Below are 144,179 nucleotides of genomic sequence, written 5' to 3' on the forward strand. Positions count from 1 at the left end.
TCTGCAGCAGGCCTTGGGCACACAACTCCGATTTAGTACAGCTTTCCATCCATAGACAGATGGACAGTCAGAGCGGATCATTCAGACTCTAGAGGACCTGCTGAGGTCATGTGTTATGGATTTCAGAGGCAGTTGGGAGGACCATCTGCCGTTAGTAGAGTTTGCTTACAACAACAGCTTTCATTCGGCTATCCAGATGACACCGTCTGAGGTGTTGTATGGTAGACCTTGTCGGACACCCGTCCTCTGGGATGAGGTTGGAGAGACCCAGTTGTTGGGACCTCATAGAGTTCAGCAGGATGCAGAGTTGGTCCGTACTATCAGACGGAGGATGTCAGAGGCGCAGGACCGTCAGAAGAGTTATGCTGATCGGAGACGCAGACCACTAGAGTTCTCTGTTGGCGACCATGTATTTCTGCGAGTTTCACCCACGAAAGGGGTGAAGAGATTTGGCCTCAGAGGTAAGCTAGCTCCGCGGTATATTGGCCCTTTCGAGATCTTGGAGAGGATCGGAGCGGTAGCTTACCGGCTAGCACTACCACCGTCCCTAGCAGGCGTCCACGATGTATTCCACGTATCTATGCTGCGGAGATACGTGCCCGACCCGACGCATGTGTTGGCAGATATTCCAGTTCCAGTTCAGCCTGACATTACTTATGAGGAGGTTCCGGTACGGATTCTCGACCGGAAAGAGCGACTGTTGTAGAACAAGACTATCCGGCTGGTTAAAGTCGGGTGGCAACATCATTCGGATGAGGAGGCTACTTGGGAGCTCGAGTATACTATCCGAGCTCAATACCCCCATCTTTTCACTTGAGGTATGTGATTTATTTACCGTTCAGCATTTATACTCTATATCTGTTGTTAGTACTTGCTGATGGTAGATAACGAAATTTGGGAACAAAATTTTTATTAGTGGGGGAGAATGTAAAATACCGAAAATAGACGAATATAAATAAGGGAATTTTCAGGAATTTTTGGAAATTTTTCGGGAATTTTCCGGAACTCGTATGGACGAGTGAACGGGGATAAAAATGGGATCCCGGAAAAGCCTGTTTAGGCTACCCATTTATGTGAGGAAAAGTTTATTTTCTTTTCCTTTTCTAATTCTTTTTCTTTTTATTCTTTTTCTGATTTCTCTTTCGTTTTCATCTCATCGCGCGCGCTGAGCCTTCTTCCTCACGCGCGATCTCTGTGCCCTAACCGCCGGCCCGGCGGTTTCTTCTTCGCCGAAGCCTTAAGCCCTCGACCACTTCCTCTTCTTGTTTTCTCCTACCCGAGCCGAAGCCATCCTCTGCCGTAGCCTTGCCGCGGAGATTCCCAGCGCCACCGCCGCAACTCACAGAGCCGCCCGACTCCTGATTTCTTCTCCAGTGTGCCCTAACATCTGTAATGCCCGCCCTCCCTGCTAACCCTAAGGGACGGGGCTATGACACTACATGTACAAATTTTTCTTTTTAAAACAGCGGAAGACTTAAAATGATTTTCTTAGTTTAATAAAAACTTTTCTTTTGTTTTTCTTTTCATCAAATCTGAACTACACTATCATGGCATCAATAACATGATATCAAAATTAGTAGAAACATAACATCAAGTCACACATACGGTACTACAATTCATGATACCAAAGCATAGTTCTTTAAAAGTTTTTAAAGCAGGTTCTTATTTAGTTGCCTAGCCACTGCCACACACATCTCCTTGCCTCTCCTGCTGCTCCTTTAGCTCATCCAGCTTTTTCCTTTATCTGTGGTTCAAGGAAAGTAAGCTATGAGCACTCATGGCTCAGTAAGTTCCTTTCCTACTCACTAAAATCAAAAATCATCACATGATCAAAGAATGTCTCAACATAACATGATCTCAACTAGTCATGGCATAATATATCATACTCTTTAAACATATCATGCAACATAACAAAATCATAACTAGTCATGGTATCTCATCTCTTAAAGCATAGCATGAAACATAACATAATCATATTTAATCATGGCATATCATAGTATCATCATAAGGTGGCATGGCATATCAAGCTCTTAAAGCATAGCATGAAATATAACATAATCATATCTAATCATGGCATATCATAGTATCATCATAAGGTGGCATGGCATATCAAGCTTTTAAAGCATAGCATGAAACATAACATAATCATATGTAATCATGGCATATCATAAGTCATAGCATCATCGCAATATGATCATAAGGTATATGGAATATGATTTTTAAAACATGTATCCGAAAAACATGTGTATGTCTCATGATCTTTAAAACCATTTCTTCTTACATATATACTTGAACATAATATCAACATAATCAGGGCCCCGGCTTGTACCACACATAGATAAATCACGTAGATAAGCGCGCTTCCTAAGTATATCCAAGGTAGCAAGTCTTGAATCATACTAGGAACTAGGTCAGGATCACACAGCCATAGACCTAGGGGCGTACTAAGGAGCTCATCCCTTTGTTTTTACTAGCCTGGATCACACAGCCAAAGGCCTAGGGACTGATTAGGAGCCCACCCTTGGTACAAGCCTTACAAAGTAAAGTAGCATGTATAAAAATGCATCATTTAGTCACATAGCATATCATAGAAGTATGCATCACTTAGGCATACGTTATGTCATAAAAGTATGCATCACTTAGGCATACATCATATCATAAATAGTATGCATCACTTAGGCATACATCATGTCATAAAAAGTATGCATCACTTAGGCATACATCATGTTATAAAAAGTATGCATCACTTAGGCATACATCATGTCATAAAAAAGTATGCATCACTTAGGCATACATCATGTCATAAAAAGTATGCATCACTTAGGCATACATCATGTCATAAAAGCATGCATATTTTCACCACATAGCATATCATGAGAGCATGCATATTTTAGGCACCTAGCATATCATCAAGCATGCATATTTCTATCCACATATCATATCATGGAAGCATGCATATTTTAAGCATATAGCATATCATCCAAGCATACATATTTCTATCCACATAGCATATCATGAAAGCATGCATATTTTAAGCACATAGCATATCATCAAAGCGTGCATATTTCTATCCACATAGCATATCATGAAAGCATGCATATTTTAAGCACATAGCATATCATCAAAGCATGCATATTTCTATCCACATAGCATATCATGAAAGCATGCATATTTCTATCCACATAGCATATCATGAAAGCATGCATATTTCTATCCACATAGCATATCATCAAAGCATGCATATTTCTATCCATATAGCATATCATGAAAGCATGCATATTTTAAGCACATAGCATATCATCAAAGCATGCATATTTCTAAGCACATATCATATCATGGAAAGTATAAATCACAAGCATACATGTTTAAGCATAAGGGTGTATCATGTGATTATACTATCATAAGAAACATGGTAACATAGTTAGCTTGGGTTCTAAGCTTCCTAATCCCTTGGGTTCTTATCATGGCCGAACCCCCCTTAGATCTCAATTTAGGTAAAAACAACCTCCAAGCATGTGGAACCTAAATTATCATCACATCAATTTCATAGGAAGCATTATAAGCATGATTAACTTGGTTTCTAAGTTCTCCAAGTCCCTAAACTTCATGTGGCCGAACCCTATCAGGTGTGAAACAAGGTCCCAAATGTCATGAAAGCATGGAAACCTTAAACCATATTTATAGCATTTTTTTCCAAGTAACATCGTAAGCATATTTGAGCTAGTTCCTAAGTTTTTCAAGCCCTTAACATATGTCATGGCCGAAATTTAACAAGTATTCATTAGGGCTAAAAGCAAGCATACAATCATGTGAACTTGAACCAACATCATGTATAAATTCATAATAAGGCATCATACAATGGGTATGGCCGAAACTTACCCTAGCCTCATTTTAGGTCATTAAACCACATATAGCATGAGAACTTTGGCTTTCTACTTATCATATTTCATGTAGAGTGACATGAGCATATTTAATTTTTGTTCTAGGGTTTCTAGGGCATCTATCCCTTCATGGACGAAACTTACAATGGTCCATTTAGGTCATGGAAAAATTATACAAGCATGTGACAATCAACATATTATCACATTTCCATAAGAAGCATTTTTAACACAATTGGTTTAAATTCTAAGGCCTCTAGGTCATTTAAACCCTACTTGGCTGAGACTCATCAGTGTTTATATTTGCTTCAAATAGCCTAAAAGCATAGGAAGTCATACAAGTTTCATAGCATGTATAAAGACAAGCATAATAAACATACATGTGAATTGTGTCTTAGGCTTCCTAGGTTTCTTTCCTTTTTTCTTTTATTTTTTCTCATGGCCGAAACCTACCAATCTCTAAACTAGGTTTTAAGTGGCCTAAAGCATGGAAAACCTAAGTAAGTTTCATGGCAAAAATTACTAAGAACATCATATACAAATTTGGTTCATAAACAAGCTAGGACCCTTGTGATCTTACATGTCATATATTATGTAACTAAATTCTCTATACCCTAATTAAGCATGAGAGCATGAAACAACCTTCATATCTTAATATCACAGAGGTCTTGAACATGTTAAAATTTTATTTAAGCTTTTCTAAGCTATCCATCTTATCATGGCCGAAAATCTTAAATGAAGAGTTCATGAATTTCTAGCAATATTCAACATGCAATTCTTTAAGAGAACTCTATATTCTATCATATAAACATGGTTACTTAAATTTAAAGGTCTTCCTAACCCTAAGCTCTTTTCTTGGCCGAAACATATGAGTGGATTTCTTTTGGTTCCAAGTAACTTTTAAGCAAGAAAAACGAATAAAAGATCCTTAGTGATTCATGGAGGGAATCTTGTACTAGTTTGGTTAAACAATGATTTCCCTAACCTCTTTAAAATATTTTTGGCCGAAATTCTAGGGTTAGGTACTCCTCTAACCAAGCATCATATAGGTATAAAAACATGAAGGAAAACCTTCCTACATATCATAGAAAAAATATCATGAAATGAGGACTTGTTTAAACCTTCCTAGATTTGAAAACTCTTCTTTGGCCGAATTTTTCTTAAATTCTATTCTAGGTTTTCTAATCCTCATAAAATCCAAAAAGCACATAAAATGCCTTGTACCACAGGTGAGGGGAAGCTTACATCCTTTTCGCTTGTGGTTCTAAAGTGTGATGATGGAAGAAGAGGTCTCTTCTTCTAGTTCCCTTCCCTTGATTCCCTTGCTAAGTCCTCCTTGTATCTTAGGCTTTCTTAGGAGAAAACCTTGGCTTGGGGCCGAAGATGGAGGAGAGGGGACTGAGGGTTCGGTGAGGGAGAGGAGAGAATGAGAAAAATGAGAGAAAAATAAAATCTCCTCTTTACATACTCTCTTTTATGTTAAGGGGAAAGAGGTAGCAAAATCGGTTTTTGCTTTCCTTCTCCCTTAGCCTTTTTTTTTATTTTCTTTTATTTATTTTATTTTCTAATTTATTCTCATCATTCATGATGAAACAAGGGGGAATGAATCCCCTTAATTCTCCATTTAAGGTCACGGCAAGAGAGGGAAAAGAGAGAGGAAGGGAGGAAGGCAAGTTGCCTTTCTCTTGCTCTTTTCTTGCTTTCTCTTCTTAGATCTTTACTCCTATCTTTATCATGCATTCCCTTTCTTTGCTATCAATATATTCTCTCTATCCCAATTGGTTCCTACTAATTAATTCTATAAATTATAATATAAGAGGTTCAAGGTTCAATCCTTGACCTCCTCTTCTTTTTATTTCATTTTATTTCTTTTTGCTTCAACTCACTTCTTATTATTTTTCTAAGGCAAAATTCATCATTCTCTTATTTATCTTAAAAGCTTAGTGGGTGTTACAGTACCCCGTACCTCATAAAAAGTTCGTCCTCGAACTTTAAAATAGTTACATCAGGTGGCACTGAACTTTCGGCTGAGTGCATCGACCACTTTGTTCGCCTTTCCTGGGTAATAAAGAATCTCGCAGTCGTAATCTTTAACTAGCTCGAGCCATCGGCGTTGCCTCATATTCAGGTCTTTTTGCGTGAAGAAATATTTCAGACTCTGATGGTCGGTATAAATCTTACACTGAGCTCCATATAAATAATGTCTCCATATTTTGAGAGCGAAGACCACGGCTGCTAGTTCTAAGTCGTGAATGGGATAATTCTTCTCATGCTCTTTAAGTTGTCTAGAAGCGTAGGCAATGACTTTGCCATCTTGCATGAGTACAGCTCCAAGTCCTGTGATGGAAGCATCGCTGTACATATCGAAGCCTCTGTTGGTTTCCGGGAGAGTAAGAATCGGAGCACTGGTCAGTCTCCTTTTTAATTCCTCGAAACTCTTCTCGCAAGCTTCTGTCCATTCATACTTGGTATTTTTCTTGGTGAGGGCTGTCATAGGGGCTGCGATTTTGGAGAAATTCTCTACGAATTTCCTGTAATAGCCTGCTAGCCCGAGAAAACTCCTGACTTCGCTGGCATTCCTTGGTCTGTTCCAGTTATTTACAGCTTCGATTTTGCTTGGATCCACCATAACTCCATCTTTGGAGATGACATGACCTAGGAGCATTACCCGGTCAAGCCAAAACTCGCATTTGGAGAATTTTGCATATAGTTGTTTCTCTTGAAGGATCTGTAGTACAGTATTCAGGTGTTCAGCATGTTCTTCTGGGGTTATCGAGTAGATAAGTATATCGTCAATAAAGACGATTACAAATTTATCAAGATATGCCATAAATACCCGATTCATCAGGTCCATAAATACTGCAGGAGCGTTGGTTACTCCGAAAGGCATAACTATGAACTCATAGTGTCCATATCGGGTTCGAAATGCTGTTTTTGGTATATCATCTGGTTTCACCTTCACTTGATGATAACCGGATCGTAGGTCTATCTTTGAGAAAACGGTCGCACCCTTCAATTGATCGAACAGGTCATCGATCCATGGGAGTGGGTACCGGTTCTTGATCGTCACATTATTCAGCGCTCGGTAGTCTATACACATTCGCATAGACCCATCCTTCTTCTTTACGAACAGCACTGGAGCCCCCATGGAGAGTGACTAGGACGAATAAGTCCCTTGTCGAGTAATTCGGATAACTGTTCCTAAAGCTCCTTTAATTCAGCCGGAGCCATACGATAAGGTGCCTTTGAGATCGGCTGAGTACCAGGAATCAATTTGATCTTGAATTCTATCTCTCTGTCAGGGGCCAACCCTGGTAGTTCATCAGGAAATACTTTTGGATAGTTGCATACTATCCTGACATCCTCTAGCTTCGGGTCTTTGACTTGATTGGTATCAACCACGTGCGCTGGAAACCCCATACATCCTTTATCTAACATCCTTTGTGCTTTAATAGATGACAATAACTTCTCCGTTCCTTTCGGTTCCCCGTAAAACTCAAACTCTGGTTCATTTTCGGGTCGGAAAATCACTTTCCTTTTGTGGCACTCGATTGAAGCACCGTATTTGCTAAGGAAATCCATGCCCAATATTATGTCATAATCCTGCATATCAAGTACTATCAGATTGCAGTAGAGTTCTTTGTTTGCGATCCGAATGAGTACTGCTTGCAGCATATGGTCCGATGGTATAATCTCCCCGGATGGTAAGGTTGTTAAGAATGTGTCCTCTAGAGTTCGGGCATTGCGTGTGTTGGTTGCTACTCGGAAAACCTAGAGGTTCCACTGTACAAAAATTTTGTACAAAGGTCTGAACCTTTTCCTAGCTACCATGTGTTCTTTTAAATTAAATTTTGGATCTCCTGCGGAACTTAACACGTTTGATCCAAAACTTAATCTATTTGTTCTTTAAGGTTTAGACTTGGATCTCCTGCGGAACTTAACACGTTTGATCCAAATCACTTAAGTTATTAATTCCATTAAATATTAATTTCCATAATTGGTTCCCAGTACTGACGTGGCGAGGCACATGGCCTTCTTAGATATGGGAACAACCACCACCGACTAGACAAAACCTTTTATGGAAAGCTAATATTTAATTTCCTAAAATAACTTTAGGTCAACCAAAAAGAACAATCAAATCACAAGGAAAAGAAAAATAAAAGAACACAACTTCGAAAAACATATTCGAAATACTAGAATCGTAAGCCTCTTGTATTTGGTATTATTTCCATAAATAACTAGCATGATGCGGAATGGAAAAATTACTAGTTATACCTTCTAAAAGACCTCTTGATCTTCTACCGTATTCCTCTTCTAACCTCGGACGTTGTGTGGGCAACGATCTTCCGAGATGAGAACCACCAAGCACCTTCTTCTTCCTTACAAGTTTCGGCCACCACAATTCTCCAAGAGAAGTAGAGGTCCGACCACCACCACCAAGCTCCAAGGGATGCAAGAAACAAAACCACCTTTCTCTCCTTCTTCTCCTAGCTAGAACCGACCACCATCAAGAGCTCCAAGAGAGGTTGCCGCCGGCCATAAGAAGAAGAGAAGAGGAAGAAGCTAGGGCCGGCCACCAAGGAGGAAAAGAGAGGAGAAGAATAATAGAGTTGATCACCCATGAAGGCACCTCTACCCCCTCTTTTATAATCCTTGGTCTTGGCAAATAAGGAAATTTAATTAAAAACTTCCTTAATTCTTTTGCCATGAAAAAGAAAAATTTATTTAATTAAAAACAATTTTCCTATTCTCAATTTACATGGCCGGCCACCATCAAGCTATAAACAAGGAGAGTTTTAATTAATTAAAACTTCCTAATTTGTCTCCAGAAATTTATAAAAAATTTCTCCAATAATTTTCCCTTCATGGTGGTTAATAAAAAGGAAATTTTATAAATTAAAATTCTTCTTTTAAACATGTGGATAATTTCCAAAAGGAAAGTTATCTCTTAAAATTAAAATCTCTTTTCAATCTACAAATAAGGAAAGATATCAAATCTTTTCTTAATCTTTTGTAGAAACTAATAAAAGAGAATATTTAATTTTTAAACTTCTCTTTTAAATTATTATCATGGTTAAAAAGGAAAGTTTTTCTTAAAAATAAAATCTCCTTTCAATCTACAAATAAGGAAAGATTTCAAATCTTTTCTTAATCTTTTGTAGAAAGCTTTTAAAAGGAAAGATTTAATTTTTAAACTCTCTTTTAAAACTATGATATCCACATAAGAAATAATTTTAATAAAAAATCCTTTTTAATATGATGTGGCCAGCCACCTAAGCTTGGGCTCCAAGCTATGGCCAACCTTTAGGCTTGGCCGGCCCTAAGCTTGAACTTCAAGCTTAGCTTGGCCGGCCCCTATTGGTTGGGTAAGAAGGTGGGTATAAATCTCTATATACAAGAGGCTACGATAGGGACCGAGAGGAGGAATTGGTTTTGGTCTCCCGATAAAATTAAGCATCCCGTGCTCGCCCCGAACACACAACTTAATTTTATCAATAATAATTCATTCCACTAGAGAACTATTATTGAACTACCGCACCAATCCCAAATTACATTTTGGGCTCCTTCTTATCATGAGTGTGTTAGTCTCCCTGTGTTTAAGATATCGAATGTCCACTAATTAAGTGAGTTACTGATAACTCATTTAATTAATATCTTAGTCCAAGAGTAGTACCACTCAACCTTATCATAATGTCGGACTAGGTCCACCTGCAGGGTTTAACATGACAATCCTTATGAGCTCCTCTTGAGGACATTATCAACCTAGTATCTCTAGGACACAGTTTCCTTCTATAATCAACAACACACACTATAAGTGATACCATTTCCCAACTTATCGGGCTTATTGATTCATCGAACTAAATCTCACCCATTGATAAATTAAAGAAATAAATATCAAATATATGTGCTTGTTATTATATTAGGATTAAGAGCACACACTTCCATAATAACCGAGGTCTTTGTTTCTTTATAAAATCAGTATAAAAGAAACGACCTCAAATGGTCCTACTCAATACACTCTAAGTGTACTAGTGTAATTATACAGTCAAGATAAACTGATACCTAATTACACTACGACCTTCTAATGGTTTGTTCCTTTCCATTTTGGTCGTGAGCTCCTGTTTATAATTTAACGATAACATGATCCTCTGTGTGACACCACACACCATGTTATCTACAATATAAATTAATTGAACAACTACATTTATCATAAATGTAGACATTTGACCAATGTGATTCTTATTACTAGATAAATGTTTATACCAAAAGCTAGGCTTTTAGTATACACCCTAACAATCTCCCACTTATACTAAAAGACTAAGCTGCCATATCTGCTGCCATACATCTGATTCCTAACCCTTCAACATGTCCATCAAAAGCTCTTGCCTTAAGGACCTCGGTGGAAGGAACTATAGGTCATCACCTGATGCAATCTAGGCAGCAACAACTTCTTCTCGTTTATACGATTTCTCGTATTGGGTGGTACTTGCGCTCTATTGTGTTTACTTGCCTTTATAGACTTATGGTTTCTTCGAGTTTGCTACTGCACCAATATTATTACAATAAATTGTAATAATCTTTGGATAAATCATATCTAAGTCTATCTTGAGATTATTGAGTCATTCAGCTTTTATAGCTACCTCAGAGGCTTGCCATATACTAAGCTTCTATGGTGGAGTCCAGAAAAACACTTATGCTTATCACTCTTCCATAGTTATGACTTTACCTCCTAAAGTAAACACAAAACCCCGAGGTTGACTTATTATTGTCCCTATCCGATTGGAAGTCAAAATCCATGCAACCCACAAGGATCAAATTAACTGTCTTGTAAGCTAGCATATAATCTCTAGTGCCTCTAAGGTACTACAATATATGATTTACTGCAGTCCACTGTCCTTGTCCAGGGTTACTTTGATATATGCTAACTATGCCTTTGGCAAAACAGATTTCTGATCTCGTACATAGCATACATTAGGCTTCTAACAGCCGTAGCATAAAGAACTGCCTTTATTTCCTTTATCTCCTTTGATGTCTACAGAGACATATCTTTAGATAAAGTTACTCCATCCTTAAAAAGTAAGAAACCTTTCGAGGAGTTTTGCATGCTTAAAACGAGCAAGGATTTTCCGATGTATCAAGCTTGGGATAAGTAAAATATATTTTTCTTTCGATCCCTTATTATTTTGATCTCAAAAATATATACATTCTCCCAAGTCCTTTATATCGAATTATTTGGACAACCATACCCTTACTTCTGACAACATTTTGATATTGTTTCCAACTACCAAAAATGTTATCTACGTATAGTACAAGAAATACCACCACGCTTCCATCACACCTTTTGTATACACAAGACTTATCCAGTTACTAAATAAATCCATAGATCTGGATTACTTTGATAAACCGGATGTTCCAAGACCTTGAAGCTTTGCCTCAGTCCATAGACTGATTGAGCTTACACAAGATGCTCTTAGCCCTTTGCAATGAACCCTTCTGGTTGCTTTATATGGATGCTTTCTTCAAAACTTCCATTAAGGAATGCTGTCTTGACATCCTCTTGCCAAATAGATAAAAGAATCCGGATAGACTTAAGCATGACTACCAGTGAAAAAGTTTCCTTTTTCATCAAGCCTTGCTTTGAAAGTTACTACCTTCCTGTCTATCCCTCTTTTCCTATTATAGACCTTTTTATACCCAACGGCTTTTACACCATTTGGTGATTCTACAAGCTTCCAGATTTTATTAGAATACATATATTCTAATTCTTTTATTCATTACTCTTTGCCAAGATGCTGCATCTTTATCTTGGAGTGCTTCATCATATGACCGGAGATCAGGTTCATGCCCTCCAGGGATCGAGTCCAAAAACTCTCCCAAAACATGAACCTATTTAGGTTGCATAACAACCCTCCCACTACAATAAGACACTTTCTGTAATTGTGTATCAATTTGTGATACGTGTTGTAGTTTTCTTGTGGTATCTCATCTTGTACAGTTGGTACTAGGTTAGACATGTCCTTTATTATTTCCTTAAGAACAAATTTACTTATGAGCACGTGGTTCATTATATAGTCCTTTTCTAAAAAATCAGTCATTGATGCTAACAATGACCTTCTGATTTTTAAGACTATAAACCTACTTTTGTTTATCTAGGATAACATACAAACAAGTGAACTCCTATCCAACTTATCATTGTCTCTCTTTAACATATGTGCTGGATTACCTGAATCCGAATATGCTTCAAAATAGGTTTTCACCTATTCAGCAATTCTATATGAGTAGAGAGTTCTAACTTGAAAGGTACTATGTTCACTTTCGTTATCAGAGTTTATCCTTAAAACAAATTTGGTAATTTTCTAAATAACTCATCATCTATCTAATTATTTCATAAGAGTCCTTTACCTTCTTTCTACTACACCATTCTGTTGGGGTGTACCAGGTGCAGTTAGTTGGGATTGAATCCCTACTTTTGATAAGTGACTCCTAAATTCTCCCAAGAGGTACTTGCCACTACGATCTTACCATAGTGACATTTACTTTAACATTTCTCCGCATCAGCCTTGTACTCTTTGAACTAATCAAAGTAATTAGTCTTGTACATTAAGTAAATTTATTTGTATCTTGAATAGTTGTCTATAAAATAGATGAAATATTCAATACTACCTCTTGTCCGGATAGTCATAGGATCACATAAATCAGAATGAACCGATTTCAACATATCTTTGACTCCATACCCCTTGGACTTAAAAGCTTCTTGGTTATTTTCCTTCCAAGTAAGACTCGCAGGTTGGAAAGATTTCCACTACTAATGAACCCAAAAGTTCATCAGCTACCAATGAATCCTACTTAAGTTAATATAACCTAGCCTTAGATGTCAAAGATATAATTGGTTCATTTTCGAAGGTTGCTTTCTCTTAAGTTAGAAGATGTGTTATTAATTTCCATTTGTTGCATCATGGGAGTTATTGGATTATAAATTGTCAACCAACATACCAGAATAGATAACTTGCCTATTTTTCTTGATAACAACTTTGTTATCAAAATAGACACGATATCTATTCTATAATAGTTTAGAAACTGAAATCAGGTTCTTTCTAAACTTAGTATGTAAAGACAATTCCTAATAATCCAAATTTTATTCCTATTAGAGAATAAACCTCTCCCACTGCAACAGCTGCTACTTTTGCAGTAGTGCCCATGTGGACGATGTTTTTTATTTTCATTTAGTTGTCGGATTTCCTGGAACCCTGCAATGAATTGCAGACATTATCAGTGGCTCCCATATCTACACACCAGGTACCGGTAGATAACTCCACTAAACATGTATCAACTAATGAATAAAATACACCTATATTGTTCTTAGTTCTAAGAGGACAGTCTACCTTAATGTCCAAATTCTATTTCCAATCAATTATAATTGGGACCACTAAGTCTATCCTAAAGTATATCAGCTAGGGATTGACCATCTTCCTAAAAATCACAAAAATATTTGGTTAAGACCAACTCTTTAAAAATCCCCATGAATTTTGTATGCCACGTTAGTGTGGACGTATACAAATTCAAAGAGGAAATTTTATAATTTAATTTTATTATCTCGTCAACCTTACTTTATGACGAATAAAATTAATAGTTGGTCTATCTTTAATCAAATATTTGGTCAAGACTCTAAATTTAAAATAATATTGATTCCTCTAACAATACTATTTAAATTTACCAACACCTCAAAACACCGTGAATTTTGCATGCCACGTTAGTGTGGACGTATACAAAATCAACATTTGTAAGAGGAGGGTTTTACCCATTAACTATCTTGTCAACGTAACTTTATGACAAATAAAATTATCTCAAACACCGTTAATTTTGTATGCCACCTTAGTGTGGACGTATACAAAATCAATCATTTGTAAGAGGGGTTTTAACCCTTTAATTTTATTATCTTGTCAACCTAGTTTTATAACAAATTAATAGTTGGTTTCATTTGGTCACATAAATAATAGCAGTGACTCCGATGGGGAGGATACTATTAGATGTGTCTAAGTGTATACCATTACTTGACACTAAGTCCATTAATAAGATTATGCCCCTTCCGTTGGGGAAGATCACACGCTCTTAATTAACTTCCTATAGTCATCCAAAAATGGAAGTCTGTTCTAGTGATCCGCAAACAAGCTCATCCGTTATGGAGGAAGGCACTCAGAGCCAACGCGCAAGCTTGTTTGCATCACTTACAAACCAGTAATGGAGACCATGGGATTTACTTAAAAATCCCTCTCCCACTTAGTTATTTATTAATGAGGAATTTTAACTATGCTAGCCTACTAAACTTGTAAACTAACATGCACACACAGCACAATATAAAAGCAATAAATAGAAAATCTAATTTTCAACTATTATGGCTTTTATCTCTAGTTGTCCTCCGTGTGTTGTCATCCCAAGCTGCTGCCATATTTGGCCACCGCCACCGGGTCTAGCTGTCGCATCCATCTTGCTCCTTGTTCCGCTGCGCCTCTAGTCCTTAGAAGGTTCCACGCTTTGCAAGATTCGATCCGCGACATAAATAGAATTTTACAATTTTGATCCTATATTCCATAAAAGGAATGTACATGTATCTAGATCAAAAATAAAATCCTAATAAAACTAAATACAGCTCCTGCTGTATTTTATAATACAATCATGCACACATATAAATGCCCTTGACATGTCCAAGGGTCCAATCACACACATAAAACTATAAGCCATAATAGTTGGATCCTGCATCCACAAAGTTAGCACATCCTACTATTATCCTGCCTAAATTATGTATGACATGTGCATAATTAAACTAATACCAAATACACAGAGGCAAAACCCTAGCTCTGATACCAATTGTTGGTTGCTACTCGGAAAACCTAGAGGTTCCACTGTACAAAAATTTTGTACAAAGGTCTGAACCTTTTCCTAGCTACCATGTGTTCTTTTAAATTAAATTTTGGATCTCCTGCGGAACTTAACACGTTTGATCCAAAACTTAATCTATTTGTTCTTTAAGGTTTAGACTTGGATCTCCTGCGGAACTTAACACGTTTGATCCAAATCACCTAAGTTATTAATTCCATTAAATATTAATTTCCATAATTGGTTCCCAGTACTGACTTGGCGAGGCACATGGCCTTCTTGGATATGGGAACAACCACCACCGACTAGACAAAACCTTTTATGGAAAGCTAATATTTAATTTCCTAAAATAACTTTAGGTCAACTAAAAAGAACAATCAAATCACAAGGAAAAGAAAAATAAAAGAATACAACTTCGAAAAACATATTCGAAATACTAGAATCGTAAGCCTCTTGTATTTGGTATTATTTCCATAAATAACTAGCATGATGCGGAAAGGAAAAATTACTAGTTATACCTTCTAAAAGACCTCTTGATCTTCTACCGTATTCCTTTTCTAACCTCGGACGTTGTGTGGGCAACGATCTTCCGAGATGAGAACCACCAAGCACCTTCTTCTTCCTTACAAGTTTCGGCCACCATAATTCTCCAAGAGAAGTAGAGGTCCGGCCACCACCACCAAGCTCCAAGGGATGCAAGAAACAAAACCACCTTTCTCTCCTTCTTCTCCTAGCTAGAACCGGCCACCATCAAGAGCTCCAAGAGAGGTTGCCGCCGGCCATAAGAAGAAGAGAAGAGGAAGAAGCTAGGGCCGGCCACCAAGGAGGAAAAGAGAGGAGAAGAATAATAGAGTTGATCACCCATGAAGGCACCTCTACTCCCTCTTTTATAATCCTTGGTCTTGGCAAATAAGAAAATTTAATTAAAAACTTCCTTAATTATTTTGCCATGAAAAAGAAAAATTTATTTAATTAAAAACAATTTTCCTATTCTCAATTTACATGGCCGGCCACCATCAAGCTATAAACAAGGAGAGTTTTAATTAATTAAAACTTCCTAATTTGTCTCCAGAAATTTATAAAAAATTTCTCCAATAATTTTCCCTTCATGGTGGTTAATAAAAAGAAAATTTTATAAATTAAAATTATTCTTTTAAACATGTGGATAATTTCCAAAAGGAAAGTTATCTCTTAAAAATTAAAATCTCTTTTCAATCTACAAATAAGGAAAGATATCAAATCTTTTCTTAATCTTTTGTAGAAACTAATAAAAGAGAATATTTAATTTTTAAACTTCCCTTTTAAATTATTATCATGGTTAAAAAGGAAAGTTTTTCTTAAAAATAAAATCTCCTTTCAATCTACAAATAAGGAAAGATTTCAAATCTTTTCTTAATCTTTTGTAGAAAGCTTTAAAAGGAAAGATTTAATTTTTAAACTCTCTTTTAAAACTATGATATCCACATAAGAAATAATTTTAATAAAAAATCCTTTTTAATATGATGTGGCCGGCCACCTAAGCTTGGGCTCCAAGCTATTGGCCGGCCAACTTTTAGGCTTGGCCGGCCCTAAGCTTGAGCTTCAAGCTTAGCTTGGCCGGCCCCTATTGGTTAGGTAAGAAGGTGGGTATGTGGTGGGTATAAATCTCTATATACAAGAGGCTACGATAGGGACCGAGAGGAGGAATTGGTTTTGGTCTCCCGATAAAATTAAGCATCCCGTGCTCGCCCCGAACACACAACTTAATTTTATCAATAATAATTCATTCCACTAGAGAACTATTATTGAACTACCGCACCAATCCCAAATTACATTTTGGGCTCCTTCTTATCATGAGTGTGTTAGTCTCCTTGTGTTTAAGATATCGAATGTCCACTAATTAAGTGAGTTACTGACAACTCATTTAATTAATATCTTAGTCCAAGAGTAGTACCACTTAACCTTATCATCATGTCGGACTAGGTCCACCTGCAGGGTTTAACATGACAATCCTTATGAGCTCCTCTTGAGGACATTATCAACCTAGTATCTCTAGGACACAGTTTCCTTCTATAATCAACAACACACACTATAAGTGATACCATTTCTCAACTTATCGGGCTTATTGATTCATCGAACTAAATCTCACCCATTGATAAATTAAAGAAATAAATATCAAATATATGTGCTTGTTATTATATTAGGATTAAGAGCACACACTTCCATAATAACCGAGGTCTTTGTTTCTTTATAAAATCAGTATAAAAGAAACGACCTCAAATGGTCCTACTCAATACACTCTAAGTGTACTAGTGTAATTATACAGTCAAGATAAACTGATACCTAATTACACTACGACCTTCTAATGGTTTGTTCCTTTCCAATTTGGTCGTGAGCTACTGTTTATAATTTATAAGGTACTGATAACATGATCCTCTGTGTGTGACACCACACACCATGTTATCTACAATATAAATTAATTGAACAACTACATTTATCATAAATGTAGACATTTGACCAATGTGATTCTTATTACTAGATAAATGTTTATACCAAAAGCTAGGCTTTTAGTATACACCCTAACAGCGTGTCCTAACCATGTTTATCTAAATAATGACAAATAGACTAGTGTAAGTGGTTATCGTTTTTAGCCAATCTAACGTACTGTTTGTTTCTATCTATTTGTTCTGGTATTATTCCTAACCTACCGATATGTAATCCTAATCTAAATTATAACTAAAAGCATAGAATAAAGCATCAAACATAAACATGCAAAACATGAAACTAAAGCATAAACAACATAAGGAAAAATAAGGAATAGAGTGACAAACAATATAACATAAGGAAATAAAGCATAAGCAATATAGCAAAGAAAATAAAGCATAGGCAATATAACAAGGAAGAAAAATAAAGCATAAGTCATATAACAAGAAAATTAAGCATAAACATTCTTACTTGGAGCGGCAGGTCGGAGGCTTGATGTGTGTGTAGTGAGCTGGCAAAAACTTTGGCTCTGATACCAACCTGTAACGCCCGCCCTCCCTGCTAACCCTAAGGGACGGGGCTACGACACTACATGTACAAATTTTTCTTTTTAAAATAGCGGAAGACTTAAAATGATTTTCTTAGTTTAATAAAAACTTTTCTTTTGTTTTTCTTTTCATCAAATCTGAACTACACTATCATGGCATCAATAACATGATATCAAAATTAGTAGAAACATAACATCAAGTCACACATAAGGTACTACAATTCATGAAACCAAAGCATAGTTCTTTAAAAGTTTTTAAAGCAAGTTCTTATTTGGTTGCCTAGCCACTGCCACACACATATCCTTGCCTCTCCTGCTGCTCCTTTAGCTCAACCAACTTTTTCCTTTATCTGTGGTACAAGGAAAGTAAGCTATGAGCACTCATGGCTCAGTAAGTTCCTTTCCTACTCACTAAAACCAAAAATCATCACATGATCAAAGAATGTCTCAACATAACATGATCTCAACTAGTCATGGCATAATATATCATACTCTTTAAGCATATCATGCAACATAACAAAATCATAACTAGTCATGGTATCTCATCTCTTAAAGCATAGCATGAAACATAACATAATCATATTTAATCATGGCATATCATAGTATCATCATAAGGTGGCATGGCATATCAAGCTCTTAAAGCATAACATGAAATATAACATAATCATATCTAATCATGACATATCATAGTATCATCATAAGGTGGCATGGCATATCAAGCTTTTAAAGCATAGCATGAAACATAACATAATCATATCTAATCATGGCATATCATAAGTCATAGCATCATCGCAATATGATCATAAGGTATATGCAATATGATTTTTAAAACATGTATCCGAAAAACATGTGTATGTCTCATGATCTTTAAAACCATTTCTTCTTACATATATACTTGAACATAATATCAACATAATTAGGGCCCCGGCTTGTACCACACATAGATAAATCACGTAGATAAGCGCGCTTCCTAAGTATATCCAAGGTAGCAAGTCTTGAATCATACTAGGAACTAGGTCAGGATCACACAACCATAGACCTAGGGGCGTACTAAGGAGCCCATCCCTTTGTTTTTACTAGCCTGGATCACACAGCCAAAGGCCTAGGGACTGATTAGGAGCCCACCCTTGGTACAAGCCTTACAAAGTAAAGTAGCATGTATAAAAATGCATCATTTAGTCACATAGCATATCATAGAAGTATGCATCACTTAGGCATACGTTATGTCATAAAAGTATGCATCACTTAGGCATACATCATATCATAAATAGTATGCATCACTTAGGTATACATCATGTCATAAAAAGTATGCATCACTTAGGCATACATCATGTCATAAAAAAGTATGCATCACTTAGGCATACATCATGTCATAAAAAGTATGCATCACTTAGGCATACATCATGTCATAAAAGCATGCATATTTTCACCACATAGCATATCATGAGAGCATGCATATTTTAGGCACCTAGCATATCATCAAGCATGCATATTTCTATCCACATATCATATCATGGAAGCATGCATATTTTAAGCATATAGCATATCATCCAAGCATGCATATTTCTATCCACATAGCATATCATGAAAGCATGCATATTTTAAGCACATAGCATTTCATCAAAGCGTGCATATTTCTATCCACATAGCATATCATGAAAGCATGCATATTTTAAGCACATAGCATATCATCAAAGCATGCATATTTCTATCCACATAGCATATCATGAAAGCATGCATATTTCTATCCACATAGCATATCATGAAAGCATGCATACTTTAAGCACATAGCATATCATCAAAGCATGCATATTTCTATCCACATAGCATATCATGAAAGCATGCATATTTTAAGCACATAGCATATCATCAAAGCATGCATATTTCTAAGCACATATCATATCATGGAAAGTATAAATCACAAGCATACATGTTTAAGCATAAGGGTGTATCATGTGATTATACTATCATAAGAAACATGGTAACATAGTTAGCTTGAGTTCTAAGCTTCCTAATCCCTTGGGTTCTTATCATGGCCGAACCCCCCTTAGATCTCAATTTAGGTAAAAACAACCTCCAAGCATGTGGAACCTAAATTATCATCACATCAATTTCATAGGAAGCATTATAAGCATGATTAACTTGGTTTCTAAGTTCTCCAAGTCCCTAAACTTCATGTGGCCTAACCCTATCAGGTGTGAAACAAGGTCCCAAATGTCATGAAAGCATGGAAACCTTAAACCATATTTATAGCATTTTTTTCCAAGTAACATCGTAAGCATATTTGAGCTAGTTCCTAAGTTCTTCAAGCCCTTAACATATGTCATGGCCGAAATTTAACAAGTATTCATTAGGGCTAAAAGCAAGCATACAAGCATGTGAACTTGAACCAACATCATGTATAAATTCATAATAAGGCATCATACAATGGGTATGGCCGAAACTTACCCTAGCCTCATTTTAGGTCATTAAACCACATATAGCATGAGAACTTTGGCTTTCTACTTATCATATTTCATGTAGAGTGACATGAGAATATTTAATTTTTGTTATAGGGTTTCTAGGGCATCTATCCCTTCATGGCTGAAACTTACAATGGTCCATTTAGGTCATGGAAAAATTATACAAGCATGTGACACAATCAACATATTATCATATTTCCATAAGAAGCATTTTTAACACAATTGGTTTAAATTCTAAGGCATCTAGGTCATTTAAATGCTACTTGGCCGAGACTCATCAGTGTTTATATTTGCTTCAAATAGCCTAAAAGCATAGGAAGTCATACAAGTTTCATAGCATGTATAAAGACAAGCATAATAAACATACATGTGAATTGTGTCTTAGGCTTCCTAGGTTTCTTTCCTTTTTCTTTTATTTTTCCTCATGGCCGAAACCTACCAACCTCTAAACTAGGTTTTAAGTGGCCTAAAGCATGGAAAACCTAAGTAAGTTTCATGGCAAAAATTACTAAGAACATCATATACAAATTTGGTTCATAAACAAGCTAGGACCCTTGTGATCTTACATGTCATATATTATGTAACTAAATTCTCTATACCCTAATTAAGCATGAGAGCATGAAACAACCTTCATATCTTAATATCACAGAGGTCTTGAACATGTTAAAATTTTATTTAAGCTTTTCTAAGCTATCCATCTTATCATGGCCGAAAATCTTAAATGAAGAGTTCATGAATTTCTAGCAATATTCAACATGCAATTCTTTAAGAGAACTCTATATTCTATCATATAAACATGGTTACTTAAATTTAAAGGTCTTCCTAACCCTAAGCTCTTTTCTTGGCCGAAACATATGAGTGGATTTCTTTTGGTTCCAAGTAACTTTTAAGTAAGAAAAACCAATAAAAGACCCTTAGTGATTCATGGAGGGAATCTTGTACTAGTTTGGTTAAACAATGATTTCCCTAACCTCTTTAAAATATTTTTGGCCGAAATTCTAGGGTTGGGTACTCCTCTGAGCAAGCATCATATAGGTATAAAAACATGAAGGAAAACCTTCATACATAGCATAGAAAAATATCATGAAATGAGGACTTGTTTAAACCTTCCTAGATTTGAAAACTCTTCTTTGGCCGAATTTTTCTTAAATTCTATTCTAGGTTTTCTAATCCTCATAAAATCCGAAAAGCACATAAAACTCCTTGTACCACAGGTGAGGGGAAGCTTACATCCTTTTCGCTTGTGGTTCTAAAGTGTGATGATGGAAGAAGAGGTCTCTTCTTCTAGTTCCCTTCCCTTGATTCCCTTGCTAAGTCCTCCTTGTATCTTAGGCTTTCTTAGGAGAAAACCTTGGCTTGGGGCCGAAGATGGAGGAGAGGGGACTGAGGGTTCGGTGAGGGAGAGGAGAGAATGAGAAAAATGAGAGAAAAATAAAATCTCCTCTTTACATACTCTCTTTTATGTTAAGGGGAAAGAGGTAGCAAAATCGATTTTTGCTTTCCTTCCCTTAGCCCTTTTTTTTAATTTTATTTTATTTATTTTATTTTCTAATTTATTCTCATCATTCATGATGAAACAAGGGGGAATGAATTCCCTTAATTCTCCATTTAAGGTCACGGCAAGAGAGGGAAAAGAGAGAGGAAGGGAGGAAGGCAAGTTGCCTTTCTCTTGCTCTTTTCTTGCTTTCTCTTCTTAGATCTTTACTCCTATCTTTATCATGCATTCCCTTTCTTTGCTATCAATATCTTCTCTCTATCCCAATTGGTTCCTACTAATTAATTCTATAAATTATAATATAAGAGGTTCAAGGTTCAATCCTTGAACTCCTCTTCTTTTTATTTCATTTTATTTCTTTTTGCTTCAACTCACTTCTTATTATTTTTCTAAGGCAAAATTCATCATTCTCTTATTTATCTTAAAAGCTTAGTGGGTGTTACAGCATCTTCGCCGACGTCGCCTTTCTTCTTCTTCCCTACCCAAACGTCGGCGACGGGCGAGCCCGCCGGCTGAGTCTTTTCCTTTCCTCCGGTAGAGCAAGAGCCGACCGACTGCTCTACCTCCCGATCGTCGGCCATCATCATTCGATCGCCATTGTGCTTTGCCGCCGCCGACTCTTGACCCGAGCACCATTGCCGGCAGTCCGAGCTCCCTTCTGGTGTTCGGGCCCTAGCCACAGCCTACACAGCCGCGACTTCCTCTGCCTTAGGTCGGGCCGACTCCTGATTTCCTCTCCTCTGTGTTGCCGCTGACCCCAACAATCGACTTCGACTATAGGGTGCTGGCGTCGCCCGATTTCTGACTGTTGTTTCTGCCTTCGATTGCCGCCCAGTGGTACATTCTGTGCCCTAGTTTTAGCCTTACTTCAGTTGAGTTTTTGGCGTTAGGGTTCCCAGCATCAGCCTTGTCCGGTCCTTGGTCGTTGCAGGCAGTAAAGGAAGAGGTAAAGTGTTCAGGTTATGTTTTTGGAACATGGTTTGGAAGGAAAATGGTTGATGTGGTTTGTTTGTTTTGTTTCCAGCAGCTAACATTCCTTAACGGCAGAAATTCCAGCCCACAACTCTTTGATATCAGTACAAATTAGTGGCTGTGAGATTCGACTGAGGCATTCAACTCAGGTGAGTGATATTTCGTTTGTTAGGTTAATCCTTAAGCTAGGATGATTAGGGTTAAGGAACTAACTCTAGTGGATCCACTGGTTTTATTTAATTAGAGTTCGTTAAGTGTATTGGGTTGATTAGTTGGATCCAATTTAAAATTTCTTAATTGGATTAGAATTTAGTTTGGCTAATTGTTGTATGATAGAATTAGCTAAACTAGACCTTTGTTTAATAACACAGGACTTTGGCGCGAGACGAGTATCTCGATTATCGGATTGGACCATTTCTTATTGGAGGCGGGTACTTTGACTTATGTCTTTGATATGCATAATAATATGTTTAACATATAGCAGTGATTGTGTAATCATTTTGTTCGGTTGGTCACTACATGATAGTTACATGGTTGCTTGTCTATTTATTCTGCACTGCATATTATTTACCTGATCATATATGCTTTAGGTAGTGACCCAACCACATGCTATGTTATCTTCTGGATCTAGGGTTTATTTGATGCCCTATCTGATTTGTGTACCTTCTATCTGATACATCTTCCAGTGGTACACACTTTGTATTATTTATATGGTCATTACTATGTTATTCATGAGATTGTTATGCTTAGTGTCATGCATCATGATTGCATGCTGTGCGATTGTCGGCTCCACTATGGTTGAGCCCATCGTCAGTTACATGTACTGCACACACCACCACCCATGGATTAGTGGTATATCAGGCAGGTGTGTGGCGGTTCTGCTGTTTGACTTCGTTGGTCAGGTGACTCAGCGTGGTCGCCGACAGTCAGTTCCGCTCTGTTTGGCTCCGTTGGCATTTAGTGTAGCAGCGTGGTAGCCGGCAGACGGTGGACTCTGTTTGGCTCCGTTGGTCAGATGACTCAGCGTGATAGCCGGCAGAGATATCCTCCCCGTTATCGTGTACCGGGAGTTGAGAGCATTGAGCTCCCCCATTTATGATTTGGGGTCAGAGGACAGGAGTACTCCGACAGCATCCCGTCCACTCGGTCGCTCATCAGGAGCAGTGATATCAGAGTGCACGGTCACCATATGCATTTATTGCATTTATTGTTTGTGATTGCTGCATTTACTTGCTGCATTTATATGGATGCATATGATTGACATGCATACAAGATTATGACTTCCCCGGTCTGACGACCCTGTTACCTTTGTACTTTGATTCCGGTTAGTACAGTTATCTCCTGATTTCGTTTCAGTTGCATTTATTCTTCTCGTATTCAAGAGACTGTACGCATGATTAGTGTTGTCTGTTGTCTGTTTTATTATGCATATCAGTTGTACCTGCTGAGTGTTGGACTCACCCCATTTCCATTGTTGATATATTTTCAGGTTGAGGCTGTCAGGAGCAGTTCCAGTCGCTGGTTCCCACAGCACGTAATGCTAGACCTCTGCTAGTTTGGAGTTGTTATTTTATTTTAGCTTTTCTCTATCAGACTTTGTTTTAGTCTTGTTTTGGATTTTACATATGGATATTGTATGGAATCCTTCCGTTTGATGGACTTTTGGTATGATTTGGATTTTATTCTACTACATGCCTGCCTGGACGGCAGAAGAGGTGAGTTCGTCGGATTTGAGCTTTACGAGTGTAGTTGAGTAGGGTGGATTTCGAGTCAGAGTACTATTGTTTGTGATTACTATTATTAATTGCGTGGTTGTGACAGCCAGAGGCTGAATATCTATATAAACTGCGTGGTGATTGTTTTTATTTATTATTATAATTCCAGCCGCCTGTGGCTGAGGTATATGTGTTATGTAGAAGTTTCAGATTGTCCGCCGTACAGGGGAGGTGCTGCCGAAATTTCTTCGGACAGGGACTTCTCTGGGGCGTGACTATAGAGATAAGAGCTGAGCAAAGTGGTTGTAGTGATAAGAGTCGAACAGAGTGGTTGTAGAGATGAGAGACAAGTGGAGAGGTTGTTTAGATGAGAGCTAGGTGGGGCGTAAGCTCAACTGGGAAGCTATTGAGGCACAAGAGTCTTGCTCACTTATAACTCACACGAGGTTAGAGTCTGGAATCCGACCAGACTGTCATTGGATACGAGAGCCCTGCTTTCTTATAACGCATGGTGAGAGTCTGGAATACGACTGGACGATTGTTGGGACGCGAAAGCCCTGCTCGCTTATAACTCGTACAAGGTGAGAGTTTGGAATCTGACCCGACAGTCGTTCGGACATGAGAGCCCTACTCGCTTATAACTCTCACAAGACAAAAGTGAATCTGAATGGGTCATCGTTGGGATGCGAGAGCCCTGCTCTCTTATAATTCTCACAGGACGAGACTCTAGAATCTGAATGGATGGTCGTTGGGATGTGAGAGCCCTACTTGCTTATAACTCACACGGGGTGAGAGTCTGGAATCCGACCGGACAATTGTTGGGACGTGAGAGCCCTGCTTGCTTATAACTCACACGGACGAGAGTCTAGAATCCGACCGGATGATCGTTGGGGCGCGAGTGCCCCTCTCGCTTATAACTTGTATGGGAAGAGAGTCTGGAATCCAACCAGAGGGTCGTTGGGATGCGAGATCCCTACTCGCTTATAACTCGCACTGGGCAACAGTCTGGAATTCGATCGGATGGTCATTATGACTTGAGAGCTCTACTTGCTTATAACTTGCATGGGGTGAGAGTGTGGAATCTGACCAAATTGTCGTTGGGACACAAGAGCCCTGCTCATTTATAACTCGCATGAGGTGAGAGTCTGGAATCTGACCAGACGATCGTTCGGATGTGAGAGACCTTCGCGCTTATAACTCACATATTGCAAGAGTCTAGAATCTAGCAGGATGGTCGTTGGGATGCGAGAGCCCTGCTCACTTATAACTCACATGGAGCGAGAGTTTAGAATCCGACCGACTAGACGGTCATTGGGACATGAAAGCCTTGCTCGCTTATAACTTCCATGGGGCGAGAGTCTAAAATCCAACCTAACGGCCATTGGGACGTTAGTGCCTTGCTTGCTTATAATTCGCATGGGATGAGAGTCTGAAATCTGACTGAACGATCGTTGGGACGTGAGAGCTTTGCTCGCTTATAACTCGCACAGGGCAAGAGTCTAGAATCTGACCGCACGATCATTGGGACGCGAGAGCCCTGACTTAGTTAAATCTTTGACCTACATTACACGGTTTTCCTGTCGAGCAGAGGATCCACCTATATAATGTCCCGGACGACGGTATTTCCCCGGTTCTCCTCCTCCCGAGTCTCCCTCATTTCCTTTTCTACTGCTTGACGAGATACCCAAACCTTCTTTCCCTTGAGGAGGATTAGCCAGTCAGGCTGAGATGTTGGGATTACTGACCTATTGTCTCAGGAGCTGAGACACGATTTCGGGCAGAGGCAAGCCTAGTTTAGCTGCTTGCCAAGAATCCCGAGCAAACTGGAGACAATTTCCTATGTCATGAGTGTGAAACCGGTGATAAGTGCAATACCAAGCCTCCCATGGGGCAGACTGGTGTTAGTTAGAGCCCTAGAGCTAATCATGTGATGATTGTTGTATGGACTTGATGTATCATATTCCTATATACTTATAAAGTCATTTCTTTATGGTTATTATACTTACTTGTATTGGTACCAAATAACTAAGTATAATAGTGTCCTTGAGTAGAAGGCTCTTATCTATATCATTCGATTGGTTGAATCGATAGTGAGATGATATAGAGAACACTACTCTTAATCATTCCTAGTCAAGTATTAACATTCAGGGATAATGTTAATGTGCTGAGACTAGCATGTAGGTCAACTCGATGACTTAATCTCACAAGTCATGGATATAGAGATATCAAGTTGACACATGGGTATGCATTGAAGAATGTATATTGAATGACCCGCCATGAGAAAGTATCATGGATCGTTATATGAGTGTCATATACTTTCTCATGTGACTATTAGTATGACTATTAGTCCTTGGACCTGAAGTCACCATGGTTTCCTACATAAGGAGTTGTATACTTTGGCTTCGTCAAACGTCACCCGTAACTGGGTGGACTATAAAGGCGATTACTGGGTATGTAACAAATTATGCGGAGGGATGTGAGTGATGTAGATGGGATTTATCCCTCCTATATGATGGGAGTGACATCATGATTCTTGATAGAGTGGGACCACTAAGTGCATGGCCATGCCCAAATGAGTCAATATGAGATGTTGAGCTCATTTGATTAGAGTGAGTCTACTTGGAGTTCAAGATATAAATTGATTAGAGGATGACACGGTCTATGCCTCATTTGATTAATTTATATGTCAAGGATAGAAGGACATTGTCATATATTGTGAGTGTCACAATTAGTAGTCACAAAGGTGATGTTGGATCTCAACATTCTTGTAACTTGGGTAGCAATGATGTATTGCTAGATGCCGCTCATTGCTTATGTTTCTAAATAGGTTTAGAAACATTGCCAACATTGCAAGAACCTATTGGGTCACACACAAAGAACAAGTGGATGGAGATTAGGTTCATATGATGAACCAATTGGATTAGGTTCATATGATGAACCAAAATTGGATTAAGAGTAATCCAAATTAGACTTATTGAGCTAGACTCAATTGGATTCAATTGTTGAATGAGTCTAATTTAGAGTTGATTCATTGAGTCAATTTATATTAATGAATTAAGATTCATTAAATTAAAATTGACTTGAATCAAAGATTGGATTTAACTCAACAAGGAAGATGTGTGGTCAAGTTTGACTTGACCAAATGGGAAGTTGAAACATCAAGTTTGACTTGACTAAATGCCACTTCATGAAGGATGACTCATCCTACATGGCATGGACAACAAATACATTCTTGCCACATCATCAAGGGAGAGCAAGAGGCATGGAATGTCAAGAGTCATAGACCCTTGGCATTCCATGAGTGGCCGACCATATGAATGCAAGATTCATTGACATTGAATGGAATTTTTGGAGTTGTATCTTCTTCCTTGGTTTTTCTTATTCCTCCTTCTCTTGAGTTGGCCATGAGTTCCAAAGCAAGGTGAAGGTGAGTTTAGTTCTAAGAAAATAGGGTGGAGTGAAAGTCACAAGAAGAGTATTTAGAGGAGTGTATGAGATTCATTGTTTCTTCTTACGTTCTCTCTTTTATCACCCCTTTTCAATCCTACCCGAGAGCCCTAGAGAGTGCTAGCACACTTGTGGTGCTCTCTTCTCCATCTAGAGTGGTTTGAGAATCATCTCTTGTTCGTGTGGATACTTCTAGAGGTGTGTACACTTGAACACACTTGAGATCCGAAGAACCTTGGACGAGCGGGATTTGCAAAGGGCTTCGCTTCAAAGGTATACTCAATTTCTTGTAGATCTAGTGTAGATCTAGGATAGGAAACATGTACATGTAAATTTTTATATGTCTTCGCACGGATCCGTGGCAAGACTTCGGGGTTTCCGCAACACAAAAAATGGTTTTTGGTGCCCGAAAGTCCCAACAACTGGTTGGTAGGAGCTCGAACGACCTCGATCCGCTATGCCACTCTAGCATCCCTAACTGGTGGAAGATTCAGCCGGGGATCTTTAGGATGGATAGGAGGCAGTGGTGGCCTCCTCTCTACCCGGCCTGTGGGAGTTGGGGTCTTTACTTCCTTCTTCGAAGCGGCCTGAGCTTCTTCCACATTGATGTATTCTGCCGCTTTCCCTAGCAAATCATGGAAATCCTTCACAGGCTTCTGGATGAGGACCCGGAAGAGATCCCTCTCCAGTAGGCCTTGGGAGAATGCACTTATTAATATCTCAGAGGTGACAGACAGGATGTCTAGCACCACTTGGTTGAAACGCTTGATGTATGCTCTCAAGGACTTCGTAGCCCCTTGCTTAAGGGTGAATAGACTATGATTAGTCTTTTTGTACCTCCTGCTACGTAATGTATTGTCCGAAACTAATTTTTTAATTACGAGGATTTATTTGATTAATTTAGATATAATTAGAATTGATTAATTTAAATAGATAGATTTAGTTAGATTTAATTAATCAAGTTATCTTACATTTATGGAATTTGGAGTGATTAATTATATTAAGTAAATGGTTGGATATAAAATTTACTAAAGATACAGGAAATCCAAATTTATAAAAATTTATATGATTTAGTATGTATAAAAATTTATATGACCCATGAATATAAATATGTATAAAATTTATTACATTTCCAAATATGTATATAAAAATTTATATGATATATATATATATATATATATATATATATATAATTTATTACATATCCAAATACGTAAGAAATTTAGTAAGATACATAAAATCTGAATTTTTCATAAACTTTTTATGATTTAGTAATTATGGTGGAAACATTCAAAGTTAAGGTTAGACGTGGCAAAACCTATATAAGTGATTCCTCACCTTGGATTTTCGCCACCTCCCAAACCCTAATCCCCAATTTGAAACCACCGGCCCTAATCTTCTTCCTCACCTTGGATTTTTCTGCCACCCCAGCTCAAGTTTTCACCGGTTCAATCTCTAAGGGGAGGAGAAGAAGGAGAGGTTTAGAAGCAAGGAATCAAAGGCATGTTCTATATCTCATATCATATATTAATTAGTTCATATAAACTATGGATGTTTGAATACCATGGTAGATTAGATAAGTTTCAGATTAGGACTAGTTATGCTTATGTTTCTTCTTCCCTTCTTATCATAATAACTTTATATGTTATAGGTTAAATTCAAATTCTAGTTTTAGGAGATTATGGAACCTTAACCATGTTTTGATAACCTTGTGATATATATAGGTTTCGGATTTGGTTTAGTTATGCTTATGTTTCTTCTTATTCTTATTATGATAACTTTGTATGTTATATGTAAATTTTGGATTCTAGGTTTAGGGTATTATGGCCTTAACCATGTTTTTAACAACCTTGTAGTACATGTTAGTTTCAGAATTTAGGATTTAACATGCTATGAAAGTAATCATGCTTAATAACCTTGTAGTATAGGTTAGTTTTGGATTTTAGGGTTTAATATGCTATGACATTAATCATGCTTTTAAGAACTTTATAATACATGATAGTTTTGGATTTAAGGTTAGGATGCTAAGGATTCAATCATGTGTTTTGATAACCATGTAAGATATAGTAGTTTCGGGTTTTAGGGTTTAGGTCTTATGGAATGAACCATGCTTAAGATAATTTAGTATTTTATGTTAGTTTCGGTTCTATATTTTGTATGCTACGAATTCAACCATGTTTAAGATAATTTAGTATGTTATGTTAGTTTCGGTTATATGTTTTTGTATGCTACTAATTCAACCATGTTTAAGATAATTTAATATGTTATGTTAGTTTTGTTAGTGCGGGTAGCACTAACGGTCTAACCTAGGTTTTGATGAATGACAAATGGGTTAAGTTAGTTTTGTTGTTGTCTGACACTTTGATCGAGTGTGCAGGAGAAGTCCAGACAGGTCGACAGGCTGACCGGATGTCTGGCACGAAGCCCAGCTAGGTCAACGGGCTGACCGGATAGCTGGCGAGAAGTCCAAGCGGGTCGACGGGCTGACCGGATGCTTAGCGAGAAGTCCAGCTAGGTCGATGGGCTGATCGGATAGCTGGCGAGAAGTCCAGATGGGTCGAAGGGCTGACCGGACGTCTGGCAGGTAAGTAAGGTAAAGTCACTGGAGGGGAGTGACTGCGAGGACGCGTTCCCGGGAAGGGAACATTAGGCGTCGATCCGGCTTAGATCCATTTCGGAAATCTAAGTCGAGATCGTGACTAGATTCCGGTCTCGGAAAGACGGAATCTAAGTCATACTTTTTCTGTTAATTCATACTTTATAAATTGTGCTAACAATCTGTGTTGCAGGATATATTTTGCCTCGGACTAACCTTGTTTTGCAGGAGAAGGAATCTCTGGAAAAAGGTGGTCCGGGCGCCCGGAGGCAACTTTTATCCTCTGCGTCGCCTCACTACGTGGAGCATCCTGACTGGACTTGCCACGTCGCACCAGGGCGCCCGGAAGGGATCCAGGCACCCGGAGCAGCATATAAAAAAAGCCCCAGGGGTGGAGCTTCAAACACAACTGAGAACTCTTCGACTGCTAGTCCTGCTGCTCTACGCTCCTACGACGCTAACAAAGCTCCGACAAAGTGCTCATTCTTCTTTGGTTAATTTCCTTGTCGGTATCACTTTGTTTTATTAGCATTTCTTGTACGCTTTTTGTAATCATATTCGAATTGCTAGTGATTGCCCAACGAAAGTAGTCAAGGACCACGGGCCTTCGAGTAGGAGTCGTCACAGGCTCCGAACGAAGTAAAATCAACTGTGTTCATTTACTTTTCCGCTGCGTACTTTTACACTCGAATTTTCGAATCGATATTCACCCCCCCCCTCTATTGAACGATCACGGTCCTACAAGTGGTATCAGAGCAGGTACCGCACTGATTTGGTGCAACCACCAATAAGACAGGGGGTGAAAAATTAGTTTTTTTTCGGTTTTCAGTTTTACGAATTTTTTTTCCGTTGCAATTAAATCTAAATTGGTGCAACACCAATTTAGATACTTCTATATTTTTCTTCTTCCGCACTACTAATCCAAGACCAAGTCTTGGGATTTTTTTCTCTTTTCTTTCTTCTGTGTGCAGGACTAAAATGTCTCAGACAGAAGGATTCAGCACAGTACGACCTCCACTCTTCAACGGGGACGATTTTCCGTACTGGAAGAAGCGCATGGAGGTCTACCTCAAAACAGACTTCGACCAGTGGATGAGCGTTACGAGACCCTATAAAATTCCAACGGACAACTCCGGGAATATACTGGATCCTGAAGACTGGACAGCAGATTTGAATAAAAAGGCGTCAACAGAAAATAAAGTGATCAACACTCTACAGTGCGGATTAACAAGAGAAGAACTGAACAGAGTCGGTCCACACAAAAACGCTAAAGAGCTGTGGGACAAATTGATCGAGCTGCACGAGGGAACGAGCGACGCCAAGGTAACAAAACGAGACCTGCTTTTGAATACAATTCTTAATATAAAAATGTAGGAAGGTGAAACGGCGAGTCAGCTCCACGCGAGGATCAAGGACATCCTCAACGGGCTTCATGCGATAGGCCACCAAATGGAAAATAGAGACTTAATAAGGTACGCATTAAATGCTTTTCCACGTAATAGTTTGTGGGCATCAATCGTAGATGCCTACAAAATTTTTAAAAATCTTTCTAAGTTAAAATTAGACAAGCTTTTCTGTGAATTAGAATTACATGAACAAACTAATGCTGGAGCCGAGAAAGGTATAGCTTTATTTGCAGGTTCCTCAAAAGAAAAGAAAAGCAAGCCTGAATTTGAAGAAGATTCCGACCAAGACTCCGAAGACGAAGAACACCTGGTGAACTTGGTAAGAAAAATGTTCACCAGGAGAAAAAGGAGCTTCAGCAAAAAGGACCTTCAAAAGATCAGTTCTCCCTTAGAACAAAGGAACCTGACTTGCTTCGGCTGCAATAAAAAGGGACACTAAAAGAACGAATGCCCAAAACTGAAGTTCGACAAACCAAAGCCAACCAAAAAGAAGGCACTCAAAGCAACGTGGGACGACTCTTCGGATGAATCGGAGGAAGAAGAGCAGAAACATCAGAGCCACCTCGCACTGATGGCCCACGAAGCTGAAACAGAAGACGAGTCGGAAGATGAAGACGGGTCTGAACCCGAAACAAGCCACGAGTCCGTACTCATTTCCGAAGGCCCGAATGAGGTATATTTTAATTTAAACAAAAATTTTTTAGAATTATTTCCTGTTTAAATAGTAAATTAATTAAAATAGAAAATGAAAACAAATCACTTCTTGAGGAAAATCAAAACCTCAAGGAACAAATCAAAAATTCAAATCCAACTCAAGATCTAACACTTGAGGAGGAGAATTTATCATTAAAAAGTGAGATTAACAATTTAAAAGAAATGTTAGAAAAATTCACAACAAGATCAAAAAATCTAGACTTAATCCTAAATAATCAAAAAGCATGCTATAATAAAACCGGACTAGGATATAAGTCGAATTCAAATAAAACCTTCAAATCATTAATAACCCAATACAAATCAACCAATCTAGCTTGGGTTCCGAAAGCATGCTTAACCATGCGAATAGGACTTAATCAATATTATATACCTAAAGAAAAAATACATTATATAAAATCGAATAAACCAAACCAAAATCCAAAATACAAACCTAAATCAAATTCAAAATCTAAACACTTTAAAAATCAACAAAATTATCACCAAATTAACCATAACTATAAAAGGAATCGACACAAACCTAAAACCAAAATTTAAATCAATGGCCAATAATTCAGGGGAAGGCTCCAGAATAGCTGGCACATCCAAAACTAACTTACCCGACAGGGTAACCTAAAACAAACTAACCCGGCAGGGTAATTAGGATTAGAGACCAAGTTTAACTTGAATCATGGTACTGGTGAAGTTTTTGGATGATAGTACGTTAGGGAAACTTGGGCATCGCATGTCTAGAAAGATATGGTTTCGATCTGGTGCATTTGGCCAAGTGGAACTGACCGAAGCTACCTTTAAATGAATCCTAACCAGTTAGACCAAGATTTAGTACTAAGCTCCGTGGATAGGACTATTCGGAAAACCTCGAAAGGTTGGTTACTTCTAATGACGTCCATGTGACTCACCAAGCTTAGAAGTTTATCCGAAGATTGCCTATTTGTGGAAACCAAAGCTAAAGCTAAATCTAACACAAGTTAAACCAAAACTCCATAATTAACAATCCAATTTCATCTCACAAAATCATAGGATTCCCTGATTGATAATATAGATCGGGTGAGATGGATAAGGCTTAAATTTTAATTTTAAACTTAAAAATTAATTTCAAAATTTTAATTTTAAACTTAAAAATTAATTTCATAATTTTAATTTTAAAACTGAAAAATTAATTTCAAAATTTTAATTTTAAACTTAAAAATTAATTTCAAAATTTTAATTTTAAACTTAAAAATTAATTTCATAATTTTAATTTTAAAACTTAAAAATTAATTTCAAAATTTTAATTTTAAACTTAAAAATTAATTTCAAAATTTTAATTTTAAAACTTAAAAATTAATTTCATAATTTTAATTTTAAAACTTAAAAATTAATTTCAAAATTATAATTTTAAACTTAAAAAATTAATTTCAAAATTTTAATTTTAAACTTAAAAATTAATTTCAAAATTTTAATTTCAAAATTTTAATTTCAAACTTAAAAATTTTAATTTCAAACTTAAAAATTAATTTCATTTCAAAATTTTAATTTCAAACTTAAAAATTTTAATTTTAAACTTAAAAATTAATTTCAAATTTTAATTTTAAACTCAAAAATTAATTTCTAAAATTTTAATTTTAAACTTAAAAATTAATTTCAAATTTTAATTTTAAACTCAAAAATTAATTTCAAAATTTTAATTTTAAACTTAAAACTTAATTTCAAAATTTTAATTTCAAACTTAAAAATTTTAATTTTAAACTTAAAAATTAATTTCAAAATTTTAATTTCAAACTTAAAAATTTTAATTTTAAACTTAAAAATTAATTTCAAAATTTTAATTTTAAACTCAAAAATTAATTTCAAAATTTTAATTTTAAACCTAAAAATTAATTTCAAAATTTTAATTTTAAACTTAAAAATTAATTTCAAACTTAAAAATTAATTTCAAAATTTTAATTTCAAACTTAAAAATTAATTTCAAATTTTTAATTTCAAACGTAAAAATTTTAATTTTAAACTTAAAAATTAATTTCAAAATTTTAATTTCAAACCTAAAAATTAATTTCAAACTTAAAAATTAATTTCAAAATTTTAAAACTTAAAAATTAATGTTAAACCTAATCTCAAAATCTAAAAAAAAAAAAAGGCGCCCCTAGTATTCACTTCCGGGGCGCCCGGAAGGGAATCCGGGCGCCCCGCCTAAAATCAACTCCGGGCGCCCGGAGCTCCCTATAAATAGGGGGCAGCAGGCGCCCCCAACCCTTGCCCCACAAAAATTTCACTTTTGCCAAGGTTCACTCTGAACCTCAGTGCGAGAGTATTTTAAATCAAATTTTTATTGCGGTGAAGACGTTGCTGCGATTCAACCGAAGTCGTCAAATCTATATTTGTCGATGGCTCCTCAGTAAAACTTCTTCCTCTCTCTAAAAATTTATTAGAATTTGTCTTCTCATTTTCTCTTAGAATATTTTTTTTATATACAGTAGGAAACGAACAAATACTGGTGCTGGACCCTCTAATGCTAGCACTGACCCTAGGTTTCCCATAGATGAACTAAGGATTAAGTTTGAGTCAACCGTTTATAAGGCCATTAGGACTACCTGCATAGATAGATCGTTCTTTCTAGGTTCCTGTCCCTCCGTTATAGAGGTTATAAACCACTATAACTTAAAGAACCTTGTCGAATGTACCAGTCCAGTAAACATAAGTCTGTGTGCTGAATTTTGCAATAACCTAGTGAAAGTAGACGATCTCACCTATACCACTAGGGAAGTGGGTACTGATATCACATTTTCCCCTACGACTATCCGAGAGTTTTTAGAGTTACGTCCATCTACTTGTTCTTTTTTGTGTTATCCTCCCAGGGATCTACCATTCGGAGATCCCTACTCACATATTACTCTCGATACGATTTATTCGTATTTTTTTGGGGGAGAGCGAGATCCCACTGTGACCCAGTTTAGGTCGGTAGAACTTCGAGTCCAGGACTACGCTCTTTATAGGGTATTAGTCCTTTGCATTTTACCACTGACTACTCGGGACATCGCTGTGATACGCCCATTCCATTCATTTTTACTCTATGCCCTGAGTCATAGGTTAGATATAGACATCAGCCTACATATCTTCTCCACCATTATCTACTCGGTTGGATACGTGACTGATAGAAGAGTCCACATGCCATTCTGTCACATTCTGACAGCCTATATGCCCTCGTTGCACATTGATGTCACTAGAGGAGACATTGCCTATATGACCGAGTTCGATGTTATAGCAGCTCGGAACTTCTCCCTAGCTGGTATCCACGTAGATAGGGATGACGGGACTATGTCTTGGCGGAGGGGGGCACAGCACCAGCCCGATCCAGACGCACAGGTGGACGAGTTTATGCTTGCACTGTTTCCAGAGGAAGCCGCACCGGCTCCACCACCGCCCCCAGCTCGAGCACCACGTCACGCTCCCCGCACTCTAGCCGACCGTATGACCGGACTAGAGAGAGCTATGGCGAGTCTCCAGCAGGAGAACTCTGATTTTCATCGGGACATACGACAAGAGGTTGCCGAGTTACGAGCTGCCGGGGAGACCCGACACACTGAGCTGATGGCGCTTCTCCGATCCTTGGGATCTGGACCACCCCCTTCATCATCTCAGTAGCTCTAGTTATGACTCACTTCTGTAGCTACACTACCTGTAAAATACCTTGGATCTATCTAGTGATATTTCAAACTTGCATTGATCATGTTCTATCTTGGTAGCCTAGGAATTTTGAATTTCAAAAATATTTTCAAAAATAATTGTTTTCAAATTATAAGTTAAACTTGCTTGTTTTCAAAACTTTCCATTTTTAGATTTTCAAAAATAGTTTTGGCCTTAGACCAGTTTTGAATCCTTAGAAAGCATGTACCCATAGGACTAGTTTTTGAGCATCTCACCAACACCTTAGGTTTACCTTGCTTGTGTTTGACAAACATAGAAAGGGGTGAGATGCATAGGCCAACTGTCTGGACTTAAGATGCTTATTTTAGTGCATCAGCATAAGTCTGGACGTTAAATACAAATAAGATATTAATCAGATTAAGTTCATCAGTCAAGTCAAACACTGACTGCTTATAATCAACTTAATCTGACTAACCAAGCGAAAGCTACTATCTTCTGATAGTTAGTTAGTACCTAATTGGTTAGACATCTGTTTAATTTTAAGTGTCAAGTTCAGGGGGAGAAATTAATTAAAATTTTATATATTTTTGTACATCTATTTTAAAACTAACTTATTTTTGAACACTAGTTTTCAAAAAGTTAAAATTAACTGAGTGTTTGAAAAATTAGAAATTAAAAATCCCACCAAAATTTTAAACTTGATTTTAAAGTTGAAAATCATTACAAACTTAAACTTATTCAGTTTTGTAACATATGCTTGAAAATTAAACTTTCCAAAACTTAGCTTTTATCAAATTAGCCTTAACAAATTTATTTTGGCTAAAACGTTACTCGTTTTTGAAAAATTAAAAAAAAAATTTGCTTTGTTTTGAAAAATCAAATTTGAAAACTAGATTAACATTAAACTTGATTAAGTTTAAACGTATACTTTTTTAAATTTAAATCCCCCAAGTCAACTTGACTATCTTTTTAACGTGATTTTAAAATTGTACTTTTATCAGTATCTTTTTTTGCTGTCTCTTAAATTTACAAATTTTTACAGTAACTCTACACTATGCTTGTTTACCATTGCCTATTTTTTGCTGAATGCCAAAGGGAGAGGGTTAGGTGGTTAAGTTAGCTAAACCAAATTGAAAACACTAAAACTAACTTTAAAAATCATGTACCTTGTTTATTTATTTTTGCATCTTTTTCACTAACTTAACCAGGTTGTCATTCCATCAAAAAGGGGGAGATTGTTGGTGCGGGTAGCACTAACGGTCTAACCTAGGTTTTGATGAATGACAAATGGGTTAAGTTAGTTTTGTTGTTGTCTGACACTTTGATCGAGTGTGCAGGAGAAGTCCAGACAGGTCGACGGGCTGACCGGATGTCTGGCACGAAGCCCAGCTAGGTCGACGGGCTGACCGGATAGCTGGCGAGAAGTCCAAGCGGGTCGACGGGCTGACCGGACGCTTGGCGAGAAGTCCAGCTAGGTCGATGGGCTGACCGGATAGCTGGCGAGAAGTCCAGACGGGTCTGGCAGGTAAGTAAGGTAAAGTCACTGGAGGGGAGTGACTGCGAGGACACGTTCCCGGGAAGGGAACATTAGGCGTCGATCCGGCTTAGATCCATTTCGGAAATCTAAGTCGAGATCGTGACTAGATTCCGGTCTCGGAAAAACGGAATCTAAGTCATACTTTTTTTGTTAATTCATACTTTATAAATTGTGCTAACAATCTGTGTTGCAGGATATATTTTGCCTCGGACTAACCTTGTTTTGCAGGAGAAGGAATCTCTGGAAAAAGGTGGTCCGGGCGCCGGGAGGCAACTTTTATCCTCTGCGTCGCCTCACTACGTGGAGCATCCTGACTGAACTTGCCACGTCGCACCAGGGCGCCCGGAAGGGATCCAGGCACCCGGAGCAGCATATAAAAGAAGCCCCAGGGGTGGAGCTTCAAACACAACTGAGAACTCTTCGACTGCTAGTCCTGCTGCTCTACGCTCCTACGACGCTAACAAAGCTCCGACAAAGTGTTCATTCTTCTTTGGTTAATTTCCTTGTCGGTATCACTTTGTTTTATTAGCATTTCTTGTACGCTTTTTGTAATCATATTCGAATTGCTAGTGATTGCCCAACGAAAGTGGTCAAGGACCACAGGCCTTCGAGTAGGAGTCGTCACAGGCTCCGAACGAAGTAAAATCAACTGTGTTCATTTACTTTTCCGCTGCGTACTTTTACACTCGAATTTTCGAATCGATATTCACCCCCCCTCTATTGAACGATCACGGTCCTACAAGTTTCAATTCTATGTTTTTAAGATAATTTAATATGTTATATTAGTTTCAGTTATATGTTTTTGTATGCTATGAATTCAACCATGTTTAAGATAATTTAGTATGTTATGTTAGTTTCAGTTCTATATTTTTGTATGCTACAAATTTAACCATGTTTAAGATAATTTAGTATGTTATGTTAGTTTCGGTTCTACGTTTTTGCATTCTATGAATTCAACTATGTTTAAGATAATTATTATGTTATGTTATATCAGTTCTATGTTTTTAAGATAATTTAGTATGTTATGTTTGTTTCGGTTCTATGTTTTTGCATGCTACGAATTCAACTATGTTTAAGATAATTTAGTATGTTATGTTAGTTTCAGTTCTATATTTTTGTATGCTATGAATTCAACCATGTTTAAGATAATTTAGTATGTTGTTCTATACAATCAATTACAATGGAATAGATTAAGTGCTATAACAGTAAACTATACCAATAAGCGGCATTACGACTTTGTGGACTTGTCTTTGGAGCAGCGCACAATCGAGAGATCGTCAAAGTTTGTTGTTCTGAAGTGCTGGGTCGAGACCTCCTTTTATAGCCAAGTTAAGCCTAATCCAGATCCACTGATCTTAGGATCAGGTTTGACTCGACTTTGATCGATCGACTGATCCCCCAGATCGGTCGACCGATCCTGCTTGAATCGGTCCATCTTCCCTTCCAGATTTTGCCACTTCGGATGAGTTTTCATTCGGTCGACCGATCCCGCTATTTAGTCGACTGATCTAGATATCTTTCCTAGCTTATCTGATCTGATCAACTCACTATTTATCCACCATTCGATCGACTGAACCTCCCTATTCGATCGACCGATCACCCGGTCAAAACTTCATCTCAAGCTAAAATCTGATATTCTTAGTTGGGGGTTCGGTCGACCGATCTAGACATTCGGTCGACCGAACAAGGCAAACTCTGAACCTATAAAATTGTTAGTTCCCTATAAAATAGAGTTAGAATAATAGGCAAGCAATATGTAACAAGTAACTTTGACAGTCTTTGGACTATCCGGTCCTAACTTTAAGTTTTGTTGAAACTCTAGGTCGGACCAACGTCTACTGTTCCCTCTTTCGGGAATGCGTCCTCACCTACTCCTCTCAAGAAATTTTATCTTTTGCCAAACCGGTCCTCCAGATCATTTGGACTTTTTTCTTAGCATCCAAGACTCCATTGTTAGGATCGATGGTCACGGCTAGAGAGGGGGGTGTGAATAGCCGACCCCAAATTCTTCGCGTTTCTTCCTACAATTAGGGTTAGCGCAGCGGAAATAACTAAATAGAAATGCAAAAAGGAAAGATCAAACCTCAAATTCGAACTCGACGATGTAACGAGGTTCGGAGATGAAACTCCTACTCCTCGGCGTGTCCGTAAGGTGGACGAAGTCTATCAATCCGTCGGTGGATGAGTCCCCGGAAAACCGGCTAATAAGAACTCCTTCTGGGTGGAGAAACCTCACCACAAACTCTTGCAACAGCAAGATCAGAGTACAAGTACAAGAAGCACAGCAAGATACAAATATAAAGATGAATGTAACAACTCTTGCTTGCCTTCTCGTCGTCGACTGAAATCTGTAGATGAAGCACTAACTTCACAGAATCACAGCAACAGCTGAAACCAGTCGAAGAAGTCGAGGAAGCTCACGCGAAGCTTAGGAAGCGAGCTTAACAAAGCTCTAGAACAGCAGAAGCAATAACTTGCAGAAGCAAGAAGAAGATCAAGAAGAAGCAGAAGCTTCAGAGAAGAAGCAGAAGATAACTGTAGCAGCCCTCGATCTCCTTTTATAACCTGCATCCACCTGCGAAGAAGAAGCCAGACGGGATCGAGGCGGCGGGCGAGGGTTGCATCGCGACGATCACCATGCCGAAGGTACATCCCCTGATCGCCCCGATCGTCTATGCGGTGCCGGTCCAGCTATTGGCCTATCGGTCCAGGAAGACCTGATCGATCCTGGGGACCGATCAGAGCTTCCTCTGATCGGTCCAGGGACCGATCAGCATGCATGTCCCTTCCTTTTTCTCCTGAACTTCTTGCCTTCTATTCGTTGTTTCCTGATCGGTCTGCAGACCGATCAGATAACACTCAGTAGGTTATTGTGTGGTTACTGATCGGTCACCAGACCGATCCAGATACCCAATGTATCACTGGATCGATCCACTGATCAATCCAGAGCTTGATTTTTGCCCAAACCAAGTCCCAAGCCTTCCAAACCAACATCCGGTCAACCTTGACCTGTTGGTACATCATGCTTAGCATCCGGTCACTCCCTTGACCTGCTAAGACTCCCCACCAAGTGTCCGGTCAATCCCTTTGACCCACTTGGACTTTTCTCTTCGTGTCAAGTATCCGGTCACTCCCTTGACCTACTTGACCTTCTCAACACCAGATGTCCGATCACCCTTGATCCATCTGGATTTTCCCTTGCCCGGCTTCACTCACCAGGACTTTCACCTAGCTTCACTCACTAGGATTTTCACCTGGCTTCACTCACCAGGATTTCCAATCTGCCCGGCTTCACTCACCAGGACTTTCCAACTGCCTGGCTTCACTCACCAGGACTTTCCCACTGCCTGGCTTCACTCACCAGGACTTTCCCACTGCCTGGCTTCACTCACCAGGACTTTCCCACTGCCTGGCTTCACTCACCAGGACTTTCACCCGGCGAGCTACCGAGCCCTCTCTGACCACAGTTCGGGGAACGAGCTACCGAGCCCTCTCCGACTTCCATCCGGTCCAGAGAACGAGCTCCCGAGCCCTCTCTGACCACAGTCCGGAGAACAAGCTACCGAGCCCTCTCCATGTGCCAAGCTTCCATACTTGGACTTCTCCGTGCCAAGTCTCCATACTTGGACTTTTCCCGTGCCAAGCTCCCTGCTTGGACTTTTCACCATGCCAAACTCCCTGCTTGGACTTTTCACCATGCTAAACTCCCTGCTTGGACTTTTCCCATGCCAAGCTCCCTGCTTGGACTTTTCCGAGTCAGGTCAACTCACCTCGGGTCAACCAGGTCAACCTTGACCACGGGTTGCACCCACAATCTCCCAAGCTTGTATCCTTGTAAAACATCAAGATACAACTTTTCTGTTCACGTCAAACATTGTCAAACATAACTCGTCAAACATCAAAACACAACTCGAGTCAAGTCAACTCGAGTCTGGTCAACCAGGTCAACCTTGACCTAAGGTTGCACCAACATCCATGACTTCATGTTGAACGTTCGCTCTACAACCCATCCAGATTTCCACCTGGTGTTTGCTACCATTAGGATTTTCACCTAGATTCCTCGACTTTAGGATTTCTCCCAAAGTGCTCGACCCACCAAGATTTCGCCCAGTCCCCCGGACCAGGACTTTATTACCTAACAACAACTAGGACTTTCCATAACCTAGGGTTACCTCCCCCTAGGACATAGAGTTACCTCCCCCTAAGACCTAGGGTTACCTCCCCCTAGGGTTTTCCACCTGTCTAGAATCCACTAAGACTTTTACCTAAGAACACTTAGGACTTTCCTGCAAGTTTATTCACACTTGTTAGATAACAAGACATCTTAACTTTTTAACCCTTTGGCATAATCAAAATATAGGTTTGATCATCTAGTGCTCCCTACACCAACAATTTATCCTTTTTTGACTATGACAACTTGATTCAAAAGTTAAGTAAAACATATATCAACATATAGAAAAAAATGAAACATATAGCAAAAGTTAAGAGATTCATTTATAAAGAGAAAGAATTAACTTGTTAGCTCCCCCTTAATCCCTTAACTTTCTCTCTTCCTTAACTTTTGAATATTCTCTCCCCCTTTGATATATATTAAAAACAATTTAGGGAGGAAAGAACACTTAATTTCAAAATCTAATATTTTAGCTTTTCAAGTACTTTGAAAAAAATACTTAGTCTTTAAAAAAATACTTTGGAACAAAACTGTTCTTTTTAAGATAGTAGAATTTTTGTTTTGAAAAACTTTGAAAAGGAGAGTGAAAGAAAAAAATAATTCAAATAGGGAGTTTAACATAGATAAAAACGTGTGGAAAAAGCTTTTGAACAATACTTATGTTTTTAGAAGGAACTTGGCTAAAATTATAGTTTTTAAAACTTAGTTTTTCAAAAATTTACAGCTTTTAATTTAGCAAGAAACTTAGCCTCTTTGTAAAGCCTTGAAAATTTTTTTAAAGGATGCCTAAAGGTTTTGAGAAAAGAACTTATCTTTTTTCCTTAATAAAAAACTTAGCTAAATTCTTAGATTTAAAAAACTTTGTCAAGTACCTAGCTTTTGAAAAATTTCATAAAAATTTAGTTAAAAACACTTTTTTAAAAACTTGTTTTTCTAGATATAAAAATATTTAAACTTGCTTTTTCAAAAATATTTAAGATTATTTTTCAAAAAATAGTTAAACTTCCAAAAATAGGTAAACTGGAAAAACTTAACTTCCTTTTGAAAAATACTCTAACTTAACTCCCTTTTTCTCCCCCTTGATTAATTCCTAAAGAAAAATTAGGTAACTTATTTAAGTTTAGGAATCTATAGTTCGAGTATAAAAAATTAAGAACATATTTAAAATAATAATTTATTTTCCTAATTTTCCATCTCACCCTTTCTAAGTTGTCAAACATGTTAAGCTTATAAATTTGTGTGAGATGGAGTTAGGTTAATTTTAAAGTTGATTTTAAATTTTGAAAATTATTAAGTCTGAATTTGAAACTTTCAATATAAAAAGTATTTTAAGTTTGAGTTTCAAAATACTTATGTTTAAATTTTTTAGAATATTTAAGTTTGAATAATTAAATTTTAAAACTTTAAATTAAGATTTTGAAAATTAAATAACATTTTAAAGTCAGTAAGATTTTAAAATTAATTATGATTTGAAATTAATTTTTGATTTAAAAATTAATTAACATATGACAATAATTAAGTTTGAATAATTAAATTTGAAGAATAATTGAGTTTGAAGATTAATGAAAATTTGAAATTAATTAAAGTTTTTAAATTAATTATGGTTTCAAAATTAATTTTGAATTTGATTGGTTTGAATTAGGTTAGACTAATTCTCAATTTAAACCTAAATCCGTCTCACCCTTTCTAGATTGTCAATCAGGGAACCTTATGGGTTTTATGAGATCGTTAATTTAACATTTAATTTAAATTCATATCTAAGGATTGATTTACATTTGAGTTAGACTAAGGTTTAACAGTTAGTCAATTAAATATTCATTTCAATAATTGGCTTCCAGGTTGTGGCGACTATGCCTTCTTGGATATTGGAACAACAATTACTTTTAGACAAAGCCTTTTAAAGATATTAAATATTTAATTTTTCTTTCTGAGAATCCTTGGTCTAACTAAAAAAAGTGTTGATCAAGTTTAAGTTCTTATCTATCCTAATCTAAGCATGCATAAAAAAAAATAGTAAATCAAGCATCAATCAAGTTTATCTAATGAAAATGATATTTCTATTGACTCCCCCTGGATCATAGCCTCGATAAGGTCTATCAAGGTAGTAGATTTGATCCTTGGGGATCCAATATTGATCAAGTCCAACTTGATTAGTTAGGTTAGACTTGGGGACCCATGCTTGGACTAGGCGCTTAGTTGATCGATTCACTAACGATCGATATGATTTGAATTTTTGTTTAGCCTTATATTTGAGTCTGGATCGATTGTATACAACCCTTTTTTCCAAGAATCAGATCAAGGTTCTTAGAGCCCAAAGTGAACCATTCCAATGAGTCCTTGAGTTCTTTGACCTGAGTTTTAAAATTGGAATTCTCTTCCTCAAGTTGTTGGACTTGAGTTGAGGTTCCATCTTGAACTTGTTTAGTCAAAGTGCTTGGGTTAGTCTCCTCCTTAAGGGATTCAAACTCCTTTTGGAGTGACTTAACCCAGATATTAGACGTAGCTACTTTTCTCAATAAGTATTCAATTAAGTTTTGTAATTTATCTACTTGACTACTAGTGACTAGAGAACTCACAATGTTGTTTGGCCCTTCAAAAATGGATACGGATCCATGACTTCTTTCAGACTGAGTTTTTGATTAAGCTCCGGTTTCAGACTCAGACTTGGTTTTAACAATGTATGCTTGTGCTGGTAGAGCAACGAAGCTTGCTTGCTCGTGTTCTTCGTCTGAGTCTTCCGAGGATTCTGACCATGTTTCTTTCAAAGCCTTCTTTCTTCTTTGCTTATGGTTTGGACATTCCAACTTGTAGTGTCCCTTCTTGTTGCAGCCATAGCAGATAACTTCAGACTTAGCCTTTATGTCCGATTGAGTCACCTTCTTCTTCTTAAGTACTTTTCAAACTAGTTTGACTAGTTTAGTGGTGACTTCGTCTTCATCTTTGGAATCTAATTCGTCTTCAGATTTGGGTTTGGTTCGGTACTTAGCCTTTGACTTCTTATTTACGAGTTTCCCTGCAAGTACGGTCTGAGTAGTATTAATTTGTTCATGAAGTTTAAATTTGGAAAATAATTCATCTAATCTAATTATGGAAAGATCCTTAGATACCTTGTAAGTATCTACCATTGATGCCCACAGTGTATTCCTAAGAAAGGCGTTTAACGCGTACCTGATGACGTCGTGATTTCCCACTTTCTATTCGATTGCATGGAGACCGTTGAAAAGGTCTTGGATACATGCGTGTAGTTGACTCACCGATTCACCATCATATATTTTTATATTATATAATTTAATTAAAATTATATCTCTTTTGCTTACTTTAGTGTCGAAGGTGCCCTCGTGCAGTTCGATTAGTTTTCCCCATAACTCCTCAGCACTGTTGAAGGGGCCTACCCGATTTAGCTCCTCTTTGGTTAAGCCACATTGGAGTGTACAGGTCGCTTTTGCATCCTCCTCGATCATCCTCTTTGATGGTGCATCCCACTTATCGCAAGGGATGAGTACTCTATCTTTTGTGGGAAATGTGAATCCAGTTTGGATTATGATCCACATTTCCACTTGGGTCTTGAGATGGTACTCTATCCGACCTTTTCAGTATTCAAAGTCTTCATTGGAGAATAGTGGTGGGCGAGTGTTGTAGCTCTCTTGGTGGGCCATTTAGAAATAGACTCTTGCAAAGACAAAAATAATGAAACTTGTTCCAAGACGTAGTCTTGGATTAGTAGTGTGGTAGGAAAATAAGGCAATAAATCAGCTCGAATGGTATTGCACCAATTTCAAGAAAAAAATTGATGAATTAATAAATTTGTCAGGAGAGATTATTAGACCAATCTTGACTTATAGTAAAAATTTAAAAGTGGAAAAAAGGCATAAGAATTTATTTTTTGAAAAAAGGGATGAAAAAGCAATGAAAAAAATCCTCAAACTGTAGTTGTACCGATTCAGAGCAGTCCCACTCTAATAACAATTGTAGGATCGATACGTGTTAGAAGAAGGGGGTGAATAGCACTCGTGACTTTCACGTTCGTTTTTAGCAAATCACAGAGTAAAATGTAGCGAAAATAAATAAATAAAACAATGACACGCATTGGTTTTACTTGGTTCGGAGCCTGTGATGACTCCTACTCCAAGGCCTACACTCGTTGAGTGTTTACTTTAGGCAATTTACTATCAATTGGTTAAGTTACAAAGACAAGTACAATCAATTACAATGGAATAAATTAAGTGCTATAACAGTAAACTATACTGACGACTTTAGAGAGTTGAAGATGGAAGCTTTCAGTCGTCGGAGTAGCGTTAAGGCTTCGTGGACTTATCTTTGGAGCAGCGCATAATCAAGAGATCATCAAAGTTCGTTGTTCTAAAGTACTGGGTCGAGACCTCCTTTTATAGCCAAGTTGAGCCTGATCCAGATCCACTGATCTCGGGATCAAGTTTGACTCGACTTTGATCGGTCGACTAATCTCCCAGATCAGTTGACCGATCCTGCTTGAATCGCTCCATCTTCCTATCCAAATTCTGCCACTTCAAATGAGTCTTTGTTCGACCAACCAATCCTGTCGTTCGATCGACCAATCTTGCTATTCTTGCTGGCTTATCTGATCCGATCAACTCATTGTTTATCCACTGTTTGGTCGAGTTTTCCACCTGCCTAGAATCCATTAGGACTTTTACCTAAGAACACTTAGGACTTTTCCGTAAGCTCATTCACACTTGTTAGATAATAAGACATCTTAAGTTTTGAACCCTTTGCCATAATCAAAATATAGGTTCGATCGTCTGATGCTCCTTGCACCAACACTAACAAGTTGTAGGAAGTGAATGTCGTGGGTGATCGACTATTCACCCCCCTCTAGCTGGGCATAAAGGTCCCAACAATTGGTATTAGAGTGAGGAGTACTCTTGAAGGACCAATCGCTGGAAGGAGCAAATGCTAGAGGAAGAAGATAGAGTCGAAAGGTCCGCTAGGATGGGATAGCTGAATCTCACCTCCATATGATCGAGATGATTTTGAGTATTGGAGGAAGTAGTTGGAGACGCGATTCCAAATGGATTGGGACCATTGGACCACGTTGGAAGTTCCTTTTGAAGTTCCAACTGACAAGAAGGGGAAGCGTCTCTGACATCGGTATTGGACTAAGGAGCAAATGGAGCAATCAGAGATGGATAAGGAGGTAACTAAAATTGTAATAAATTTATTACCTTCTAATATTGTGTCTCGTATAGATGAGTACAAGTATGCTCATGAGCTATGGAGCAAAGTGATTGCTCTTCATGAAGGTCCTACACAAGTTCAAGAAGTGGAGGAGCCTAAGGAGAATGGCTCATTGGTCCAAGAGGAGGAGAAGGACCAATCGGATGTGAAGACGAGCTCAATATCCAATGAGGAGGAAGAAGTGGAATCGGCCACATCTTCGGAGGAGGAAGAAGTGAAAATGTCCACATCTTCAAAGGAGGGAGAAGAATCCAAGACGGGTGAGGAAGAACTCTTGGGAGCTCAACCCTCACCTCAACTACCGAGAAGTGCAGGAATGCCCACATCAAGTGCTTTGAATGTGGTGAGATGGGACACTGCAAGAGTAGGTGTCCATGGATCAAGAAGGAAAAGAAGGAAAAGAAGGAAAACTAACGTGGGTTGTAGGGATGGTGCCAAGGAGAAGAGGCACATTCTATAAGTTCTCATGAGCGATAAATAATGAATTTATTTACAAAATAAATAGAGGTCACATGAGCGTTAACTAAGGAATGTGTTTATAAAATTTTCTATGAATTATAGGAATTTTTTTAGGATTTAAAATGAATTTATATAACACATTTTAAGGAGATAGAACTGTTAAGTTTCATGGACGCATATGATACTCAATTAAATTGGGAGTTAATTGACCTTAATTACCCTAAGTTACGTGAGAAAACCTAGGTATAAAATCTCGATCTATCCTCACTATTCCCGAAGACGGTGATTTCTTTCCCCTGTTTAGCTCCGTCGACTTTGACAGAGCGCCGCACTGAGCCCCGAGCTCCAGCCAAGCAGCTCCCCATGTCGGCGAGGCCGTGGAGAACACTACGACTGGACGTTGTGACCTTCGAACCTCTTCCTATCAGCCCGATACCACTGGATGAGGGATTTCAACGGTGATACAAGGAAGAGAAAGGCAAGTTCATTTCTATATGTTGGTACGAGATCCGTGAGGTAAGAGATGGATAGCTAGGGGGAGTCAATATGCTTGTTAAAATTCCGAAAGTTTGAAGGAGATGGAAATCAATCTTTCCGTGTGTTCTTGGTTCATTTCGTGAATCGTTCCTATTTTTCCCACAATGGATTTGGGCGTTTCTGTTTGCATTTGGTTTTCTTTCGGTTTCTTCTTGACGGCTTGGGCTCTGGAACAAGTTCTTGGTGGTTTTAGCTAGGCTTGATGATGCTTTGCTCCTTCCGATTGCTTCCTAACGTTTTGGACAGATTGTTGATGTTTAAGTCATGGTTGAAGATGTTTTTGCTTTCTGTTGGTTCTGAACTACTGGACTGGGTTGGGAAAGTATGGATTCAATTCGACATTGTTTGGCATTCTGTTCTGCATCACTGAATTTCTGTAGATTATGAGAACTTGATTCGTTGTTGCTTTGCATCATGTTCTACTTTACTGAATTGTTGCAGATTTTGTGTGGATTCAACTCGATGTGTTCTGTTTCTTCAATTGGCTGTAGATTTGAGGTTAGATCTAAAGATTGAAGTATGAATTCAATGTGGTTCTTATTCTAGGTGTTGGCTATGGACTTTGTTTAGTTTATTTTGGATAGACAGTAAGATATTGATTTGGCTTGAGGTGTACTGGTTTCCTTGTGATGGCTTCTAATTCCCTTCTCTTATGGACAGATTTAATGGATTTTGGATCAATTCTGAGGTTATTCTTACATCTTACTGATACTTTTGGAATTTTGTATGGAATTGGTTCGATTTTCCTCTAGCTACTGTGGTTTTGCTGTGGAATCTCGGTATCGAATAGGGTATCATGGGTTCAATGGGATTCAAGCTTTCCATTCTAGTTCAATTCTTGTGATCTGTTCTCTATTTCGTTATGCATGATTTAGGTTCCTGTTCACTGATATTCTTATGTTTATGCATGATTTTGGATATGGAATGGTTCTTGTGAATTGGTATGTTTACAGAATGAATGGAATGTGCAATTGATATAAGTATAGTGTGGATAGGTTATGTTTTCTTATGTGGCTAATTGGATGAGTATGAGCATATATGGTGACAGTATGGGATGGGTGTCCCGGGATGAGCTTCGGGGAGGGCCCTTCCAAACATGACTAATACTGTAATTTATGACTGATACTATAACATATGTTGGCTTCGGCTATATGACTGCATGTTCTCCTAGGAGTTACCTCTAGGGTCATGATTATGGACTAAATGACTGGCTCAAATGGTGGCTAGTGTGTCATACTCACCCTTATTAGCTGTGAAAACTCTTTTATCTATTGTACTTTACTCTATACTATAATTTAGTTTATGTTCGATGCCTATTAGCTACTATTCCTACTTCTTATGGATGTCATATCTTCATATTGAGATGTACTTGCTGGGTTTCGTAGACTCATGATGCTTACGCTACAAGTGAGGAGACACCTCCCAGAATTTGATGGAAGGCATGCAGACGGAGTAGACGAGGAGGCGAGATGGACGTATGACACACTATCCGGATGTCTTAGGAGTGTTGTGAAGGCTTGTTTTCTCATGAGTTCTTCTTTATTGTATGAGGAGTTTTATTGGTGCTTCCCTGTGCCTTTTATTAACTTCTTGGTTGTGACGTTACTGTTTACGTTGGGTATGATGGTTCATTTTGATGGGATTACTATTATGGTTCTTTTACAATAAAAGTTTAGAGGGTTGTCCTTTATTGATCATTGGTCCACAATTTTAAAAAAAATGTTGAGGGAAGTCTAGGGATGTTTCACATTCGATGCTTCACATGTGGTGAGTGGGGACACTACCACACAAAGTGTCCAAGAAAGGGAGAGCTCCAGAAGTTGGCGCACTTGAAGAAATGGGAGAAGAAGAGAGGCTTATGTCAAGGGAGAGCTTCAAGGGTAAGAGAGGTATACCTTAGTTTAAATTTGAATTCAAATTTAAATTCTTCTTTGCACGGTAAGAATAATTTTTATTTACCCATACAAAATCATGATTTTAGATATAATGATAGGAATAAGATTAATGTAGGTGATAACCCTAGGAAATTATTTTCAAATGATAGACCTAACAAGAAACAATCCACCTTGACTAAGGAAAGGAAGGTGGTTAAAACCTAGGCATTAGGAAGGGTCGCTCTAGGAATATCCAAGGTGGACATGTTGATTCTAGGATTAGAACCCAAGAATTGGAAAATTAAGCCTTGAAGGCAAGGCTTGAGGAAATAGAGAAAGTTCTAGATAGGTTCATTATTGGACCTAGAGAACTTGATATGTGTTTGGGTGGTCAAAGATCCAAAAATATCAAATTGGATCCCTCCAACACCAAAAGGAGGTTAAGTGCTAGGATGACACATGTCATTTGTAAAGGAGGAGTGACCAAGGGCAAGGGAGTGTCATCTAAAACCTATGAAAAGAAATATACTAGGATGACATATGATTATAACAAGGAGACGTCAAGAAATGGCAAGGGAAAGCCATTTAAGGATACGGAGAAATTAATCAAAGATAAAGTGTATAAAGTTAAGAAGGTAAGGTTTGTAGGCCAAGTGTCACCTGAGGTGCACCGAAGTAGCCTAGCCATAGTGGATGAGTCACCTAGGGAGGTGACAAAGGTTAAGAGTTCTACAGGGAACTCAAAGAGTCTTTGAGACATATGGTAAATGAATTTTAAGTGAACCATGCTTGGGACTCAAGATGGGTCATCAAATGTGCCAAAGTGGGTTGGAGACATACATGAGTCTCTAATCCAAGAAATTGGCACAATTAGATTGAGTTTCATGCATAAAAATATGAATTGGATTTATATTGCATGAAAATAGTTTTTGATGTATAAATGTTATAAAAACTAATGCTAGGGATGTATTAAAGTTTAGTAGGGGCAGATACATCAAGAGGAAGTCAAAACTAGGACTTCAGGTCAAGGTTCAATTGAATCATTTAGCTAATTTTGGATTTTGTGTCAATCTTAGGATCCGAGAGATATATATATATATATTTAAATATATTTTTTCCCAAATAGACACTGGTAAAACATACCTCTCTATAAAATTTGGATATTTTTGAAGATATGTGGAATTTTTGGTACATTTCTAAAAGTGAGTCAGAAATGTTGTTTGGGGTTGAAATAGTGTACCAGCCGACTGATATAGTTACTAGTCAATTGGTAACACTGTTCACGAGCACAAATATTTTTGTGAGCTAGTTTTAAAAAGGGCAGTCGACTGTGGTCAATAGCAATTGGCTGATACAGTCTAAAAATGTTTTTAGTATTAGAACATGACCAAAAGAGTAATCTTGGTAATGTAAGTCCAAGTGTGACTTGACAAAGGATGAAGTCCTGGAGGTGGGGAGTCTCTTGGCAACAGAAGACCCGACAACAAAGGACAAGACCGAAGGAAGCTCTTGAAGGCAAGGCATGAAGGATGGGGAAGCATCCGAGGGACGCAAATGACGATGGAGGAGGCCAGAAGGCAAGGTCAAGGTTATGCAGGCAAGGATGAGTGCATGAGAGACTATACTTAGAGTAAAATCCTATGTTAGGGTTTTACCAGTCGATTGGCAACTAGACTAGTCGACTGGGCTAGGACACAAAATGTTTCTACGCCAGATGGCTATGAAAACCAGTCTACTAGCACTGTAGCTAGCCAGCTGGTACTGTAGCAATCAAAGGGCACTACAGCAGTCAACCGACACTGTAGTAGCCAACTAGTACTGTAGCAGTTACTGCAGTAGTCAACTGGCAGTGAACATAATCCTTTTGTTTGCTTAGCCCATGAAGACCAGTCCGTTGGATCGAGATGCATGTTTGAGGAGGGGGGGGGGGGGGGGAATCACATGGTTTTGAAAAACTCGCCTTTTTTCATTTTAAAAACAAGAGTACGTAGTGGAAAAAATAGACAAAAATGAAAAAGACAAGAACACAAAGATTTACCTAGTTTAGAGTCTTCAGCCACTCCTACTCTGAGACCCAGGTCCCGTGGACCTATCGATGGGTAATCCACTAAATCCTCTTTTGAAATCGCTGAAAGAGTAATTGAATACAAAGAAAGTCAGAGAAGTGGAACACGCTACACTTTCCATTTGTAGAAAGTAAGTACTGTAGGATCGAAAAGAATTTAGATATCTCCACAATGATATGATATTATCCACTTTGGGCCTAGGCCCTCATGGTTTTGCTCTTGGGCTCTCCCCAAAAGGCCTCATCCCAATGAAGATATCTTTTCTCTTATAAACCCATGATATTTCCCATGTTTTCAATGTGGAACTATGTTTGCAACCTTGCAACCCAACAATCCCCCCCCTCAAACAAAGGACCACAGGTTTCCCACGTCCGATCCTCGACCCACCAGGTCTTTCTGCCCCTCGGTCCACCCGACCTACTAGGACTTCCTTGCCTTGTCACAACTAGGACTTCCTGCCTAGTGTCTGGTCCTCTTGATATGAACATAGGAGCCTCCACTTTCTTTGTTCGAGGTCAATATTGTACCCACATGGCTCAATCAGACCATAGCTCTTGTGCATAGTCGGCGGTTAAACCTTCTGGCAGTTCGGGCTTTGATACCAATTGTAGGATCGAAAAGAATTTAGATATCTCCACAATGATATGATATTGTCCACTTTAGGCCTAGACCCTCATGGCTTTGCTCTTGGGCTCTCCCCAAAAGGTCTCATCCTAATAAAGATATCTTTTCTCTTATAAACCTATGATATCTCCCATGTGTTTTCAATATGGGACTATGTTTGCAACCTTGCAACCCCAACAAGTACAGTAGTTAACTTTTTACCAAATACTTGTTTGAAGTTGGTAGGCTCGAGCTTGGTGTTTGGGCAGCTTCTTGGTGGTAGTCGGATGTAGTAGAGTCACAGTAGGGCAACAACAGTAAGCTGGAGCAGTCGAAAAGCCAATCGTACACGTAGAAGCTCGTGTAGTAGTTGCGTCTTGAGGCTTAGTCGAGATACCCTTATAAAGGGTGTGGAAGGGGATTTCCATAGCCTTGAAGGTGCCTCCAACCTGCTAAGTTTAATCCTGAACTTCTTTCTCCTTATCTGCAATAAAGTCTAAATTTTATCCTGTGGAAGGCGCCTTCCATGGCACTGAAGGCACTTCCATGAATAGTGCGAAGGCGCCTTCCATGGCATTGAAGGCACTTCCATGAATAGTGCGAAGGCGCCTTCCAAAGCATGGAAGGCGCCTCGGACACTGTTCACTCGAGGGCTTTTATGCTCCTTTTTCCTTGTAAAACATGTTAGTCCAAGAATACAAAGTATACCCTGTAAGACAAAGTTTAGCGTAACTATAGTAAGAAGTAGTAATTAGATTTTGTCTCCCCGAGATCAAGATCTAGTCAGGGTCTCAATTTAGGTTTCTGAAATGGACTTAAATTGGACCGACACCTACAATCCTTTCGAACAGGGATGTGTCCTCACTTAGTTACTCTCCTCCAGCGACTTACCTCTACTTACATGGTGTAGGGTTACCTTCGGAATCACACATCCGAATTTCGAGAATCAACATATATGTTATTATGATTTCGGATGTGTGTAGATTATATATGTTATTTTATATCATTTAACGCACATATTTTTGTATTCATTTGGTTATAATCTATGATTTGCACCCTTTTCTATCATATTTCATCATAATTATTACTTTGCATCTAGAGATCTGCTCGGTTGCCTGTTTTAACTCTCAGGAGCAGTTTAGAGTGGGAAAAAAAATACTAAAGATGCAAATGAAGCAAGGATTGGAGTCCCAAATCATTTTAGAACCAAACTGGGCCCGGCCATGCCTTAAGGCATGGCTAGAATAAGATTCAAATGGTGTCCATATGCAAAGGCACGACCAAGGAAGCAAAGAAGACATGGCCGTGCCAAATGGCACGGCCAGAGGGAAGAAATAACACAAGTAGAGGAAGAAGTCGTGCCCTAGAGCACGGCCAAAAGCTTTCCATGCCATTTTCTAGAGCCAAATTAGACTTGGTCGTGCCTTGAGGTACGACTGTGAACTTCAAAGTGCAATTCTGAAGAGCTGGCCGTGCTAATTGGCACGACTAAGAAAATGCAAAGCAAAGTTGTTCTACTTTGGCCATGTCAAACTACACGGCTTGATCATGTGGACAGAGCCAAACTGGCTCTGGTCGTGCCTTATTGTACGACCGAGAATCCAGTAGCAAAGAAGGGGGCGTGCCATTTGGCACGACCAAACACTTGTGGCCGAGATTTATTGGCTCTGGTCGTGCCAAATGTCACGGCCAGATGCTGGAGGCACGACCACCTCGTGCCACACCACTATAAGGGGGGCACTTTATCTTCTCCACAAGGGAGGAAGTTTGGTAGAGAGGAATTTCCCATCTTGGTCAAATCCTTGCATCCAGAGGCATCGTCTGGGTGATCTGAGGTCGTTCTGCTGCTCCATCCTGGCCAGCACGCCGAGATCTACATCCAAAGACTTCACTTGACATCAAGGATAAGATTTCCTCTTCCTTCTCTTAGATTTCTGTTATTATGAGTATTTGGATTGCATTTCTAGCTATTATAGAGTAGATTTAATCTATTCTAGCATGTAGGATGTAATTGTAATGTGTAGATGATGTAAACTCTATAAAATTTCCAATGACCTAGTTTGTGACGCTTGTATGCATTTGTTCTGTTTGATGAAATTCTTGCATAGAGACATTCTCTTATGATCATGAATTTGTTGTTAGAGTGTATACTGAAAGTCTAAGCTTTTGTAAACATTTATTTTGAATAAAGAATCACATTTGGTCAAATTGTCTACATTTAGTTGTAGTTGTTCAATTAATTTATATTGTAGATAACATAGTATGTTGTGCCACATACAGAAGATGATGTTATCAGTACCTTATAAATTATAAACAGTAGCTCACGACCAAAATGGAAAGGAACAAACCATTGGAAAGTCATAGTGTAATTAGGAATTAGTTTATCTTAACTATATAATTACACTAGTACACTTAGAGTGTATTGAGTAGGACCATTAGAGGTCGTTTCTTTTATACTGACTTTATAAAGGAACAAAGATCTCAGTTATTATGGAAGTGTGTGCTCCTAATCCTAATATAATAACAAGCACATATATTTGATATTTATTTCTTTAATTTATCAATGGGTGAGATTTAGTTCGATAAATCAATAAGCCTGGTAAGTTGGGAAATGATATCACTTATAGTGTGTGTTGTTAATTATAGAAGGAAACTGTGTCCTAGTGATCTAGGTTGATAATGTCCCCAAGATGAGCTCATAAGGATTTTCATGTTAAACCCTGCAGGTGGACTTAGTCCGACATGACGATGAGGTTGAGTGGTACTATTCTTGGATTAAGATATTAATTAAATGAGTTGTCAGTAACTCACTTAATTAGTGGACATTCGACATCTTAAACACAGGGAGACTAACACACTCATAATAAGAAGGAGCCCAAAAATGTAATTTGGGATTGGTGCGGTAGTTCAATAATAGTTCTCTAGTGGAATGAATTATTATTGATAAAATTAAGTTGTGTGTTTGGGGCGAACACGGGATGCTTAATTTTATCGGGAGACCAAAACCAATTCCTCCTCTCGGTCCCTATCGTAGCCTCTTATTTATAGCGTACTATACCCACCTATACCCACCTTCATACCCATGATATAGGGGCCGGCCAAGCTAGCTTGTGGATCAAGCTAGGGCCGGCCAAGCCTTGGTTCATGGGTGGCCGACCCTAGCTTGAACCCAAGCTTAGGTGGCCGGCCCCCATTAAATTAAAAAGGATTTTAATTTTAAAATTTTCTTATGTGAAAGATATAATTTATTAGAGAGATTAAAAATTAAAATATCTCTTAAAAGGATCTACAAAAGATTAAAGAAATAGATTAGATCTCTTTCCTTATTTGTAGATTGGAAAGATATTTTATTTTTCTTCTTTGTAAATTATTCACATGTTGAAAAATTAAAATTATAGAAATTTCTTTTTATCAACCATGAAGGGATTTTAAAGGGAAATTTTATTTTTTAAAATTTCCAAAGACAAATAAGGAATTTTAATTGTTGATTGAAATTGCCTTGTTTGCTCTTATTGATGTGGCCGGCCATGATATGTCTAATTGGGAAATTTTATTTTATTTTTCTTATTTAATTCATGTCAAGGAAAGTTAAGGAAATTTTATTGTAATTAAATTTCCTAATTTACCAAAGCTAAGGATTATAAAAGAGGGGGTTGGGGTGCCTTCATGACACACAACTTCTATTATTTTCTCCCTCTTTTTCCTTGGTGTTGTGGCCGACCATCCTCTCTCCCTCTCTTCCTCTTTGTGGTGGCCGAAACTCTTCCTTGCTTGGAGCTTTTGTGGTGGCCGGATACTACTTGGAGAAGAAGAAGAAGGAGGAGGGAAAGCTTGCATCCCTTGGAGCTTAGTTGGTGGAAAAAGTTCTTCATCCTTGGATTTTGGTGCTTGGCTGAAACTTGAAGGAAGAAGAAGAAGGTGCTAGGTGGTCCTCATCTTGGAAGATCGTTGCCCACACAACGTCCGAGTTTAGAAGAGGAATACGGTAGAAGATCAAGAGGTCTTTCTAAAAGGTATAACTAGTATTTTTCCTTTCCGCACCATACTAGTTATTTTTGGAAATAATACCAAATACAAGAGGCTTGCGATTCTAGTATTTCGAAATAGTTTTCGAATTTGTGTTTTTTTTTATTTTTCTTTTCCTTGTGATTTAATTATTCTTTTCGGTTGACCTAAAGTTATTTAAGGAAATTAAATATTAACTTTCCTTAAAAAGCTTTATCTAGGTGGTTGTGGTTGTTCCCATATCCAAGAAGGCCATGTGCCTCGCCATGCAGTCCTGGAAGCTAATTTTGGAAACTAATATTTAATGAAATTAATAACCTAGGTGATTTGGATCGAACGTGTTAAGTTTTGCAGGAGATCCAAGTCTAAACCTAAAAGAACAAATAGATTAAACTTTGGATCAAACGTGTTAAGTTCCGCAAGTGATCCAAGTTTAATTTAAAAGAACACATGGTAGCTAGGAAAAAGTTCAGACATTTGTACAAAATTTTTGTACAGTGGAACCATTAGGTTTTCCGAGTAGCAACCAACAATTGGTATCAGAGCTAGGGTTTTGCCTCTGTGTATTTGGTATTAGTTTAATTATGCACATGTCATACATAATTTAGGAAGATTAATAGTAGGATGTGCTAACTTTGTGGATGTAGGATCCAACTATTATGGCTTTTAGTTATTATGTGTGTGATTGGACCCTTGGACATGTCAATGGCATTTATATGTGTGTGCATGATTGTATTATAAAATACAGCAGGAGCTGTATTTAGTTTTATTAGGATTTTATTTTTGATCTAGTTACATGTACATTCCTTTTATGGAATATAGGATCGATGGATGTAAAATTTTATTTTATGTTCGATCTAGTTTACATGAACATTCCTTCGAGGAATATAGGATCGAAAAATGTAAAATTCTATTTGTGTCGCGGATCGAATCTTACAAGGCGTGGAACTTTTTGAGGACCAGAGGCGCAGCGGAACAAGGAGCAAGATGGATGTGACAGCAAGACCCGGTGGCGGTGGCCAAATATGGCAGCAGCTTGGGATGAAAACACACGGAGGACAACCATAGATAAAAGCCATAATAGTTGAAAATTAAATTTTCTATTTATTACTTTTATATTGTGCTATGTGTGCATGTTAGTATACATGTTTAGTAGGCTAGTATAGTTAAAATTTCTCATTTATAAATAACTAAGTGGGAGAGGGATTTTAAATAAATTCCACGGTCTCCATTACTGGTTTGTAAGTGATGCAAACAAGCTTGCGCGTTGGCTCTGAGTGCCTTCCTCCATATCGGATGAGCTTGTTTGTGGATCACTAGAACAAACTTCTATTTGGGATGACTATAGGAAGTTAATTAAGAGCGTGTGATCTTCCCCATCGGAAGGGGCACAATCTTATTAATGGACTTAGTGTCAAGTAAAGGTATACACTTAGGCACAACTAATAGTATCCTCCCCATCGGAGTCACTGCTATTATTTGTGTGACCAAAGGATACCAACTATTAATTTTATTTGTCAAAAAGTTAGGTTGACAAGATAATAAAATTAATGGGTTAAAACTCTCCTTTTACAAATGTTGAATTTGTATACGTCCACACTATCGTGGCATACAAAATTCACGGTGTTTGAGGTGTTGGTTAATTTTAAATAATATTGTTTGAGGAATCAATATTATTCTAAATTTAGAGTTCTGACCAAAAGTTATTTATGATTCTTAGGATGACTTTCAACCCACTGTCTATCATACTACAACATAATAGACTTACTGGTCCTAACTACATAGATTGGAAAAGGAACCTGGACATTGTTCTTACTGCTGAAAGCTATAAGTTTGTACTGACTGAGCCTTGTCCTGATGCACCCACTGGTGAATCTACCCAAGAGGAGATTGAATATCATAAGAAATGGGTAAAGGCAGATGAGATGGCGCGGTGCTACATTTTGGCTTCAATGTCAAATGTATTGCAACATCAGCATCAAGATTTACCAACAGCTTATGATATTATGAACAATCTCAAGGAACTATTTAGTCATCAGGATCAGGCTTCTAGACAAGAAGCCATGAGAAAGATAATGACAGCCACCATGCAAGAGGGTACTCCTGTAAGGGATCATATCCTAAAGATGATGGCTTATCTGAACGAAATACAGATCCTTGGAGGAGAAATTGATGGGGAAACCCAGATCGATATGATCCTCCAAACACTACCTAGAAGTTTTGAGCAATTTCGCCTGAATTACAACATGAACAAAAGGGTATATTCATTGGTGGAACTACTGACAAAACTTCAGGCAGCAGAAGGTTTGTTTCGTCACAATTCTCATATTCACTATGCTGAAAATGGTTCTACTTCTAAACCGAAAGGAAAGAAGAAGAAGAAACAAGTTGGTTCAGCAAAGAAAGTGAATAAATCTCAGAGTACAGGACCTAAAGCTAGAATGAAGAAGCCGAAGGGCAAGTGCTTCATCTGCCAGCAGTCAGGGCATTGGAAGACGGACTGTCCTCGTAGGAATCAGAACAACAAAGGTACATCTCATTCTCTAGTTGTTGAAACATGTTTAGCGGTGTTATCTACCAGTACCTGGTGTGTAGATATGGGAGCCACTGATCATGTCTGCAATTCCTTGCAGGGGTTCCAGGAAATCCGACGACTAACTGAAGGAGAGATTACCGTCTACATGGGTAATGCTACTAAGGTGGCGGCTGTTGCAGTGGGAGATGTCTACTTATCTTTTAATAGGAATAGAAATTTGGTTTTAAAAAATTGTCTTTATGTACCCAATTTTAGAAAGAATTTAATTTCAGTTTCTAAACTGTTTTTGGATGGATATTCAGTTTCTTTTAGTAATGATGTAATTATTAAGAGAAATAAAGTGATTATCTGTTCTGGTGCATTAGTTGGCAATTTGTATACTTTAAATCCAATTTCTCCCACAAAGCAAAACATGAAAATTTATAACTCATCTTCTAACTCTAATAAGAGAAAAGAACCTTCGGAAATGAACCAAGCATATCTTTGACATCTAAGGCTTGGTCATATTAACTTAAGTAGGATTCAGAAGCTTATAGCCGATGGACTTTTGGGTTCATTAGAGTTGGAAAATTTTCCAACTTGTGAATCTAGCTTGGAAGGTAAAATGACCAAGAGGCCTTTTAAGGCCAAGGGGTATAGAGCCAAAGAAGTGTTAGAATTGGTTCATTCTGATTTGTGTGGTCCTATGTCTGTCCAGACAAGAGGAGGTTTTGAATATTTTGTCTCTTTTATAGACGATTATTCAAGATATGGATACATTTACCTAATGCGCCGCAAGTCTGAGTGTTTTGATAAGTTCAAAGAGTACAAGGCTGATGTGGAGAAACGACTAGGTAAAAGTATCAAGACACTACGGTCTGATCGTGGTGGCGAATACCTCTTGGAGAGTTTAGGAATTACTTATCAGAAGCCGGGATTCAATCCCAACTATCCGTACCTGGTACACCCCAATAGAATGGTGTGGCAGAACGAAGGAATAGGACTCTTATGGAAATGGTGTAACGACCCAACTCCTGGGTACTAATCTGTGAGCCGGATCGCTACATTAACTACTGAAGCTACTGTACAGAAAACTGGGTAATATAAAATTTCACTAACTGACTCGGTTAGTCTGACAATTGATACACCCATGCTGTTATAAGGAAGGATTCAAGACCCTTTCCGGTTGGTGTACATGTGCTAAGGAGGATACTTGACCTCCCATCTGAGCTAGGAACTCAGAATTAACTTCCCAGCTAGCTGCTGATCGATCCACGGATCGATCAAACTTACTACGATTCTGTGCCCTGCTGGATCGGTCTGCGGACCGAACCAGCAAAGGCTGGATCCGTCGGCAGACCGATCCAGGTGTGTCTGCAGACCGATCCAGGCACCGAAACGCTGGATGCTCTCTGTTCGGTGCTGGATCGGTCGGACGACCGATCAGATAGCATACAGTAGCATACTGTATGCCTCTGGATCGGTCGGCTGACCGATCCAGGATCCTGATACTGCAACGGATCGGTCGGCAGACCGATCCAACTCTGATACGAAATCAGAGTTTCTAATTTCATAACTTTCAGGCACTGGAACGTACCACAACTCACAAACATAGTTTCTAGATACATGAAAAACAATCTAACATTAACCTACATGCGTCCTAAACTGAACAAACTGAATAGTGCATAGTTTTACTGGATTAAAACATTTACCAGCTAAGGATTTAAACCACAACAAACTAACAATGTAAATACTGGAATTAAGCTGTTTCGACCCCTAGGATCTTTTATTCCAAACCCCTTGCACACACACACCTCCATAGCATTGTCCTCCAGCCTCCGTTAGTCCCCTTTTCTTTTACCTGTATCTGCAGTATAAGAAAAGTAGTACCTGTAAGCTAAAGAGCTTAGTAAGAAACCATCTACCTCACAAAAACATGCAACGATGCAAGTATGGTTTCAAAACATGCTATTTGAAAACTGAACTGAGAATGGCAACATGGCATGGCATACAAACATGTGCTGAACTGATCATGGCATACAAACAAACTGAGCATAGCATACTGTGTCTGAAACTAAGCATACATACTGAACTGATCATGCATATACATCTAACTGGTCATGAACTCAAATCATGAAACTTAACTGAGATAATCAACTGAAACTAAGTTAGTGTTTCCATCACTGATTACATATTTGTAAAACTATATATAATAATAGATGAAAATACTAAACATGCTGCTGGGGCCCTGGCAACTACTTGCTGCTGGTCTGCTACTTGAACCCGGATTGCAAGTTCAGAAAGATGGGTTACTAGGTTATCTGAACCTAGGGACGACTGTGGGAGTCCAGCCCATGGATATCTGATCCAAGTACAGTGCCAACTGAATAAAAGTAAAATACTGAATACTGTTTTATCTTACTTTGCTGTTCTAGGTTATCTGAACCTAGAGCTAGGTTATCTGAACCTAGAGGCTACTGTGGGAGCCTACCCAATGGATATCTGATCCATGAAGCTGTAATAACTGATAAATAACTGAATAAAATGTTTCTAATATATTTACCTGTTAGGACGCCTACTAGTGCATCCTTCTAAACTGGGCATTCTACCGAATGCTTGGTGTGCACTAAAAGCACACCCTAAAACTGAAAACTGTAAAATTACTGAACTAACGCCAAAACTAACAAGCGAGAGCAATTATACTGCAGGTGAGGGGTTTCTTACCTCAATCGCAAGGTTTTCTTACGATTTATTCGCTAGGTTTTTCCGAAAAACTGCTCCGTTCGAGGAACCGCTTACGTCCTCGCGTTCCTCTCGCGGAGAAGAACCGACTTCGTACAGGTGTTGTCGCTGGAAAGTGAACACACGATCCTAGGGAAGGAACCCTAGGTTTCCCTTGCTTTGTTTTGCTGCACCGAGAGAAAGAAACGGGAGAGGGAAAGGGTCTCGGTGAGGGTTTGGAGAAGGTCACGAACCAATTAGAAATAAACCAACCCACTTAAACCTCCTATTTATATCATGTGGTAATTCCGGTCTAACTCTAATATAAATATAAATGTTTCTCCTTTCTCTCAGCACGGCCCTGCTGGGTTCACTGGTTACTAACATTATCTCTTAAATCATAGGTCTCGGGTTCGACTCCCGCTTAGGCCGTTTTCGTTTCCAATTCTTTTTGCTACTTCCGATACTCGTAAAATTCCGGAAAAATATCTAAAAATTCCACAAAAATCATAGAATAATTCTAAAATAAATTTGGGAATTTTTCGGGCTTTACAATCCCCCATACCTTATAAAAAGTTCATCCCCGAACTTAAAACAATTCTGGGTACTGGCCTCTGTCTCCCATGTCGCCTCTGCTACTGTGTGATTTTGCCAACTGACTTTGACTAATGGTACCTCCTTATTCCGTAACTTCTTTACTGCTCGGTCTATTATCTGAATAGGCCGACTGTCATAGCTGAGATCATCACGGACCTGTACCAACTGGGGCTCAATCACCTGGGTGGCGTCTGGAATATGCTTCTTCAGCATGGGGACATGAAATACATTGTGGACAGCTGACATCTCCTGAGGTAACTCTAGCTCATATGCTACCTTGCCCACTCTCTTCGTGATAGGTTATGGCCCCACATATCTGGGAGCTAGCTTGCCCTTCTTCCCAAATCGCATGACTCCCTTCATGGGAGCTACTCTGAAGAAAACTGTATCCCCAACCGAGAACTCTAGGGGTCTGCGTCGTGTATCGGCATAGCTCTTCTGACGGCTCTGTGCTGTCTCTATCCTCTGGCGAATCTGCTGTATGGCTGCTGTGGTATCTGCGACTAGATCTGTCTGAAGCTCTAGTTCCTTCTGTTCACCACTCTCATACCAGCAGATTGGTGATCTACACCTCCGCCCATAGAGTGCCTCATAAGGTGCCATGCCGATAGTGGTCTGATAACTGTTGTTGTATGCAAATTCTGCTAGACTCAGATATTTGCACCAACTTCCCTTGAAATCTAGGGCACAAGCCCGGAGCATATCTTCAAGTACCTGATTTACCCGCTCCGTCTGACCATCTGTCTGTGGATGGAATGCTGTGCTGAACTTTAACTTCGTGCCCAATGCTGACTGTACACACTCCCAGAAGTGTGATGTAAATCTGCTGTCTCTATCTGAAATAATGGTACGTGGGACTCCATGAAGTCTGACGATCTCCTGGAGATACAACTGAGCTAGTTTCTCCATGGAGTAGGATATCTTGATAGCTAAAAAGTGGGCTGATTTAGTCAACCTGTCGACTATTACCCAGATGGCATCAAAACCATTCGTGGTTCTGGGTAGTCCCACTATGAAGTCCATCGAGATATCCTCCCACTTCCATTCTGGAATCTGTATAGGCTGCAGAACTCCTCCTGGTCGCTGATGTTCTGCCTTGACCCTCTGACAGGTGAGGCAGATGCTAACATATCTGGCGATGTCTCGCTTCATCCCGGGCCACCAAAAACGTTTCTTCAGGTCTTGATACATTTTGGTGGAACCTGGATGCATCGCATAAGGAGTCCTGTGAGCCTCGTCTAGAATCTGTCTCCATAGCTCCTCCTGATCTGGAACACAGAGTCTGTCACCAAAATACACTACCCCACTGGCAGACACTCTGAACTCTCCACTTTCTGATTCTGCTAACCCTTGCTTGATTTTCTGGATTTCAGGATCCTACTCCTGAGCTGTCTGGATATCATCAAGTAAGGTAGATGCTAAGAACATCGTGGGAAGCTGCCCGACCATAAGCTCGAGACTAAAATCTGTAATCTCCCTCCTTAGGGGTGGTGACATAGCTGCTAAAGATAATAAGGTGGCACTGGACTTCCTGCTAAGTACCTTATTAGCTTTCCCTGATGGTAGAGGATATCTATGTCATAATCCTTGACCAGCTCTAACCATCTGTGCGCATATTCAGATCCTTCCGAGTAAAGAAATACTTCAGACTTTGATGATCTATATACACTCTGGCTCCATATAAATAATGTCTCCAAATCTTGAGAGCGAACACCATCTGCAAGCTCAAGGTCGTGAGTAGGATAGTTCCTCTCATAATCCTTGAGTTGTGCGGAGGCATAGGCGATCACCTTGCCTGTTTGCATCAGATCGCTCCTAATCCCAATTTGGGCGCCATCAGATGTCGGCTGTGTTTCGGTATAGCTAAAATAGGAGAACCTGGTCAATCTCCGTTTAGTTCAAGTTCTCATGATCCTCCATCCCTTGAAATTTCTTGTTCTTCTGGTGAGAGTCGCTGGAGAGGCTATCTGGAGAAGTCCTCTGAATTTCTGTAGTAGCTTCGCTAATCCCGAAAACTTGATTTCACGGCGTTCGGGTCTCTTCCATTTATCGCTTCTATCTTGCTGGGATCTACCATAACACCATCCTTGGAGATGATGTGACCTAGAAAGGCTACCTGGTCTAGCCAAAATTCACATTTCGTGAATTTGGCGTATAGCTGGTTCTGCTGAAGGATCTGCAAAACTGTCTTCAGATGCTCTGCATGATCCTCCTGAGTGCCTGAATAGATAAGAATGTCATCGATAAACACGATGACAAACTTGTCTAAGTATTCTCTGAATACTCTGTTCATGAGGTCCATGAAAGTAGCTGGAGCATTTGTCACGCCGAAAGGCATGACTACGAACTCATAATGTCCGTATCTGGTCCTGAAAGCCGTTTTAGGTATATCACCTTCCTTGACTCTAACCTGGTGATATCCTGATCTGAGGTCAATTTTAGAGAACACTGTGGCTCCCTTTAGCTGGTCAAACAGGTCATCTATCCTGGGGAGAGGGTACCTGTTTTTAATTGTGACCTGGTTCAAGGCACGGTAGTCTATGCATAGGCGCATGCTTCCATCCTTCTTCTTCACGAACAACACAGGTGCTCCCCATGGTGAGTGACTAGGGCGTATGAAACCCTTGTCTAGAAGCTCTTGTAATAAGTTCCTTCAATTCAGCGGAGCCATGCGGTACGGTGCCTTGGAAATTGGATTTGTGCCGAGAATGAGCTCTATCTCAAATTCAATCTCCTGTCTGGTGCTAAGCCGGTAGCTCTTCGGGGAAGGCTGGGTAGTCACACATGACTCGAACCTCGATAGCTGTTGGTTCTTGTCTCGGCGTGCCGACTACATTTGCTAAAAATCCCATGCATCCGAATCCAATAGTTCTTTGTGCTTTCAATCGAGAGAAACTTTCGGCTTTTCTCTTTGGTTTTCCTATGAATTCAAACTGTACTCCTGCTTTGGAATATAACCTTCTGCTTACGGCACTCTATAGAAGCGCCGTATCCGATCGTAAAATCCATCCCAAAGATGACATCGTAGTCAGTCATTTCTAGCACTATCAGATCACCAAAAAGTTCTCTGTCTGCTATAATGACTGACACTGCTCTGAGCCAGTGTGTAGATGCCATAATGTCTCCTGAGGGTAGTGTTGTCAGAAACTGACTATTGAGTACCTCAGGAGGTGTTGCTAATTTTTCGACAAACGCCCTGGATACATAAGAGTGGGTTGCCCCAGTATCGAATAAGACAGTTGCATCATGCTGTAAAATACTGATCTGACCTGTGACAACTGTCGAGGCATTTGCTACGTCCTCTCTGGTCAGTGAGAAAATCCTGGCATTCGTGGTAGCTGTGGGGGCTTCTAATCTGTCCTGACTGATCTATGGACCATCTAAGGCAGCATACATCTGGTGTAGCTGCGCTGGCTGAGCTCCATACTGTATTGGCTGAGGCTGAGGAAGACTGTTCTTGTTCGGGCACTGCTTAGCCATGTGCCCTTCCTGTCCACATTCAAAACAACCCCGCGTACCCTTGCGGCAAACTCCTGGATGATGTTTCCCACAAGTAGTACACTTGGGATGTCTGGAATGTTTTCCAGCTGGTCCTCCTTTTGGGTCACTGCTTGCCTTACGTTTCCCCTTCCACTTGGAGCTATGTCCTTGTTGTTTCTGCTGAGTACCTGAGCCCGCTTGCCCCTTGGGCTCTGTGAAAACCTGCTTCTGCTGGATGATGCTGTGCTGATAGCGCTCGGTGATCAGAGCACTACTCACTAGCTCCTCTGTGGTTTATGGCCTATGAACGCCACCAGCCACATTCATTGCGATCTCTGGTCTGAGCATCTTCAGCATCAACCGTACCCGTTCCTTCTCTGAGCTGACTAGTTCTGGACACAGACGGGCCAACCTGTTGAATTTCTTCACGGCCTCCTGAACTGATAGGTTGCCCTGACGAAACTCTGTAAACTCGTCATAGTGTCGGTTCGTGACTTGCATGTGAAAGAATTCCTTGAAGAACTCTTTCTCGAAGTTGGCCCATGTCATCTGGTTTCGCCACTTCGATTTAATCCGCCTCACCACATCGTGCATCTCTCGTTAAATGTAAGGAGGCACACTTCACCTTTTCGTGCTCGGCGGTCTAGAAGCTCCATCGTGCTTTCAGTGTTTTAAACCATGCCCGAGCATCCCATGGCTGGTGCCCGAGAAGTTCTCGGCTTTATTCTCTGCCACTGGATAAGGTAAGCTTCTCTCTTAGCCCCTCGCCATCGCTAGACTCGTATCGCAGGTGGTACAACCTCTGTGATTCGGAGTCGTGAGGTTCGATCTGGAGTGTGGGGAGTAGTCTGTTGGTTAGCCTTTAAGGAGGCTATCTCCTGCCAGGACTGCATGGTGAGCCACTAGTCTTCTAGGGTAGGGGAGCCTGGGGCTCAGCCGCTGCTGCTTTCTTAGCTGGACGTCCTCGTACCATTTTCTAAATAGCAGAGAACACATATATATAACTAGGCTATCATGTTATAGTTAACTACTGGTAACATGTTAAATACTATCACTGTAAACATGAATTAATTAACTACCAACATGCGAGCATACATGAAAGTACATATAACTGATATGAAAGCTGAAAACAAAACTGAGTGAGAGATGTTCTTACTTGGAAGCTGCAGGAACAATGCTGATGTGTGTGTAGGAAGTATGGAACACTGCTCTGATACCACTCTGTAACGACCCAACTCCTGGGTACTAATCTGTGAGCCGGATCGCTACATTAACTACTGAAGCTACTGTACGGAAAACTGGGTAATATAAAATTTCACTAACTGACTCGGTTAGTCTGACAATTGATACACCCATGCTGTTATAAGGAAGGATTCAAGACCCTTTCCGGTTGGTGTACATGTGCTAAGGAGGATACTTGACCTCCTATCTGAGCTAGGAACTCAGAATTAACTTCCCAGCTAGCTGCTGATCGATCCACGGATCGATCAAACTTACTACGATTCTGTGCCCTGCTGGATCGGTCTGCGGACCGAACCAGCAAAGGCTGGATCGGTCGGCAGACCGATCCAGGTGTGTCTGGATCGGTCTGCAGACCGATCCAGGCACCTGGAAACGCTGGATGCTCTCTGTTCGGTGTTGGATCGGTCGGACGACCGATCAGATAGCATACAGTAGCATACTGTATGCCTCTGGATCGGTCTACAGACCGATCCAGGCACCGATCCAACTCTGATACGAAATCAGAGTTTCTGATTTCAGAACTTTCAGGCACTGGAACGTACCACAACTCACCGACATAGTTTCTAGATACATGAAAAACAATCTAACATTAACCTACATGCGTCCTAAACTGAACAAACTGAATAGTGCATAGTTTTACTGGATTAAAACATTTACCAGCTAAGGATTTAAACCACAAACAAACTAACAATGTAAATACTGGAATTAAGCTGTTTCGACCCCTAGGATCTTTATTCCAAACCCCTTGCACACACACACCTCCATAGCATTGTCCTCCAGCCTCCGTTAGTCCACTTTTCTTTTACCTGTATCTGCAGTATAAGAAAAGTAGTACCTGTAAGCTAAAGAGCTTAGTAAGAAACCATCTACCTCACAAAAACATGCAACGATGCAAGTATGGTTTCAAAACATGCTATTTGAAAAGAATAGAATGGCAACATGGCATGGCATACAAACATGTACTGAATCGATCATGGCATACAAACAAACTGAGCATAGCATACTGTATCTGAAACTAAGCATACATACTGAACTGGTCATGCATATACATCTAACTGGTCATGAACTCAAATCATGAAACTTGACTGAGATAATTAACTGAAACTGAAACTAAGTTAGTGTTTCCATCACTGATTACATATTTGGAAAACTATATATAATAATAGATGAAAATACTAAACATGCTGCTGGGGCCCTGGCAACTGTACTTACTGTGCGCGCATCCCGGATTGCAAGTTCCGAATCTAGCAGGGTTACTAGGTTATCTCAACCTAGGGACGATTATGGGAGTCCAACCCATGGATATCTGAGATCCAAGTACAGTGCCACTGAATAAAAGTAAAATACATAATCGCTTTATCTTATCTTGCTGTTCTAGGTTATCTGAACCTAGAGCTAGGTTATCTGAACCTAGAGGCTACTGTGGGAGCCTACCCAATGGATATCTGATCCATGAAGCTGTAATAACTGATAAATAACTGAATAAAATGTTTCTAATATATTTACATGCTGTTAGGACGCCTACTAGTGCATCCTTCTGAACTGGGCATTCTACCGAATGCTTGGTGTGCACTAAAAGCACACCCTAAAACTGAAAACTGTAAAATTACTGAACTAACGCCAAAACTAACAAGCGAGAGCAATTATACTGCAGGTGAGGGGTTTCTTACCTCAATCGCAAGGTTTTCTTACGATTTATTCGCTAGGTTTTTCCGAAAAACTGCTCCGTTCGACGAACCGCTTACGTCCTCGCGTTCCTCTCGCGGAGAAGAACCGACTTCGTACAGGTGTTGTCGCTGGAAAGTGAACACACGATCCTAGGGAAGGAACCCTAGGTTTCCCTTGCTTTGTTTTGCTGCGCCGAGAGAAAGAAACGGGAGAGGGAGAGGGTCTCGGTGAGGGTTTGGAGAAGGTCACGAACCAATTAGAAATAAACCAACCCACTTAAACCTCCTATTTATATCATGTGGTAATTCCGATCTAACTCTAATATAAATATAAATGTTTCTCCTTTCTCTCAGCACGGCCCTGCTGGGTTCACTGGTTACTAACATTATCCCTTAAACCATAGGTCTCGGGTTCGACTCCCGCTTAGGCCGTTTTCGTTCCCAATTCTTTTTGCTACTTCCGATACTCGTAAAATTCCGGAAAAATATCTAAAAATTCCACAAAAATCATAGAATAATTCTAAAATAAATTCAGGAATTTTTCGGGCTTTACAAATGGTTAGATCGATGATGAGTTATTCAGAACTACCAAATTCGTTTTGGGGATACGCTCTGGAAACGGTAGTGTACATTCTGAACTTAGTACATTCTAAATCAGTTTCTTCTACTCCCACAGAATTGTGGAATGGGCGAAAGCCCAGTCTAAGGCATATTCGGATTTGGGGTAGTCCGGCACATGTGCTGAAACCAGATGCTGATAAGTTAGAATCTCGTACAGAAGTTCGCGTGTTTGTAGGGTATCCCAGAGGAATGAAAGGTGGTTTATTTTATAGTCCTAAAGACCAGAAGGTCATTGTTAGCACTAATGCCTAGTTTTTAGAAGAAGACTATATAATGGATCACAAGCCCAGTAGCAAAGTTGTTTTAGAAGAACTAAGAGAGGACATGACTACCTTAGTACCAACAATACAAGATGAAGTACCACAAGAGACTGCAACACGTGTCACACAAAATACACAACCACAGACTGTGCCTCGTCGTAGTGGGAGGGTTGTTAGGCAGCCTGATAGATTCATGTTTTTGGGAGAGTCTTCGGACATGATCCCGGGTAAACATGAACCTGATCCCCGAACATATGACGAAACACTCCAAGATATAGATGTGGCATCTTGGCAAAAGGCAATGAATTCTGAAATAGAGTCTATGTACTCTAATAAGGTCTGGGAGCTCATAGAACTACCTGATGGTGTAAAAGCCGTTGGATGCAAGTGGATCTACAAAAGAAAAAGAGGGACAGACGGGAAGGTAGAAACCTTCAAAGCTAGGATTGTTGTGAAAGGGTACACTCAGAAAGAGGGAATCGACTATGAGGAGACCTTTTCACCGGTAGCCATGCTTAAGTCTATCCGGATACTCTTATCCATTGCTGCTCATATGGATTATGAGATTTGACAAATGGATGTTAAGACAGCTTTCCTTAATGGAAGTCTTGAAGAGAACATCCATATGAAGCAACCAGAAGGGTTCATTGAAAAAGGCAAAGAGCATCTAGTGTGCAAGCTCAATCGGTCCATTTATGGACTGAAGCAAGCTTCAAGGTCTTGGAACATCCGGTTTAATGAAGTAATCCAGTCATATGGATTTATTCAATGTCCGGATGAGTCTTGTGTATACAAGAAGTGTAACAGAAACATGGTGGTATTTCTTGTACTATACGTAGATGATATTTTGTTAATTGGCAACAATGTCAAGGTATTATCGGATGTAAGGGTATGGTTGTCCAAACAATTTGATATGAAGGACTTAGGAGATTATGCACACATTCTTGGGATCAAAGTTATAAGGGATCGCAAGAAAAGAATGTTGTGTCTGTCCCAAGCTTCATATATAGATACAATCCTTGTTCGTTTTAGCATGCAGGATTCCAATAAAGGTTTCTTACCTTTTAGGCATGGAGTAGCTCTATCTAAAGAGATTTCTCCGAAGACATCAAAAGAGATAGAGGACATGAAAGCAGTTTCTTATGCTTCGGCTGTAGGAAGCCTAATGTATGCAATGCTATGTATGAGACCTGATATCTGTTTTGCCGTGGGCATGGTTAGCAGATATCAGAGTAACCCTGGACAAGGACATTGGATTGCGGTAAAGCATATATTAAAGTACCTGAGAAGGACTAGAGATTATATGCTAGTTTACCAAGCAGATGATTTGCTCCCTGTGGGTTACACGGATTCAGATTTCCAATCAGATAGGGACAACAGTAAGTCTACATCAGGCTATGTGTTTACTTTGGGAGGTGGAGCCATTGCATGGAGGAGTGTTAAGCAGAAATGCGTTTCAGACTCAACCATGGAAGCTGAGTATGTAGCAGCCTCTGAGGCGGCTAAAGAAGCATTATGGCTCAGGAACTTTCTAATGGACTTAGATGTGATTCCTGGTTTGCCCAAAATCATCACAATTTATTGTGATAATAGCGGTGCAGTTGCAAACTCGAAGGAACCACGAGCCCATGAGGCAAGTAAACATATAGAGCGCAAGTACCACCTGATACGAGATATTGTGAAGCGAGGAGAAGTTGTCATCGCCAAGATTACATCAGCAGATAACCTGGCAGATCCTTTCACTAAGGCCCTTCCAGCAAAAGCTTTCGATCGGCATGTGGAGGGAATGGGAATCAGATGTATAGCAGAAGATATGGCAGCTTAGTCATTAGTATAAGTGGGAGATTGTTAGAGTGTATACTGAAAGCCTAAGCTTTTGTAAACATTTATTTTGAATAAAGAATCACATTTGGTTAAATTATCTACATTTAGTTGTAGTTGTTCAATTAATTTATATTGTAGATAACATAGTATGTGGTGCCACATATAGAAGATGATGTTATCAGTATCTTATAAATTATAAACAGTAGCTCACGACCAAAATGGAAAGGAACAAACCATTGGAAAGTCGTAGTGTAATTAAGAATTAGTTTATCTTAACTATATAATTACACTAGTACACTTAGAGTGTATTGAGTAGGACCATTAGAGATCGTTTCTTTTATACTGACTTTATAAAGGAACAAAGATCTCAGTTATTATGGAAGTGTGTGCTCTTAATCCTAATATAATAACAAGCACATATATTTGATATTTATTTCTTTAATTTATCAATGTGTGAGATTTAGTTCGATAAATTAATAAGCCCGATAAGTTGGGAAATGCTATCACTTATAGTGTGTGTTGTTGATTATAGAAGGAAACTGTGTCCTAGTGATCTACGTTGATAATGTCCCCAAGATGAGCTCATAAGGATTGTCATGTTAAACCCTGCAGGTGGACTTAGTTCGACATGACGATGAGGTTGAGTGGTACTATTCTTGGATTAAGATATTAATTAAATGAGTTGTCAGTAACTCACTTAATTAGTGGACATTCGACATCTTAAACACAGGGAGACTAACACACTCATAATAAGAAGGAGCCCAAAAATGTAATTTGGGATTGGTGCGGTAGTTCAATAATAGTTCTCTAGTGGAATGAATTATTATTGATAAAATTAAGTTGTGTGTTCGGGGTAAACACGGGATGCTTAATTTTATCGGGAGACCAAAACCAATTCCTCCTCTCGGTCCCTATCGTAGCCTCTTATTTATAGAGTACTATACCTACCTTTACCCACCTTCATACCCATGATATAGGGGTCGGCCAAGCTAGCTTGTGGATCAAGCTAGGGCCGGCCAAGCCTTGGTTCATGGGTGGCCGACCCTAGCTTGAACCCAAGCTTAGGTGGCCGGCCCCCATTAAATTAAAAAGGATTTTAATTTTAAAATTTTCTTTTGTGAAAGATATAATTTATTGGAGAGATTAAAAATTAAAACATCTCTTAAAAGGATCTACAAAAGATTAAAGAAAGAGATTAGATCTCTTTCCTTATTTGTATATTGAAAAGATATTTTATTTTTCTTCTTTGTAAATTGTTCACATGTTGAAAAATTAAAATTATAGAAATTTCTTTTTATCAACCATGAAGGGATTTTAAAGGGAAATTTTATTTTTTAAAATTTTCAAAGACAAATAAGGAATTTTAATTGTTGATTGAAATTGCCTTGTTTGCTCTTATTGATGTGGTCGACCATGATATGTCTAATTGGGAAATTTTATTTTATTTTTGTTAATTAATTCATGTCAAGGAAAGTTAAGGAAATTTTATTGTAATTAAATTTCCTAATTTACCAAAGCTAAGGATTATAAAAGAGGGGGTTGGGGTGCCTTCATGACACACAACTTCTATTATTTTCTCCCTCTTTTTCCTTGGTGTTGTGGCCGGTCATCCTCTCTCCCTCTCTTCCTCTTTGTGGTGGTCGAAACTCTTCCTTGCTTGGAGCTTTTGTGGTGGCTGGATACTACTTGGAGAAGAAGAAGAAGAAGAAGAGAAAGCTTGCATCCCTTGGAGCTTAGTTGGTGGAAAAAGTTCTTCATCCTTGGATTTTGGTGCTTGGCCGAAACTTGAAGGAAGAAGAAGAAGGTGCTAGGTGGTCCTCATCTTGGAAGATCGTTGCCCACACAACGTCCGAGTTTAGAAGAGGAATACGGTAGAAGATCAAGAGGTCTTTCTAAAATGTATAACTAGTATTTTTCCTTTCCGCATCATACTAGTTATTTTTGGAAATAATACCAAATACAAGAGGCTTGCGATTCTAGTATTTCGAAATAGTTTTCAAATTTGTGTTTTTTTTTTGTTTTTATTTTCCTTGTGATTTAATTGTTCTTTTCGGTTGACCTAAAGTTATTTAAGGAAATTAAATATTAACTTTCCTTAAAAGGCTTTGTCTAGGCGGTGGTGGTTGTTCCCATATCCAAGAAGGTCATATGCCTTGCCATGCAGTCCTGGAAGCTAATTTTGGAAACTAATATTTAATGAAATTAATAACCTAGGTGATTTGGATCGAACGTGTTAAGTTTCGCAGGAGATCCAAGTCTAAACCTAAAAGAACAAATAGATTAAACTTTGGATCAAATGTGTTTAGTTCCGCAGGCGATTCAAGTTTAATTTAAAAGAACACATGGTAGCTAGGAAAAGGTTCAGACCTTTGTACAAAATTTTTGTACAGTGGAACCATTAGGTTTTCCGAGTAGCAACCAACATTTGTCTATCTAGATTGCATTTCTGTATGCATAGATCTTAGTTCTGAATTAGATATATTGTTGTGTCTCTATATCGGGACTGTGCTGAACCTGAATTTTCGTTGGCCAGATGCATAAATCATCATTTCTTTTGAGTGTGCATTCCGATATAGCTTGACATGACCTTAGGATACTTGTTTAGAAATGACTATCTAAGGTAACTATCCTTCTATATGGAACGCAACCTCCTAAGGGAGGACGATTCTATGTATGGATAAGTATATCACTTGACCTAATGGGCTTCCCCTAATCATATGCTACGCAAGTGACCTATGTAATCTAGAGACGTATACCCGGGGGAGACCTTGTGATAGGAGGTATTCTACTGAAACCCCAGACTCTCTAAGTTACTTATTCACTTGATGGCATACTTGGTTACTGGCAGAGGAAGCACTTTGATACATCATCGTAGGGTGGAATTCGGTAGATGTTTAGACTATCCTATAAACATACAAATAGAGGACTAGGAGCGTGCCAATTCGTAGCACATCATCCACCATTACAATGAAACATTCGACCTAGAACATCTTCTGAACTAAGGACTTCCTCAATTTACTTTCTTTACTTTCACATTTTAGTACAAAAATCCCAAAACAAACATCTATCGATTTTGTCTACCTAAATTCAAAGTGTAGAACCAACTAGCATTTAAACTTCAATTCTCGTGGGATCGACTTTATAAATTTTATTACTTGATGTCAACCGTGCGCTTGCGGTCACGACATCAAGTTTTTGGCGCTGTTGGCAGGGATTGAATGTTTTAAATCTAATTAGTTTACATTAAAGTTTGTCTAGACAATTACTTCAATTCTTTAGTTCTTTAATTCTTTTATTTCTTATTATTTATTCATTATCATTTCTTTAATGCACTTTTAATTCTTGTAATTTCAATTCTGCAATTTGCTTTCTTGAAAATTTAAAAACAACAAATTCTAGTTTGCCTCTTGTTAGTGTGTTTGTGTATGCGAAGAAATATTGTAGATCTTTGCCCGTTGATCTTGAGATCGATTAGATATTTCATCAAAGATTAAATCTACAAAAGAACCAACAAGAGAAGCAACAAAGAATCATGGCAAATAAACCCTTGAAGGATTATGCAACGCCTTATGCAAGAGGGCCAAGATTCAGTATCTCCAGACCTACAGTTGAGGCCAATCAATTTGAATTGAAGTCAACTTTTATTTCTATGGTTCAATAACACTAGTACAGTGGTGGATCGATGGAGGGTCCAAATCATCATCTTAATAACTTCAATGAATTATGTACCATGATGCACATTGATGGAGTTCCTCGTGAAGCCATCAGACTATTATTATTTGGATTTTTTTTGAGGGACAGAGTTAAGACTTCGTTAAATTCCTTTCCTCCAAATAGTATCACTTCATGGGCCTAGTGTGAGCAAGTCTTTTTGGACAAATTCTTTCCACCAAGTAAAACAACACACCTCCAAAATCTTATTGCAAGTTTTAAGCAAATAGACTCCGAATCTCTTTACGAATATTAGGATAGGTTTATAGGAATGCTGAGAGACTGTCTGCATCATGGATTGGAAAAGTGGCTCGTGATTCACACTTTCTATAACGGGATTAATTACCAAACGAAGGTTTCCTTGGATTCTGCCACTGGGGGTGCATTAATGAACAAGGGCCTAGATGAAGCAAAATATATCATTGAGAGTGTGGCATAGAATCATCACCAATGGGCCTAAGAAAGAAGTTCAGGAGCAATTAAAAAACCAGTTTGAGAATATGAATGCACACCTTGTGAATGCAATTTCCATATCTTGCGAAGTATGTGGAGCTTCAGAACACATGAAGGATACTTTTCCTCTTGGAGCTATCAGTATGAAATTATCTCAAGTAGAACAATGTGATGCTATTGGTAACTACAATCAGAGGCAAAACCTTCCATATCTTGCGAAGTATGTGGAGCTTCAGAACACATGAAGGATACTTGTCCTCTAGGAGCTATTAGTATGCAATTATCTCAAGTAGAACAATGTGATGCTATTGGTAACTACAATCAAAGGTAAAATAATCCTTACTCCAATACTATAATATACCGTAGCCAAATAATAATAAGATAATAAAGTTTTATGGATGAATAACATTAAGGAAAATTTTAGAAATTTTTAGAAATTATCTAAGAATTATTTTGAGCTCGTATGACGAGTTTACGGGGATGAATTCATATATTTGGAGAAAAGTCTGTTTTGAATACCCAATTAAAGTAGGAGTTGATAAGGAAGTAACTTAAGCTTTAATTAAATTAAACCTAAGATTTCTAATTTAATAAACTTTCCTTTTATTTCTTTTATTTCCTTCTTCCTTCTTATTTCTACCCGACCCCTTGCTCCCCGATTAAACGCCGAGCTTCTCCTCTGCCTTCCTCTTCGTTGAGCATCGCGCCACCGACGAACCTTCTATTTTCCCTCTTCCTTCCCGAAGCTGCCCCGAAGCCAACACCTTTTCTCCTCTTCTCTCCCGAGCCACACCGCCGAAGCCTTCCTCTTTTCATCTCGCGCCGCCGCTACCTATTCCCGAACCTTTCCTCTCCCCCAAATCGAAATCGACGCCGATCCTCTTCCTCTGTCGTCTTTGCCGTCGCCGAGTGCGGTTGTCGCCGAGTGCAGCCGTCGTCGGAAGGAAGGATCAGCACCAGCATTGCGTCTCTGCCCTAGCGCTGACAGTCGATCTCCCTTTCCTTCCTGAGTTGCACATCGCTGACCTCTTCATCTCCTCCCTGACGCACTCTCTCTGCCTTAGCATAGGCAGTCGAACCCCCTTCCACCTCCGGCCACTACACGGGCCAGCCAACTAGTGTTGAGCGCTTGTATCTCTGCCCTTGATCGCCGCCCAATACCTGAGGTATATCTTGTGCCCTAGCCCTAGTCCTTCAGTTGAGCTCTCTTCGCCAGCGCTGACCTAGGGTTTCAGACGGCCAGATTTGAGATCGGAGGTTGCTGCTATGGCTTGAGCCTTCGGTGTTGCTTTTCATTGTTCCTGGCTGTCGTGATTTGGTATTTGCCGAGAGCCAACAGCTGACACTTTTAAGGTAAGACTGTTGAATTAAGTATGAGTTTGATTACATGGTTAAATGATAGGTCAATTTTGGGTAAGTTAGGTTGATTTATGTGATCGAGCTAACTCTATATTGATCAACCCATGTGATTAAAAGAGTTAAACATTTATTCATGGATTAATCTAGGATTCGAGTTAGATCCGATTTTTATGAGCTAACTGAGATTAAATGATGAATTAGGGTTTCTTGGTTTAATAGGTTTGGAGATTTTGTTTGGCCATTTGTTGTATATGTAATTAGCTAAATACATTATGTGATCGCAGGATGTTGATTTGAGATGGGCATCTCGACGTAGGATTTCTAGTCACGATCTTCTATTGAGGCGGGTACCTCTGACTTATCTCCTTGATATAGTCATTTTTAGATATGCATAGTTTATTGCTAGTAGTAATGATTATGTTTGCATCTGCTTTAGTATGTCACTATTTGGTTCTTATAGTTTGCCTATATTCTTGTCTATTGTGTATTCATGCTTATATTCTCTTGTTTGTTGCCATGTTTACTCTTGTTCATAGGAATAGTGACATACATTGCCATACTGTGTAGTAGTTTAGTTATTTGATATATCTGATTTGTGTACCTAGATTTATGTTACCTCGTTCATTGATATAGGATCCCTTTTCCTTTTTGGCACATATTATGTAGAGGTGGTTATGATCAGGATTTATATGCTTAATGTCATGCATCATCTTGCATGATTGCATGCTGTACGATTGTCGGATTCATTATTATTGAGCACATCACCAGTTACATGGATCTGCACACACAACCACTCATGGGTTAGTGGTATATCAGGCAGGGTGTGTGCAGTTTACTTTGTCAGTGCTCTGCTGGTCCACTCATGAGTAGCGTGACGCGGTGTGGTAGCATGTCAGGGATCCCTCCTCTGGACTATCTCAGGGAGATGAGAGCATTGCGCTCCCACACTCTGTTTGGGGTAGGAGGATAAGTGTGCTCCGACAGCATCCTGTCCACTCGATCACTCAGGAGTAGTGATGGCAGAGTGCACAGTTGTCATAGCCCTACCCACTTGGTCTCACCATCGCGTGTGAGATGGCTGACTACGTCCGGGGTGACACGTGTCATTTTGCATCATATTCCATGATTGCATTTATTGCTTGTAATTGCTGCATATTGGTTGCTGCACTTTTGGTGGTTGCATATATTTGACATGCATACAGGTGACATTTTGTATCTGGTCTGACAACCCTTATGTTCAGATAGGAGGTCCTGGTGAGTACAATTTTCTTCAGTCCTTTTCAGTTGCATTTTCTTTATTGTTTAGAAAACTATACCGCATGATTATTACTATTAGTTATAACTTATTATGCATGTCTATCTGGTATCCGCTGAGTTATTGAACTCACACCGTTGCTTTAGATTTTTATTTCCGATTGATGCCATCAGGAGGTTCCAGTTGCTAGTCCCCTTGTCGCAAGAACTTTCATTTTGGTCTTTTGGTTTTCCATTTATTTGCCTAGAAACTAGGATCTAGACTTGGATTAGTTTGTACTCTGGATTTTGTGTGGTTTGTCTTTAAGTAATGTACTGGTTGGATTTTTGTTTGCTTGGTGGATTTGTATTTGGTATGTTTTGCTACGCGCCTGCCGGACGGGTAGAAGAGGTAAGTTTAGATGATATTTTTGCTTCCTTTTGTATTGTGTTGATAGCCAGAGGTTGTTTTATTATAACTGTGTGGATGATTTTATTTTTGTTTGATATATATACCAGTCGTGTTGGCTGATGAGTGTGAGCTCTGAGGGCTATGTATATAAGTCTCAGATTGTCACTCGTACAGGGAAGATGCTGTCGAAATTTCTTCTGGAATGGACTACTTGGGGCGTGGCAAATACTTACAATCCATGGTGAAAAAATCATCCCAACTTTTCATACAGAAGCAATCAAGACTTTGGGCAACAATCAGGGCAACAGTCAAATCCACAACAAAGCTGATTCAAAAACCTACTTGAGGAGATATTAGCTAACCAAAATGAAATGAAGTTTGACATCAAGCAATTGAACATCCAGTTGGACAACTCTAAAAAGCAGATAAATGCAAGAATGGACAACCAGGACAAACATATTAAAATACTTGAAAATCAAGTTGCTCAAATAGCTAGTTCTTATTCCTTAAGAGTTCAAGGAAACTTTCCTAGCAAACTTGAACTTAACCCAATGGAGCATTGCAAGGCGATTGAGTTAAGAAACGGATGGACCTTGGGTAATCCCCAAGTGGCCACTACAATTGAAGATGGAATTAACCTTAGTGATGAGTTGTCTACTTCTTCCTTACATCCAGAGCAAGATAAGAAGGAAGAGGAGATTACCATCGAGGTTGGAGAGCTCTCACCATCAACTAAACTTCAAACAATTCTGTTCCCTCAAAGAATACTTAGAGCGCAAAAAGATGCAAAGTTTGGAAAATTTTTAGAGAAGATCAACGAGATTTGTATTGACATATATTTATTGGATGCCCTGCACCAAATTCCCAAATTTGCTAAGTTCATAAGAGACATAATTTCAAACAAGAGAAAGAAGGATGAGTTTGAGACAGTGGCTTTATCGAAGGATGTTAGTGTTGATACAGTCTGACCTGGATGTTGTTTTGCTGTTGACACTGATTTAAGTTTGTATCAGATATTTAACTCAGATTAATTACTAATCTAGGTTGACTAGGTTGACCTGATTGAGAAAGTCCTAACTGGGATGTTAGGCAGTTGGAAAGTCCTGGTGAGTGAAGCCAGGCAGATTGGAAATCCTGGTGAGTGAAGCCAGGTGAAAACCCTAGTGAGTGAAGCTAGGTGCAAGTCCTGGTGAGTGAAGCCAGGCAAGGGAAAATCCAGATGGATCAAGGGTGATCGGACATCTGGTGTTGAAAAGTCCAAGAAGGAAACTTGGCATGCGAAGTCAGAGAGGGCTCGGTAGCTCGTTCTCTAGGACCAGATGAAGTCGGAGAGGGCTAGGAGCTCGTTTCCGGACTAGGTCGAGAGGGCTCGACCCGATCGAGTCAAGAAGTCGGATCGGTCGGCACCGATCCCTTGACACCGACGGTGCGGACCGATCGAAATCGATCAAGAGCTCATCAGGATTTTACCGATCCCGAGACCGATCGGAGGGCTTACAGCTGAAGAGCGACATCTGATCGGTCTCGGACCGATCAGATTATGCCTCGATCGTCCGCACCGATCGTCGGCGTTAGCGACATCGATCGGTCCGAGACCGATCAGATTAGTTCCTGATCGGTCGCCAGACCGATCAGCGATGATCCAGAAAGCGTGGATCGGTCTGCTGACCGATCCACGGTATTGATTGTTCTGCATGCACTTTTTCTTCTTGCCGTATTTATTTTCACCCGTCTGTTTTTAACCATCTGCTGTGAGTCTTTTTAGCTTGCAGGTCGCAGGTCACACTCTCATAGTTGAATTCAAATTAAGCTTCATTAAGAGAAGAAGACAAGTGCTCTTTTCACTGTGATTTGCTGCAACAGATGCATTTGAGGCATCAACGTTCACTGGCGAATCTGATTGCGATTGGGCTGCGCTCAGTTTGACCTCTACTTATTGGTTCGTATCCAGAGACGCCAGTGATGACTGTGATTTCATTGGTGTGAGTTCAGAGAACCAGGTAAGGAGAAAGAGGGATTGGCTGCAGCACTGATTCGTGCAGTCTAACCATGATCGGGAACAGGGCTTCAGAAGCAGTAAAAACAGCGAGAGGAAAGAAGAACACAACAACAAGAAAGCTGAAAGAAAAGTCTGTTGGGTGTGAAAACTTCTTGAGCTCTTGGGTGAACTGCGATCTCTGTTTCCTTCACTGATCCTCGCGTGGTTGTAAGCATTTTTCATTCTTCTCTGCCACCGAACTTCTGTAAGTCTTGTGCTTTAACTTAGATATTTCTTGAGACTTTGTGGGAAGGTTACTCCACCTAGAAGGAGGATCTTTAGCCGGAATTCTTCCGGGGTGCGATCTACCGAAGATCAAGGAGTCGTCCACCTTACGGACACGCCGAGGAGTAGGGGCAAGTTATCCCCGAACCTCGTAAATCTGTGTATCAGGTTTTGTGTGCTGGTTTTCATTTTGTTTTAGTTTGCTTATTCCGCTGCGCTAACTAGTTTCTGTGTAGAACTCTCTGCTTAAGTTTTTAAAGAGGCTATTCACCCCCCCTCTAGCCATCTAAGATCCCAACAAGTGGTATCAGAGCGAGGGGCTCTTTGATTCGGATTAACACCCAAAAGAGCAAACAAGGATGGCTATGAAGGAAGGCTTTAGCACAAATCGCCCACCCTACTTTGAAGGAGCAGATTTTCAATATTGGAAGGGCCGCATGGAGTATTACCTCAAGACCGACATTGCCATGTGGTTCTCAGTCAAGGAAGGTTTCACACCACCAAAGGATGAAGAAGGTAAGGAACTCGATTCGTCAAGGTGGTCTACCGAACAACTCCGCAAAGCACAAGCCGATGCCAAGGCTATGGTCACCTTGCAATGTGGAATCGCCAAGGACCAACTCGTCAAGGTAGGTCCGTTCTCGAGTGCAAGAGACCTATGGAACAAACTCATCGAGCTCCAAGAGGGAACTCGAGATTCTCGGATTGCCAAGAGGGACCTATTCTTGAATCAACTCCAAAATCTAACCATGAAGGACAATGAAACGGTAAGTGAACTTCATGGGAGATTCAAGGAGATCATCAACGGTCTACACTTTGTGGACGAACGAGTGGAGAATCGCGATCTAGTAAGGTATGCTCTTAAATCTTTTCCTAGGAATGCCTTGTGGTCATCTATGGTAGATGCCTACAAGGTATCCAAGGATCTTTCCATTGTTAAATTAGATGAATTTTTCTGTGAGATGGAACTTCATGAGCTTGCTAACAAAGGTCAAAAAGAGAAGGGTATTGCTTTATTTGTAGGACCAAAGAGCAAGGATGGAAGAAGGAAGAAGGAAAAGAAGAAGGAAAAGGAGATTTCCTCATCCACCTCTTCCTCCGAATCCGATGATGAAAGTGGATCATCATCAAGTGAGATGGCGAACTTCGTAAGAAGGATTATGAGAAGAAGCCGAAGATACAAAGGAAAAGGTAAAACAAATGATCAAAATTTTGATAAATCTAATGTTATATGTTATGAGTGTAGCAAGAAAGGACACATTCGGAGCGAGTGTCCGAAATTAAAGAGGAAGGAGGAACGAGCCAAAAAGAAGGAGGAAAGAGCCAAGAAGAAAAAGACTCTCAAGGCCACTTGGGATGAGTCCTCATCAAGCTCATCGGAGGAAGAAGAGAAGATTGAAAAGAGCACACGACAATTAGCACTCATGGCAAGGGAGGTTTCGGACTCCGGAAGTGAGGGAGATTCACGCGACGCTTCGACCGCGGCTTCATCATCGTCGGATGATGAAGAGGTAACCTCTTCTCATATAGAAAAGTGTTATAAGACTATCACTCACTTATCTACATTGCTTAAAAAGTCAAAAACAGAAAATAAATTGTTAAAAGAAGAAGTAAAAACCTTAAGGACCCTTAGGGAAGATGAGGTCGATGACCTACATCTAGAAGTCCTTGAGGATGAGAACAAGGCATTAAAGGGTGAGGTTGAGAAACTCAAGAAAATGCTTGAGAAGTTCTCAACTAGCTCTAAGACTCTAGACATGATTCTAAATGCCCAAAGGGCAGTCTACAACAAGGCCGGGCTAGGGTATCAACCCAAGGAGTCGAGTTTCATTTCTCTAATGTCTAGAACTCAAAATAGTAGATCACATGTTTCTAGGGCTCATGAAACTAGGAAAGGTATGACCAAGGCATGGATTCCTAGGTCTTTCGTTGTAGAAGCATTAGGTCCCAAGATTTGGGTACCTAAAACCTCTATCATCCGTGTCTTGTAGGCATTGGTCGAGGGGAGCATCTATCAACTTGGTTTGTTGATAGTGGATGCTCCAAGCACATGACTGGGGACAAATCACTGTTTACAACCATTCAAAACAAAAGTAGAGGTAATGTGTCTTTTGGTAATAATGGTAGTCTTAAGGTTGTAGGAGTTGGAGACATTCATATATCCGAATGTTTCCATATCAAGAATGTCCTAGTCAAGGGGATGACTTTTAATCTCCTATGTGTCAGTCAATTGTGTGATACGGGTTACACAATTGAATTTCATTCAAGTCAATGTTTGGTTAAACACATTGACACACTTGACACAGTACTAGTAGGCACAAGGGTTGATAATATTTATCAAGTATCGTTTAAAAGTGCTACTAATGCTTTGATTAAGTGTTTCATGTCGAAAGAAGAAGAGTCGTGGCTATGGCATAGAAGGTTGGCACATGTAAACATGAAGAACATCCGGAAGTTGGCCAACCAAGGATTAGTGCGAGACTTACCCAGCATCAAGTACCACAAGACCAAACTATGTGATGCATGTCAAAAGGGTAAGCAAACAAAAGTTGTTCATAAAGGTAAAAGCACTGTAAGTACATCTACTGCTTTAGATTTATTGCACATGGACCTATTTGATTGCAGTAGTGTAATATCATTAAATGGAAGTAGATATTGCTTGGTAATCGTTGATGATTTTACTAGATACACATGGACTTTCTTTTTGAAACATAAGGACCAAACTATAGATATTTTTATTTCCTTTTGTAGAAGAACTGAAAATGAAAAATCGACAACAATTAAAACCATTAGAAGTGATCATGGTGGGGAATTTCAAAATCATAGGTTTTTAGAGTTTTGTCAAGAAAAGGGATATAGGCATTAGTTCTCTACTCCAAGGACCCCACAGCAAAATGGGGTTGTGGAGAGAAAGAACCGAGTCCTACAAGAGGCTGCACGAAGCATGCTCAATGAGTACTCACTACCGAGCTACTTATGGGCTGAAGCTGTGAATACAGCTTGCTATGTGCAAAATCGAGTTTTAATACATAGGTTTTTAGGAAAGACTCCCCATAAACTTTGGTTTGGGAAACCGCCTACAATTAAACATCTTAGGGTGTTTGGTTGTAAGGTGTTTATCTTGAACACCAAGGATCATCTTGGGAAGTTCACGGCTAAGGCTGATCAAGGGATACTGGTCGGGTACTTTCTTACCAGCAAAGCCTATCGAATCTACAACAATAGGACTAAATTGATTGAAGAGTCCTCGGATGTAGCTTTCGAAGAAATCCCTGATAATCAATCAAGGAATGTAGAAGAAGTTCAATTCGAACTTAGAAGACTAGGTTTGAATGATCCAAACATGGAAAGAGTCGAAATTGACTCTGATGATGATGAGCAAGGGCAACAAAGAACTCAGGCGGACCCGTTGCCTGATACTGAGTCCTCGCCTGTGCCGAGTGAGACCACTCATGAGGCACCGCCAATACCAAGGCAGTCTAGGTTAGCCTCTAGTCATCCCCAAGACCAAATTGTGGGAGACATCCAACAAGGGGTTAGGACTAGATCATTCTTTAGAAATGAGTCCAATGAGGTTGCCTTAATCTCAGAAATTGAACCAAGACTAGTTGATGAAGCATTGCACGATCCTGATTGGATCATAGCTGTGCAAGACGAATTAGGTCAATTTGAAAGGAGCCAAGTATGGGATTTAGTTCCTAGACCTAGGAAGACCACCATTATTGGAACCAAATGGGCCTTCAAAAATAAGTTAAATCAAAAGGGAGAAGTTGTAAGAAACAAGGCAAGACTTGTAGCCAAGGGCTATAGTCAAGTCGAAGGTCTCGATTATGATGAGACTTATGCTCCCGTGGCTCGATTAGAGTCCATTCGTTTGATGCTAGCTTTTGCAGCACATAGAGGTTTCAAGCTCTATCAAATGGACGTTAAATCAGCCTTCTTAAACGGATTCATCAAAGAAGAGGTCTATGTTGAACAACCACCGGGGTTTGTGAATACCGAAGTTCCAAACCACGTGTACAAGCTCAAGAAAGCTCTTTATGGGCTTAAACAAGCACCTCGAGCTTGGTACGAAAGGCTGTCAACTTATTTACTAGAGAAGGGATTTGTAAGAGGTCAAATAGACCCAACACTATTTCTACGTAGAGATGATGAAAACATTTTTGTAGCCCAAGTATATGTCGATGACATAATTTGTGGCTCAAATAACAAGGGCTATTTGAATGAATTCATTTCTCACATGGAAAGTGAGTTTGAGATGAGTCTAGTAGGAGAGTTGACATTCTTCCTCGGACTTGAAATCAAACAAACTCGAGATGGAATTTATGTCCATCAGACAAAATACACTCAAGAGATGCTTAGAAAATTCAATATGAGTGACTCTAAGGAAGTGTCCACTCCAATGGCGACAAACACTCGCCTTGACAATGATGAGAGTGGAAAACCAATTGATCTAACGCAATATAGAAGCATGATTGGTAGTCTTCTATATCTCACAGCTAGTCGACCAGACATACTTTTTGCTGTGGGCATGTGCGCTAGATATCAAGTCTGTGCCAAGGAATCTCATTTAATTACAGTTAAGAGAAAATTGAGATACCTTAAGGGCACAATTCGAGTAGGTCTATGGTACCCTCGTACAGAGTCTTTTGACTTGATAGGCTATACCGATTCCGATTATGCTGGGTGCAAATTGGATCGGAAAAGTACTAGTGGGGGCTGCCAATTTTTAGGTTCATCTTTAGTTAGTTGGTCAAGTCGGAAGCAACATTGTGTCTCCACGACCGAGGCCGAATATATTGCCATGGGAGAGAGTGTATCACAGTTGTTGTGGATGATACACACCCTAGAGGATTATGGACTTTCTTATAAGGGTGTACAAGTGCTATGTGACAACGTTAGCACGATCAACCTAACTAAAAATCCAGTCCATCATTCGAGGACCAAACACATTGAAGTGCGTCATCACTTCATAAGAGATCACGTAGCTAGGGGAGATATTGCACTCACATATGTTGAGTCAAAGTCAAACCTAGCTGATATTTTCACCAAACCCCTTCCGGAGAATGAATTTAGTCATTTAAGGAGAGAGTTGGGAATGTGCTTGGCTCCTTAGGTCATTAGAACTTCACCATGATCAATAAGGACTATTAAAATGACAAGAGTAATTGGGACAATAATTTGGGCAACTTGGGAACATCTCACACAATCTATAAGGTTTAACAAAATATTTTTGTTTGCTAGAAATGGGGTGAGATGCTAGGAACAACCAAATTATTCAAAATATATCATGCATCTCTTGAATAATTAGGTTGAAGAGACATTAATTGAGTATGGGGAACACCATTACATAATTCATGTGTAATTGGTTCCTAGATCTTACTCATATATTCCAACCAAGGAAACTTGGTTGGGCCTTTGCCTAGATTTGATCTGATTTTGATTAATGGGTTGTTTGATATGGCTGTTCATGATTTTGAATGAAAAATAAGACAGGCTATTGAAGTAATTCTAGCATTTTGAATATATTTTGACAAACTTGAAACTGTACATAACAAAGGTGAAAATTTTCAATTTTCAGGCCTTAAGTTGTTTGTTTTCTAAATGTCTGCAACCTTAAGGCTATAAACAAGTTCAGACCATAACTTTTAGGTAAGAGTTATGCTTATAGATCCTCCAGGTTCTAGGCTCTGAACTTGGAAGTTTTCCTAGAGAAACTTCCACGAATTATCAAACACGAGTTACTGAAATTACTATTTTCAGTTACTGAAATTACGGGAGATACTAGTATCAGACACTGATCGATCTACGGACCGATCAGATCAGCCTGGAACGCTCGAGCCCGCTACTGATCCTTTTCTGATCGGTCTACAGACCGATCAGAGAGTTCCCTGATCGGTCCGGAGACCGATCAGATCAACTCGGCATAAAAGCCACTGATCAATCTCTGATCGGTCTACCGACCGATCAGGAATCTCGCTGATCGGTCAAGGGACCGATCAGTGAGTACTGATCGTCTCCTGATCGGTCCATGGACCGATCAGGATGTTCCTGGATCGGTCCAGGGACCGATTAGGAGGCTTCTGATACCTTCTGATCGGACAACCGTCCGATCATTTCTTCACTGTACACCCATCTAAACCCTTAAAACCTCCCGATCCCTTCTTTTCCTCGTTCACGCGAAACCCTAGCCGACTCTTCCCACCTGCTCACCCTTTCTCTTCTCTTTGCACGCCAAACCCTAGCCGAAGCTCTAGCCCTCGGAAGCCCTAGCCTAAAGTTCAAATGGCACCAAGGTAACTTCTTACCTCTCTAGAACTTGGCATTGTGTTTTCATTTCTCACTGAATCTTCTGTTGTTCTGTTGTCTCGGTTCTTGATTGTTGGTGGCTCCGGTGCTCACTCATTGCCCCATTTTACCACATTGCTAACCCCTTAGGAAGAAACCAGTAGGTGAGGGTACTTCCAAGTCCAAAGATAAATCCAAGTCCAAAGAAACCTCCCGACCTCAACCGTCCAGTTCGGGGAGATTCCTCAACCAACAGTTTGAAAAATCCTTTAAGGAAAGGACCTTCAAGTTGCTCCCATGTAGATCAGTCGATAAAAACTACATGAATGAGTTTTGTCCAGCGATTACGGAGACCATAGCCTACTATAAACTTGATTCCTTGGTATATTTAGAGAGGGATATCAACTTTGACCTAGTTTCTGAATTCTATAACAACCTTCATCAGACTATTGATGGTAGTTATAGATCAAGAGTGGCTAAGCAAAACGTTGATTTCAGCTTAATTGCCTTCTTTGATTATTTAGGCTGTCGTATGTGTTCGGGGACGGTGTTCTCATTCTATCCTGCTTTGCCTGAACCCGTGCCTCATCCTCTTGATGTCTCATCTGACTCGATTTATGAGTACTTCTTTGGACATCCGAGACCGGATGGATTAGATGAGTTAGATGTCGATTTTCCTACATTTGCAGCCCTTGGCCTTTCTGCTCCTGATTACATTCTTTTCAAAATTGTCACAAACTGTCTTCTACCTATTACCTCTAAACCATTGGCAGAGATTCGACCGTATCATTGTCTGATGCTTTATGGGTTGCGTAGGCGTCTTGACTTTGATATCATGTCGAGTGTCTATACTTCTATCATATCCCATAGCGAGCCAAGCGGTTACACCATCTATATGCCTTATGGGCATGTAATTACTGACTGGCTTGAGACCCTGGGTATTGACGTCTCTAAGGGGAGGATAGTAAAGATGGTTAGGCAGGATTGTCGACTTGGGAAACGTGCGTTTTCCAAGTCTGGAATCTTAGGACAGGCTGGGGCAGTTAGGTGGAAGGATGGGAGGGCACTAGGTGAGTTACCTCGACGACAGGTTGCTGCTGCTGCTGCATATGGCGAGGCGGATCCAGATCTGCGTTGGCAGATCGCTGAGTTGGAGAGCCGATTTGATCGCCATGAGGAGATGATGGCTGCTGAGTTCGATGGGCTACGCGTCCGGATTGACCAGCGCTACGATGATTTGCGCAATCAGCAGCTGGCGACCCATCAGACGATTATGAACTGGATGGCCAGATATCCACCTCCGCAGGATTTCTCGGGCTATCCATCTTCGAGCAGCGGCTTGCCACCTCAGTGATCCTTTCCTCCCGCTGATATTGCTGATGCTCCTCATGATGAGGAGGCTGACTGAGACACACTGTTCTATGATATCATATTGATTGTATGTTTTGGATGATGGTTGCTAGATACTTATGTCTGACCTGGTTGTATGCTACTTCCTGTTACGCTACTCATTCTTCTTTATATATTTGCTGTTCTTTTCTTGGTTGTTACTATACTCTTCATATGTCTTTTATTTCTTTATTCATTTACTGTCCTAAAATACACTTAGAAGGAACTCTAGGGGGATTAAGCAGAGGACAGTATGGATTAAGGGGGAGCTCTTTAAGTTATCTCACCTTGTTCACTCCTTTTCGGTGTTTGACAAAGGGGGAGAAGATAACTAAGTTTAGTAATGAATGAAAGGTTGATTTAAGGGGAGAGGATGACTTTGAGTCTTTTCGAATCCTCTTACCTAATTCGCACCTATTCGACTAAGTTAAGTGATGAATTGACTTCATCGAGTCGATATGAAAAAGGGAGAAGATAACTAAGGTATATCCGTCTTAGGGGGAGGATCCTGATTTCCCTAAAATTATGGGTATATGAGCATTTCTGATCTAAACTTAAATCGTGTTGTCAAACAACAAAAAGGGGGAGATTGTTGATACAGTCTGACCTGGATGTTGTTTTGCTGTTGACACTGATTTAAGTTTGTATCAGATATTTAACTCAGATTAATTACTAATCTAGGTTGATTAGGTTGACCTGATTGAGAAAGTCCTAACTGGGATGTTAGGCAGTTGGAAAGTCCCGTGAGTGAAGCCAAGCAGCTGGTGAGTGAAGCCGGTGAAAATCCTAGTGAGTGAAGCTAGGTGCAAGTCCCGTGAGTGAAGCCGGCAAGGAAAATCCAGATGGATCAAGGGTGATCGGACATCCGGTGTTGAAAAGTCCAAGAAGGAAACTTGGCATGCGAAGTCGAGAGGGCTCGTGAGCTCGTTCTCTAGGACGAGATGAAGTCGGAGAGGGCTAGGGAGCTCGTTTCTCCGGACTAGGTCGAGAGGGCTCACCCGATCGAAACAGAAGTCGATCGGCGGACCGATCCAGGAAACTTGACACCTGATCGGTCCGACGACCGATCAGAATCGATCGATGCGATCGACATCGATCCGCAGACCGATCAAATCGATCAAGAGCTCATCAGATTTTACCGATCGGTCCGGAGACCGATCGGAGAGGCGCAATGGAAGAGCGACATCTGATCGGTCTGGGACCGATCAGATAGCCTGACAGTGAGCCACGATTTGGTGACATCCGATCGGTCTGGGGACCGATCAGATTAGTGCCTGATCGGTCCGCAGACCGATCAGCGATGATCCAGAAAGCGTGGATCGGTCTGCTGACCGATCCACGGTATTGATTGTTCTGCATGCACTTTTTCTTCTTGCCGTATTTGTTTTCACCCGTCTGTTTTTAACCATCTGCTGTGAGTCTTTTTAGCTTGCAGGTCGCAGGTCACACTCTCATGGTTGAATTCAAATTAAGCTTCATTAAGAGAAGAAGACAAGTGCTCTTTTCATTGTGATTTGCTGCAACAGATGCATTTGAGGCATCAACGTTCACTGGCGAATCTGATTGCGATTGGGCTGCGCTCAGTTTGACCTCTACTTATTGGTTCGTATCCAGAGACGCCAGTGATGACTGTGATTTCATTGGTGTGAGTTCAGAGAACCAGGTAAGGAGAAAGAGGGATTGGCTGCAGCACTGATTCGTGCAGTCTGACCATGATCGGGAACAGGGCTTCAGAAGCAGTAAAAACAGCGAGAGGAAAGAAGAACACAACAACAAGAAAGCTGAAAGAAAAGTCTGTTGGGTGTGAAAACTTCTTGAGCTCTCGGGTGAACTGCGATCTCTGTTTCCTTCACTGATCCTCGCGTGGTTGTAAGCATTTTTCATTCTTCTCTGCCACCGAACTTCTGTAAGTCTTGTGCTTTAACTTAGATATTTCTTGAGACTTTGTGGGAAGGTTACTCCACCTAGAAGGAGGATCTTTAGCCGGAATTCTTCCGGGGTGCGATCTACCGAAGATCAAGTAGTCGTCCACCTTACGGACACGCCGAGGAGTAGGGGCAAGTTATCCCCGAACCTCGTAAATCTGTGTATCAGGTTTTGTGTGCTGGTTTTCGTTTTGTTTTAGTTTGCTTATTCCGCTGCGCTAACTAGTTTCTGTGTAGAACTCTCTGCTTAAGTTTTTAAAGAGGCTATTCACCCCCCCTCTAGCCATCTAAGATCCCAACAATTAGTGCATTGCTTTTGAACGCTTTACCTCCTAAGCTCCATGATCCAGGCAGTTTTTCAATACCATGTAAAATCAAAGATACTATTATTGACAGAGCCTTTTGTGACCTGGGAGCTAGCGTCAGTCTCATGCCATTTTCTATCTGCAAGAAGCTAGGTTTAAGTGATCTAAAGCTGGCCACCATCTCACTTCAACTAGCTGATTCTACCTGCAGATATCCACTGGGCATAGTTGAAGACGTGAAGGTAGAGATAGGGAATTTTATCATCCCTACAAATTTTGTGATCCTGGACATTGAAGAGGACCCAAAGAACACTATAATTCTTGGAAGACCTTTCCTCGCCACAACTGAAGCGAATATAGACGTGAAGAATCACAAGCTATCACTGAAAGTTGGCAAGGAAGAGCTTATTTTTAACCTATCCCTAGCTCCACAGTATCCTTCTTTTGAATTAATTTCAAATTCTTCTTCAAGTACTTCGATGTTAATTTTAGATAATTGTAGATTTAGAGAAGACAAGCAAGAACAGTCTTTGTATCACCTGACTCAACCCCCGGACATAACAGTTAGTTTGCGGAAGCATGATGTACTTTTGGTAGAAAATAATCAAGTTTGGCTTCATCATCCTTCTGACACAGCAGGCTGTGGAGGGGAGCACCTCCCTTTTAAGGCCAAGGCTTTCAGTTGAGGCATGTCAAAGGTCGAGCTTGGAACCTAAAATAAGCGCTTCTTGGAAGGCACCCTAAAAGTTTTTCTTTTCTTTTATTTCATTATTTTTTGTTTTATGGAGCCCAATACTATCATCTTTGTATTTTGTAGGTTGTTGGACTTGGTCGTGCCATTTAGCACGACCTTAGAAGGGAATAATTCATTCCCGTGCCATTTGGTTTGGGCAAGAGAAGGACGACAGAGCCATCCTGGCTCTACCCGTGCTAATTGGCACGGGCAGTCACTGCTAGAAATAGCTCCCATGCCATTTGGCATGGGCCATTGGGAGAACCCGTGCCCTAAGGCATGAGTTAGGAAATTATAACAGAGTCATTTTGGCTTTGTCCATGCCATTAGGAACAGGCACCAAGCAATACAGGAAGCTTGCCAATGCCAAAAGGCACGACTACAAATGGGGGAAGTGCAAGCTGGCAGTGCGACTTTGGCACGGGCCGTACTAATGACACACGGCTGGGTTATAAACCCAGCTGTGTGTTACGATCCTGCAAGTACATGGTTACATCGTTAGTAATAAAAGATATCGAACTCATAAGGACTGGTTATAAGCACTAGAGATGTCTCACAAAGAATTAGCTAAACAATCAACTACTATAAGAAATGTGTCAAGTAAAGAAGAAAAGCATAGAAATAGAAAAGTAAACGAGGAACTTGGTTTTTGGGAGTGTTCTAGGAGTTCAGTTTCATTGTGATATTCATCAATGTAACATAGTTCACCAATTCATATCCTCAATTAACATGCATTTGTAGGAAGTCGTCGGTTCTCTTGTATAAAAGCCAACCGGCAAGAGACATAGATCGACATCACTAACAATCAAATAGATATGATTCCCATAAAGTCCGTTAGCAGGACCGCCTGTCACTAGTGTCCCTCGATCATACAACACAGAAACACATACTCTACTTAATATACATAGTGATGAAGGTAATAATTGCATTCATCTATCCCACCTCCTTATAGAGACTTGCTTCACCTTTCAAGATAACACCCTAGATGTCCATTAGCGCGACTACCTGTCACTAGCATCCCTCGGTCATACAATCTAGGGAATCCCTCTATGGGATCCACAAGCACACACACAAACATCCAATCAAACATAATAATTAAGTCCAAACACAAGAATTCACATAAGATTGAATAGATACAAAGCATGCTAACATCATTTGGATAGGAAATTGGCATATCCATGAGTTCTTACATCAAATTATACCACAACTACTCCCTTAATTCTAGAACAAAGGATCTACTCCATGACACTAAGATAGAGATCTAAAGACATATAGATTACAAGCATTCAAATCTCAAATTAAGAAGAAGAGAAGAGAAATACTTATCCAATGGCGTTGAGTGATCTTTGGATCCAATCCAGAACTTTCGGAGTTGATGCGGAGATGGAGATGGCCTCAGATCATCGGATGAAGGTCGGAGAAAGTGAGAATCGACATCAAGATGGATCTCCCCAAGGGGGAGCCTTCCTCCCCTAGAAAGGGGGAGACCCCCCCCCCCCCTTCCTTTTATAGAGCTAGGCACGGGCACCACACGACTCGTGGCATGGCCGTGTGGATTCCACACGCCCTCCTTCTTTTCGCTATTTGCTAGGGTGAGATGATCATGTTTTACTTTGGCTCTGTATGGCCTACACTATCGTGTGGATTCACACGACCATGCTTTTCTTCTCTTCTGCTTTGGCCACACAACCGTGTGGGTCACACAGCCGAAGTCTTCTTACTTTTTAGAAATGCTGCATGGCCGTGTGGATCCACACTGTCATGCTCTGGATGCTCTTGATGGGGGTGACACGACCATGTGGGTAACATGGTCGTGCCCTGCTCCTCCTCTAGTGAAGCCACATGACCGTGTGGATTCACACGGCCAATATCGGTTGCCTTTGTTTGCTGTTCAGATCAACCACGTATGTTGTTTTCTCTTTGAATTTGACTCCTGTCAACAGAAAATACACAAAGAGTAGATCTCCAAACAAAGAAGAGTAATTATGTTAAAAATAAGACAAGGGATATAAAAATGCATAGATAAGGTATGTGTAAAGTATGTGAATATACGTCAAAATATGCATAAAAGTGTATATAATCTATGTACATCACACCCCCAGACTTATACCTTTTCTTGTCCTCAAGCAAAAGTCACAATCTAAACTCATACGCTTTATAATGCATCATAATCCCTAGTGCACTTTCCTAACTCTATCCACAAGTTTCATTGGTGAGCATGATCGTAGAGATAATTCAAGTATGGCCTAAGCATAAGTTTCTTGTGCATAGTATAATGAGTGATCCAAACTCTTCAAGTTTTAATCTTTGTCCTAATCAAGTCGTCATCCAATCGAGTTCCTAGTATTTCCGGTGATAGGCACTTACCTGCCACACAGTTGGTTCATATTCCTCAATCCACCCAAGGTCTTAAATGTGTGCTCGATATCAAGAGAAATATAGCAGTTATTTCCCCAATAACCTAACTCGGTCTTAAAGGGTTAACTTGCTAGTCTCCACTCATGACAACTATTTTTTTATATCCCTTGTTCATTCATTTTTTTAGATACAAATGCACATTCATGTAAATGTTGGGATATTTGATTTTTCCAAATGAGCTTACATGATTTGAGCATCATCCAGTAACCAAAATGTAGTTTGAGAAATCACCAAAGTGCTAAACAAATAAGATGAATCATGACTATTCCAATTATAACAACCATTCAAGTTTAAGTAAAGTGAAAGTAAGATCCTTAAGGTTAGGCTAAAACTCAAATTTGTCTCCGCACAATGCTTAGCTCATTTCATGCTACTTGAGATAGAAGAAAGAAGTATACTAAACATACTAGCATTATCTCCACAACAGCATGAATCAAGAAATGAACCTGCTAACAATTTTACTATTGGACAAGTCAGCAGTGGTTAGGAAAGATGTTCTCGATATGCCACATTAAAAAATAGTCAAGTGACGATCAAAAAATAAGTCTAACAAACAAAACAAAGGCATTAGCAAAAACTAAAAGCAGACAAAGCAAAATAAAATGCAGAACAAATGAAAATGCAAAAGAAAATGCAGAAAATTCAGGTTGCAAACACCCCCTCAGACTCAAACTTTTCATCGTCCCGATGAAAACTAAAAATGAAATATGGAGGAGATTTTTGAAGTTAGAGAATTTACCAAATGATAAGCTCCAAATGGTTGAGACATTCATGTTCTAAAGACACTTCCCTATATGTAAATTATGCTCCTCCAAAACTTGTAATCCTACAAAAAGAAATAAGTAAAATTAAGTAGGGGATATGAGCTTATTATGAGGAAAGAAATGAAACTAGAAAGAAGAACTTGGGTTGCCTCCCAAGAAGTGATTGTTTAAGGCCATTAGCTCGACCCCTTATTTGGCTCATCGAAATCACGATCTTGCTGGAGTGAGAAACTTTCGGACTTTTCTTCCAATGACCCATATTATTATGAAGAGAGTTGTTGTCATAATTGTGATGTAGTGTATCACCACTCTCTTCATCTTCATCTCCTTAAAAGTCCTTTCTGGCGGTCAGAGATAGTTCATATTAAACTTCCAATTATCAGCCTCATGAAAACCTATACACCCAAAAGAAAGGCACGCCTTCCACAAGCATGTAATATAAGAAAGAATTAGAACCATATTAAGATAAGCTGAATAAGTAATGAAAACTGAATCACATCTAACAAAGTCAATTATAGGTACCTCTATAAAGTTTTCCAAAAGATCACAAGAAATACTTACTTTACTTTGCTGAGAGATACCTGAAAGTTCTAAACATGTGGATGTGACTTCTTCAGAATTAAGTACTGGTTCTGGCACTGGCTCAAGTGGAAGTGCAACTAAAGGTGGTGATTCTTGGGGCTTTGCCATATCTACATAAGTCCCTACACATTGATCCACAACATGCTCCATTCTTGCGACTTCCATAGTCTCTAAGGGTTGTGTGGACAAAGGAGGTGATTCTTGAGATGCTGCTTCCACAACACAGCTCCCTACACTTCCTTCCATTTCAATAACATCATCACATATTGTGAAGAACATTCCAACATCAAAATCTTCAGCAGGAGAATCAATTACAGGAGGAGCAATAATTTCACTTGCAGTTTTAAGTGGATCTACCTCATCACATTCATCATCTAAAAATTCAATTTCACCATAATACCCTGTAAAGCCTGGAGGTAAATCTGAAAACTTATTCACCATTGCAATATCATTACACTCCTCATCTGAAGAGTCCTCATCTTTATACACATCAAGAAATCTGCACTCAACCATATTAGAATCACAAAATTTGCCAAAATCTTTATCTTCATTGACCCCCACTAGCCTTTGTAGAAAAGAAACCCTTAGTGAAGGTCTTGGGAAAGATAGAACTTCCTTTTTCCCATATTCCCTTTGAGCTTACGGCGGAGGTCCAATTTGCTTGTCTAGTATTGGTGTGATCAATTATTGAGGGAAAGGTACTTGTGGCCTTTGGGCACTTCCTTGAGTAACGGAACTGAGTTCTTGTGATCTTCTATTACTCTTCTCCTCAATTCTAAACAAGTCCTTATTCAGAAGTTCTTCATGATTCTTGTCACTTCTCAACTTAATATCATTACACTATTCACAATTTCTTATCTGTGCAGGAGGGAGGTCTTGTTTGAACCATTTTAAAACTATGCTATCGATCTTTACCTCCTACTGTTTGAACCTTTCATTCTGCAACTTGTGATTTTCCAAAATCTTGGAAGGTTGAACTGCATTTTGTTTGACAAACTCTTTTACCTTTATGACTTGCACTTCTGAAGTTCTCGGGGGAAATTCCATCCAACTTCTATTTGACCATTCTTGAAGATTCAATGTTACTTGATCAATTAATGTATATACTTCATCCACACTTTTATTTAAAAAAGAACCTCCATCTAATGAATTCAATAAACACTTATTTGAGAAAGAAATTCCCCTATAAAATATGTGTAGAGTCAGCCATTTTTCCAAGCCATGATGAGGGCACTGTCTTTGTAGACTCTTGAATCTGTCCCATGCTTCAAATAATGATTCTCCATTTGTCTGATCAAAATTTGTAATGCAATTCCTCATATACACTATTCTTCTTGGAGGGAAAAAAATAATTCAGAAATTGCGCTGCTCTAATTATTCCCAACTTGTAATGCTTTGAGGACGGAGAGAATATAACCAAATCCTTACTTTATCCCCTAAAAGGAAATGTCATCAATCGAACTGCATCCGCTAACACTCCTTCACATTGCATCATATCACAAAGCTCAAGAAATGTCTCAAGGTGCAGATAAGGACTTTCTAATACTTCTCCTCTGAATTTATGACCTTGTATCATAGCAATTAACTCTGGGTCTAGTTGGAAACTTTCTGCTTCAATATGAGGTTGCACAATAGGAGACATAAATCTAACAAAAATGAGTACAGAAAAATCTCTTAAAGGCCTGCTTGACATGTTAGTGCTCACAGTATTTAAAAAAAAAATAGGAGGAAACATGCAGAATTTAACACAAGAAGTAAAATGCTTAACACGAAACAAGAAAGTAAATGCAAAAATAAAGGAAAAAAGAAAACTGAACTATAAACTAATAACAAAAAGTAAATGCAGAATTTAAATTGCAAGAAAGAAAAGTGCGAAAAAAGAAATAAGGAATGCAAGGTGAAATTGGAAAAATAGAATTTCTAAGACTAGTTACAAGTATGAAATAGAAAAGAAAGAAAAGTTTAGTCTAACTCAAATGATTATCTCTAATGTTATAAGCGTAGTTCCCGACAATGGCGCCAAAAACTTATTATGATTCCACAAGTACATGGTTATGTTGTCAGTAATAAAAGATATCGAACCCACAGGGACTGTTTATAAGCACTAGAAATGTCTCACGAAGAATTTGTAAAATACCGAAAAATAGGCGAATATTAATAAGGGAATTTTCCGGAATTTTTAGAAATTTTTCGGGAATTTTTCGGAGCTCGTACGGACGAGTTAACGGGGATAAAAATGGGGCCCGGAAAAGTCTGTTTAGGCTACCCCGTTTATGTGAGAAAATGTCTATATTTACATTTCCTTTTTCTTTATTTTCATTATTTTCTTTTCCTTCCGCCATTCTCTCTTCCTCGCCGAAACCACACGCGCCCGAAGCTTTCTTCCCTTGCCCTAACTGGTGCCGCCGCCGAGTTTGCTTCGCCGCCACTGACCCAGCGCTGCCGCCGGCCTTCCTCAGCCATAGAGCCATCTCCGATCTATGCCCTAGCCAGCACCGACGCCACTGCCGACACTGGTTTCTCAGCGTCAGCCGCTGTTGCCGTGCCCTAGCACCGCCGCCGATACTCCCCAGTGCCGAGTTCTTTCTCTTCTTGACAGCGCCGCCGGCCACCTCCTCTGTACCGGCCACCAGATTTGACCTAGTGCCGTTGTCGCCTTTGCCCTAGCCTCTCCATCGTCGCCCCTCGCCCTCGCAGTGGAGAGCCTTAAGATCCCAGCCGCCAACTAGCCGCGTGCCCTAGTTTTGGGTTCACAGCCGTTCACGCCGAAGACTCTCTTCTCCTCTCTTCTGTCGATGCTATCTTCACCGGCCGATGAGAGCCAACCGAGGGTAGTCGTTTCTCTACACTGGTTCTTTGATAACCTTTGTTCCAGCCACAGTACCGTGCCCTAGACTCAGTATTGGGGCAACCTTTTCCGTTCACCAGTTGCCGGCAGGGGGAAGGAATGGCACAGGTTCAGGTAATTGCAGTAGGTTGGTTTATTGATCACAGTTCTAGGGTTGCAGATTTCAATGCCTCTGATCTGGGTGATGCCTTGTTGCAGTGACCTTTGCTGGAGCAAGTTTCAACTGCGACAAGCACTATTGACCACCAGGTTTTACAGTGCCCCCATCCTGTTTTTCTTTTGGTTCTGATCGGGTTGCAGTTTGGGATTTCCTCAATTTCAGCCATCCCATTGCTGTTTGGGTCTGTTGCCATTACAGAACGGCTGAAGAAGAATCAAGGTAAGAAGTAGAGTAATTGTTACATGTTGATGAGTTAGATTCATGTATTGGATTAGGAATATATTGGATTAATCCATGTTTAGGTATGATCTTGATACCTATTGATAATTTATTCATCATTAGGTTGTGTAGAATAATTAGGTTATATGGATTTAGGCTTTTGGATTTTTATCAAAAATGTTGTTTGGGGTTAAGGTAATTAACCCTAATTAACCGTTAGAAAGGTCGAGGGAAATGGTTTAGGGTTTATCCCTAAATTTCTATTTAGGATTTACTTAGTTGTTTGTTTGTATTCTAGCTAAATAAAAGTAAATGTATTTTTGTTTACACAGGACTTTGACGCGAGACGAGTATCTCGGAGTCAGATTTGAACTTTTCTTATCGGAGGCGGGTACTTTTGACTTTTTGTCTTTGATATGCTTAGTAATGAAATTAACATATTGCATCAATTGTGTTTCTTATCTGTTTCGGTTAATCACTACCCAAATCTTGGTACGTGCTTGATTGATTGATTGATTTGCATGTAAAATATCGGAAAAAAATAGGGAATATTAATAAGGGAATTTTTCCGGAATTTATGGAAATTTTTCGGGAATTTTTCGGAGCTCGTACGGATGAGTTGACGGGGATAAAAACGGGGTCCGGAAAAGCCTGTTTAGGCTACCCCATTTAAATGAGGAAAAGTTGAATTTCTAAATTCCTTTTTCTTTATTTATTTTTCTTTTTTTTCTTTTCTTTGTGTCGCCGTTTCCTCATTTCTTCTCCCCGACGTCGATCGCGCGCCTTCTTCCCTTGCCCTAACCACCATTCGGCGGTTTCCTTCCTCTTCTCTACTTCTCCCCCCGAGCCGAAGCAGCGTGCCCTAGCCAGTCCCAGTTTTCTTCTCCCTGCTGCCGAAGCCCTAGCATCGCCGGAAGTTTGATCTCTGCCACTGACGCCGGCCATCTCCTCACCTCTTCTCTGTCTCGGTGCCCTAGCCGCCGGCGACGCACCAAGCCACCCCGATCATCTTCCTCTCCTCTGCCGACAGCCGCCCTCACGGAGTGATTCCGACGCCGCCGTCTTGCGCCGAGGAGCAGTGTCACTGGCTACTCCTCCGAGGAGTGCCCTAGGTGCCGACGCCGCACCTCTCTTCCTCTTCTCCTTTCGGTATCTGAGCCCTAGCAGCGGTCGACTCTCTGTGCCAGCACCCGAGCCCCAGTGCCGTCGCTGTGCCCTAGCGAGCCCGACGCCACTCCTTGTCACTGCCGCTGCACACTTTGCCCCAGTGCCGAACTGACCCTTTCTTCTTCCCTAGCCGAGCCTCACATTGGCGTGAGTTGCTGCCCTGGATTCTACCGAGCTTTGGCTTTAGGGTAAGCTGTTGGTTTAGAACTGTGGAGGTAAGGTTAGGGTTTAATTCACAGAGGTGGATGTATTGACTACAAATTTTGGGTGTTTGATGTGTAGGTCGGTGGCTCATTCTAGCTACGACCACGGTTCCAGAAACAGGTGTTCCATCGACAAATTAACGACGAAGAATACGAATTTGGGTGAGTTTGAATTGAGGTAAATGCCTTGTTGCGCGTATAATTGGTTTAGGTTTGAATTATTAATCTAATGGCCTGATTAGGGATTAGATAACTAACCCTAATTAACCGTTGGGTTTAATTAAGGTAGGTTGAGGGTTTATGACTAGGGTTTTACCCTAAATTGGTCCTAGGGATTTTATTTAGCTGTTCATATGAAGTTAGCTAAATAAAATATAATTGTATTGGTGACACAGGACTTTGACGCGAGACGAGTATCTTGACGTCGGACTTGGACGATTGGATTTTTTCTATCGGAGGCGGGTACTTTTGACTTATGTCATTTGATATGCTTAGTAATTAAATTAACATGTTGTATTAATTGTGTTTCTTATCTGTTTCGGTTAATCACTACCCAAATCTTACATGCTTGATTGATTGATTGGTTTTGCATCTCAGATATATTTTACCTGTTTATACATGCTTATAGGGGTAGTGATATACCATGTTTCACCATGTTCAGGACCTAGGTTTTATACCTTCTGTATACCTTTGGATTGTTTTGGATTCGTTGACCTTTGATGCATTTTTATATATATGTGGATTAGGTCAGGATATTCTTGTGGTTAGTGCCATGCACCATTTGCATGATTGCATGCTGTGCGATAGTCCGCTCCATTATTGTTGAGCACATCGCCAGTTACATGGATCTGCACACACCACCACTCATGGGTTAGTGGTCGATTCAGGCTGTGTGTGTTGCAGTAGGGACTCTGTTAGGCACCGTTGGTCCGCTCATGGGTAGTGTGACACAACGTGTTATCCAGCAGGGATTCCTCCCCGTCTTTGAGTACCGGGAGTTGAGAGCATTGCGCTCCCCCATCTATGATTTGGGGTAGGAGGATAGGTGTACTCCGACAGCATCCCGTCCACTCGGTCACTCATCAGGAGTAGTGACGACAGAGTGCACGGTTGTCACAGCCTACCCACTCGGCCTCACTTTTGTATGAGATGATCGACTGGCGTCAGGGGTGACCAGGACGCATCATTGGCATCATATGCATGATGCATTTATTGCTTGTGTTTGTGTTTGCTGCATTTATATACTGCATTTTGTTTGGATACCTATGTTTGACATGCATACAGGATTTCCTTATCCCTCGGACTGTTTGACCTTATACTCAGGACCTGATTAGTACAGTATTCTCCTGTTTATTTCAGATGCATTCTTATCTTTCTTATCAGGAGACTGTACGCATGATTAGTGCTAGGTGTTGTTTCTTTACTTTGCATATCAACTGTACCTGCTGAGTGTTGGACTCACCTCGCCTCCATTGTTGATATTTTCAGATTGATGCTGTCAGGAGGGAGTTCCAGTCGTTAGTCCTCACTGCACGTAGTGCTGGTCCTGCAGACCTCCAGGATATGTTTGGTTTTCTTTGGTTTCTTTCTGTTCTAGACTGTTTGAACTCGTTATGTTCTGGATTTATTTGCTTATGGAAATGATATAGATTTTATTATATCGATGGATTTGGATTTGGTTTTTATTCTACTACATGCCTGCCTGGATGGCAGAAGAGGTGAGTTCGTCGGTTTTGAGCTTTACGAGTGTAGTTGAGTAGGGTGGTTTTTGAGTCAGAGTATTATTACTGCGTGGTTGTGTTAGCCAGAGGCTGAATATATATATAAACTGCGTGGTGATTAATTTTTATTATTGTTATGATTCCTGCCGCCTGTGGCTGAGTATTTAGTGCTTGTAGAAAATTTTTGATTGTCCGTCGTACAGGGGAGATGTTGCCGAAATTTTCTCGGACAGGGACTCTTCTGGGGGCGTGGCATTGCATGTCATGTATATTTTACCTGTTTATACATGCTTATAGGGGGTAGTGATATACCATGCTTCACCATGTTCAGGACCTAGGTTTTTATACCTTCTGTGTATCTTTGATTCGATATGATTCATTTACCTAGGGTGCACTTTTTTATATATATGGATTAGGTCAGGATGTTTATATGGTTATTGCCATGCATCATTTGCATGATTGCATGCTGTGCGATAGTCCGCTCCATTATTGTTGAGCACATCGCCAGTTACATGGATCTGCACACACCACCACTCATGGGTTAGTGGTCGATTCAGGTAGAGTGTGTTGCAGTAGGGACTCTGTTAGGCACCGTTGGTCCGCTCATGGGTAGTGTGACACAACGTGTTATCCGGCAGGGATTCCTCCCCGTCATCGTGTACCGGGAGTTGAGAGCATTGCGCTCCCCCATCTATGATTTGGGGTAGGAGGATAGGTGTACTCCGACAGCATCCCGTCCACTCGGTCACTCATCAGGAGTAGTGACGACAGAGTGCACGGTTGTCACAGCCCTACCCACTCGGCCTCACTATTGTGTGTGAGATGATCGACTGGCGTCAGGGGTGACCAGGACGCATCATTGGCATCATATGCATGATGCATTTATTGCTTGTGTTTGTGTTTGCTGCATTTATATGCTGCATATTGTTTGGATACCTATGTTTGACATGCATACAGGATTTCCTTATCCCTCGGACTGTTTGACCTTATACTCAGGACCTGGTTAGTACAGTATTCTCCTGTTTACTTCAGATGCATTTTTATCTTTCTTATCAGGAGACTGTACGCATGATTAGTGCTAGGTGTTGTTTCTTTACTTTGCATATCAATTGTACCTGCTGAGTGTTGGATTCACCCCGCCTCTATTGTCGTTATTTTCAAGTTGATGCTGTCAGGAGGGAGTTCCAGTCACTAGTCCCCACAGCACGTAGTGCTAGATCTCTGCAGACCTCGATGGTTTATATATCGTTTAGTTTTGTTTTGCATTTATTGATTATGTGTGGACTTGGTTTGTTTGGATACTTGGTTGTTGTATGGATTTTTGTGATGATGATGGTTTTTTTTATTCTACTACATGCCTGCCTGGACGGCAGAAGAGGTGAGTTCGTCGGTTTTGAGTTTTACGTGTGTAGTGGAGTAGGGTGGATTTCGAGTCAGAGTATTGATGTTTTGTTTACTATTATATAATTGCGTGGTGATGATTTATTTTGTTATTATTATTTCAGCCGCTTGTGGCTAAGGTATTTGTAAGATGTAGAAAAGTTTCAGATTGTCCACCGTACAGTGGAGATGCTGTCGAAATTTTCTCGGACAGGGACTCCTCTGGGGCGTGACAATTTAGTGGTATCAGAGCACAGTTTTATGATCTTTTGTTTCGTATTTTGGATTTCGGGATTTATCTGATACCAATTTATTTGGTATTAGAGCGGGTTATGATACCTGCTTTTGGTGTTCTGGAGATTTATCAGATACCTGTTGTTGGTATTCTGGATATTTGGGTTAGCCAGGTTTGCGAGTCAAACTGGGTTTGTACGGATTTCCGTTATGGTTATGTTTCGGACTTCCGTTTCGGATTTTTATAGATTTCCGGCGATTTTCTCGTTCGGAATTTTGAGGTCAGAAGTTAAGGACTGGACAGCGATGGAACATCTCCAGACGGCAAATAGGTATGATGTTTATTTTATGATAGTTATGACATCTATTAGCACTTTATCTTTATTACCTGTCTGGTTGTTGTAGACATATTACATGTGATGGGTTAGCCACTGATAATGGTCGACCCTAATAGAGATCAAAGAATATAGTCTCTGGTGATTTTTCATATCATACAATCAGTAGTTTTAGCTTCTGTTACTACTATTAGGAGATGGAGGCACATATCAGCCTCTGCTATTGTTAGCTGGGTAATGGATCATACCTATATATTCCTGTGGACTTAGCCAATAGAGTTTTTATACTCATATCTTTTGGATATTAGGGTATCCGATATGATGAAAATTGGTCATTTGGGGAGTTATCAGTTTTGATCATTGTTGAGAATGATTTGAGGTTGAGGAATATTGTGAGATCAGATATTGTGATGTGTTGATTTCTAATGATTTATGAGAGTAAATGTTATGTGGTTGTCTGATGATCTATTACTAGATATTTGTTTGGATGATCTATTAGTGGATAACTATTTTGATGATCTATTATTTGGGTTGTTGTTGATGGTGACATAGTGAGTGTCATGTATGATATTCACAGGTTTGATGTTTATAGTTGGTGATCAGATTATAAATCGGGTGCTAGAGAGTTTATGGTTAGAGTGCCTATGAGATTTTAATAAATCTGGTTAGTTGTGGTTAGTTAACAAGATGATAAAATTGATGTTTACTTCCTCTGATTGGACTATGTTGATAAATAATGATTTGATATTTCGAATGTTAACTTGCTCTCATGGGGAGTAGAGACTTATTCATCTGATATTATGTGGGCTGATATTCTTGAGAATAAAAATGAGAGTGTCTTGATGTTCTTGAATTCTGACTTTATCTTTTGGGTCGTATACCTTTATACATATGATTATTGTGGGTTTCTAGTAGATTATACCCGAGTGGTTAGACATACATGTCTGATTGTTTATTGGAGGTATTTGTCAATTAAAAACTATGTTATGGAATGTGCACATATGTTTGAGTGTTTTATTGGATGTATCTTATCGATCTAATCTGAGTTGTGATATGTGCAGATGTGTTGGGTGTAATATTTGAGGAATCTTGTTTATTATATGATTGTTTTGAGAGTATACTCGTATCGAGTATGATTTGTTGGAAGTATTACGTTGATTATACTCTTGGCATAGGTGTACATATGTCATGTGAGTGTTGTTGAGGTGTATTGTTGATTATACCTATGTTGATATATGCACACGAGTTTGATAGGTATTGTTGGAGGTATCACACTGATTTATACCTGTGCTATGAGTGTGTTTGGTGTGTACAAATTGGAGGATTATGTCGATCATACATATGTTGTGTGTGCATGTGTACCAGGTGTATGGTGGGTAGCATCATGATGATTCTACCTATGTTGAATGTAGAATGCTGAGTATCTACATTATGTTATTGGTTGTATAACCCTGTCAACTAATTCTCCTGTTAGTGGGTGACCAACCCACTAGGATGATGATAGAGTTGACTATGAATTTGATTTGTTTACTAGGTTGTTTATACCTTTGGCTGCCCACAGTGATATGTGGTTGAGTGATCTCGTGCAGCCTCTAGTTGGATAGTTAGGTTCCTTGGGGTACTTATGTATTATTTTGTGGTGGAGAGTTGCTCCCACATATTACGGATTGCTTGTAGCGAAGCATTGCCTCTATATTTATTGCGATACATATTTCAGATTATTTGTAGTGGAGTGTTACTCCTACATATTGAGGATTTCTTGTGGTAGAGCGTTGCTCCCACATATGTGGTATTTTCTGTGATGGAGCGTTGCTCTCACACTGGAGGATCTATGCTTAGATGATTTATATCATTGGTGATCATATTTCAGATTTATTGTCGATGATCTTATGGATTGGGAATGTCTGTGATACGGACATTATGTGTATTGGTTTTACCATTAGGGCTTGCGGAGCCTTAGATGTTTTCATGGACTTGATGATTTTGGTATTTCCAGGATGTTTGGATCGGTTTCCATTGTCTTTGTTGACGATGTTGTGATCTATTCCTGATCTAAGGTGTATCACGTACACTATCTTTGCATAGTTCTAGAGATGTTTCGATGGAAACGTCTATATGTGAAGTTCAGTAGTGTGTATTTTGATTGTCTCCTGTGAGATGTTTGAGACACACGGTCACCAGTAGGAGTATATCATGGTTCCACAGGAGATCGAGGTTGTTACCGTTGGGAGTAGACGGAGTCTATAGAAGAGGCTTGCAACTTCCTTTGTTTGGCTCGATATTCCTGAGATACGTTGAGGGTTTCTCACGGATTGCTATGTTACTTACACGCCTGACCAGGAAAGGCGTGAAGTTCACTTGGACTGAGGATGGCAAGACCAGCTTCTAGGAGCTGAAGCGGAGACTATTGTTGGCTCCGATTTTGAATTTTTACCTTCTGGAGAGGACGGATATGTCCTCTACACCGACGCATCTATTCAGGGTTTCAGCGCTGTTCTGATGCAGCACGATAGAGTAGTCTCCTATGCTTCTCGTCGGTTGAAAGAGCAGGAGAAGAACTGCCCTGTACATGATCTGGGCAAGTCGCCATTATTTTTGCCATGAAAATTTGGCGACATCGTTAGTACGACATTACATTTGAATTCTCATTGACCATAAGAATCTCAAGTATCTGTTCACTCGGAAGGAACTCAATCTCCGAGAGAGGAGATAGATGGAGTTCTCGAAAGATTACGATTGTTTCATTAGCTACCACTTTGGGAAAGCTAATATGGTTGCCGATGCACTCAGCAGGAAGTCAAGAGGGATTTTAGTTTGCCACCGAGTTGTGGTCACAGACTTGATTTAAGGTTCCTCCGATTTGGTCCTTGAGGGGTAAGGACAGACAGAGTAGGGTACTTTGGTACCATGGGTGCTCAGTCGTTGATCAGGACAGGGATACGAGAGTCATAGGCTACTGATCAGTATTTGCAGTTTATTTACAGCCAGATAGCTTCCGGGCAGCAGACCGAGTTCACACGAGACGAGGAGAGTGTTATACACTACCGAGGCAGATTTTGCGTGCTTCAGTCTCATCCGGTCTTATAGGAGTTACTTCCGGAGGCTCATCGCTCATGATTTGCTGTCCACCCAGGCGGTACCCGTATGTACCAAGATTTGAGATGTTCCTATTGGTGGAACGACATGAAGGACGACATGAAAGAAGACATCGCGGATTTTTTAGCTAGATGTCTTGTCTGTCAGCGAATGAAGGCTGAGCACCAGAGACCTACCGGCTTATTTCGGCAGATTCCTATTCCTGAGTGGAAATGAGAACTCATTACTATGGACTTTGTGGTAGGTTTGTCGAGGACACGACGAGACCATGACGCGATTTGGGTAATCGTAGATCGATTAACCAAATCCGCGCACTTCTTAGCGATTCGGAGGACTGATTCCCTGGATTGATTGGCAGATCTGTATTATGCTGATCGGAGACGCAGACCACTAGAGTTCTCTGTTGGCGACCATGTATTTCTGAGAGTTTCACTCACGAAAGGGGTGAAGAGATTTGGTCTCAAGGGTAAGTTAGCTCCGCGGTATATTGGTCCTTTCGATATCTTGGAGAGGATTAGAGCGGTAGCTTACCGATTGGCACTACCATCGTCCCTGTCAGGCGTCCATGATATGTTCCACGTATCTATGCTGAGGAGATACGTGCCCGATCCGACGCATGTGCTGGCAGATATTCCAGTACCAGTTCAGCCTGACATTACTTATGAGGAGAACCCGGTACGAATTCTCGACCGGAAACAGCGTCAGTTGCGGAACATGACTATCCGGCTGGTTAAAGTCGGATGGCAGCATCATTCGGACAAGGAGGCTACTTGGGAGCTCGAGGATACTATCTGAGCTCGATATCCCCATCTTTTCACTAGAGATATGTGATTTATTTACCGTTCAGCATTTATACTTTATATCTGTTGTTAGTACTTGCTGATGGTAAAAATGAAATTTGGGGACCAAATTTTTATTAGTGGGGGAGAATATAAAATACCGGAAAATAGGCGAATATTAATAAGGGAATTTTTCGGAATTTTTAGAAATTTTTCGGGAATTTTTCGGAGCTCGTACGGACGAGTTAACGGGGATAAAAACGGGGCCCGGAAAAGCCTGTTTAGGCTACCCCGTTTATGTGAGGAAATGTTTATATTTACATTTCCTTTTTCTTTATTTTCTTTTCCTTCCGCCGTTCTCTCTTCCTCGCCGAAACCACACGCGCCCGAAGCTTTCTTCCCTTGCCCTAACCGGTGCCGCCGCCGAGTTTGCTTCGCCGCCACTGACCCAGCGCTGCCGCCGGCCTTCCTCAGCCATAGAGCCATCTCCGATCTATGCCCTAGCCAGCACCGACGCCACTGCCGGCACTGGTTTCTCTGCGTCAGCCGCCGTTGCCGTGCCCTAGCACCGCCGCCGATACTCCCCAGTGCCGAGTTCTTTCTCTTCTTGACAGCGCCGCCGGCCACCTCCTCTGTACCGGCCACCAGATCTGACCCAGTGCCGTTGTCGCCTTTGCCCTAGCCTCTCCATCGTCGCCCCTCGCCCTCGCAGTGGAGAGCCTTAAGATCCCAGCCGCCAACTAGCCGCGTGCCCTAGTTTTGGGTTCACAGCCGTTCACGCCGAAGACTCTCTTCTCCTCTCTTCTGTCGATGCTATCTTCACCGGCCGACGAGAGCCAACCAAGGGTAGTCGTTTCTCTACACTGGTTCTCTGATAACCTTTGTTCCAGCCACAGTACCGTGCCCTAGACTCAGTATTGGGGCAACCTTTTCCGTTCACCAGTTGCCGGCAGGGGGAAGGAATGGCACAGGTTCAGGTAATTGCAGTAGGTTGGTTTATTGATCACAGTTCTAGGGTTGCAGATTTCAATGCCTCTGATCTGGGTGATGCCTTGTTGCAGTGACCTTTGCTGGAGCAAGTTTCAACTGTGACAAGCACTATTGACCACCAGGTTCTACAGTGCCCCCATCCTGTTTTTCTTTTGGTTCTGATCGGGTTGTAGTTTGGGATTTCCTCAATTCCAGCCATCCCATTGCTGTTTGGGTCTGTTGCCATTACAGAACGACTGAAGAAGAATCAAGGTAAGAAGTAGAGTAATTATTACATGTTGATGAGTTAGATTCATGTATTGGATTAGGAATATATTGGATTAATCCATGTTTAGGTATGATCTTGATACCTATTGATAATTTATTCATCATTAGGTTGTGTAGAATAATTAGGTTATATGGATTTAGGCTTTTGGATTTTTATCAAAAAGGTTGTTTGGGGTTAAGGTAATTAACCCTAATTAACCGTTAGAAAGGTCGAGGTAAATGGTTTAGGGTTTATCCCTAAATTTCTATTTAGGATTTACTTAGTTGTTTGTTTGTATTCTAGCTAAATAAAAGTAAATGTATTTTTGTTTACACAGGACTTTGACGCGAGACGAGTATCTCGGAGTCAGATTTGGACTTTTCTTATCAGAGGCGGGTACTTTTGAATTTTTGTCTTTGATATGCTTAGTAAAGAAATTAACATATTGCATCAATTGTGTTTCTTATCTGTTTCGGTTAATCACTACCCAAATCTTGGTACGTGCTTGATTGATTGATTGATTTGCATCTCATGTATATTTTACCTGTTTATACATGCTTATAGGGGGTAGTGATATACCATGCTTCACCATGTTCAGGACCTAGGTTTTTATACCTTCTGTGTATCTTTGATTCGATATGATTCATTTACCTAGGGTGCACTTTTTTATATATATGGATTAGGTCAGGATGTTTATATGGTTATTGCCATGCATCATTTGCATGATTGCATGCTGTGCGATAGTCCGCTCCATTATTGTTGAGCTCATCGCCAGTTACATGGATCTGCACACACCACCACTCATGGGTTAGTGGTCGATTCAGGTAGAGTGTGTTGCAGCAGGGACTCTGTTAGGCACCGTTGGTCCGCTCATGGGTAGTGTGACACAACGTGTTATCCGGCAGGGATTCCTCCTCATCGTGTACCGGGAGTTGAGAGCATTGCGCTCCCCCATCTATGATTTGGGGTAGGAGGATAGGTGTACTCCGACAGCATCCCGTCCACTCGGTCACTCATCAGGAGTAGTGACGACAGAGTGCACGGTTGTCACAGCCCTACCCACTCGGCCTCACTATTGTGTGTGAGATGATCGACTGGCGTCAGGGGTGACCAGGACGCATCATTGGCATCATATGCATGATGCATTTATTGCTTGTGTTTGTGTTTGCTGCATTTATATGCTGCATATTGTTTGGATACCTATGTTTGACATGCATACAGGATTTCCTTATCCCTCGGACTGTTTGACCTTATACTCAGGACCTGGTTAGTACAGTATTCTCCTGTTTACTTCAGATGCATTTTTATCTTTCTTATCAGGAGACTGTACTCATGATTAGTGCTAGGTGTTGTTTCTTTACTTTGCATATCAATTGTACCTGCTGAGTGTTGGACTCACCCCGCCTCCATTGTCGTTATTTTCAGGTTGATACTGTCAGGAGGGAGTTCCAGTCGCTAGTCCCCACAGCACGTAGTGCTAGATCTCTGCAGACCTCGATGGTTTATATATCGTTTAGTTTTGTTTTGCATTTATTGATTATGTGTGGACTTGGTTTGTTTGGATACTTGGTTGTTGTATGGATTTTTGTGATGATGATGGTTTTTTTTATTCTACTACATGCCTGCCTGGACGGCAGAAGAGGTGAGTTCGTCGGTTTTGAGTTTTACGTGTGTAGTGGAGTAGGGTGAATTTCGAGTCAGAGTATTGATGTTTTGTTTACTATTATATAATTGCGTGGTGATGCTTTATTTTGTTGTTATTATTCCAGCCGCCTGTGGCTGAGGTATTTGTGAGATGTAGAAAAGTTTCAGATTGTCCACCGTACAGGGGTGATGTTGCCGAAATTTTCTCGGACAGGGACTCCTCTGGGGCGTGACAGAATTAGCTAAACAATTGACTAGTATAAGAAATGTGTCAAGTAAAGAAGCAAAGCATAGAAATAGAAAAGCAAATGAGGAACTTGGTTTTTGTGAGTGTTGTAAGAGTTCAATTTTATTGTGATATTCATCAGTGTAATATGGTTCACCAATTCATATCCTCAATTAACATGCATTTGTAGGAAGTCGCTGGTTCTCTCCTATAAAAGACAATCAGCAAGAGACCTAAATCGACATCACTAGCAATCAAATATATATTATTCCCATGAAATCCATTAACGAGACTACTTGTCACTAGCATCCCTCAGTCATATAATACAGAAACACATACTCTACTCAATATACATAGTGATGAAGGTAATAATTGCATTCATCTATCCCACCTCCTTGTAGAGACTTGCTTCACCTTTCAAGATGACACCCTAGACTTTCGTTAGCGGGATTGCCTGTTACTAGCGTCCCTCGGTCATGCAATCTAGGGAATCCCTCTACGGGATCCATAAACACATACACAAATATCCAATCAAACATAATAATTAAGTCCAAACACAAGAATTCACATAAGATCAAATAGATACAAAGTATGCTAACATCGTTTGGATAGGAAATTAGCATATCTATGAGTTCTTACATCAAATCATACCACAACTACTCCCTTAATCTTAGAACAAAGGATCTACTCCATGGCACTAAGATAGAGATCCAAAGACATATAAATCACAAGCATTCAAATCCCAAATTAAGGAGAAGAAAAGAAAAATGCTTATCCAATGGCGTTGAGTGATCTTTGGATCCAATCTAGAACTTCTGGAGTTGATACAGAGATGGAGATGACCTCGGATCGTCAGATAAAGGTTGAAGAAAGCGAGAATCGGCACCAATATGGATCTCCCCAATGGGGGACCTTCCTCCCCTAGAAAGGTGGAGAAACCCCCTTTTATAGAGCTAGGCACGGGCACCACACAACTCGTGGCATGGCTGTGTGGTTCCATACGACCTCTTTTCTACTATCTGCCAGGGTGACACGGTCGTACACGGTCATGTTCTACTTTGACTCTGGATGGGCTACACGGCCGTGTGGATTCACATGGTCATGCTCTTCTTCTCTTCTGCTTTGGCCACACGGTCGTGTAGGTCACACGACCAAAGTCTTCTTACTTTTTAAAAATATTGCATGGCCATGTGGATCCACACGGACATACTCTGGATGCTACCGATGGGGGTGACACGGTCGTGCCTTGCTCCTCCTCTAGTGAAGTCACACGACCGTGTGGATTCACACAGCCAATATCAGTTGCCTTTATTTGCTATCCAGATCGACCACGAACGTTGTTTTCTCTTTGAATTTGACTCATGTCAACAGAAAATGCACAAAGAGCATATCTCCAAATAAAGAAGAGTAATTATGTTGAAAATAAGACAAGGGGTATAAAAATGCATAGATAAGGCATGCGTAAAGTATGTGAATGTGCGTCAAAATATGCATAAAATTGTATAAAATCTACGCACATCACCGTGGTTGTGCCCTCAGGCATGGCAATCATCCCATACCTACCTCTTGCTACTATTCACCTTCTTTTATCCCCCAAACTCCTTCCACTTGTAAAACCTCTTTCTCCTGCACAAGATCTACTCTCTCCACCGTCAAAATTTCCTCTTTCTCTTTCAAATAAAGAGTAGATCTTGAATAAATTCTTCCTTATATCCATTCAAAAATCTAGATCTATTCTTTTCTCTTTTCTCCTTACCTTTTCTTCATTAGATCCAACTTCTTAATTTGCAAATAAATCTTCTCAATCTTGGATAAGTCTAACATCATGAAACATATTCATAGGTTGGGTGGATCTAGTGGAGGGGATGATTTGAGGAAGGAAAGGGAAAAGGAAAAGCAACCATGAAGGAGAAGTCACCTACAAAGGGAAAAGGAAAGCGTTCAGCTCAAGATGAAGGTAAAACTAATGATTTTAGTGTCTTACTTAGAAATGAAGAGCAAAATTTTTGATTTGATAACCTGTTTAGCCATAAATTAGTTTGTACTTGTTACATGAATAGTACAACCATGGAGTGCTTGGGAATAAGAGATGATGTGGATTGGTTGATTGGTAAGATTGAATGGAGTGAATTGATGTACACTAGCGAACCAACCTATCCTCACCTTATCCTCAAATTTTTAAGTTCCTTAGAGTCTAATTCACCTCTGACGATGATCATGATGGGCAAATTAGCTTTAGATTAATTAATCATGATTACCTTTGGACTCTGTATGAGTTTAATAATTGTTTTGGATTACCTATGAGGGTACCTCGCAAGTTTGATTCTAGAAATAATGCAAATTCCTTTTGGAGCCTAATCATTGGTTTACATGAGCCCCATAACCCATCTAGATCTAAAGCCTCCCAAATACAGAACCTCATTTTTTGATACCTCCATCGTGTTATGAGCAAAACTATCTATGGTAGAGGTGAGAGTGATGGTGTGGTAAGAAAGGTGGAGCTTTACTCTTTATGGGCCATGATTTACAAAGTATGATTTGATGGAGGGTTTCATTTTTTGCAAACTATGTAGAGAGCGGGTAAGGCAACTTTAGGAACAATTGTGTTTGGTGGATTCATTACAACCATTGCTAGGAAACTTGAGTTAGACATCTCAAGTCTAGATACTATACATGGAAATATTAAAATAGACATAGACATGTGTCTAGCAATGAAAATGATTTATCGGGATGAAAATGGATTCAATTTTCCTAGAAGGTAATGATTTCCTGTCCCTTTGTCAAATCCCGAGTGTACAACAATTCATAACCCCAACAATTGGATTATTAAGGATCCAATTCCCGGTTCCTCCGCATCCCCTAGAGAGCATCATGAGTATCCCTCACCTAGAGGCTCGCCCCCGGTCGAATATTCTAACTCGGCTAGACATTCATTTGCATATGGTAGTGCTGGGCATTCTTGCTTTGATTTCTATGATTTTCATACATCATTAGACTCTCTTTATGAGAAGCAAGATATTTCTCATAAGATGTTGGAGGATCACTGCGGCTTCACTCATGATCAGTTCCAATATGTACAGGACCAGTTTCAGAAGAGGGATAATTTTTATAGTAGAGTATTCAGTTTTGTGGGAGACTACTACACTCACCAAGGGAGAATGAATGAATTTATGGATTCAATGGATATCACGAGTCAACAGGTGGCCGCATTATACCAGTATTATGAAAATATTAGCCATCTCCCCAGAGTCCCTAGATATCTCCCTAGGCCACTGGAGAGTAGACCTCCTCCGGGTGATCCATCTTCAACGAGTGGTAGAACTATCAGTTTCCCACCTCCCTTCCATCAACCACCCCCTTAAGTTAATTTTCATTGAGGACAATAAAGTATCTAAGTCTGGGGGTTTCTTATTCAGTTGCAGTTTGTTTTCTTAGTCTAGTTGCACTTAGTTTTCTTCTGAGTTTTGAGGTATTTTGAGTTGCATTACCCACACTATTACTGCTGACTTGTCCAAAAGTAAACTTCTAGCACCTTTATTATCTAGAGGTCATGAGCTACATTTTCTATTACCAGTATATTTAGTGATCTATTTTTCTATTTATAGTGGAACAAAATGAGCATAGCAATTGTTTGATAACAAAAATTTTCGCACGATTATTGTTTAGATTCATATTGTTAGGTTGTCAGTACTAGTATGCTTGGTGATCTACTTTTCTCTATCTTCAATAGTAGGACATGAGCAATTGGACTTCATTGAAAGGATTTGATTTTAGTCTAGCTTAAGAATCTCTATATACTATGCTTTATTTTGATAGTTGAAAGTTCTGAAATTAGTCATGATTCATAAGACTTGATGAGTACTTGAATTCCAATGGTGATTTCTTAACTACATCTTGGCTATTAGATTGATGCTCAAAATATTAAAGCTCATTTGGAAAAATGAAAATCCCACAAATTTGCATCATTACAATTGTGCAATAAAAATTTAAAAAATAAAAAAAAAACATATGAAATAAGGGATTGAAAAATTTATTGTCATGGGTAGAAACTAGTTGTTTGCCCCTTTAAGACCGAATTAGGTTATTGGGGAAAGAAACACTAGATTTCTCATATTATCGAGCACATTCTTTAGGCCTTGGGTAGAGTTAGGAAAGATGAATCAAGTAGTGTTTACTGCTGGGAATAATAGGAAAAGATGGTTCAATGACGACTTGACTAAGATTTAGAATTGATACTTGAGAGATTTATGCCACATTTTGCACTGAGCATGGAGGACTTATTCTTAGACTAAGTTAAATCCATTTATGATCATGCTCATTATTGAAATTTTTTGATAGAGTTAAATTGATTCATCAAGGATTATGATGCACTTACTCTTACACATGTTTCTAAATTGTAGAATTTTGTTTGATAACAATCAAATACTTTCTTGTAGATCATTGTGATTATGCTCATTAGTTTCACTAGTTTGATAGAACTAGATAGAATCACAAGGGAACTCATTTTAGCTCATGAATCTAGATTACAGAGTTTGCTTGAGGACAAACAAAGGTTTAAGTCTAGGGGTGTGATGTATGTAAATTATATATATTATTTTATATCATTTAACGCACATCTTTTTATATTCATTTGATTATTATCTATCATTTTTCACCCTTTTCTATCATATTTTAGTATAGTTACTACTTTGCATCCAGAGATCTGCTCGGTTGCTTATTTTAACTGTCAGGAGTAGTTTGGAGCGGAAAAGAATGCTAAAGACGCAAATGAAGATCAAATGAAGCAAGGATTGGAGTCCCAAATTATTTCAAAACCAAACTGGGCCTAGCCATGCCTTGAGGCACTGCCAGAAGAAGATTCAGATGGTGGCCATGTGAAAAGGCACGACCAAGGAAGTAAAGAAGACATGGACGTGCCAAATGGCACATCCAGAGAGAAGAAATAGCATAAGAAGAGGAAGAAGCCATGTCCCAGAGCACGACCAAAAGATTTCCATGCCATTTTCCAGAACCAAATTATACTTGTCCATGCCTTAAGACACGACCATGAACTTCAAAGTGTAGTTCTGAAGAGCTGGTCGTGCCAATTGGCACGACCAAGAAGAGGCAAAGCAGAGTTGCTCTGCTTTGGCTGTGTCAAACCACACGGCTTGGCCGTGTGGACAGAGCCAAACAGGCTCTGGCTGTGCCTTATGGTACGACTAAGAAGCTAGTAGAAAAGAAGGGGCCGTGCCATTTGGCATGGCCAAACACTTGTGGCCGAGATTTATTGGCTCTGGCCATGGCAAATGGCACGGCCAGATGCTGGAGGCACGACCACCCCATGCCTAGAGGCACGGCCACCCCGTGCCTAGAGGCACGACCACCTCGTGCCACACCACTATAGGGGGCACTTCATCTTCTCCACAATGGAGGAAGTTTGGTAGAGAGGAATTGCCCATCTTGGTCAAATCCTTGCATCCAGAGGAGTCGTATGGGCGATCCAAAGCTGTTCTGCTTCTCCTTCCTGGTCGGCACGCCGAGATCTGCATCCAAAGACTTCACTTGACATCAAGGATAAGATTTCCTCTTCCTTCTCTTGGATTTCTATTATTATGAGTCTTTGGATTGCATTTCTGGCTATTATGGAGTATATTTAATTTGTTCTAGGGCTTATGATGTAATTGTAATGTGTGGATGAAGTAAACTCTATAGAATTGCCAATGTCCTTGTTTGATGACGCTTGTATGCATTGGTTTTGTTTGATGAAATGCTTGCATAAAGGCATTCCCTTATGATCATGAATTTATCTATCAAGATTACATTTCTGTATGCATAGATCTTAATTCTGAATTAGATACATTATTGTGTGTCTATATTGGGACTGTGCATGAACCTGAATTTTCGTTGACTAGATGCATAAATCGTCGTTTCTTTTGAGTGTGCGTTCTGATATAGCTTGGCATAGCCTTAGAATACTTGTTTAGAGTTGATTATCTAAGGTAACTATCCTTCTATACGGAACGCAACTAGCATTTAAACTTCAATCCTCATGAGATCAACTTTATAAATTTTATTACTTGATGACAATCGTGTGCTTGCGGTCACAACATCAAGTTACCTCTAGAATCACACATCTGGATTTCAGGAATCAAACATCTCGACCTATTGGAATCGTACATCCGGTCTTCTCCAATCGGGAATCGCACGCCCTAACCTTCCGAAATTATACATCTGGTCTTCTCCAATCGGGAATCACACATCTCGACCCTTGCTAGAATCCCACATCTAGACTTCAACCTGTCAGGAATCGAACATCCCAACTTACTGGAATCACACATCCGATCTACAACCAATCAGCAATCAAATATTCTGACTAGGTTTAGTTAACCCTGCACACTCGATAGCAAGGTTAGACTATGACAACACCTAACTTAACTCACTTATCATTCATCGAAACCTGGGTTAGACCGTTAGTGTAAATTACACCAATAATTTCTCTCTTTTTGATGAAATGACAATCTACGTTTGTGTTAGGAAAAGATATGCAAAAGGATATGCATAATAATAATTGATCCAAGAGAAAATTAATTAAGAAATATTAATTGCTATTTTATTCTCTTGATCATTTTAGGGTTAACTTTTTCTTACTTAACCCCATAACCCTTATCCTCCCCCTTTGACATTCATAAAAAAACATGCAAATATACCAAAGTACATGAAACACACAAGTAGGTATAAACTTTTCAAAGAAATATAAAAACTTACAGGTTTATTGTATGGAGGAGTTTAGAGTGTAAAGAATTTCCACTCAAATAGTCTTCAAAAGTAAAGTCTAAAAATGTTTAACGTGTACTCCAAGAAATTTGCAAAGTAACTTTTTAAAATATTTGGAGAGTGGGTTACAAAATACTTTTCAAAAGAATTCTTTTTCAATCATGTAAAAAAAAAACTTTCATTGAAAGAAATTTCAAAGAATTCAACATATTTTCAAAAGATTCTTTAACCAAAAATTTTAAACGATTTTAAAGTATTTTAAGCAAGAAATTATTTTAAACAAGAATTTGGAGTTGTTTGCAAAAATACTTGAAACAAGAGTTTTTTATTTTAGAAATGTTTTCAAAATATTTTTAGTTATTGTGAGTAAAAGAAATAATTTTCAAACATATTTTTGAAAATGAAAGTTTCAAAATAGTTTCAAAAGATTTTCCCAAGCAAAATAATAATAGAAATATTTTCTTTGCAACATAAGTTAAAAAAATCAAAGTAAAAGAATAAATAATTGTGAATGTATGTGACACACTTTGAAAATAATTTTGAGGGTGACTGTGAAATCATTTTGAAAGTATTTAGGAAAGGAAATAAATAATTTAGAAAATCATTTTTAAGTATCCTCCCCTGAGCCTGATATTTTTTAAAAAAATATTTATCTAAGAATTTAACCTTAAATGTCTAACCGTTAGTTACTCACTAACTACTAGATGATAGCAGTGTTCACTAGGTTAGTCAAGTTAAGTAAATGTATCTAGTTAGTGTTTGAATAAAATGAATTTCTTAACTTAATCACTGTTATTTTGATATTTTCACCTAGACTTGTATTGATACACTGATATAAGTATTTGAAGTCCAGGCAATAAGCCTATGCATTTCACGTCATTCTAGGTTTGTGAATACACAATCAAGGTAGACCTATTATGTTTGTGAGATACTCAATTCCTAGATCTATAGAAACATACTTTCTATGGATTTGATCTAGTCTAAGGCCAAAATTAATTTTAAAATACTAAGTTAATGGGAATTTTTAAAAAATATAAGTAAAGAATTTTTTTTCTAGAATTTGTAAACCATTTGAAAAGATATTTTGAAAATAGCAGTTCTAGTCTATCGCTCACATTCCCAGTTGTCTTCATAGATTACTAAATTTAGATTCTGGTAGCGGTTTAGTAAAAATGTCAGCCAAGTTTAACTTGGACTCAACCTAGTTGAGCTCGATGTCTGCTTTGAAGATATTATCTCTAATAAAGTGATGTTTAATTTCAATATGTTTGATTCATGAATGATACACTAGGTTTTTGGTTAAGTTGATAGAACTGACATTATCAATATGGACTTTTACATTTTTATATTCTAAGTTAAAGTCTTTTAATGTGTGCATCATCCATAATAGTTGTGTCACACACTCACCCATTGCTATGTACTCTACTTCAGTAGTAGATAAAGTAACATAATATTATTTTCTACTAAACCAGCTGACAAGTGATGGTCCAAGTAGTTGGCATCCACTACTTGTGCTCTTACGATCTAGTTTACAGCTGACATAATCTATGTCAGAGTAACCTATCAGTTCAAAACAAGGTGTTCTCGGGTAAATTCCTACATTTTGTGTGCCTTTCTTTTTTATATTAGTTAGGTGAGATTCTTTAACACAAGTTTGGTATCTAGTATACATACTAACTACAAATAAAATATTAGGTAGACTTGCAGTTAAGTATAAAAAGCTACTGATCCTGTCTGAGAAGCTTGACAAAACGGAGAGCTGGGAGAAAAAAAAACCTACTGCTGGTGAGGAATAATACCTATAGAACGTTGATCCAAGAAACCCAAAGCGGATCTAAGAAGATCAAGTACCGAGATGTCCTTCTTGTGCAAAGCTCTAATGGCGAGAAAGAAATCCAACTGGAGAAAACTCAGATCCAGAACTTCCAAGGTTTCCTACGCACAAGAGACCAACCAACACTATCGTCAGTGACCTAAGACCATAGTGGGAATCCCTGGCTAGGCCCTCCGACGCTTAAGTCAGTGCTCTCTCTTGGTGTGGAAGAAGGAAGAAGAAGAAGCAAACCAATAGTAGCTAAGAATTAGGGTTATGAATGTGCACAATGATGTGAACTTACCCTACTAATGGAGAGGATTCCCCTTTTATACCACTTCATATAACCTCCGTAGTCATGAAGTGGACCCCGGTTTGTTAGAGTTTGTTATGAGATGACGTAAGCTGCGTACTTGTGGTATATGACTTTTAAGGAATCTTTTTTGTACCCCAGATGTACCTTCTTTATCATCTAGTACCTGCAGAAAAGTCTAAAAACACATTTCCTGCCAAATATGTAAAACCTGTTATACAATCACACACTGCAAATATCTTCATTAAACTACTTTATTTGAAATATTTACTTCTGTCCTGTTTCACAAGTTATTTCAAAGTGTATCCAGCGTTCCTACTTTCCCCTCCTGGTTTTGCTATATCATAGATAGCCTAATATAATATTGCTCCTTGCATCGGTCGAAATTGAACTTAAACTAGGTCTGATCAATTATTATTACCTCTCATGAGGCTTCTTAGGCAATACTTGTCCGTACCTCTCTAAGTTTATTATCCCAGCTAGTATTAGGCTATATTTTATCAAGTATGTAATCTTGATCAATATTGGTATATCCTTTTCAAGGTATTATCCAGCCTAGATTGGCCTACCACTTTCAAGGTATGTCTCGGTCAGTATGCCCTATTCACTTGGAAGTATATCTCGGCCGATATTGGCCTTCCTCCCTGAAGGTATATCTCGATCAATATTGACCTGCCTCCCTGAATGTGTATCTCGGTCGATATTGGTCTTCCTCCCTGAAGGTATATCTCGGTCGATATTGACCTGCCTCCCTAGAGATATATCTCGGTCGATATTGACCTACCTCCCTGGAGGTATATACCGGCCAATATTGGCCTGTCTTCCTGGAGGTATAGCCCGATCGATATTGGCCTACCTCATTTGAGATATATACTGGCTGATATTAGCCTACCTCCTTGGAGGTATATCCTGATCGATATTGGCCTACCTCATTTGAGATATATACTGGCTGATATTAGCCTACCTCCTTGGAGGTATATCCTGATCGATATTGGCCTACCTCATTGAGGTATATACCAGTCGATATTGGCTTGCCTCCTCGGAGGTATATCCCGATCGATATTGACCTTCCTTATTTGAGGCATATCCCGGCCGATATTAGCCTATCTCTTTGGAAGTATATCCCGACCGATATTAGCCTTCCTCTCTGGGAGGATATCTCGGCCGGTATTGGCCTTCCTCCCCGGAGGTATATCTCGGTTGATATTGTTCTATCTTCTCAACTCGGCTATCTCCTTTTCCTTCCCCACTGGGGACCCATGACACCTAACCCATATCACTAGCCTTCCCTTCAAGTCTAGTCGAAGGAGGTGTAGCCGACTGACTAGACACAGGTCTGATTTTATTTCTTCTTTACCCGTGACTCTGCCATGGGTACTGAAATGACCTTACGAATTTTTTTGTACAGCTATCTTGTGAACACGAGTACAGTGATCCCGTGAACCCTAGTACAGTGATTCCTTAGATCCTTTGATTCTTTAAATAGGGTTACAACCTTCTCTTCGTTCATCATCTACCTTAATTCTTTTCCCTCCTCGCTAACTTTTCATGCCAAGAGTATGGCCTTAGATCCTCCTTTTTGGGGGCAACTCTTGTTGGATAAGGCGAGATCTATACATGAGTTTATTCAAGTTTTTGCTCCATCTAACTTTCTGGTTTGAGAAACTATCCCAAGAGACGAAGTTCTTCGAAATCTAGGATCTCCAATCAAAGGCACAACTGTTCTGCAAACCCGACGGGTTTCAGAGGAGTTCCCACTACTCATGGAGGGCCAACTGAATAGCCCACGGGCGTCGCTACGAACGCGTAGCCCATGTTACCCGTGGGTTAGGATTGGTTGCTCTGGAAGCAGAGCTCTAGGGCTCAAACAGGGGAGGAACTCTTCAGTCACCTTTCCGCCAGGGTCTGAATAGATCTGTCCCCTCCCCCTTGTCCCTGAGACCACCCTGCTTCATAGTTTCCTTCATCCCGGGCAAAATATTACCACTTCTACTACCCGGGCAAGCTTCATTCATGCCAGGTAAAATATTCCCACTTCTGCTTCCTGGCAAGTTTGACTCTGGTGGGATTGAAACCTTCTAAATATCTTGTGAGCTTATATTTTTAACTTTTGTTGCCCTTTCGGGGTTCTAATGTTTTGAGAGGAAAATGTAATGTTATGTATTTGATCAGGCTCTAAGTGTAAAATCAAACAATCTTTTGTATGGAATTGGGTGACTCTCTTGAATCCCTCTAATTCACAGAAATAGACGTAATGTCTCGAACAATATTGACTTAAACGTTGTCATTCTGATCGATATTATCTTGTTTATTGCAAACAAGGGTATCCCGATCGATACTATGCTATTTGTTATAGATAAAGTTATTCCGGCCGATATTAGCTTGTCTGCGATAGACAAGGTTGTTTCGGTCGATATTATGCTATCTATTATGGCTGACGTTATGTCGACCGATATTCGCTTATTTATCACAAATAAGGTTATCCCGGTCGATGTTATACTATCTATTACAGCTGGCGTTATGCCGACCAATATCATAAATAAAATTATTTCGATAAATGTTAGTTTATGCTTTATAATGACATTAATTTAGACCATGTCTAAATAATTTTCCTCATTTTTTGTCCTTAGCCTGGGTTTTGTCAAGCTCAATCCCTCTTCCTTTATTACGCCTAGTAAACTGCGTCTTTTCCTCAGAATTTCCTTGATTGTGATTGGTTTTTCAACGATTAGGAGAATGTTGGCCCAGCATGATTCAATTTGTCGTGTCCAACATAAATGCCCCTTTATGATTATGTAACACATATCCTCTCTCTCTCTCCGCTGCGTCACATGGGCATTTGCCCCTTTTCTATAATCCTCAACGTATATTAGAAGAGAAATGTTTTGATCCAACGACAGTTGTGTGTCCTCTAAACCCTAAACCCTTCGTCTTCTCATCACTTCTGTTCCTTTCTTCCCTGTCTTAGCGTTTCTTCTTTTGCCGCAGTCTCTGACCAATTCTCGTGCTTACTGCTTTCTAGTGATCTCTTTCCTTGACTCTAGTAAGTAATCTATTGTTCTGTTAACTTTTATTTTCCTCTATGGCCGAAGAAACGATCGCCAAAGAATATGGCATCTTGATTCCTAAACCACATGATCATCCTCATCGTCCTCCCGATAATTGTGTAACTTTTTTCAGGGATCAGCTGATAGGGGGCTTGAGGTTTCCCATTCCTCCTTTTCTAATTGAAGTGAGCTAGTATTTTGACATTCTTTTGCAACAATTCGCCCCTAATGCCTTTCACTATCTATGTGGTGTTTACATGCTGTTTCGTTTATTAGATATACCTCCCACTCCTCAGAATCTTTTCATGTTTTCTTACTCGAAATGTTCGGAGCCTGGCATTTTCCTCTTCCAGTCTCGGACTAAAATGGTCCTCTTTGAGGATATGCCTTCTTCTCTAAAAGCTTGGAAATCTCGTTTTTTCTTTGTGAAGTTTCCCAGGCCTATCCCATGGTCTCATGCTTCGAAATCTTCTTTGCCTTCTTTGCCTGATGTCAAGGAATGTCATCTTCACTCCTCGTTTCCTCTTTATTGCGAAAAATTATTGTGTCGTCGCCTTTCCATCTCTAAATGGCTAGGAGTTGATTTTTTGTATTTGTTTGGCTTAAGCCCTGTCAAGCCTGACACACTAGGCTCCCTAGGTAAAGTTATTCTTCCCTCCTTATTGATTTTTTCTAACTAAAACCCTTCATTCTATTTTGTGCAGTGTCTGGGTGTTTTGCTGCTTTGATCGATGAGGAGCTGCATTTGGAGGAAGCTCAGCTACGAGCAAAAGAGCAGGAGCTCCTTGCCGCCCTTAACCAGCCTTCCTTGACTGAAGTTCCGATTCCTGTGGTAGAAGCCTCCAGCTCTCAGGTGGTTCCTGAGGCTCCCGAGGGTCCTTCTGTAAAAATTCCTGTTATTCTTTCGCCAACTGTTTCTCCACCGGTGGCTATTGCCCCTTCAACAGCCCCTTCCCTTCCTATCATTGAGCTTACATCCCTTATAAGCTCAGAAAAATCCTTAACCGAAGTTGCTCCCAACAAACGCCCGGGACGCAAACTTACTAGGGCTCCTCCCTCAAAAAGGAGACTTATTCTTCCCGCTGGCGAACTAGTTTCAGAAGGTTTTGTTCTTGCTGATCTTCCTTCTGATGAACCCACTTTGGCTGAACTTTACCCTTCTCTCATTTTTTCCTGCTTCACCTTCTTCCAGTTCCAGTGCCCCTGGTGGCGTTTCCTTCACCTTTCCATTGTCTATTCCAGAATCTGGATTTCTACCCTCCTCACCTTCTTCTTATTTTGTTTTTGCTCCTCCTTCTATTCCTACTTTCTCTTTCTCCGCGGGTTCCTCTGCCATTCCTGTCCTCCCTATACTGCTGGGAGGTTCCTTTGCTAATGCTTGGGAGAACGTTCATCCTCTTTTTGAAGAACTTACTACTTCTGAAACAATCGATCGCTTCTCTTATAAGAAAACTCAGGTATGTTTATTAGTATCTTCTTATTATTCATCAACGACTATGTCATAACCCTTTATTACATCTCTAGCGATGGATAGAAAACATAGGTTTGTCTCGGCTAATGCACAATTTATACAACGAGAACAAGAAATTGAAATCCGAGAACGAAAAGCTGAAACAGCAGGTTACTGAGTTGTCTTCTGCTACGCTTTCTACTGCCTCCAAGAAACAACTTGCAGTCCAAATTGAGAATCTCCAGTCGCAATTTAAATCAGCTACAGACCTTAATAAGGAATTAGCTTCTAAGCTAGAGAAGCAGACACTTGAGGCCAACAAGCTAAAATCTGAATATGAGTTTGCACTAGCTGATAAACTCAAGGCTTTGCAACTGAAGGAGGACGAAATAACCTCCTTAAGTACTTCCTTGGATTCAGCTGAGAACGAGGCATCTACAAAAGAAGTTGAATTGAAGTCTTCCCAGAAGGCTTTGGTTGTTTATAAGGTTGGCGAAGACAATCGCTTCAAGGATAGGGCCACCATCATGATTAACTCTACTGAGTTCAACAGGCCAATTGTCAAATCGATCTTGGCAGCCTTCACCGCTGGAGCCGAAGGAGCGGTGCAGCAATTGCGAGAAGAGGGCTTCTTATCTCGGGATCCTCCTTCCAATTTCCTGAACCGTCGTAAACTCCTTGATAATAGGCCTACTGATCTGTTTCCTCAGTTGACGATAGAGTGATTTTCTTACTTGAATTCAAATCATTGTAAAGCGGACTAGGATTTGTTGTGACGGCCTGGTTAATTTATGTAAAGTTGAACTTCTATCTTTATTATTAAATCTGTTCCTCTTCGTGGTGGTTATTTGTTTTGTCTAAGTATGTTGAATGTCGCCTGGCTTACCGCCATAAAACCTCACTCAATGCACTATAATATCCTTCATTTCGACTGATCTATCGTGATCGGTCGATGCATACTAGTGTTGACAAATATCGTCTAGTATTTCGTAGTTAATTAAGTCTCGTTCGATCTAGCACAGCCTATCGTAATATTCTTAATATCGGTCGGTTTATTATACTCGATCGATTTATATTTGTATTTATGAATATCGTCTAATGTTTTATACTTAATCAAATTCCATCTGGTTCATTAGGGTGGGTGTCACTTAACTTACCCTCATAAAAATTAAAAATAATACTCATCTCGTCCGGTTTATCGTGACTAACCAATTCATACTTATGTTTTCGAGTCCCGTCCGGTAGTCTCTAACCAAATCCCGTTTACTATGCTAATTTCGATACCAATTGATTTACTATACCTGGTCGATATATCCTTATGCGGGAACATATCGGCTAATGCATTATACTCAACTAAATTTCGTCCGGTCTATTATGCCTGTCCAGATTTATTGTTTTACTCAAACAGATAATCTGAACTTATAGTACCCGACTGATTTTCCCCATATTTGTTTGATTATCTTAAGAATCAAGCCTATATCAAGAGAAACTTGACCGCGTTTCCCGAGGAAGATTATCCATCTTAACATCTTTTTCTTGGGATTCGTCCTTCTTTTTGAATTCGATTTTATCATGACATTACCTCTTTATGACGGTTATGATTCCGGGTACTTTTTCTTATTCTATTTCTTCTGCTATCTTTATTTGGGGGGTTTAACATAGGATCGAAAGGAGAAGCAAGTGTTTAAGACGTTCTCTTTCGCTTCCCGACTTTTTTCTTGCTTCCCTCGATTCACCTTCTTTTTACTGTTTCACCATGGCTACTTCCCCTCCTGCATGGTTTCTTTCATGTGTTTCTGACCTCACAGAGATAGAGGAAATGGATTTACGAATGAGCTATGGTTTTCCTTCCTATATAGTTCGTCCCACTCCTCAAGATAGTCCTCATCTCCCTCCTCTAGGGTGTATATCTATCTTTCGGGACCAAGTTCTACAAGGTTTTCGATTCCCTCTTCATCCCTTTTTTCCCGATGTCAGTATCTACTTTAATATTCCCCTTAATCAGTTTATCCCTCAGTTTTTTTTCTATCCTCATGGGTTTCGTTGGAATGTCTAAACTGCTATATTTTCCTTTATCCCCTCGTCTTTTTCATCACTTCTTCGTTCCACGCCAAGTAGACATAGGTGTCTTCAAATTTCAATCTCGCCCTAAGACTATTTTGTTCAACTGAATTCCCCCTCAAGGGGAATGACATCACAAATTTTTCCTTATGCGTCTCTCTTCTCCTCCTCCTTTTCCTATCCAATGGATATATGATCTACCTCCAATTCCTAGTACCAACAATCTCCTCAATGATCCCTCTGTTGCTTTTGCTTTATCTAAACTTAAGGGGGCAAAATTCAGCTTACCACATTTGATTGTGGAGGGCTTGATGTTCCCTTTTGGAATAAGCAACATTGACACTCCCCTGGATGGTTCTTTTGGTATGTATAAACATTTTGGGCTACATTTACTTATTGGTATATCTCCTCTATAAAGATATCCAATTCTTGCATTTCAGCTGATGCTCTTCTTCTGGCTTTCATGTATAAGAACACTACTATGACTAAGTCTTTTTTGAATAATCTCGGAGAAGAATGGCTACAGGCTCGCCGAGCTAATCTTAATTCCTCTACCCTGGGTCTACTATCTGAAAATGAGCAAAAAGCAGAAGATGTTGCTTCCATGGAAGAGGAAGAAGAACAATCCTTCATTACTTAGTCAAAAAACCAAGGCTTACTGAGGGTGTTCCTTTCAGCGACCTCTTTGGTACTTTTGTACAAGCTCCCCTCATTCCCGCGTCTATTTCTTTTGATAGAGGTAAGGCACCAATGTCTCCTACCCATATTATCTCCAATCCTACTCTTAGGTTGATGAGACCAGCTCTACTCATCCCCTCCGCTTTTGTTATTGTTTCAGCTTCTTCTGCTTCTGAGATGGCTGTTATCCCCTCTGTATCTTCTCAACCTCTTGCGCTGGCCTTGCCTCCTTTGACCTTTGGGCCACGAGCTAAACGGACACCTTGCCGGAGATCTTCTCCGAGTGTTGGTCCTTCAACGATCCGTGCTCCGACAACTAAATCAACACTTCTGGCCTTACCACCTTCCATCCCTTCTAGCTCTTCTTCTACTGCTCTTGTTTCTACCACTTCTTTCCCTTCTATTACGTCTTCCTCCCCCCTACCTTCTTCTTCTTCAATTCTCTCACCTTTATTCAGACAAGCTCTGGGTCTACCTTCCCAAATGGGTCAGACTTCTGATTCCCCTAGTTATGGTTCTCTTCAGTTACAAGGCCTATTGGCTGAATCTTGGCTGCATAGTCAAGATCAATTAAGGGTACCAGTCTTTCAAATCGGGTTGACAACCACAGTTATCAAGCGGTTGCTGTATGTACCCTTAATTATATGTTATTAATTCCCTAGGACTTTGTCTAATTACATCATTATTTTATTCAGTTCCTTGCCTCAAGCCTTCACATAGACTAGCTACTTATGGTTCGGGACCGGGAGAACAGTAAGCTAAAAGCTCAAATAGACACATTGAAAGCTACTCCCCCTCCTTCCCATAATGATATGACTCAATTGCAAGAGAAAATAGTCTCCCAAGATCAGCGATTAGGAGAATTGAGGCAAGAATTACAGGAATCACAACAATTATTAAAAGACAAAGAACTGGAAAGAAGAACTTTGGAGTTATGAGTGGATAGATTGCATTCCCGTCTTCAGGTGGAAGTTGCTTTGAAAGATAAAGCTCTCTCGGATGCTTCTCATAAGAACTTTGTTTTAGAGAAAGCGGAGAGGCTTCATAATGTTTTTCTTTCTGAGCAGGCTCAAGATTCAGCCTCACATGAATTTGCTATTCTACAGGAACAAGAACAAAGAAAAGCTCAAGATGTCGAGTTATCCCTGCTCCAAAAGGAACTGGAACAACTGAAATTAGAAAGAGACACTCTCAAAGATCAAAACACTAAACTACAAGCTGATTTTCAAAGTTATAAGGAGCAGGAGGAGAATTGATGGGAAGAGAGGTGCCTAGCTTATCTAAAGTCTCCGGCGTTTGTTAAAGAATATGTTCATCGAATTGTAGGGGCTTTAAATCATTCTGTGTCAGGGATTTTTCAACAACTAAGAGAGGGTGGTTATCTACCTAGGGAACCTCCTTCTCTATTCATAAACCGTCGCGGACTCAACAAGGAGTTACCCGAAGATTTAACAAGTCATTTTGAGTAAGCACGACTATATATTCAAAAAGATTGGTAATGAAAGAACTTGCAATGAAAAGACTTGTAATGAAAGGAATTGTACCTGAAAAATCTGTAATTAAGTGACTGCAATATCAGGAGAAAATTTGATGCTTACCTGTTTCTTTTTCCAGTTTGTGTTAGCTTGAAATTGCTTCCTCTGCAATGTCTCCAGAAACTGAACATAAGTGTTACTTTATTCAAGAATTCCTAGCTTAATCCTCAGAATTAAATCTTATTTTAATAAACTCCTTTGCCGATGATATCTTCCTTGACCATATAATTTTGAGCAGTAAAATTTCCCACAAACTCCCTGAATTTCACTCAGGTAGGCCTGTGCCGCGATCATTCATACTTCAGAAGAACGAGTAATTCCGAGCGATTTTATGTGAGGAGCTTTATGGGATTTCTGAGCTCTTAGCTAAGTATAATACTTCGGATGATTTTAAATAAAAAGCTCCATAGGATCGGGCCTCCAGATAGGAAGTGTAATGTATATATATGTATATACGGAATCCCCCTCGAACCTTGGTTTTTAATTCAACGTGGAATACCAAGTGATTTTTGTGAAGAAATCTGTATAACTCCGAATTTACCTTGACAATATAATCCCGATCGATTATGCTTTTATGATAGTTTAAAGTCTACGGTTCCTTCCATGAAGATTCGTCCGAGTTACTTCATGAGATTTCCCGATCGACTATGTTATGTATTAGTTTAAAGTCTCTGGTCCCTCCCATGAAGACCCGCCCGAGTTACTTTATGAGATTTCCCGATCGACTATGTTCTATGATAGTTTAAAGTCTCCGATTCCTCACATGAAGACCCGTCTGAGTTACTTCATGGGATTTCCCGATCGACTATGTTCTGTGATAGTTTAAAGTCTCTGGTTCCTCCCATGAAGACCCGTCCAAGTTACTTCATGAGATTTCCCGATCGACTATGTTTTGTGTTAGTTTAAAGTCTCCGGTCCCTCCCATGAAGACTCGTTCGAGTTACTTCATGAGATTTCCCGATCGACTATGTTCTATGATAGTTTAAAGTCTCCGTTTCCTCACATGAAGCCCCGTCCGAGTTACTTCATGGGATTTCTCGATCGACTATGTTCTGTGATAGTTTAAAGTCTCCGGTTCCTCCCATGAATACCTGTCCGAGTTACTTCATGAGATTTCCCGATCGACTATGTTCTATGTTAGTTTAAAGTCTCCGGTCCCTCCCATGAAGACTCGTCCGAGTTACTTCATGAGATTTCTCGATCGACTATGTTCTATGATAGTTTAAAGTCTCCGGTTCCTCACATGAAGACCCGTCCGAGTTACTTCATGGGATTTCTCAATCAACTATGTTCTATCATAGTTTAAAGTCTCCGGTTCCTCCCATGAATACCCGTCCGAGTTACTTCATGAGATTTCCCGATCGACTATGTTCTGTGTTAGTTTAAAGTCTCCAGTCCCTCCCATGAAGATCCGTCCGAGTTACTTCATGAGATTTCCCGATCGACTATGTTCTATGATAGTTTAAAGTCTCCGATTCCTTACATGAAGACCCGTCCGAGTTACTTCATGAGATTTTCCGATCGACTATGTTCTGTGTTAGTTTAAAGTCTCCGGTCCCTCCCATGGAGACCCGTCCGAGTTACTTCATAAGATTTCCCGATCGACTATGTTCTATGATAGTTTAAAGTCTCCAGTTTCTCACATGAAGACCCGTCCAAGTTACTTCATGGGATTTCCCGATCGACTATGTTTTTATGCAAAACTAAAGTGCTTGCACTAACCTTGTAATGGTTTAATGTTTTCTGAGCTTTCTTTTAAGGAAATTGGATAGGTCCTTCTTTAAGGTTCCCATTTGTTGATTGCTTGAATAGATTACAAAGGTTCGGCCAATAATTGTCAAACTATCTGAACCACCTTTATTTCTCGGGCGACGTTTGTCTTGCATTGTATCCATTAAGAGAAATAGAATACATAAACTATAAGCATACTTGTTCTTAGTTCGCCGGGAACTTGTTTCAAATAATTTGGATTTGTTCCTTCAGATGTATTTTTGGATGATGTGATCTTGTTAGGTTCGGTAAGTCTGTAAATGATTTGCACTCCAGGGACGCTCGAGGATTCTTCCTTCAGTATCCTGGAGATAATATGAACCTGATACGAGTTTTTCTAGCACTTTGTAAGGTCCTCCCCATTGTGGTGCTAACTTGCTGACATTCCCCACGGGTTTAACACGCTTCCATACTAGATCTCCTACTTGGAAAAATCTTGGGATAACTCTTCTGTTATAATTTTGGCTCATTCGTTGTCGATATGAGGGGAGACGAGTTGTAGCTTTGTCTCTAATTTCTTCTATCAAGTCTAGCTCCATGAGTCGACTAGCATTATCTTCATCATATAATTGTTTTCTATCAGATTCTACTCCCACTTCGATGGGAATTATTGCTTCTCCTCCATAAACTAATTGAAAAGGAGTAATTCCTGTTACTTCTCGAGGTGTAGTACGATAGGCCCAAAGAACACTGGGTAATTCATCTACCCAGCTACCTCCAACATGATCCAGTTTGGTGTTTAAGCCCCTTATGATTTCTCTATTGGTTACTTCTGCTTGACCATTACTTTGCGGATATGCTACGGAGGTGAATGCCTAAATAATGCCATAACTTTTGCACCAGTCTAGGATTCTGTCTCCTTGAAATTGCCTTCCATTATCAGAAACTAACTTATGAGGGATACCGAATCTGCATATGATATTTTTCCATAGGAATTTAATAACTGCATCTTCAGTAATCCGAGCAAGTGGTTCTGCTTCTACTCATTTAGAGAAATAGTCTACTGCTACTAATAAAAACCTTCTTTGTGCAGCTGTCATAGGAAACGGGCCCACTATATCCATGCCCCATTGATCGAAGGGACAGGAGACTATAGAGGTCCTCAATAGTTGCGTGGGATGATGTGGAATATTTTGATATTTCTGACAAGAAATACAAGTTCTTACCAATTTGTTAGCATCCTCGTGTAGAGTAGGCCAGAAATATCATGCTAATAAAATTTTGTGAGCTATGGGTCTTCCTCCTATATGACTACCACACGAGCCTTGATGAACCTCCTGTAAAATAAATTATATATCTTCTGTGCCAACACACTTTAGCAAAGGTCTGGAGAAAGCTCTCTTATATAACTGCTCCCCTATCATAGTATACTGAGCAGCTCTCTTCTTAAATATCCTTGCCTATTCTGTATCTCTGGGAAGAATGCTTTGCTATAAATATAGTATGATTTGTGCCCTCCAGTCGCCCTGTATTTTTACGTCAGCTTGTCTTTCAATACAAGATATTAACAGAGTCTGTTCCACTGGCCGATCCAAATTCCATGGTGTTATAGCAGAGGCCAACTTAGCTAATTCATCTGTTACCTAATTTTCAGACCGAGGAACTTTTTGTATATTCACTTCTTGAAACTGAGACTTCAACTTATCAAATGTCTCGGCATATAACTTGAGCCTGTCGTTATTAATTTCAAAGTTACCTGATAGTTGTTGGGCTGCTAACTAAGAATCAGAATAGATGAGGACCCGAGTTGCTCCTATATATGCCGAGCGGCTTGTAATCCGGCTATCAATGCTTCATATTCTGCTTCATTGTTAGTGGCTCTATAATTCAAACTGATATAAAGTTGGAGTCTGTCTTCCCTTGGAGATATAAGAAGAACACCAATTTCGCTACCTTGTCTGGTTGAGGAACCATCCACATAAACTTTCCAAATATTTTCTTCCTCGGGGCCTTGAACTTCTATGATGAAATCTGCTAGGGCTTGTGCCTTGATGGTCGATCAAGGTTGATACTGTATGTCATATTCACTAAGTTCAGTCGTCCATTTGATCAGCCGACCTGATGCCTCTGGGTTGAGTAGCACCCGCCCGAGCGTACTGTTGGTCAATACAGCAATTTCATGTGCTAAGAAATATGGGCGCAACCTCCGAGCCGTTAACACTAATGCATAAGCCAACTTCTCTAGTGTAGTATATCTACACTAAGCTCCTTTTAATAAATGGCTAGAAAAATATACAGGTTGTTGTTCTTTCTCTTCTTGCCTAACTAATACAGAGCCTACAGCGTTCTCGTTAGCTGACAAATACACCCAAAGGGTCTCTCCTACTATAGGCTTAGCTAATACAGGAAGGGTAGACAAGTAATCTTTTAATTCCTGGAAAGCCTTATCACATTCCTCGTTCCACTGAAATTTGTTTGCCTTCCGAAGTATTTTAAAGAAGTGGAAGCTACGATCGGCCGACCTGGAAATGAACCTAGACAAGGCTGTAATCCGGCCGGTAAGTCTTTGAGCTTCCCTCATGTTGCGCAGCGGCTCCATGTTCTGAAGTGCCTTGACTTTGCTCGGGTTGACCTCTATTCCTCGCTCGGACACCATATACCCCAGGAACTTTCCTCCTTTTGCTCCGAATAAACATTTGCTCAGGTTCAGCTTGAGCCCATATTGCCTCAATGTCTTGCAGGTATCCTCTACATCCCTGCACAGATCAACAGCTTAAAGGGACTTAATTAAGATGTCATCGACATATACTTCCATATTTCTTCCAATCTACCTCTGGAAGACCTTATTCATAAGTCTTTGATAAGTTGCTCCTACATTTTTTAGTCCGAAGGGCATAACATTATAACAATAAGTACCTTCAGATGTTATAAAGCTGACCTTTTCTTGATCCTCCTTAGCTAGGGGGACCTGATGATAACCCTGATAAGCATTCAGCATAGAGATGTATTCACACCCAGCAGTAGAATCTACCAATTGATCGATCCGGGGTAGTGGATAATAATCTTTTGGGCAAGCTTTGTTGAGATCCCGGAAATCAATACAGACCCGCCATTTGTTTCCTAGCTTAGAGACTAAGACCACATTAGTTAGCCAGCTAGGAAATTGTACCTCCCTGATGTAGCCAGCTTCCATGAGTTTAGTTACTTCTTCCTTGATGATTTGGTTCTACTCTGCGCTAAAATTTCTTTTCCTTTGCATGACCGGTCGGGCGTCTGGAAAGACATGCAAAGAATGCTCCATTACTGCAGGAGAAACGCCCGAGACCTCTTTGGGCGTCCAGACAAACAAATCATTATTCTTCTTTAGGCATTGCACCAGTTCGGCTTTCAGAGTGGGATCAAGATCGGCCGCAATGTAAGTGGTAGCTTCAGGTCGACCGGTTTGAATCTGGACCTCTTCCATTTCTTCATAGACTAGAACAGGCGACTTTTCTTGAATGGTATTGACTTCCATTCTTTGTATTTTTCGAGCATCATTAGCTTCAGTTCGAATGATCTCCACATAACACTTACAAGCTGTCTTCTGATCACCTCGTACTTCCCCGACCTGGTCATCCACAGGAAATTTAATCTTTTGATAGAAAGTAGAAACGACCGCCCTAAACTCATTTAAGGCCAGTTGACCCAGTATAACATTATAAGAGGACGGGGCATCCACCACCATAAAATAAGATCTTCTTGTTCTCATTAGGGGCTCCTCCCCTAGAGATATGGCCAATTTTATTTGACCGAGTGGTTGTACTTCGTTACCCGTGAATCCATATAGAGGAGTTACCATCTGTTGAAGTTCGCTTGGGTCGATCTGTAATTGATCAAAAGCCTTCTTAAAGATAATATTGACAAAACTACCAGTGTCTATAAAGGTACGAGAAATAGTATAGTTGGCTATCACGACCTTGATTATTAATGCATCATCATGGGGTATTTCTACCCCCTCAAGATCTCTAGGTCCAAAATTTATCTCGGGACCAGCTTCTCATTCCATGCTGCACCCCACAACATGAATCTCAAGTCTTCGTGCATGTGCTTTTCTGGCCCTATTAGAATCCCCATCAGTCGGCCCGCCCGTGATCATACTGATATTTCCCCGAGCGGCATTACTCCTGTTTTCTTCTTGTCGGGCTGTCATGGCTTCAGACGGAGTCTTCTCTGACACCTGACTTGTACCGACCAGGGTAGGTAATGCATCCTACCGAGGCTCGACCGAGCGATATTCCAATTTGAGCGGACTTTGCTGCCTAGGGTACTGCTGTCGATAATAGTTTTGTCTTTGGTAGCGCTCCCTGTTTGCTCTTTTATTTCTCAAAATGAAACAGTTTTCAGTATGATGACTGCTAGTTTTATGATAAGTGCACCACCTTCTGGGTGCCTCTGGCTGTATCTCCACATGCTGCACTGCTTGCGGACGATATTTCGGATGACGATGAGGTGGATGAATTGTTCGCGGTCCCTTCGGTGGAGGAACAGGAGCAGGAGCCTTCTCCTTAACCAGAGTAGGAGAAGAAGTAATGCCCTCCTTTCTGCGGGCAGCTTGAGCTTCCTCCACATTAATAAATTCAGTGGCACGTTCAAGGAATCAAAATTGACAGGAGGGTTTCTCACCAGATCTTTAAAGAAATCATTATCATTTAATCCTTGAGAGAAAGCGCTTACTAAGATTTCAATAGTAGTGTTGGGTACATCGATAGTTACCTGATTGAATCTTTTGATGTAGGCTCGGATAGACTCTTTGGATGCTTGTTTAATTGAAAATATACTCTAAGGAGTCTTATAATACCTCTTATTACTGGAAAAATGGTGTAGAAAAACCTTCTTGAAATCCTTAAATTTTTGGATAGATTTTTCTGACAATCTCTTAAACCAACGTTGTGCAGCTCCTCCGAGTGTAGTAAGGAGCATCCGACATTTCACTCAATCAGAGAATTGTTGTAATAATGCGACATTCTCAAATTTAATAGATGATCCTCTGGATCTGTAGTCCCAGTGTACTCGCCGATCTGTAAATTTTGATACCGCTTAGAAAGTGGATCATCCAGCACGCTTTGAGAGAATGGAGAGATGACTTTTTTCGGTGAGCTATCACTAGTTATCATTTTAACTTTACACTTTTCTCTATCTGGTGCTTCACCAGAAGATTCCTGAAATACGGGACTTCGTCCTCCCTGCTCCATAGGAGTACGGAGAAAGGCTCGTGGACGCCTTGTCGGAGAAACCTTGGCGGGAGGAAAATATACATGTTCTTCCTCTTCGTGCTTCTTTCCCTTTGAGTGCTCAGTAGTTGAAATTGTTGTATTGTGAGCTACCTGCAGAGTGGCTCCAGTATGAGCTTGTTGCTGTTGCTGTTGTTGTTGCAGAGCCTTCTGCACATGAGTGTTGATGAGGAAATCTAGATCCTCTCAGCTAATGGTGAGTAGATTTGATTTTCCAGCCTCTTCCATCTTGTAGTCTCAGATTCAGGTGAGTTCCCACAGACGGCGCCAAATTTGATCCTGTCTGAGAAGCTTGACAAAACGAAGAGCTGGGAGAAAAAAAACCTACTGCTGGTGAGGAATAATACCTATAGAACGCCGATCCGAGAAACCCAAAGAGGATCTAAGAAGATGAAGTCCCGAGATGTCCTTCTTGTGCGAAGCTCTAATGGCGAGAAAGAAATCCAACTGGAGAAAACTCAGATCCAGAACTTCCAAGGTTTCCTACGCACAAGAGACCAACCAACACTATCGTCAGTGACCTAAGACCGGGGTGGGAATCCCTGGCTAGGTCCTTCGACGCTTAAGTCAGTGCTCTCTCTTGCTGTGGAAGAAGGAAGAAGAAGAAGCAAACCAATAGTAGCTAAGAATTAGGGTTATGAATGTGTGCAATGATGTGAACTTACCCTGCCAACGGAGAGGATTCCCCTTTTTATACCACTTCATATAATCTCCGTAGTCATGAAATGGACCCCGATTTGTTAGAGTTTGTTATGAGATGACGTAAGCTGCGTACTTGTGGTAAATGACTTTTAAGGAATCTCTTTTTTACCCCAGATGTACCTTCTTTGTCGTCTAGTACCTGCAGAAATGTCTAAAAATACATTTCCCGCCAAATATGTAAAACCTATTATACAATCACACATTGCAAATATCTTCATTAAATTACTTTATTTGAAATATTTACTTCTGTCCTGTTTCACAAGTTATTTCAAAGTGTATCCATCGTTCCTACTTTCCCCTCATGTTTTTGCTATATCATAGATAGCCTAATATAATATTGTTCCTTGCATCGGTCGAAACTGAACTTAAACTAGGTCTGATCAATTATTATTACCTCTCATGAGGCTTCTTAGGCAATACTTGTCCGTACCTCTCTAAGTTTATTATCCCAGCTAGTATTGGGCTATATTTTATCAAGTATGTAATCTTGATCAATATTGGTATATCCTTTTCAAGGTATTATCCAGCCTAGATTGGCCTACCACTTTCAAGGTATGTCGCGGTCGGTATTTCCCTATTCACTTGGAAATATATCTCGGCCGATATTGGCCTTCCTCCCTGAAGGTATATCTTGGTCGATATTGACCTGCCTCCCTGAAGGTATATCTCGGTCGATATTGACCTTCCTCCCTGAAGGTATATCTCGGTCGATATTGACCTGCCTCCCTGGAGGTATATCTCGGTCGATATTGACCTGCCTCCCTGGAGGTATATACCGGCCGATATTGGCCTGCCTCCGTGGAGGTATAGCCCGATCGATATTGGCCTACCTCATTTGAGATATATACCGGCTGATATTAGCCTACCTCCTTGGAGGTATATCCTGATCGATATTGGCCTACCTCATTTGAGATATATACCGGCTGATATTAGCCTACCTCCTTGGAGGTATATCCTGATCGATATTGGTCTACCTCATTGAGGTATATACCGGCCGATATTGGCCTGCCTCCTCGGAGGTATATCCCAATAGATATTGGCCTTCCTTATTTGAGGCATATCCCGGCCGATATTAGCCTACCTCTTTGGAAGTATATCCCGGCCAATATTAGCCTTCCTCTCCGGGAGGATATCTCGGCCGATATTGGCCTTCCTCCCCGGAGGTATATCTCGGTCGATATTGTTCTATCTTCTCAACTCGGCTATCTCCTTTTCCTTCCTCACTGGGGACCCATGAAACCTAACCCATATCAGCTACCTATGACACTCCTATAATATTTTAGATCTATGTGTTTTCCATTTGGATCACTATCTAAGTTTGTGTTTGTAGCCATTGGTATTTTTATTTCTTTGATATTCTCCATTTCAAATTTTAAAAGTAATTCTTTTATATATTTTTGTTGGTAAACATAGTTTCGTTCATTAGTTTGTTTAATTTGTAATCCTAAGAAATAAGTTAGTTTACCTACTAAGTTCATTTCAAATTCTAGTTCTATTAAGGTTATAAATTCTTGCAAAAATTCTGAGTTGGTCGACCCAAAGACTATGTCATCTACATATACTTGGACTATGAAAATGTCTTGTTTGAGTGATTTTAGAAATAAAGTTGGATCAATTTGACCTTGGTTGAATCCTTTGGAAATTACATAGGAGGTTAATCTTTCATATCAGGCCCTAGGTGATTGTTTGAGACTATATAATGCTTTTTTTTTAATTTAAACACATGGCCAAGATGATCTAGACTCTCAAACCCAGGTGGTTGACCTACATACACCTTTTCTTTGTTAGTGCAATATCCTTTGGGTCAAGGTTGACCGATTTGACTAAGCTTGAGTTGACTCAAGCTTGAGTCTTGTTGTTTAGATTTCGATGTTTGACAATACATGGAGACTGACAATATGTAAAGATTGTAGGTACCATCATCCGATTGGAGAGATTGCTGGAGCAATTCCCCTCTGGTTAGGGTTTGACCAGTTTGAGTGTGAAGAAGAGTTAAGTAGGTCAAGAGTGACCGGATACTTAACTGGGAAGTCCTGGTGAGTGAAGCTAGGCAGTTTGAAATTCTTGGTGAGTGATGCCAGGTAAAAGACCTAGTAGTGAAGCTAGGCAGAAGGGAAATCCTGGTGAGTGAAGCCAGGTGAAAGACCTAGTGAGTGAAGCTAGGCAAAAGGAAAGTCCTGGTGAGTGAAGCCAGGCAGTTGGAAAATCCTGGTGAGTGAAGCCAGGTGAAAGACCTAGTGAGTGAAGCTAGGCAGTATGAAAATCCTAGTGAGTGAAGCTAGGTGAAAGTCCTAGTGAGTGAAGCTAGGCAGAAGTTAAAGTCCTAGTGAGTGAAGCTAGGTAGAAGTTAAAGTCCTAGTGAGTGAAGCCAGGCACGTGAAAAATCAAGTGGATCAAGGTTGATCGAACACCTGGTACCGGTAAGTCCAAGTGGGTCAAGGTTGACCGGACACTTGACACGAGGAGAAAAAGTCCAAGTGGGTCAAAGGGATTGACCGGACGCTTGGTGAGGAAGTCCTAGCAGGTCGAGGGTTACCGGATGCTAGGCATGATGTTCCAACACGTCATGGTTGACCGGATGTTGGTCTTAGGGACTTTGGACTTGATTTGGCAAGTCACATGTGAGCCGAATCGATCACCCGATCGATTGGCTCATGCCCAATCGATCGGGTGATCGATTGGGTGAGTCCCGCGACAACACCTCCTCCCAATCGATCGATTAGGAGGGAATTGTCGTCGCACAGAAGTCCTCCCAATCGATCAGCCGATCGATTGGGAGCCCCCAATCGATCGGGTGATCGATTGGGAGGCTGGAAAAACGCAAGAAGCTTTGAATCGATCGGGCAATCGATTCAGGCGATTTCCAGAGAGCACAGAGGCGCTCTGGATCGATCGACCGATCGATCCAAAGCCTCTCTAATCGATTGAGAGTCATTCAATCGATTGAGATTCGACCATTGCCAGGTTATAACCATTGGCAAGCGATTTTCTGCACAGTTCTTCGGCTTTCTTCTCCACGCGATCACAGTGATTCTCTCCGAGCTCTCACCGCCAGGTCTTGAAGGTTCTTGGAGGCAAGTGCTGGTGCACATCCAAGTCAAGAGGCGTTCAACACAAGAAGAAGAAGCTAGGGTTAGGGTTTTATGCTGTAAATCTTGTAAGATCTTACTTATATTCTCTTCCCTTTCTTTCTTCTTGTATTGAGAGTGTTGTAAGGCTTCTCCGCCTTCAGTAGTTACCGTAAAGGAATGTTTTCATAGTGGAGAGTGCTCGTGTGTGTGGATCCTTGGATTAGTCACCTCTTCTTGAGGTGTCCTTGTGTTAGCGTTGTATTTTTGTTTCTTGTTCTTTCTGCTGCATATCATCACCAAGAAGCAAGCAACGACGAGCGCAACGAGCTATTCACCCCCCCCCCCCTCTAGCTACAAATCGACCCTAACATTCTTTAGTTAAGCAATTTAAGAAGGTGGATTTAACATCCATTTGATAAAGTTTAAAACCTTTATGGGTTGCATAGCTCAGTAGCATTCTAATAGACTCAAGTCTAGCTACTGGAGCATATGTTTAATCGTAGTCAAGCCCCTCTACTTAACTAAATCCTTGGGAAATTAATCTGGCTTTATTTCTAACAATTTTCTCATTTTTACTTAGTTTATTTCTAAATACCCATTTTGTTTCTATTACCTTTTTATTATCAGGTATTGGTACTAAGTTCCAGACTTCATTTCTTTCAAAGTAGGCTAGTTCTTTCTGCATGGCTATAATCCAGTATGGGTTAAGTAGGGATTCTTCTATTATTTTGGATTCAATTTTGGAGATTAAGGATATTTGACTTAGATTTCTGAAGGATGATCTAGTCTGAACTCTTAGGTCTAGATCATCTATAATTTGTTCAACTGGGTGGTCTGAGCTAACTCTTATTATTCTAAGCTTAGCTTGTATTTGTTCATTTTCTTGTGATTGATTTTGTTCATCTTCGTATTCATCTATTAGGTTTTCACTTACTCCCCTTAGGTCAATGTTAGCTCTAATGAAATCAATTGGTCGGTGTTGAGTTAGATTCTTTAGAGTTTGTAATTTCATCAAATTTTCATTGGTTGTTTTCTCAATTCTTAGTGTAATTTTATTGTAAACTCTATATCCTTTATTGGTTAGGGAGTACCCTACAAAGATTCTATTTTCTACTTTTGAGGTAAATTTTTCTAGGTATTCTCTTGTGTTTAATATGTAAACAGGACTTCTAAATGCCTTAAAGTATTTAATATTTGGTAATTTGCTATAATAAATTTCAAATGGAGTTTTATTAAGTTTCTTATTTATTTTTTTTTCTATTTTGTACATAGCAGGCTGTATTACCAGCTTCTGCCCAGAAATATTTTGGAAGTTGATATTCATTAAGCATTGTTCTAGTGGCTTCTTGGAGAGTTCTATTTTTCCTTTCCACTACTCGGTTTTGTTGAGGTGTGTTAGGGCATGAGAATTCTTAGTGGTACATATTTTCTAAGAATAATTTAGTGAACTTATGATTTTTAAACTCACCACCGTTATCACTCCTAATTCTCTTGATTTTTAACTCTTTTTCATTTTCAATTTGTTTATAAAAGTTGCTAAATATTTCAAATATTTCACCTCTATTTTTTTAGGAATTTTACTCAAGTAAGTCTTGAGTAATCATCAATTATTATTAGATAGTATAAATCTAAAGTTAGTATAGAACATTCTCCGATGTCACAGCCAAGTTCCCTCTTTCTGTTTCAAGTGACACTTGAGTGAGGAGCTGGCTAGGTTAATCATATAAATGTTATTATTCTTAAGTTCTTTTAATTTTATTAAAGGGTCTTTTATGTGTTTAATTACACATTCAGTGGATATGAATCTAACCTTATATTCAGAATCACATAATTGACAAATACTGAGTAGATTGAATTTAAAATTTTCAATAAGTAATACTTTATGAATAATAAAATTAGATTCTAGTTCAATGTCACCTATTCTAATTACCTTAAGTTTACCGTTATTTCCAAAGGTAACTATTCCTAGTCTTTTGAATGTCAGGTTTGTGAATATTGTTTGATCCTCGATCATGTGTCAGGAGCAATCACTGTCCAATATCCACTTAAATTCCTACAAAGAGTAGGAAGAAGAAGAATTTAGTTTAAGTGTGAACTTAGTTTGAAATTTGAATTTGAATTTAGTTTAGTTTTAATTTTGACTTAATTTTATTTTTACTTTGGTTTTGATTTTAATTTAGTTTAATTTTAATTTAATTTTTTACTTTGATTTTGATTTTGATTTGAATATAAATTTTAATTTAATTTTAATCCTTATTCATCTCACCCGATTTATATTTTTAATCAGGGAATCTTATAATTTTATGAGATAAGTTAAGTTAAATTTCAGGATTTGGTTTAACTTTATATTATATTCAAGTTTAGTTTTGAGTTCAATAAACAGGTATTCTTTGGATTAACTTATAAGCTATGGTGAGTCACATGGACATCATTAGAGTAACCACATCTTCAAAATTCTCCAAGTAGTCCTATCCACTGAACTTAATATAAAACTTTAGTCTAACCAGTTAAGATTGGTAAGGAGTAGCTTCAATTAGTTCCACTAAGCCAAATGCACCGGGTCGAAGTCATATCTTCCTAAACATGCATAAACAGAGCTTCCCTAGCCTACTATCATCCAAAACTTCTCCAATACAGTTTATTCGATCAGGTAAATTGTTATTTTTGGAGGTGCCAACTATTTTAGAGCCTCTCCCTGAATTATTGGATTTTGTATTTAGGTTTTAGGTTTGTGTTGATTTACTTTATAGTTATAATAGACTTGGTTATAGTTTGAGTTTAGATTGATTTTATTTTTGTTTAATTTAGGTTTATTTGATTTGATTTTATTCTTTAGGTTTAAGTTTATTTTTGAGAATTTAGTTTTTGAAATTGTAAGTGAGTTATTTGGTTTATTTATGTAGTGAATTTTACTTTTTGGGTACATAGTATTGATTGAGTCCTACTTGCGTGGTTAGGCATGCTTTCGAAACCCAAACTTTAGTTGATTTTGATTTTTAAGTTAAAGTTAAAAATAATTTGTATTTTATGTTGGGTTTGTATTCGAGTCTGGATTTATTATACACTGCTCTTTGGGATCCAAGTATCATGTTTAGGTACTTGGTTCCCGAGGTAAACTTTTTCAACTGCCTTTTGAGCTCGTTGACTTGACTTTTCAGGACAGAGTTTTCTCCCTCAAGTTTTTCAACTTGAGTTGAATCTTTGTCTTGAACTTGGCTAGTCACTGAGTTCATGTTCAGTTATTCCTTAAGAGTGTTATTTTCCTTTAGGAGGTGTTTAGCATGTTCCTCAATTTTAATTAATCTTTTATTTAGGAAAGCAATTACTTTAAATGAATTTATGCTGATAAAGGAATTTACCTCAGGTCGGTCTGACCCGGATAAAGAGTCGTGGCTTGACTCGTATTCAAACGCATCTTATTCGTTTGAATCACCTCCAATTGCCATTAGTGCGAGGTAGCTTGCTTGCTTCAGTTCGTCTGCTCTTGATTCGTCTAAAGACTCATCCCAAGTCACTTTTAGTGCTTTCTTTTATTTTTATCTTCTTGACTTGGTCTTCGTTCAGACATTCGTGTTTAAAGTGCCCCTTCTTGTTGCAGTCGTAGCATGTGGCGTTTGCTTTTGTGTTGTTGGATGCAGACTTGGACATCTTCTTCATGTCCCATTTAGTGAAACCGTTCTTGCATCTAGTGAACATCTTCCTTACCGGGTTCACTAGCTGCTCTTCTTCATCTAATTCTGATTCGGATTCAGTATCAGCTTCAGGTTGATTTCCCTTTGATGTACCTACAAGAAAAGTAATTCTTTTCTTGACCTTTGGGCCATTAGTTTGTTTATGTAGCCCTAATTCATAAAATAATTCGTCTAAATTTAATTTAGAGAGGTTCCTCTAAACCTTATAGGAATCTATGATTGATGCCCACAGTGCGTTTCGGGGGAATGAGTTAAGAGTGTACCTTATTATGTCTCGATTTTCGATCTAGTGTATGATTAAGTGAAGGTCATTAAGGATGTCCTTGATTTGAGTGTGGAGTTGGTTGGCGGTCTCACCGTCTTGCATTTTAATGTTAAATAATGGATTAAGAAGTAGGTCGTGTTTTGTTACCTTCGAATCAGGAGTTCCTTCGTGTAGCTCTATGAGCTTGTCCCAAAGCTCCTTTGTATTCTCATGCGGGCTGACTCGATTGAGTTCTTCTTTTGTGAGTCTGCATTGGATCATACTAAATGATTTGGAGTCGATCTAGGCTTTCTTTTTGTCTTCTGGACTCCATCTTTTTGTGAGTACACAGCAGAAAAAGAAATAGACAGAAATGAAAAAGACAAGAACACAAAGATTTACTTGGTTTTGAGCATTTGACGACTCCTATTCCAAGACTCAGGTCTCATAGACCTATCGATGGGTAATCTATGAAATCCTCTTCTAGAACCTCCAGAAGAGTAATCAAATACAAAGAAAGTCAGGGAAATGTAATACGCTACACTTCCCATTTGTAGAAAGTAAGTACAGTAGTTAACTTTTTACCAAATATTTGTTTGAAGTCGATAGGCTTGAGCTCGTTGTTTGGGCGGCTTCTCGACGGTAGTCGGGCATGGTATTCACAGCATGGCAATAGTAGTAAGCAAGAGTAGTTGAAAATCCGATTGGACGCGTAGAAGCTCGTGTAGTAGTTGTGTCTTAAGGCTTAGTTGAGATACCCTTATAAAGGGTGTGGAAGGGGCTTTCCATAGCGTTGAAGGTGCCTCCAACCTGCTAAGTTTGATCCTGAACTTCTTTCTCCTTATCTGCGATGAAGTCTGAATTTTATCCTACGGAAGACGCCTTGCATGTGTTGGATCGAGAAGCGCTAGAGGAGGGTGAATAGCGCTCATGGCTTTCACTTTTCGTAATCGAAAACTCAATGAGTAACGCAGTGGAATAAAACTAAATACACACACATAGAAAGACCCAAGTGTTTTACTTGGTTCGGAGCCTTGGGCGACTCCTACTCCAAGGCCCATACTCATTGAGCGTTTACTTTGGGCAATCACTATAATATCGCGAAAGAGTACAATTATGAAAAAAGTATAGCCAAAAATTAAACAATACTGACAACCGAATTAAGAAAT

The 144,179-nt window shown here is 39.7% G+C and overlaps 1 non-coding gene across 1 annotated transcript; it reads left to right on the forward strand.

Annotated features, from left to right (window-relative positions):
* Positions 1 to 96,635: 96,635 nt before the first annotated feature.
* On the forward strand, positions 96,636 to 96,741 carry LOC122039148. The gene has a single exon (XR_006128040.1). It is a non-coding gene; the product is annotated as a small nucleolar RNA R71 (small nucleolar RNA).
* Positions 96,742 to 144,179: the final 47,438 nt, after the last annotated feature.

This window comes from Zingiber officinale, chromosome 1A (genome assembly GCF_018446385.1).
Source record: "Zingiber officinale cultivar Zhangliang chromosome 1A, Zo_v1.1, whole genome shotgun sequence".
Taxonomy (NCBI): domain Eukaryota; kingdom Viridiplantae; phylum Streptophyta; class Magnoliopsida; order Zingiberales; family Zingiberaceae; genus Zingiber; species Zingiber officinale.